This window comes from Chroicocephalus ridibundus, chromosome 9, assembly GCF_963924245.1.
Source record: "Chroicocephalus ridibundus chromosome 9, bChrRid1.1, whole genome shotgun sequence".
NCBI classification, from domain to species: domain Eukaryota; kingdom Metazoa; phylum Chordata; class Aves; order Charadriiformes; family Laridae; genus Chroicocephalus; species Chroicocephalus ridibundus.
In genome coordinates this window covers 36,259,927-36,381,822 of record NC_086292.1, presented here as the reverse complement: position 1 = coordinate 36,381,822, position 121,896 = coordinate 36,259,927, and the positions used below count along the sequence as shown (strand labels likewise).

General features: G+C 46.7%; 2 protein-coding genes across 7 annotated transcripts; both read right to left on the bottom strand.

Moving 5' to 3' along the window:
* Positions 1–379: 379 nt before the first annotated feature.
* Positions 380–52,352, bottom strand: ATOSA (atos homolog A). Of its 4 annotated transcripts, none has more exons than XM_063345422.1 (12): positions 51,038–51,931; positions 17,766–17,950; positions 16,683–16,885; positions 16,106–16,231; positions 13,974–15,834; positions 13,340–13,462; positions 12,291–12,370; positions 11,401–11,509; positions 10,384–10,542; positions 8,464–8,532; positions 7,386–7,585; positions 380–1,623 (listed from the first exon to the last, which is right to left on the bottom strand). In XM_063345422.1, the coding sequence occupies exons 1-12, from the start codon at positions 51,051–51,053 to the stop codon at positions 1,470–1,472; spliced, it is 3,285 nt and encodes a 1,094-aa protein (XP_063201492.1). In that variant the 5' UTR covers positions 51,054–51,931; the 3' UTR covers positions 380–1,469. The 4 variants fall into 4 exon arrangements, 3 of the variants coding, with proteins under 3 accessions (XP_063201492.1, XP_063201493.1, XP_063201491.1); XM_063345423.1 differs by lacking the exon at positions 51,038–51,931 and adding an exon at positions 38,877–38,983; XM_063345421.1 differs by lacking the exon at positions 51,038–51,931 and adding an exon at positions 26,042–26,098.
* Positions 52,353–82,721: 30,369 nt separating this feature from the next.
* Positions 82,722–100,481, bottom strand: ONECUT1 (one cut homeobox 1). 3 transcript variants are annotated; one of them, XM_063347287.1, is made up of 2 exons: positions 99,023–100,478; positions 82,722–84,346 (listed from the first exon to the last, which is right to left on the bottom strand). In XM_063347287.1, the coding sequence occupies exons 1-2, from the start codon at positions 100,101–100,103 to the stop codon at positions 84,054–84,056; spliced, it is 1,374 nt and encodes a 457-aa protein (XP_063203357.1). In that variant the 5' UTR covers positions 100,104–100,478; the 3' UTR covers positions 82,722–84,053. The 3 variants fall into 3 exon arrangements, with proteins under 3 accessions (XP_063203357.1, XP_063203358.1, XP_063203359.1); XM_063347288.1 differs by lacking the exon at positions 82,722–84,346 and adding an exon at positions 97,405–98,311 and having other exon boundaries at positions 99,023–100,481; XM_063347289.1 differs by lacking the exon at positions 82,722–84,346 and adding an exon at positions 97,405–98,068.
* Between the last annotated feature and the right edge of the window lie 21,415 nt (positions 100,482–121,896).

Here is a 121,896-nt window from a genome sequence, read left to right as displayed (position 1 = left end):
TCAGTAATATCTGAGCTTTGCCCTTCTGGAGCAACAGTCATTTGAATGTACCAGGTAGTTGATAAGTATCATCTGGAAAGTCTGGTCTCCCTTACTTTCCCTGGCAGGCTTCCTGGAGATGTCACGATACACTGACTTCTCCTCTCATCTAAGGGCAGTGCTGAATATACAAAATGCACATTCGTTCCTTCTCCAGAGTCTTCATCAGATAAGTGTGTTATACTCCCAGATATGAAGGTCACCTTTCATATTACTGACACTCTGAAAACCTACAGCGATGTAAAGAAGAACACAAACCAAGGTAAGGCAGTTGAGAAACTCCGAAATCTTCAGCAAACATTGTAAAGCTTCATGTTCATTATTAAGTATATACCTCAAATATAATCAAATGATTCTAACTTTATTTCTCTCAGTTACACAGTTTAACACTTAGCATAAACTGTTTACCTGACTGTGTTTTGTTTTAGGAATACACATACATATTGGAAAATATTTATATGCCCAATGTAGCATTTCTAGTAAAACTTCCTGCGGCCACCTAGTGGCTTAAATGGAATTGACCTATTAAAAATATTTAGGATTACATGAAGATCCTCCTTATCTAAAAATAAAACAAAAAGTACAAGTTTCATAGCTTTTGCATATATTTAAGATATAAATACTAATTTGTTTGCACAGTACATCCTTGAACACAATCTGAGAAATCAAATGGGGGAGGGCGGGAATTTTATGTGAGGAAAAACTAGGAGCAGAAAGCAAAATGAAAGTGGCCCTTAAGGAAAGAAAGAAATGGAGGGAGCAAAATATGAAGCAAATCAATGATCTGAATGCATGAGTAAGCAAATAAATCTGCACTAGGGTATTACTGAATCTGTACATGAGAAAAAAAGGAAAACGGTACCATTAAAGAGAAAAAAAGAAGAAAGCTAAATGCTTGCATAGTATGAAATGTTATGGAAATTCACCTGGTGTCCCCATTTTCAATAACTTAAATGAATATCACTTAAAACATCACACAGATTAAAGACATCTGTATATATTTCAGATTTCAATATTAATGCCAAAAATACATAGTATGATTTTACATAGGATTTATGCTACATTAGAACACTAAAGACAAACATCACTTGAGTATTAAATGAAACATTAAATATTAAATAACTGAAAAATAAAATAAAAAGTGTAAACACTAAACTAACTTGGGAATTTGCTATTGCAACACATCCAATGAAGTGGTTTTAAACAGTACAAAAAGATTAGATTTAAGTATGTTTCCAGTCTACTTGGAATACACAAAGCTCATTCCAGAAACCTTTTAAAAACTGGTCCAGGATCACATAAGAACCTTCTCTCTCTTGAGCGCTATTTTCATTCCTTTACAGACTTAACTTTATACTGTCATCTCTACTGATCTTCACTTGCAAGGAGTAATCAACAGTAAAACGAATACTTTAGTTTGCCATTGTTTGCTAGCATCTTGGTGAAAACTGAGGATTTGTTGGAGATTCAGTGTAAGATTTGAGTTCATATGCAGCGCCGCTATCAACTTCCATGGATTTCCGAGAGAATAGGAGCCTTACATCTCTGTGGAGGTAGATCTTTCCAGATTTAGAACTCTGGAACCTGAAAAGATACAAATATCTGTATTACCTAAAACAAAAGAGCCATCTTTAAATATTATTGAATTAAATGCATTCCTTTAAGAGATTACGGCCAAAAAACATTTGAACATAGAAAATTACGCAGCTAAAATGGAAGAAGAAATAACCACCTCACATTTTCCATTCTACTTTGTTTCCTTTGGCATTTAAAGGCTCTGTTCCTAAGCACCAATGCAGTGTACAGCTTTGGAAGTGGCATGGAATAGTTGAAGTTCACGCTGCCATTACGTACATTGGCGATTAAAGTTCTCAGCAATCTCGAAAGGCAAAAAGTGCTCTTCAGTGAGCACTCCCAAAAATGCCCAACGGGTGGCCTAAGCATACACAAAAGGGAAGGTTCAAATATCAACAAAGGCATGGATACTTATCAAAGATATATTTCAGTGCTAGCTATCATACAGACAGATTTCATTGCTCTCTCTATGAATGTACCAGCAAAAAGTTTACTACAGCTTTGTACCACACGCCAAATTTCAGTCCCACTCAAGAAGCAGTAGGTACGCAGGTCTCTGCAGGCAGACAGAAACAAGTTTTCCACACAGAAATACGGAGCTATTTCAAAGAGACTATAGTTCACTGGCCCAATCACCAGAGTAAAAAGTGGCCAATTTCTGGGCCCATTTATCTTTTATGCTGTGGCTAAACAGCTTAATTCATGACCTCCAAACCTGCCAGGAATGTGCCAGTTCCACTTTCCCTGAGATTTAACAACTATAGATAGAGACCGACCAGATCTGCGCTTCAGAGAACTGTATTCTATAGTCTTCATCTGGCACAACTCCTTAATTTCCTTCCCTCAACCACGAAAGGCAGGAGAGCCTAAGGAGCATTGCTTATGGCAACTGAATGTCACTATCACTATGCCACCGTAAGGGAGAAAACCTATTGCTACTGTAATAGAAATAGAAACAGAAAAGCTATTGCTATTGTAATGACAAAATTATACCATTACAAATGCTGAGAGCGCAGTGCACACTTATCACAGGCCTTACGATTTGCACTGATTTTTAATAAGCATTTACTCATTGACCCCACTGAAGCAAAAGTAGTATCTCTAGAATAAACCTAGCCATAATCAGACTGAAATTCTGAGAGGCAGGAGAAAGACCGACAACTACTGAAGATCATAAAATCATAGAATGTGTTGGGTTGGAAGGGACATTTAAAGGCCATCTAGTCCAACCCCCCTGCAGTGAGCAGGGACATCTTCAACTAGATCAGATTGCTCAGAGTCTCATCCAGCCTGGCCTTGAATGTCTCCAGGGATGGGGCCTCCACCACCTCTCTGGGCAACCTGTGCCAGTGTCTCACCACCCTCATTGGAAAGAACTTCTTCCTAATGTCTAATCTAAACCTACCCTGCTCTAGTTTAAAACCATGGCGCCTCGTCCTATCACTATGTGCCCTTGCAAACAGCCCCTCCACAGCTTTCTTATAGGCCCCCTTCAGGTACTGGAAGGGGCTCTACGGTCTCCCTGGAGCCTTCTCTTCTCCAGGCTGAACAACCCCAGCTCTCTCAGCCTGAAGATCCATGAAGGTTTCATCCTCTGGGGCAGGCAGGTTGTAGAAACAGATTCTGTGCCACCGTTTTGTTCAGACCAGTGATGCAGAATAGCCTGTAGTCACCCCCACAGCCAAAGGAAAATTATGCTTTCCTAGATACAGCTGTCAAGGACATTAAAAGTGTGGGGGGGTCCAGCAGAACACTCCTACTGGCCCCCACAGAGCTCCCATCCATCACTACTTATTTGCTTGGTGCTGTCAGTGTGAAAGCCCTTTACCTGGTAGGCAAAGGGGAAGAGATTCTTTCTTCAGAGAAGATTCTGGAGGCGAGCACAAGAAGGAAGAGTGAAAGAGGCAAGGGACAAGCCGAACACCACAAACAGTTAATTCAGCATGTAGCTCATTAGACATTTTAAAATGAAAAATTCCATTGAAAGATCTCTTGCAGCAAAAGTACGATTGAAGTTAATTCATATAGAAGAGAGAGATCTAGTTTTTAAAGCATCATCATAAAGTAGAGCTCAATTCCCATTTTACACATAGATCTATCACAAAATAATTAGCAAGGTCTATTTTTAAACTTCTCAAGCTTACTATTTTCCATTAGTGAGAATCCTGCAAGACACTCTTTGCCTAGTAAATAACGCTTCCCTGTAATGTGGCTTTTCTGAGCCAGACACTTCACAAAGATTGAAGGAGGATGAGTAGGGCACAGCAGCAGAGTTTGGGGAATTCTTCTCATCTCTGCTTCCATCACCTAATTTTTTTCTTTCAGAAATGTTTATCATAGTAACTGACATTTAGAAATGTTGCTTTTCATACATGGAAATACATTGGAATAGTCAAGAGACGGCCATTACATCCACCCTTGCGGGGTGGTGATGGAGTGGTCTGCATGGGACTGGCTCCAGAACTGTGGCAGCTCCAGTAGTTTTGTGTAAAGGAATCAAGAAAAATGCAACAGAGGTCTCTGACAGATGGTTTCCTAGGAACAATATCAATAGACAAATACAGGAAGGCTTAAACACACAAATATCAGATGAGGTAGAAAGTCTGGCAGAAGAAAAAAAAGTGATAAGCATTACTGAAGAAATGACAAATACGAGCACAAAAATATATATTTTATTGGACATCAAAATTCACAAAGAACAGAGTAAGCCACAGAAACAGGATATAGCAGGATGATCACAAAAACATATGTAGCAAGGTATGTTTTACAAGTGGAAAAGACTATACTTACAGACTTTATAGATTGTGTTAAAATCATTAGGACAAGGATACAAATTTCAAGATTAGGAAAAATGCTGAGAGATCAGAAAGATCAAAAAGCAACTAGTGAATCAGTAATCGCAGGTATCTTCAGCTTCCACCAATAAACGTATCATATGCCACATTAGGAAAACATTTTTTTTAAAAAAAGTTTCTCAACAGCTTGAGGAATCACTACTTTTAACTACCAGTTTCAAGCTTACCCTCTACCTAGCCTTCACTAACAACCCCTCTTTAGCTGGTAAGTAACAACAATTATGCTCCATGCAATTAAAAGAGGCAGTATGTCAGTAGTAAAGCTGTTGACCAAGCTTTGAAAACTTGAAAAACGCTGAGCTGTGGGCAGGTTAACTGTTTAATTGCCTTTTATAGGGGTGCCAGAATGTGACCTAGAAAGGGCTGATGGTCGTCACCCTCCCAACACTGGGCAGAAAGGAGGCGTGAGCAGAGCTGGACTCACAGCTCGTATGCTCCTGTAGATTTAATTACAATGCAAAAAAAAAAAATCACTGCTTCACACGCAACAACAAATTTATCCCCAAAGCATCTTCATGGAATGACTTAAACTGCAGGTGCAACGCTTGAGTTTCTTATAGTGAATAAAGCTCTGCCGTCCGTGCAAGCTACATTTCACGTCTGTAGCTGTGGGTACAAATACAGTCTAATGGCATATGGAATGGTATCTCCAACGTACAAAACTGCACGCAGAAGCTGCATACACAATAAATCTGACACTTCACAAGAGCGTTGTAGAAAATCTGGCTGCCAATGTTAAGTTCCAGACCTATGCAAGCATTTTTGCTGAATTACCACTTGAAAAGAAGCTTTCATAATGTGAGTGCTGACAACTGTGATTAAGGCCTCGCAAGCAGATGCGACCACAATGCAGCTTACTGCTGGTGACTTCATTTGTTTTTTTGAGCAAAATTTCAACATGTGAGCTTAAGATGCTTGTTTTCAACAACTACCGCAACTAAAACCGAAAGGCTGTTCTAAGCCAACTTGAGTGACAAAGAAAACAATACTTTAATTTTTTTAGGTTTGTATATAAGTTTTCAGTAAAACGTGTTTGAGGAAACATTTCTGCTTTTGTAAATGAAGTTTAAAAACAAACTTACATATGAATTATTATACTACTAAGGCATTTTAAGCTCTCCTAATTAAAATCCATCTTTAGTAAAGAAGGCTACTAGATTGACAACTGGGTCTTTCTTTTGTAAAATCTGAAGTACTCTGTATAATAAACTACCAAGACAGATCAACATAAACGGCTGTAATATTTCGAGGCGTTTTGCAGCTCTTCCATCATGAGAAAGGACCCACTGTTTGGGTTCATCTCTGAAGAAAAAAACTTCTGTCATACTCTGCAGATACTCACTTTCCAAAGTAAGCAGCTAAGCATCATAATTTTCAGACAGTTTGTTTTTCCAGCCATAAATAGATGCATTTCCAATTACACATTATAAATCCATAAGTGGATCCCCACCAGAGGTCTGAAAGCTGAGCTAAACTGCACAGGTATTTCAAAACTAGGAGCATCAGAACTGCTACATTTCTGTCTCTCAGCAGGTATCAGAAACAGGAAACTCATGAAAGAAGACTTCTAGCTATAAAAGACTGAGAAGAAAACAGGTTTGCCTTCAAATAAAAGTAATTATTGCGTTGATCTAAAAAAAAAAATTTACAAACTAAATTAAAGCAGAAACTGAAAGGGGGGACAAGTCTGCTGCTCTTCATGCCTGTGTGCCAGAGCTGGTTGGCCACAGATTTTTGCCTACCTCGAGCTGATGCCTGCCCCCAGTTCCTCTGCATCAGTTAGATCAACACTGCAAGCAAATAGAGCCTTTTATTTGGGCTACACACTCTTTTTCAGAATTTACCCCGCAAGAAAATTTTTAGAAGGTGCTTAAGTTAGACATGGCAAGTTACTGTGGCCTGAAAGGATGACTTTCAATCCAGGCTAAAATTCAGAATGAAAACACAGTTCAACAGCCTCATCGTGATGCTATTTTCACACTCCAGTAAACCAACACATATTTTTTTATCACTGTCAACTTTCATTTAACAGGAAAGCTTGGCCTGGAATCACTGCCATAGACAAAGTTGTGTTTCAGAAGTTTGCCGGGTAGAAATCAATGCCACTAAATAGGGAAAAGAATATGTATCAGAAGTAATTCTACAACAGGTTAGAGAAGGAAGTGCAGGAGATTTGATTTTGTTCTGCTTGCTCGCTTCAGAATGTCAGCTGCTGTTGGGTTTGCATGGGCTGCAATGAAAGCACTGGGTCTGCACAGATGTTGGTTCGTTTACTACAACAATGCGGGCAAAAGTCTGCAAACTGCAGAAGGACAGAGTATCCACCATTCCTCCTGTTTCAAACTGCAGTCTCCAGAACATCCCCAGAGCAGCAGCAGAGTACCTGGTTTCAGGCAGTGCTTTGTAAATCATTTAAGGAAGATTGTGTGAATGTTTTTATAAAGTGAAAGGCATTATCAGTGGTATTGCATGATGAAACAGGTATTTACATTTTTAGCATTAAACACTATATTTTTAGGAGTAACTCAGAACGCTTTTCACGTTACAAGCTATTCTGGTGAAGAGGCACGTTTGTACGACACTGGGCACCACCTCTACATTGATCCTTAGTTTTGGCTTTTGCCAATGTAACATCCGCACTATTTCCTGTAACCTCAAAAAAAGTAAATTGATCCAGCCAGAACTAAATCTTGCTAAGAACAGAATTAAGCTTTACAAGGCTATACAACATACTTCAATGCCAAGAAAGAACTTTATATTTTAACTTTGTTTCTCCCAAGCAGAATCCTAATTATTTATTAGCTTTTCCTCCTCTACTGTCTAGCTTAAAGAAAGAAATCATGAGATAAATTTTGGCAGGTACTCATTTTTTGTGTTTTTGTTTGTGTGGGGTTTTTTTAAGTCCGAGGAGCTTACCTCAGATGTATGAGGTAGCGTAGTAGCCTTTCTTCAGTCTGTTGACTATTTTCTTTATTGACAGTTCTCTTGATTTCTCGTCTCACAGGAACAGAAAAAGTTCTTTGCCGTAGGAATGTTTGATGATTAGCTGGCATTTCTCTCAAGTCATAGATCACCACAAACATCTTCACCACAGTTTTGTTAGGGTTAAATAAGGTCTGAAAAGACAAAGAGTTCAATACAATACTCTTTAGAGATGACAAATTAAAAAAAAAAAAAACAAACAAAACAACAACCCAACCAAAAACCAAAACAAACTCCACCTGCCAAAATAAAATAGTCACCATCCTCGATGCACTTTGTTCTGGTGCCATACAGAAACGTTTAGGTAAAAACGTGCAGTTTTTCTGTTTTTCAACACTTCAGCTACTAGCAATTCCCATTTTTAAATATAATACTAAACACAACCTAATCTGAATGAGACACTGGTATATGACTACTATCAATTTGCTAACCTGCATCCCCATTTTTGTTCATTTTTCCAGTCAGCTTTTTGTCTGCACTGTTTCCTAGACACGATACGCTCCCAGGAAGCACAGTGGCGGGCTCCACTTTTAAACCTGAAATCACCAATGCGTTACCTACCCTGGACTGGGTTCTAAAATGAAAGAGGCAGACTGTTCGTTCTAAGCAATGACTGTGATTTACTTTCTGGTTTTATTACAAAAAATAGGTGGTGTTAAGATGTTACAAAATTTACATACAACTGAGTATTTAATCTTAATCCCTTTAGAAGGATTTCAGAATTTGGACTGTGGCCTAATTACTTCTACATTACTTCTTCAAAGCCACAGCATCTGTTCTGTATCTTCAGTAACTAATTTTAAATCTCTTCACAGCACAGATGGGTTCAAAGGTTGGGAGCATTTTTTGTCCCACAAATTACACATAGATTTCTACTTTGAATAACTACAGTACCTACAGAGATGCACATTTCCACTGCTAGCTTCATGCTCATCTCCAATAACCTCATCTCCTCTGCATGACTTTCTTGACATTACTGGTTACAAGGCACCCTTATCTGCTGAGTACGTACCACTTGTATTGTTCCTGAAGGCGGTACCCGATAACCCCTTTTACCAAGGGACTCTAAAGTAATTACACCCTAGAAAAAAAAACAACAAAGACACACATTTAGTTCACAGGGAGAGATACAGACAAATCAAAATATTCAATTCATGTAATTGTATTTATTTGAAAAAACAATCAAGAATGTATAAAAACTAAAAATAGGGAAGGCAATGCATTTAAGAGGCAGTTAGAAATCAACAGTAGGGTCCTGACAGATACTTTGGCAGATCCTTGTTCCTCCTGAAACAAGATCCAGGTTTCCACGTCTTCCAACCAGCAGTCATGGAGCTATGGCAAAACAGAGCTTTCTTTTCAAAATGGCTTGTAAGTCAGAATGGAAGATTTGCGTCTTCCTTTCCATTTTTATATCACCTACAATTGCACCAATAATACTCCAAATCTCACAGAACTGATTTCTGCTTTTCAAAGGCAGCAGATGCACTTCATCTTCCATTCTAACCCAAACTTTAGCAATGACGACATCTGCTTTTGTACCAGCTGGGATCTGCAGGGCCCCCACGTCCCCCACAGGGCTGTAACACTGCTGAGGCCACCCTCAGGGTGCTGCCCTGGAGCACACGTTTGATTTACCTGCCCAGCACAACTGTTGGACCCCACTGCACTGGGCTTAACAAAAAAAAAAAAAAACCCAAACAACAACAACAAAAAAGAACCCAAAGCAGGGAAACTAGCTATGCAAACAGAAAACAATGTTTCTGATGATGGAGGCACTCCACAAAGGTTGTATTAATCCTGGGAGACTCAGCCATAATAGCATGTTTAGAGCATGTGGAAAAGCCTGAAACAATGAAACCCAGCTAGGAAAATAAGCAATGCTGCTTTAACCATTTGAGGAAAATCAGAATCCCTTCACCTCCTGGAAAATCATGTGCAATAATCCAGAAAGTTGAAAGCAAAATAGATACTTCTTTGTAGTGGTTAAGAGAAGACATATACAAGTTTAAACTCTATTACTCAAACTTAACTTACAAAGCCATTTCATTTTATGAATACTTTTAAAAAACAGAAGGTCAGAAATATGGTTAGGTGCTATGAATTTAAAATCTAAACATTGGGATAATTAGATGTTCAATTACATGTTTAAACAGACTACTTACCATATTTTTGACAGAAATACATATATGAAACCCTCTAAAAATTAGATCTGTCACCCAAGTAACACTGAGGTTCCTTAACAGGTGTTCAGAACAAATCTAGCTGCCTGATTCAATGCCAGCATACAAGACAACTTTTGCTTTTTACAAGGAAACACTTTTAGACATCCAAAAACCATGCTGTCATTGCAGAAATGTGGAACAGAATTAGCACACGGATACCGAGAACACAAATTCCGTGTCGGTGCGAACATCAGCAAACCGTGCAGCTTGTGAGAGTGCCGCCTGTCACACTAGCTCAGATGGTATTTACTCTAAAAGAATGGGCTGAATAGCTTCTGACTTTAAGGTCTCCACCAGCAATTGTACCTTGGCCTGCACTTAAGCCACTTGCTGGCAGAGAGGTTAGTTGCCCAGGCAGCTGCTTGTTGGGACAACAAAATGTATCCCATTAAGTCCAGCCATTGCCTCACTGCCTATTTTAAGTTAGATGGATAAAAAGAGATGGTGGGATTTGACCACTCCAATGTGGAGGGAGACAAATATGTTCAATATCCCAAGATGAGAGTAGTTGGATGGTGGGGCAGAGCAATGGGAGCGAAGCACTAGTTAGGGAAAGGACGAAGGGACAGGAGAACTCCACCACAAGCAGTTGAAAATAACCCAGGTCCCTGCAAATCCCTACTTCCCGAACCCTCTACTCACCGAGCTCTTGTTCTTCACCTCCACCGATCGGAATTTATTTAAAATAAATCCAAGCACACACTTACCATGTAAGGAGAGGGCGCGTTATCATCTGAAACGCTGTAGAACGACACTTCAACTGGCAGAGTCATGTGCGTGGGACAAAAGACTCCACTTGCTCCCACTTCTGCTGTGAAACCCTCCACCACGCCCAGCGGGTCTAGGCGAAAATTCAGGACAGACTCCTGACAAACAAAAACACATACAGCTTAGGTTGGGAATGCCTCAAATAAAACATAGCAAAACTAAGCAGTAAAAAGGGAAACGAGTTTATGTAGGAACTTGGGTCTTTCGTAAGGCAACCTGCCAAAAATCAACACTGAGGCAAAAATTATGATGAAGAGTGGAACACTCAGCAAGATGATAGTGGTTTAAGAGAAAGCGTCATCCAAATCCAGTCTCCATCCTACTGAAACGGGTGCAAAAGCCCCCAGAGAATTTTATTGCAGCAGCATCTATGCATGATTTTCCTTGATATATACTATCTGAAAAAAAAATAATAATCTAGAATCTGTAACTTTCCTCAACATATTCACTCCATATTTCACAAATATGGAGTACGATACAACCCATTAACACACTAGCTATTAGTTGTTGCTATTTGATATGCTACATGAAGTGAAAAGCTGGAGGCTACACTACAAGTATGTTCTATTTACTACACTGATTTAACACAGCTTTTGTGACATATTAAGTAGACTTTAAGAGTGAAAATGTAAATTCTTTTTTCTATGTAAATGCATTATAAATGTGAACAATTATGGGTTGTTAAATCTCATCTAAGCCAACAGAACACCTCCTAACTTTACGACAGTGGGAAATAAAAGTTACAAGCAACTCATTGTATCTGAATCTCTGAGACAGAAGACGTCTGGGACATAAAATATGTGCCTCTACAGCTGGAAATTAAAACAAATTTTATTCAACGTAATTATGAACTTTTACACTGTAATCAGGCTGGAATTATTCACAGTAATGTACTTTTAAAAGCAGTACAGAAGAATACCAAAAATACCACAAGAATTCTAGAGAATATGCAATACCTCAAAGTTTCCCAGAAGGCTGAGACTTGTTACTGGTGGAGCGCTAGAACTTAGAAATGGTTTCCCATGGCTCTCTGGATCACTGTCTCTGTTTATACATTGTTGTGGGCTATTAAAAAAAAAAAAAAAGACAGAATAAATATAAAGGATAAACACATTTGCTTTTGTCTTCTGGGTATAAACAGCTCTAGAAAGAATCATTTACTTACTGTATTACAAAATGTTGTCCTAAAGAAGTAAGAGTTGAACATTGCTTTTTAATACGTCAGCAAAACATTTTCTAGTTAACTCAAAAAGTACTTTCACAAGTTTTACATTACAAGGGATAAAGACAATAAAAATTTAGGTTGTTCATTAACTCCATTAGCAGGAACCAAAGTATCAGATTATTTTCTCTTGTATGCAGATATTTTTGTCTCATATTCTGAGGTTTCCAACATCAAACTACCATACTAAAAGCTGTTTATGTTACATGCATTAATGTATAAAACGTCATGGTCAGTCCCTTTTAAAAGTTAAGTTCTCTGAATAAGTGAAGGCAAAATGCTTAACCCGTTCATCACTAAGAACAAAACATAACACAAAAATAACACAGATTTGAAGAAAAATCAACAATTAGTATCTTCTCTGTTTGAAAAGGCAAGTGTATCTTACGGCATACCTACCCCTGCATGGGACAGAGCTTGTCCCGGCAGCAGCTCCAGAGCCACGCTAACCTGGAGACCCCTGGGGTACCTCGGCTCCAAGCCTTATTTCAAAATAAGGATTATTTTGAAAGGCACACATTTTTTGTCTTTGCCAACATGCTTCGTTGTTGCATACAGGTGTGTATGCATACAGGCATTATGCCTCCCCCAAAATTCTTAACATTTCTGGTAAATAAAACACACCTTCTTGCAGACAGACATTTCAACTGCAGCAGTGATGAATCCAGATCAAAGCACCCAGACTGTGTTTTTCTTTGAGGAACCTCAAGAGGGAAAGAAGATGCTAATTTGAAAACTGTACCTCTAGTAAGGACAATTTTGCCAAGTAAGCACAAATTTGCCAAGAATTTTCATGACATTACAAAATTACAAAACAGAGCAGAAGAGAGTAATTCCTATACGTTCTAAACTTAGTGAAGAAAATTCTAAAATTATAAATGACAAGACCATAAATTCTGATTAACGGGAAGTACTTAAATAAAGACTCATTCAAGAGACTGATGTCTCTTTGGAATGGTACAGAACATTAGTAATAAACAGGCTATAAAAATTCCCATCTAAGTGCCCTAAAAATATTGACAGTGTTTAGAAGCACTGAAGAATAAAACATATCACATGTTGATTACAGAACATCATTACTTCAGTAGCTTTAATTGGGGCTGCCTTTTTCTTTAGAACTCCCCAACAACATACCAAGAACTGTAACGCTTCCCCAATGCCTTTCTGTCTTATCACAGCAGCTTTGTATCACTTAGTCATTCAATGACATCCCTGATCGCTGAAGAATATATGGTACAAACTGTTCACAGAAACAAAAGCTTTGGAATAATAGGCAATCAGGTATTAATAACTCACACAAAAACTTCAAAATGACAAAATATGTTAGCTTACACTTAAAACACTAATCTTCAAAATGCTTGCTTTTGTGCTCCAAAATAGCACCAAAGCAACCTTTTTGCCACTGAATTTTCTAATGTCACCTCCTTTTGTTAATCTTGATAGGATCTCAATAACTACCTCTAATATTTTCTTTTCCAGAATTATTGTTCAACTTCATTTGAGTGTTAACTCTCAAATTTCCACTTGCAAGAGTATTCACTCTGACACTGGAAGTAAACACACATACTTCACCTAGGTAATCTGTCAAATTTTCTACCATACACAGATATTAAAAGAACAAAATACTTCTTTTCTCATTTAAAAGGTAAGTTATAATTTCAACAATAACTTACGGGACTTGATAGAAGAGGCAATCCAGTTCTGGGATGAAAAGCCTTGGTTGAAGTTCCATCCAAGGATCGAAAATTATGTTTCCGCCATGTATTTGTGTGTTTTAGAGACGAAGGTGGTGCTTTCTGTCAGCAAAACAAATTTACTTAAGATATCAATGGGACATTTCAATGACTTATCATGATAACACTTTGCTGGCCATAACGGAGAAGACTTCTGAACCAGAGGGATCTGCACCACATGAGCATATTATGAAATATTCAGTATAAATTCCCCTTGACTCAATCTACAATCACACAGACTGCTCTCTAAAGAGAACGCTTACCATATTCAGACACCGATATATTTATAAAAAGAAAGGATGCCTAACTGCCTATGGAAACTGTCGTTCATAATGCTCTCACGGTGAGCAGAATCAGACAGTGTTCTCAACGTTAAACTTATAATTAAGAAGGTATGGGGGAGGCACTACTGGTCAAATGTTACTTCAGACCACCAAGACGACAACAGTAGCATGATGCTTCCTATGAAGTCAGACTTAGACCCCTCTTTCTATCGGTCCTTTAGCAGATAGAGGGTACAAGCTATGTCACTAAGTGCAGCTATAGGAATTGGTCTCTTTCTCTATGTATTTACCTGTACATCTGGGTTCTTCAGCCGCTCACACTTAACTACGCCGTCTTCTGTAGGTTTCCTTTGAGAAGTGCTTTGGAAATCGAGGCCTATGGGGTCTTCATTCTCATCATGTGCAGTTTTCGTTTTATCTTGTTTGTTTTTGTTTTTGAAACTGTCATGGTCTTTATTTAAATAATTTTCAATACTAATAAGCTGAGTGTTTTGCTCATAAATATTTGGTTTTTTTGAGTCTTTATCTAAACACTTGAGCTCATTTTTGTGCAAACAGTCAGATACCTGCATCACAGTTGCTTTTTTTGTACCTTCAAGTATTCTGCATTTATCTATCTGTAAATTGTTAAAACTGTCTGTGCCATTGTTCTCACTAACAACAGTTCTTTCTTTGAGTTTATTTGTGCAAATCTGTTCATCAATGCTGCTGAAATTTGAACACTGCTTAATTCTGTTGGTTATCTGGTCTTTCTGTGCATAACCAGAATGTATCGTTTCCAATTTATCTGGCAATTCAGATTTATTTTCTTTAACACGTGATGATGATGATGATGATGTGTGAATGTTAGTAAATGCATGGGAAGTTTTATTTGAAGTCTGATGAAATGCATTTCGGACAGCTTCACTGGGTTTTGCTAAAACTAGTTTTCTTCTTGCTTGGAGTTTCAGAGAAGACTTCAGTTCTCCATCAAACCTAGAAGGACTGATAGGAGTATCAGGTGTCTTTGTCCTTGATTTACTGCTGTCTTCTGACAAAGAAAAATCAGATTTAGCAAAAGAAACAGAAGACTGTTCCTTGCCTTTCTTCAGCAAATTTTCATCTTCATATGTACTTCGGAAAATTTTTGAAGTAACTGGGCTAGTCTCATTCACTTTGAATGGACGGCCAGTGACATGAGAAGTAGCTGGATCACAATGGATCAGATGCTGGGCAATCCTTGCTATCACCTCCTGCCGCTCCTGGAGCAGAGAATCGATCAGGGGATTACTCTCTCCTGCCAACTGACGGCCACAGTGGTTCGCTGGAACACGGGCATCGAGCAGTGGGACCTCCGGTATTGCTCTAGTTTTGCCTTCACCGCCATCTTCTTGTATTGCATTGTCTAAGTTGGCAGTAGAAACAGGGGAGGTCTCCTTGCCTTTTCTTGGCAAGTTTTCCTCTTCGTAAGTACTCCGAAAAGCTTTCGGTGTTGCTGAGCTGTTTTCATGCATGTTGAATGGACGTCCAGCAACAACTGGTGAAGTAGCTGGATCACAGTGAATCAAGTGCTGAGCAATCCTTGCAATGACCTCTTGTCGCTCCTGAAGTAAAGAGCCTATCAAAGGATTGGTTTCTCCCGTAGGCTGATGAGAGCAATGACTATTGGAAACACGGGAATCAACCAGAGAAAAGGATTTAAAAGTTCTCACAGGTGTTTCATGAGACTGTGTCTTATTGTCTGCTGTAGCATTATAACACTGAACTTTAGACTGAGACGCTCCAAAGTCAGATCCAAGTCCATTAGAAGGATAAAGTTTTAAATTTCTGATCGATGTAGTAAATTCAGGTGTCTTTTTTCCATTAAGTAGGACTTCAGGTGTCATTGTCCATGTCTGTTTCCCACAGAAGCGCTGCGGACTGGAGGTACTGCATTGCTGTGCCACACTGGAATCGCTGTGCTGATGTAACTTACGCTCTTGCATTCGCTTTTCGTAAAAGCTAAGGTTGGTGTGAATACTACAGGTCAAAACTGGGTAGTTCGATTGTCTGGGCAAGGACTGGACGCTGACTCTCAAGGCCACATTGTGAGAAACATTAGGAACGGGAAAGACATGCTCAGTGGGTGTCTGGGAGAACGTCCATTGCAAGTCCACATCTGCAGCGCTCACCCTGAAACAATACAGAAGGGCATTTACAGAAGTATCTAAATGAAGAGTCTTTAATTACCTACTTCATAACACAAATGCCTAAGAAAACGCAAGAGACACCAGCAACTGCTGTTCTTTGCGAAGTATACGAATCCTATACAACCGCTAAAGTGCTGGGGCAACAACGTGGCACCTTCTGAAAGCAAATAGGAAAACAGGAGGGGAGAATGGTTTTAAGTCAAATTGCAAAAAGCTGCGAACAGCAAACAAGTATTTTTCCACCCCAGACGTACCTGTACAGAATGTTTCGGGGAACAGCACCATGTGAAACACTCAGCCACGCGCTTAGCTGAGAGAAGAAAACAAAAGAGCGAACGGCCAATAGAAGGGTCTTCTCTTCAATAAATCGATCTCCGCTCCTAAAACGTATTCAGAGAAACACATAGATGTTGCTAAGAATATACACAGAGAACTACTAAAACTAGGACATTTTCAGGTCTTTATTCTGAAGATAAAACACAGATGAATCAAGCAAAACAATGAAACTCCTCAAACATCTTGAAGATTACAGAGTCTGATTTGGTTTTATCCACGATACTTTATAACAATTTAACATAATAAATAATGTATAAAAATGACCATTTTCAGCTAGGAACTTTTCATACTCTGCATTGCACAAGGTACACTGCAGAAAATATGAGTACAGGAAGACTAAGATTAAAAGATACTTAGATTTCACTGGTAAATAGTGGTTTTCTTAGATCAGTCCTCATGGCAAAGGGCCGGTTCAAAACCACTAACCGATTACTTTAAGGACTTAAATATGACAAGGTTCTCGCAACTATCATCTAATCCTAATATACAACTTACTGTCGAGGAACTGGCTCCAAAATCCACCTTTCTAATAGCAATGCATCTTGTTTGATTGCAGGATCATTTAAATCATTCCCCTCGGTGGTGGGCCCTTCATCACTATAGCAACAGTCTGGAAGTAGCATCACTTCTACCATGATTGGAATATTGTTCTTCCACAGTAGCATAACCTCAGATCTGGTTCGCCTGGCTTGACGACACTGAGGGAAAGAAAAAATGTCAACATATGCAAGTCATAAAATTACTAGCCAGATTTAAATCTGCTTTAAAAACATGTTCCAAAGTACTAGAAAAGGGTAAGGGTCAAATTCTGTAAACTAGGTTTCACCAAATCAGAGATAAGATTCTGGAGCTATTAAATGAAAAATAATTAACAAATCCTTTACAGTTGCCATTTGAACAACTTCTGTAGAAAATTACAAGAGCTCATAAACATACATTTCTCCAACCACTCACTTTGCTACTTTGTACTTCTCTCTCCACAAATCATCCTCTTGGATGGACATACTCAAGCGGTATCTTTATAAATTCTGTGTCTTGGAGCAGGCTAACTTCCGCATGAATAACAAATTGACACAGTCCTTAGGAACTTTTAATTGAGAGATGGGATGCTCCAACCTCACTCCCAAATAGACTAACTAGATTTTATGCACTCGCGATTTTTGGATCACTAACTTTTCAACAGTACCTGGAAAAGCAAAAAGTTAGCCAAGTCAGCCTACATTTTCTCAAAAAAAAAAAAAAACAAAAACCAAAAACCAAAAAACCCCAAAACCCCAGACCAACAATGCCAAGTATAGCGCTCTCCATTTGCATAATAAAGACTCAAATAGGTACTGCATTCACGTAGTCGTGCAGCATTTCATGTTCAAGGATAAAAGGCTTAATGATCTCTCATTTTAAGGACAGATCTATTATTAGTACAATACTGAATTACACACTTGTTTAAATGTGGGACTGACAGAAAGCAATTGTTATTCATGCTTAACTGTGAATCCACCACGGGATTCTCAGCTGACTTTAATCACGGCAGCAAGGATGCATGCCACGACACTTAAAATGAAACAGGTACCACCATACCTGAGCCAGTTTGTCGCTGCATTCATGCTTAGTTGTTGGCGGCTGACTTGATTGTGCCGGTGGGCAATGAAAGCCCTCTGTTCTGCCCTTGATCGAATACTCGGGCGTTCGACCTTCGGTGATCAACAAGGCCAAGGAGACCAGGAACTCCTCAGCTTCATACTCAAAGTATTCATCCAAAGTATCTGTCATTTCAAAAAGACAAAAAATAATGACATCAGCTGTATAACAAGCTTTTAACTGTTTGCTGACCCAGCAGTTTGTTTCAATTTACGCTCAAAACAAGAGCTATGGGAGGTGGATCTTTGTATCAGGCTGGCTGCACTCCCCATAAGGCTCAAGTCACTGTATCACCACAAAACATTTCTTCATCTGACAATATTGCCAAGCAGACAAAATCAGAAATACTCTAAAGAAAGCTTCGTGTAGTAACTGGTCACTGCACCAGATTTCAGCGGTGCTGAGAAACAACTTTTTGTATGGTGAACCACAGCTGGATCACAGCTTTTATAAAAGAAAAAAGGTTTCCTGGGCTCTAGTGGGAGAAGTCTGATGGCAGTATGAGTTGGCATCGTTAGTATCATGTGACAGACAGAAAGAGAAGCCACAATACGTCATAAAATACATTAAAAATTGAATAAGAAAAAAATAGAAAGATTTACTTCTATTAGAAAAAGTGGGACACAATGTTCTTGAAGATTTTTATTGCGAGTCCCTCCTGCTGAGAGCAAGGCTTACTTGAGAGGTCCATTTTTAGTTACCATTAACACATAGGAAAGATTCCCAAGGAACATATGGAGTATTCATTGTTTTATACCATGGTCAGTCTAAACTTGTGCAAAGAATTAAAACTCAACAAGTCTCCGCAGAGAAAAAAGCAGCTGGCATCGCTCTTCATGAATTACCCTGGCACACTTGATTCCCACAGAGGTAGGATGCACCAGTCCCTGGAGTTTATGGTGCTTTGTAGAACACCCTTCTCCTCCTCCTCCTCCCTCATCACGAGGATGTCACACATCATTCAAACAGTTTCAAGTACAACCAGATTGTGTCATTCCCCTCTCTGCTTGGAAACACTTAAGTTTCAAAATGATTTAGTTACTGGAGAGGTTACAGAAAAATCTCTTTCCCAAGAAAGCTAAAATACATTCACTTCAAAGTTTATTTTAAGAGCAGCAAAAAAAAGCAGGTGGAGGCAAGGCTGCCAGCGGTTCTTTATTTGTATGCTTTAGGGGAACAAAACCACATGACACCTTCACAATTTTAGCTTAAATGTCCAGTGTCATCCACCAAAACAAAACTGCCACAGGGACAGAGTTAATTTCTGTTCATGTTTTGATTACCATGCATAAAATACCTTTCCACTTGTTAAAAAAAAAAAAAAAGAATTCAGAAGTCTTTTTTGTCTTCATTCCCTAATAGCAGAGCATTTGGCAAACACTGCAAGACAGACTTGAGAGATCCATACAAGAAGGGATGCATGAAACAAAAGCTCCAATTAAACATGCAATTACCTGCATATGCAAATTGTAAAATGTGTAAAACTAGCTTTTGCATGTACGTATTTGCCTAGCCCAGGCTTGTACCGCATGGACCCCAGGGCTTACAGCCCATTTTGAGGGATCTACGTAAGGTAAATAAGAGAAGTCAGCCCACTGCCAGGACACTCAGTTCGCTGCACAGGAGGCCTCATCTTTACGGACTCATTTTTCTCCCTCTTTTTAAAGCAATGCACTTACACAGCTGCTTTGGGTGGCAGGGATGGGCTATAACCGGGACCCTCTTCCCGGTGTGCAGCCCCATCTGTCCATGGCACACACGGCCAGTGGCATGGCACTCCTGACCCGCACCGTGCACGCCACATCTGCTGGGAAAAGGTGCCAGGCGCTGGAGTCCTGTGGCTCCATCCTCCGGGGTGGGAAGCGGGGAAGGGGCTCTTCCCAAACAGCTGCTGGTGCCCCCCGCCCTGTGGAGCACCCCCCCACTGGGAAGGGACTTCGGCCCCAGAAGAACAGGGTGCTGCCAGGACAATTCATCTGGGCACTGCCTGCCCTCAGGCAGAAGAAAAGGCAGAGGATAGATGAATTACCCGGGAGGACCCCATACGGCACGTGAACGATACATTACATCATCTGGCATGAGTTAAAACGGTCATTCATCTGACGGATGGCAGAAAATGACTAATAATGGGTGCATGAAAGATTAAAGGAGTGGTAAATAACAGAGAGGACAAGACACTTAGGTAGTGATATGAGTCACCTACAAAATTAGGCACCTGCAATTTATTTTTTTTTTTTTTTTCAGCTGAAAAGTCCGGTGAACAATAGGCAAGGCATACTTACGGATAGGAAAATGGGATTTGGAAAGAGTCTGAAAAGGATTTGGGTATTACAGCTGATGAAAAAAAAAAATAATCGCAGCATTATCTTGCTGCTAACACAAGCATCATGCTCATCTTTGTATGTCCAAAGGCCATGGTAACGTTAAGAAAGCCACAGCGGGAAGGATCACTACTGGAGTATTTTTGCTACTCTGACATAGAAGTTACAAAAATCTAGAAAGTATTCAGCAGGAGCGATATTAATTTAAACAAGAATTGCCTCAAGAACAGACAAGAATAGTCTACTTAGCAGACTAAACAGAAGGGGAATTCATCCTTAAGAAAATGTGTAAGAGAAATTATCTTTAGTTACGATATGTAAAAACATTTATAGTTTTAAAGAAAAAAATTAAAGAGCTTGATCAAGATCTGCATGCGCCTATGCAGACAGATCCTCTCTCAAACACCTTCTTACTGTAACAGAAACATCCACAGTAAGATTCGACACCTGAAAATTTACACTAGAGAATTTTAAATGGCAAGTAAAATAGACATGCCCTTTAATTAACATTAGCAGCATACCATGTGAAGCAGTAGACCTTCTATTATTTGTCTCTCTTTTTTAGAAAGAATCCATATTTCATCAAAAGTGTCTGGACTTGACACAACAGATAAATCCTATGGCCTGAATGCTTCTGTTGAGCTGTTTAGATTCAGTTAAAAAACCTTTTTTGCTTTAAAAAATTTTGATACCAAAGCTTATATTGTATACTTAAAATGCTCAGTGTCTTCACAGATAGGTATCATAAATTGACGTAACAAGCCTCAGACAGATTAAGCATGTCCAAATGCAAGATTCAGTGAGTCTAGTAAACAAGCAAGATCTAGTGAATAAAGCAAGGTAAACAAATCTGAAATAATTATTACTCAAGATTCAGAATACATATACAATATTACTTTACATAAACAGATAAAACTTACTTTTAAGTTCAATTTGCAAACATCAGGCCTATTATTTCAGAAGCAGCCAGTTTCTTGCCTTAAGGATGGAAGAGGAGACCCAACTAGCTAGAGAGACCATTTGTATTGGCTGCAGTTACAAAAACACGATGATGTTTCAAAATAAAAACTGCATCTTGTTAAAGGATGATAAACAGCCAGTATTGAACTAGGAAATGGTACTCTTTCCGTAACAGCATTATAAAGTCAGGGCAAACACTTTAAAATTCTGTGAGCAATGTAACAAACCAGGTATTTGGACTTTAAAAAAAAAAGAAAATAAAAACTTAAAGCACGAATAGCAGCAGATATTGAGAAATACATTTTCCTACAAAGTTCATGTGGCATATTGACTTCTTTTAGCTCCACTAGATTTCTATATCATTTAGCAACTTCTAAGAGTTCTCATAAAAGAAAAAACCCCTATAAATATTGAGAAGGCTGGTAATTGTTCCTATACAACAGACACAGATGATGCAAGTTGATGTAATCGAGGACAAGGGTAGAAAGACATTTATAGAAACAGCAAACTCAGTGTTTAGTTAAAAAAAGTCTTACTGTGTGTGTGCTGTAACTGTTTGCTTTTGTTTAAGAATCAGCCCTAAGACACACATCATATATTGTGCATAGAATAACCTCAATCCTATAATCTGACTGTACAAATATGATTATTATTCTGCTTCATCTCTAGCAATGCAACATGCTGGTATATAGCATAAATATACATCCCAGCAGTGTCTGGGTTTTATTCCCCTTAAAATAGCAAAAAGTCCAGTTAGTTGACACAAGTACATAGGAATTAAAGTAACAAGGCACTACAGCCCTTTAATCAATACATTGAAACTAAAGTTTATTGACCAGGTGGTCACAAGAGATAGCAGCAAATGTCAGACTACTCTAGGAGGGAAAAAGAGAAAAATACAAATTTAGGCTGAAGTTACTACACATAAACCAAAACACACAATACTGGAGAACTGAAACCTGGAGGCGCAGCATTTTGTCTTTCTTTGTCTCTTGCACATACCAACCTCAACAAAGACTGATTTTCTACATCTTCTAGACAAACAGAAAGCCCATTTAACCAGGGATGTCACCAAGAGAGTCTTCAAATCCTTGCCCTCTCCTGTCCATTACACACATGTGCACAATCACTGGAGCATTTGAATAAGGAGTAAGAATTCAAGTCTCCCCCCAAAAGTTAAATTGGCTCACATCCTAAAACATCTATGGAAGTTAGGCATGTGGTACTAACGAGTCCCAAATCCAATTAACTGTAGCGCAAGGACTCTACCAAAACTTCAGTTAATCTCATGGTGCCCAGCTGACTCCTTTCCCAACTAGGTCATGCTTGTGTGGACCAACTCCCTTCCCTTTCCTATCGCAGCATTTTCTGTAGTAATTACAGAAAATGTTTTCCTGAAATGTGTGTATTAGAAGAGCATTTAATCTATTTTCTAGGCTTGGACAGGAAACAAAGACATTCAGTATCACGTAACCCATTGTGCGCCAGGGGCTACCAAAAGATACATCTGCAAGCTGCTGCCCTGTCCTGCCCGGGGACAGCGAGGCAGTGAATGGCTCCAGCAGAGCTCCTCCTGCCCTCTGCCCTCCTGTCACCACCAGGCATTGCTACAGCTGTGATCTCTCTTAGTCCACTTTTTTTTTTATTGCCCTAGCACCTTTCATACTGCACTGGACACCAGGAATATCTGCCAAGCTTGTCCTTCTCTTTTCAGGAGAGAGCTCCTTTTGGTAAGGGGCCTTTCTTCAAAGAAAGACAAATTTGTTCAACTTGAAGCATCCATTAGTCCTGACCTCCACTACTAGTTTCTTGGACAGTCCATGGAACAACTAATAATTGCCTTCAAATATGCTCTATAACAGTCCAGACCTTCCCTGAAAAATCTTCAGGCATCCATAATGGATTTTGAAGGCCACCAATTTAAAGCAATCAGATTTCTATTTCACTTCTTAGAAAGGTGATACCCAGTAAGCAAATGACTAAACAAAATTTGGAGTGCGCGGTGTGTGCTGTTCGGATTCCCAGCTGACACAAGCCCTGCTCCTGCCCTACCCCAGCTGTCCAGCGGGCACCGTGGCATGGTTGCCCACCTCTGCTCTCTCCTTCTTTCATGTGCTACAATTTTTCTGAAAGACTAAAAATATTGCTGAAGTACTTGGATCTTATTTTTTGTACTTTTAGTACAGGCAGTCTGAAAGGAGACACTTCAGTCTGAGAGTCCCGTGGCAGGAAAGTCAGGTACGCTGGAGAAAACGCAGCTGTCAGCGTTCAGAACCCATCACCTCCCAGCAAAGGCACCGCTCTGCATGTAAAAAACACCAGCAAAAGCTCTCTGGCCCTTCCCCCAAAACAGTCAACTCTGAATAAGTTTTATTATCTTGCTATTTCGAGAAGTAGGTTAAAGGTAGTTCCATATTTTAAGAGTAAGGCAGGGATTCAAGAGACTACTGTAAAGGAAATGAAACACAATGTAAACATTTGAGTAACAGCTTCTCTTCTGGAATTAGAAACACCTACGGATGCTTTGGTTAACTAATGCCACGTTGCGCTTCACTTCAAAAGAAAGTTGCCCTTGAACCCCTCAAATTCATGATTCTCTGAACAAGCAGTCATGTTGCGTCTGCGTATTACAAACCCGTAATTATATCTGAAGTCACAAGCTTCCAAAGCCTTGCAATATTAAGAGTTTGAGTATAATTTAACCTATCAAGAGCTAAAGTCATGAGATAGCCTACTTGCATCAAGAAGCAAGCTACTAGTTAAGTTTACTTAAATTCAAGCAAATGTAATGAACTATGATAGTCACCTTATCTTAGGAATATTCCTATACAGGTATTTTTACCCCTCACATTGACTCCTGTCTTAGATTCTTAGGGCTTAAGGTTTTTGAGCTCGAAGACAGCCATTATGAAAACATGAGGAGAGCAGCACAGCACCTCATCTTACTCTTGCTGTCTCCTTATCTTTTTCCAGGGTACCAAACTGAACCACTATCTGATTATCAAAAATCAGGTGGGAAACAGCAGCATAGGAACTTTATATTAGAATTGATTCATATCTGCTATTCAAAGTAAATAGAGTATAAGCTATAAAAAACTGCAGGATCTACTTTGTTTTGGGTAGGAGAATAGGAAGATATTCGCCTGCTTTTGTGTTGTTAGGCCAGTTTATAATTAGAACAACAAAACAAAGCACACCATCTTACAAGTGAGTGGATATTTTTAAAAATCAAGACACAGCTATATGGCAGCTGATGAAGTTACTCCGGAGCTTCCGAGCAATAAAAATCAATCAGTACCAACCAGTGCCGCCAGCTCCGCTCCAGACTGCAGCACTGCAGAACTCCCCTGCTCTGTGCCTATCACTGCCCATCCACCGCACGCTTCTGCTGGATGCCTCGCACGGCATCCAGAGCTAATCTCGAGGCAGTTTTACCCTAAATAAAGTTACCAAAAAGAGACTGGTCGTAAAACCAGACTGGGAAAAAACCCCAAACAACGTGCAGTTCGCATTTTGCTAAAACTTACTTAGTTTCAAACAGCTTAGTGAGTACAGAAATAAAATCTAGTTAAATCCATTTAAACTTCCTGCAGTAATCTCAGAAACTACCGCTCTTTGAGAGCGTAAAATGCAGACTGTTAAACTGATCTGGGTGTTCCCATCTTGCTTCCTGCGTTTTGGCTGACATCCTATTTTGCCATCACCATACTGCTTACTGAGTCACTTCTCTTCTTCCAACTGTAGCTTTCTATTTTTACTTAAGCAACAACAGTTTAACCTGCTTCTTTTGATTTTTTGGCATTAAACCAAAATCCAGATCCAATATTTGCATTTTGATCAGGGAAACTGGTTTTACTTTCTCTAAACCGGACAAAGAAAAGGACTACTTAAGAACAAATGATGTAAGCTGAACTGTTTGCTGCTCCGCAAGGAAATCACAAATTGTGAAGTAGGTCAATTGTTATGATTTCATTGTCTGTATTTAGTAGAAGGAAAACGATACCTGAAAATGTGAAGTTTGAGGCTCGTTTCAAACCTCAATTCACCAAAAGCTGCAAGAGAACTTCCATGTTCTAAAATACAGTTGTTCCACTGTATCGTGACATGGGCAAACAAGTGCTGAAATGTCAGCGTAAAGCTGTAAGATTTTCAGTGCTGCAATGTTCAGCATTTCAAATATAAGTCAGTTGAAGGCACAGAACATTACCTTTTTGCTGATCCCTAAACTTCCTGGTCTACAGAATGTGTTACAAAAGGTGGTACTTGTACCAACATGCTGTAACTGGACAGGTACTGAAAGCAAAGAGGACTTGTCTCAGCTAATGCCCCTGCTTAAGCACACATCAGTTTGTGTTTTCCTTTATATTACAGTTTCCTAGATTGTGATTTTGTTAAATGTGACTACACAAAAAACTCTGAAGTTATATTATAATGAAACACGCACAGTCGAGAGCAGACTAAGTAATTTCTGAGTTTTCCATTCATTCTTCACTAGCTCTTTACATTTCTCCTTTGATTAGCTGGTGCTGTGCCTAAATTAGATTACGTTAGAACAAACTGCATGACTCGATGAAGCCACCTGAAAAAAACACCTTAAAAAAAAATGATAAAGCAATAGAATTTCTAATTCTGTAACTCAAAACTATTTTTCAGGTATTTCTGTTAGTTCATGAAAGAAAACAATTAGGAGAAAACATCTGTTTTAGAATTAGTATGTGGCACTAAGCATAGAACAGACACTCGGCTGCAACTGGAAGGGAATAAGGGGCTTATATCTAGCCTTCACTCTCACTACCAGCACTGTGATTTACCAACCTCATGAATACGCCCATACAAAATTTGCAGAATTACACTGAAAACAAATTACTGAAATGCTCCTGTTTTAAATCCCACTCTAGTTCACAGGCGGAAGCAAGGGCAATGTGGAGATCAGACCTAGGCTAGCTTCACAGTCACCGCCACCACAATGTAAAACCGCATCCAACATGCTTGCTTTAGGGAGCTGAAGGAGCCGTGTGTCACCCTAGAACAGAAAACAGCGCGCACTTAAGCTTACAGAATACGTGAAAATTTCTTCTTAAGGTGTTTTCTGGAAAAACAATTAAGCGCTTTTATATTAAAATACAGATGTTTCCAATATGAGATTTCTAGATATATAATATATTCATTTTTAAAATATATCCTCTTTTTTTTTCCATGCTTCCTTCGCTGATGTTGATGATGATGACTATTTCATCTTTCATCAAGGCTCCCCCAGCCAAGGGAACTCTGGAGATGAGAATGATGGCGCCCGATGACCATCTTGACTACTATTACTCACTAATTCAAGAACCAGCTTAGCAGCAACTACACGGCTGAAGCCACACAGACTGAGGGCTTTCATCGACTTACTCAACTTTATGTTAGCTGTAAATATCGTACTGCAGCGGCTTCATAGCTGTTGCTTTCTTTTCAAAAGCAGCCCAACATGAATTAACGATGAAAAAGCACATGTATTTGGCTAAGCCTCATCTCTTTCTGAAGGCATATCATCCATACAACAGTTGCAGCAACTGAGTACTGGGAAGCCTAACTCCGTTTGGAAGCCAAGACATCTCTCCCATTAAACAGGTTGACAGCAGCTTTGCATTAAATTCCAGCTGTGATAGCATTTTTATAATACATAAATAAAAATACATGCCAGAAATTTTATTTGAGGCCTTAAACACAATACAATTCAGGACAACAGACATGTTTCCTCTTCAATTTGTTTAACAATACAGCTTGACAAAGATTCAACTATTTGCAGACTTCTGCAATATTTTATACAGAGATTGGTTTAAAGATGGAAAGCAGTAATTTGTGATAATAAATCACTCTCAGATGTTACTGGAAAACAACACGGGACTGTTTAAAAATCCTCCAGTAGGTATTTCAATGCTTATGAGAGCTGCCAGAGAGAGCAGCCCTCTACTTAAAACACGATACATTTGCATCTTGTGCTGACTGGATTTTTGCTAAAGTATTACTCAGTTTATTCCTCTGTAGCTTATCATCTTCACAACATAGGCAAGTATCTTTGGGAACAGCTTTCATAGTGATGTAGGGGTTACACTTGCTAAAAAACACTGGTTTTTAAAGTTTCCCACTGATGCTAAAAATTAATCTCATGTATTTCACGCTTTATCTCATCACCTTAAATATTTATTGTGCTGAGAATATCTGACAATATACTTTCAAGTGTTCTTGTGCTTATTTTCCTGTTAATACTGATAAAAATAACATTTCTTTTCTGAGGATGAATGTAAAGTAGTCTTCAGCTCTTAAACAGATTTTGAGTGAATGATTTGGAAGAGTCATTAAGGGCCTGAACAAAACTGTAACGGGAGCACAGAAAACTCCTGCTGGCGAAGGCCGGCTACACTCTGTGTGAGCACAGGTTCCACCTCGGTTTATAATCACCAGGCACAAACTGATATTCTTCTTCCCTAAGATTATTGCAAGAAAAAGAACGGTTACATCACGTGACATTTGCTTCAGACCATAGTCAGATCTCTTGAAAATAAACCAAAGTGAATTTGGAAAGTGCAATGTGAAAGCACTGACTCATTTTTGGGTGGAATCAGCAGGGATGCCACAGCCGCTGGTGTCAGGGAAACCCCGTGAGAAATGTTTCATGTTGACTTATGGGATCGCACATTATGGAAACCCTTCACTGAGCACTCAACCTTCAACACACGACCACTGTCAAAGCAAGTGAAGTTTTTTTTGAGGTTTTTTACTAAACCACTCAGCCTTCCACACAGTCTGAAAACGTTCAACAACCAGCAGCCAAACGCTCTCATCTTCATGTCACCGTCAGGTGCCAACAAGCCCAACCGATGGTTTTTGATAGCCGCAATCATCAGACTCTGAAGTCAGGAACTACTGATTTTAATAAGCTAATTTGAGCTTGCATAAATCGGACATCCCTGGTAATTCCACCATGCTTTTAATCTCTTGAAACATATCTTTTTTCAATGTACAGAAAGATACGAGATAACTCTAAAGACTACTGAGGAACCTCTCAGATGTTGAAATCTCCTGAAAGCTACCTATCAGTATATATTTTTAACAGATATTGCAATTTCTCAGTTTTACTGTGGTAACAAAAAAAAAACCCTAAACCAACAGTAAGCCAGAGAAGGCTGTGAGAGGGGGCTGGGCAGAAGTCTCGATGGCCTGGGGAAAAAAAAAAACGTCTATGACCTAGTCCACTTTCTGGTGAAAGTAGTCTATTCTATTAAAAGACTATTAAAAAAAAATAATATCTTACTGGGGCCTCCCAAGCGCACGATTAGTATGTCATTTCTTCAGGGACAAGAATTTTGGTCATCATCTAGATGTGTCAACGTATTTGCAAAGTTTTGGTTTCATTACTCGCATTACAAATATGGTAAGAGCGCAGAAGAGGTGCTATCAGCAACTCACCCACGCAGCGATAAGTCCTGCACCCACCCAAAAAATCAACCCCTCTCCCTCAAGGGCACACAACACTCAACTTCAAATATTCTGTTGTCTTAGATGAACCTAGAAAAACTACAATGTTATGAATGAAAAGAAAGCCCTGAGAATGCCAGCACTGTTACCCAAGTCAGCTGATATCCCCATTTCAGTTAACCTGAGATCCAGATAGGTGAAAGTTAATTTGCTTTATTTTTAAATTCTAGCGAGACGACAGTCTGCGCAGTTTTCCACAAGGCTGAAAAGACCTCACGGGCCAGGAATTAAAAATCTACAACTGCCTGGGCAGTAATGAACTTTTAGGTCAATCCAAACCATCAGAATAGTCATTTTACTGCCTAAACCTATTTCATCTGTGCAAGTACTGAACAGCTTGATCGATACAGGTTTTGTTCCTCTTTGTTTTCACACAATTTGAGGAATGGCCAGGATCTAGCTGGGTGACATTTATCTTGTTACAGATTTACCTTAAGATTTTAAAAAACCAATCAGCCTAATGAAGCTCTGGAGCATTCAGACCTTGTTAGGTTTTCCCTCTACACAAACATGCATCTTGGAAAGTACCTTTTTAAAAACCAGGCCCACTTGAACACTGAAATTTCAAATAACATGCTTGCTTGCTTACAAAATTTAAGTGCCTGCTTTCCCTCTGCCCTTCATTCAGCCATCCTGCCAGGTTTGCATTGCAGCTTTGAAGCCTACCGGGAACATGCAGCTACAGGGCACCTCGTGGAACAAAACAAGTTTATGACAATCCTAGATGCAAGACACTCGTCCGAGGTGCCAAAATTAACACCACTAGAGCAGGAATAATAGTGGTGTATTCATAACGTATCTGTTCAAAACAATTCTCCCTTCTCCAGGGAAAAAGTGAGTTCATGGATGACTGCGCCATTGCTGGCACGGAGCGAAGACAGGCACGGTGAGGGCCAGCAGGCAAAAGTCTCCCTGCACGGCGCTGACCTCAAGTCACCCACCATCCCTGGCCTCCGCTCCCACTTTATTGGTTGCACGTGTGTTTTGTAACACCCTGTACTGCGTATTCTTAGAACATACTTTCCAGAGAACCGAAGGGACAGGGCTCACCCCTCCGTGACCACTTCCAACCCAATCTCACCAGCAGCAGCAGCATCCTGCTCCTCAAGATAAACTAGCAGTTTATAGAGGAGTAAAGGATCCAATCTCTATGTTTGCGTGCCCTAAAATCAGGTGACCTGTCAGTCAAGAGACGTAGCAATAAATTATTAGGCAAAGCAAAACACTACGCTAAAAATAGCGTACACAAGCAGCATACGAAGAACAACAGTTTTCATCCAAGGTTCTCCACAGCCTCTTTTCTATTCTGTGCAAAAACAACTGACATAAGCAAAGACAGATAAATAAATAAAACCCAACTTTAGTTCCTCCTTGATAACTTGCAAATAAATGTTTTATCAAAAGTACGCAGCAGGGAAGAAAAAAAAAGTTGAATTTGTGACCAGCAGAAAAGGTATTAATGTCCAAAGTAAATATTCAATGAAACTTAAATCAGAAGATGTCAAAATTACTTTCTTTTAGGGAAAACTCCTCCAAGCTGCCTTCAGCTCAAAAATGCCAAAAAGTCACTATCTGCTACGCATCAGCTACTAGCATAGTTCAGGCAACACTAAGGATTCACCCGCTTGTCAGGCTTAATAGATTTAATAAATTATTATGAATGCTTAAGTTGAGCATCAGACACAAAAAAGAAAAGCCCCACAAACATTACAGAATCCGAGTGCCTGACAGATCTACTTGTTTTGTCAACCCCTTCAGTTACCAAAAAGATTATACACAGATTTTCTGTTAGAAATCAATAAAGAAAACAAATTCCACTACTATCAAGTGACAACACCACATAATTTTGTTGAGGGAAGGGGATCTTTTTTTTTTAAGAGATAACAAAGAAGTAAGTGTAGAAGAGTATAATCAAAAAGATTTTAAGTTTACATATGACTACATTGGCTGTTACTGTAAACAGCTGGCTTTTGCAATCACTTATCTTCAAGAACTAATAAAAAACATATCTGAGAGATTTTTAGCACAGAACATTTTATTCTTACCATCTGAATTAGTGGCTGATCTTGAAAGGACCAGAATCTGGCATGGGAATCCAGACAACAAGCAACCTGCCCTCTTTATCCCCAGAAAAAAGGTGCAAATTGGGTTCACTACACCCTTACTGCTGGGTTGGATCTCTAGGAAAGAGCATTTAGAGAATTGCTTTCAGCATGAGTTGGTTTTACTCCTGACTCGGAAAAACAGTCTGAAATCCTAAGATTTTCCTCAGAGTTACATTCGTCACTGTCCAAGCTGTGATGAAGCTGGAAACGCGCCCTGCCAGCAGGGACCTCTGGGCACAGCCCACGTGAATGCCACCCGGGCTTCAGCTAGCAGATGGCACTGCCTTATCTGCCTGCCTGGGGAAGTGCCAGTGGTGCCCGCAGGATTTCTCACGGAATTCATCACCGAAAAGGAGTATGAAAAAGACACAGGAAAGATTATGCCTCACCAGCATCCAGCCTTGTGAGGAAGGTACTTCTGGTCAGGGTCTAACAGGAAACCGTGTTCTCCTGTTGTCTTTTTTGCCTTTCAAAACATCATCTTTCATAACAATCAAATGACTTTTTATTTTTTTAAAGCTTTCAAGATCTTCCATGGCTTAGCACCATCCCCATTGTCTCCCACTCACTATTGCAGTAAACTTCCAATTAGCCTCTGAGTACTTTAATCACTTGCACTTCCTCCCCCCTGCGTTGTCCTATAGCCAGGAAGAACACACTCGATGCAAAATGACTCTGCTTTCCAGCTCCTCTATTACTCGATAAAGGCTTGTTAGCCTGTTCTCTGGGAGCACAGTTTATCTGTCTCATCAGTATTATCCCTTTGTTTTCTTACAGCCCTCTGTTGGAAGTCATTGATTTCGTGTTTGATGCTTGCATGAGGGCTGAGGTGAGGATGGCCTTTTCTTCCATGCTCGTATAATACCCAGCCAAACACGATACCTCAATGTGCCTCTTTATTTTTGTTACCTGTGATACAAACTAACTTCAGGTAAGAACTCCATGAATTTGCTTCCCTTCTCTTTAAAACTAATGGTATGACCGAGTTATACACCTGGAGGCTGAAGAATTCCTTGATCCATCTAGACAATCAAGTACAGCAATATGATACACTCTGGAAATATTGTTCGAGAACATAGTAGCTTGGTACACATCTAGATGAAGGACTTCATTCTGTAAAGAAGCCACTGTTGTTGTGTAAGACCCACAGGCAGAGACGTACCTCACAAAAACAGCACGAGCTGAAGAAACTACATGTTCTTAACAGCATTGATAAAACAGACTTACAACAGGTTGTTTATGCTGTATGAGAAGTGACCTGCGCTCAGTAATATACACAGGTCCTGTTCACAGCGTTCCCAGGGGACCAGATCAAAACCTGCCTCAGAAGCACTCCCCTACAGTAGTTTCAGTGCCGTGAAGTTTAGTCTATATCCTAAAAAGAGATATTGAACCTTCTGTTCTGAATGTAACTATAGTAGGTAGAGGAACTGTAGAGTAACTTTGCTATAGCAGATAAAAAAAGACAGCACTCAGGGTCCTTCTAGCATCCTGCTCGCAGCAGCCGAAGGCAAGCACCTGTGCAAAAAGAACATGGAGAAAGTAGGGCTGTATACTCTTCCAGGCTTTAACAATTGCACCAAAGGAACAGAGAAGGTCCCACCCTGCCCTCAGCGCCCGCTATAGACCTCCACCATCCTACAGTGATACTCCGCTACTCCCAGCGAGGAGGACAAATGCCTTGCTGCAAGTGCAAGGCAGATGAAAGGCCACATACACCCCACGAGCTGCAGGTTCTTCCTTGCTTCCCTGTACCATACCCTGGTCGAACACACAGAGCTTCCTACTCCCTTCTCCCTTGCAATGCTGTTCTAATTCAGTAGGTAATTATCATGCTAAATTAAAGGAAAAGGATTCAGATAGATCTGCTCAGATTATAAATGTTCTTATTTAAACTAATGCATTAACTGCCAGGCATTTTAAAGTATACAGTCCTTCAGACATCTTTTAGAAAGATCTTATAGGAACTAAAATACTCAAGGCCTCTAGGAATTCATATCCACATTCTCTTTGTTTATGTTTTCTCCTCCTCCAGCTGGTCTGCTTTGCCTTTCAAAAATTATTTTAAAGTCATAAAACCAACAAGTCATCTTCAGTTCTATAAACTTTGCTAAAACTGGAGAGAGAAAAAAAAAGTGTTAGTTGCCATGGCAACAGTGAGGAGTCTCTGGGTCAGGATGCAGAGAACTTCTCTTGTTCTGGCTGATCATTTGCATCAGAAGTTCAGCCATCTGTTATTAACTATTTAACAACAGTCTTGCTTGTTAGCGCTGGTGCCTGCTATTTTAGTTTGCAGAATCTAACTCCCCACCTCTGCCCCTTTTGTAAAGCTCCTAATTAATGTGGAAATTCATCTGAGGGCTCAGTTATTTTTCAGGTAGGATGACCACTATTACTTGGTCAGTAGTCTCCTTTCCCACCAAGGAAAAAGGGACACACTTATCACCAAGCTGTGTTGACATGCTGGAGGGATGGGATGCCATCCAGAAGGACTTGGACAGGCTTGAGAAGTGGGCCCGTGTGAACCTCATGAGATTCAACAAGACCAAATGCAGGGTCCTGCGCCTGGGCCAGGGCAACCCTTGTTGTCAATACAGGCTGGGGGATGAAGGGATTGAGAGCACCCTGCCAAGAAGGACTTGGGGGAACTGGTGGATAAAAAGCTGGACATGAACCTGCAACGTGCGCTCACAGCCCAGAAAACCAACCCCATCCTGGGCTGCATCACCAGCAGCGTGGCCAGCAGGTCCAGGGAGGGGATTCTGCCCCTCTGCTCTGGGGAGACACCACCTGCAGTGCTGCCTCCAGCTCTGGGGCCCCCAACACAGGAAGGACGCAGACCTCTTGGAGCAGTTCCAGAGGAGGCCACGAAGATGATCAGAGGGCTGGAGCACCTCTGCTGTGAGGACAGACTGAGAGAGTTGGGGTTGTTCAGCCTGCAGAAGGCTCCAGGGAGACCTTATAGCAGCCTTCCAGTATCTAAAGTGGGCCTACAGGAAAGATGGGGACAAACTTTTTAGCAGGGCCTGTTGCAATAGGACAAGGGGTAATGGCTTTTGTCATGGTTTGGGCTATGGGTCCAAATTAAGAGAGGGAAGATTTAGATTAGATAAAAGGACAACATTATTTTTTTTTTTTCCCCCCACGAGGGTTGTGAGACCCTGGCCCAGGTTCCCCAGAGAGGTGGTGGAGGCCCCATCCCTGGAGACATTCAAGGCCAGGCTTGATGAGGCTCTGAGCAACCTGATCTAGTTGAAGATATCCCTGCTCATTGCAGGGGGGTTGAACTCGATGTCCCTTAAAGGTCACCAAAACTATTCTATGATTCTATTGTTCTATGATTCTATGACTTATACAGACACCATCATCTGGAAGCAGCTTTATCGTTAGACACATCAATTTGAAAAGAATTTCATCAGACATTAGATGATGCGGCTGAACTGCAAAATGAGCAATATCCCTCCCACTTAAGCATACTCCACTATATGCTATATTCACAAGTTCCACAGCATCTCTCAATCTTCTATATCCCATCTTCTCAATACTGCAGAAGAAAACAGTTTTACAATTTTATTTCAGAGTAACAACATAGACTCAACTATGCTACTGTCATGGTGTTGGCCAGATTGGCCAATCAGAACAACAGATGGCCCTCACCCGCCCCCCCCCCCCCCCCCCCCCCCCCGAGGAGAGGAAGAGATAAGGAGATTTACAGGTTTAGAAAAAGAACTAAACTACTTTAATGAAAATAATAATAAATAAGAAAATAGTAAATAATAATAGAATAATAAAAACTAAAGAAAAAAGTATACAATATATACAAAACCGTATCCAGCTCCCAGGATGACGATCGCGTCACCAGCAGACACAGGGAAAGTCCCAGACTGGAGTCAGGACTGGAGTGAATTCCAGAACTAGAGTCAGGAATGCTCGGATCCAGATCAAAGGCAGGGTCCTCCTCAGACATCAGCCATTGAAGAGCAAGCCAGAGCAACCCTGCCCCTTTGATCCCTCAGCTTTTATACTGAGCATGGGGCAGATGGGATGGAATACCCTGTTGGTCAGTTTTGGGTCACCTGTCCTGTCCAATCCTCCCTACAGGTGGGACCCCTCTACGCTTCTCCGCTTCCAACCCTCTAACAGGGCAAACAGCAAAGTGAGCTGACCTTGGCTGTTATAGCAATACGTGTAAGCGAGAGCCTCTGTGCATACCATTCCTTGGTATAACCAGGTCTTATCACTCAGAGTGAACAGTTGCTGAACAATATGCTGTTAATTTCCGAGTTTAGTCAGTTAGAAGAGGCCCAGCTAAAAAGTAAAATTACAAAACAGAAAATTGGTTCTGTTTTACCTCAAACCAGGACAGCTACTATCAAGGAATTACTGCCTTATATCCTCTAAGAGAATCTGAAATATATTCATCTACTAGCTGTATACATTAAGAAAACAAAACCTTAGTTCTCATATTCCAAGTTTAGAATTTTGGAGTTAAAAATCTTTTATTGTATCTGGACTTCGGTATCTTAATTCAAGTCTCTGTGACCTAAAGGAAAATACTGACTCACTCTGAATCCAGTCCTAGGAGAGCAGGCCACTCTTCTTGTTCCTCACTCACCATGCTCTCAGAAGAAAGTGGGAGGCTATACAGTGACAAAAAGGGAACAAGATGACTGTTTCTTTTACTGTTCCTAAAACTACTTCACACACACAAAAAAAATATTAAAAAAGTCAGTACTACTAGGAACAAGAGGCCTTCAGCTGGGAAGTCCTCTTTTCAGTCATGTAATAAGGAAATACTGCATCACATATGCTAAGAGCATTCTGTTCACAGGCACAGCCAGTAAAGCTCAGATCCTCCGAACTTATAAAGTGGAAGAAAAATTTGAAAAGTGTTTGTGTGGGAACATGGAAAGAGAGTTGCAGAGCATCAGAAGACCAATTCACACATCCAAATAACAAGACAGTATTTTCCAGGCTAGTCTTCATTCAAGCAACAAGCAAGCAGCAGCCTGTTATATGCACCAGCAATCTCAGTGTGGCAAGACCTGGTGCTAAGATGCCTTCTCAGATTCTACCAAGATGAGAGATTTGGTAGATACAACCACACCTGCATAGGATAGAGCTGATACAACACAATCATTTAGAGACCCACACAACAGCATATCAAATCAAGAACCCAGACAGCTTCATTACTTCTGGTTCCAGTGAGAACAATGCAAGTACACAGTCTAGAAGTGTCTGAAAAGGTTTTTCCTTCAGCACATTCAGGAAAAAAGTCTCCGTTACAGATACTGAACTTTCACATGGTGAATTACATCCAGGGCAGCTTTCTGACTATCAAACCATGTCAACTCCAGAGACTTGGGTCAACTCCAAGAAGCTATGTGAATGCTGATGGCATACCTAAGCCCCAGATAAATACAGTCACACTGCGGAAGAACTGTTAAGCACATTTTCTACCTAAATGTGAGGCACCTACTAACACCAATGAGCTGCCCTTGTTTGGTTTTTTTTTTTTTTTCCATTTCCCCAGAATAACTGAAAAAACAAGAAAATGAGAAACAAACCAAACAGTGCAAATGCACTGTTTATAATAAAGCTCTTAAAGAATATTCACAAGGAGAAGAGATAGAAACACTCAAGAATTCAAGCACTTTATTTTAACGGACAACATATTAAACATTAGATATATAGTACGCAGGTTAAGTAGGAGCTGATACTCATTACTTTATTACAACATGTCAGTTAGAAATCACAGCTACAAGCTGGAACCTCTTGCAGCACTGCTGCTAGAACAGAACTAGTTATGAGGGTACTTAAAAAAGCACACAGGAAAAAAAGCACAAGACTTGTTAGGAAGTGTCCTCGGGTAAGGAATGTAGATTAAGAATCCCATTATTTTATCTGAAATGAAGAAAAAGACAACACAAAAAGCCCAGAGCAAACTATTTTCATGACATCTGACCTCTTCTACTGCAGTTCCTTTCTGTATTCATCTTCTCTTTGTGCTTTCTTACTTCATCTCTCAAAACTCTGATGTTACAACCTGTTCATTGTCATCTAAGCAGTGGGTAATTTATCTTGTGGAACTTTGTCAGAACACGTTTGACCACCCAAAATCCTCCTCCTAGCTAGTGAGGCTACCTCCGGCTCTGGTAGGTTTGTTTCAGTATTTGCAGTCCAGATTATTTAGAGGGTGGGGTGGAAGGAAAGGAGGAAGGCTAGCAGACCAAAAGGCAGAGACTGTACTTCTTCATCAGAAACGCAAGGAGCTCTGAAAGAACTGAGCTGAAATTGATGATGGTGGAGCAGCATGAAGCTCCTCGGGTAATTTTTCCAACGCTATTAACCTTCACCTACAAGGCCTGCCCTTAAGCAGTTAAACAGTAACCTGCAAAAGTAAAAAAGTTACAAAAGAGACAATACATGCTTCTCATTTAAAAAAAAAATTCTGTGAGAATGGCCAGGACCATAAAATTGTTTTTAAACTTTATTTGTGAGGATAAATGAAGACATTACAACTCTCAAGCTGTGTAAAAGACTGCCCATTTTAAAATGGACACCAGAGCCTACTATGGCATCTTGAATGCATAAAACAATAGAACATTTTTGATAGTTTTAGAATTGACTGTGTCACACAGCACAATTCAGCTATTTACAAGTTTCCACATTGTAACTCATGCTATTAAGCTTTAATAGTCTTCTGGTACTCAAAATGTTACATAGGGTCAAAATCTAAAGGTTTGACAGAATTTCAGCCAAGAATCTAGTTTGCCTCCCTCTTGCCTCCCTCTCTCCTAATATATGCTAATTGTCTACATAGCAAAGTGGCAGACATTAAAGTAACACATTTAAAAATTAATATATGCCATTAAGAAATTTCACTTTGTCCTCTCAAAAATTCCTTACTACTTTATAAAGCAACACTTCAGCGATTCAAAACCAGTATTCCCACACAAGCCTCACAAGTACACTAGTGGAATTGTTCCTCCTCCTGTATCAGGAGGTGAACATCTAATATCAGCAGGCTCGCTTAAGCTAGAGCTCCGGTACCTTTCAGAGGAATACCAACAAGCTCTAGAGCCAGGACGAAAACAGATGCAAGCACTTCGTTGGAACAACATTTGCATTTTTAGAGAACAGGTTTGCATAAAAAGGAATGGATAATCCTCAATTCAGCACTGAGTTCACTATGCTATTTAATTAGCTTTAAACATAGCATGTAGTTGAGCAACCAGTAAGCTGCTAATTAAAAATACATATTTTTAGTTGCCCCCAAAGCTGACATATTTGCATCAGCTTCATCTGCCCCGAGACAAACAAGTAGTGGCAAAGGGCTGATAATGCTTTCATGCATTGTTTCTAGCAGAAATCAAAATACTGCAATAGTTTCCTCCTGCTGGCGAGAAAAAAAAAAAAGGAAAAAAAAAAGAGAAACTTGACCTACATAACAAGGCACAGAAGAAACTCAGTTAAGCTGCAGGGTGTTTTTGGGAAGGGAAAGGGAGATATTTTTTTTTTCTCCATAACAATGAAGAGTCAAGCAGTTACATATGGCTACACTAACTACAACTGTTGGCTGATTTGACATTTAACTAGATGTCTCACTTTTAAGGCTTAAAAATTTGCCCCTCTTGTTATAGGCCATTTAATACTCTTACCCTAACAATGTAATGAATTAACAGTTAATTTTTAGGCTGTCCATTACTTTCCTTTAAAGAGAGCTTGAAAGAAAAGACCTCACAAAATCCCAACCTTTCATAGGCTCAGCGTACGAAAGGAAGAGCATACGGTGAAACTGTTTGGGGTTCTGGCTCGTTTTTTTAAAGGAACTCTGTGCAGAGGAAGGCCAGCACACTTCTGCAGCTCGGCCGCAGAGACAAACTTTAGCACAGCCGGATTTCAGAAAAACACCACCAAAACCCGGCAAACCGCTCTCACGGTGACACGGCTTGGACTTGTCCCAAGCCCGGGAAGACAGGCCGGCCCGGTGCTACCGGCCTCAACCCCCCCACCACCACCCGCTTCGCTCCCGGAGCCCCCCCCACCTCCACAACACCCTCAGTCCCATCGCCCACGGTCACCCCCCGGGGGAAGGCCCGGGGAGGGGGGCGGCGGGGGTCCCCCGGATCCCTGCCGGTACGCACCTTCCCGGCGCGGCCCTCCGCCCCCGCCGCCGCGCCGCCGCCGCCGCGGGTGGGTGCCCACGGCAGCTCCCACAAAGGAGGCAGAGTAGGGGCGCGCATAGCAACAGGGCCCGGGCGGCGATTGGCCCCGCCGGGGCGAGCGCCGGCCTCCTCGGCGGCCCGGCCCGGCCCCCCCGCCCGCAGCACCGGGCGTGAGGAGCCGCCCCCGGCCGCGGGGCGGGCGAGGTGAGCAACACCGGGCGGAAAGAGGCTCCGCCGCCTCCTCCCTGCGGCCCCGACGGCCCCCCCGGGGCAGGAGCAGCCCCCGCTGGCTCGCCAGCCCACCCGGGGAGCATCCCCACCACCGCATCTACCATCGGCGTCTCCCCCCCGCCCCCCCGAGCTTTTCACAGGGCACTTTTGGGGACTAATTTATGAAGTTGTTTTAAAGGAGTAGTCTCAAAACTGCAGGTATTATTCCAGGTGCGCTCTAAACGACATGCTGTCCGCATTGAACGGTTTCATCCAGCGCTTACCTACAGGAAAGGCTGAGAGGATTGGGTTTGGTCAGCCCGGAGAAAAGAAAAATTAGGGGAGACCTTATCACCACATTCTGGTATTTAAAGGGTGGCTACAAAGACGATGAAGACTCCCTTTTCACAAGGGGTGACATGGAAAAGAGGAGGGGTAACCGGTACAAGTTACTCCTGGGGAGATTCTGGTTGGACACAAGAGGAAAAGTTTTCCCCCTGAGAAGAATCAGCCTTTGGAATAATCTCAGCAGGGAAGTGGTGGATTCCCCATCTCTGGACACTTTTCAGGTACAGCTGGGCAAGGTGCTGGGCCATCTTGTCTAGACCATGCTTTTGCCAAGAAAGGCTGGAGCAGATGATCCCTGAGGTCCCTTCCAACCTGGCATTCTGAGTCTATTTACAAGAACTAAAGTCAGACAACATTCAACCATATTGACATAATCAGCACACACACACACACAAAAAAAATCTTACTCTCAGCCTAGCCACGTCACAACACAAGAATAAAACTCTTGTTCTGTAATTAGATGCCATGAAACTATGAGAAGTCCAGAACAAACTAGACTTCACAACCACATTCAAAATCCAGTAGCACCCACTAACCCATCCAAGAGCATGGGAAACGTGCTACTTACTTCACAGAACAAAGACTTTTCCCCACTCACATTTTACATAGCAGTACCATTTAGCTGTGGTTGTGAGAAAACATAGCCTATACCAGATTTTTAAGTAGACATTTTATCCGAGGAAGTTTGGATACCTTTTAGTAGTTGGGCCATTTAAAGATTGTAGATACAGATAGTGCCTTACAGAAAGTTATACGCAAAACATACCATTTCATTAGTCACTGACATTCAAGCTTCCTGTATATTTTATCTCAGTTTGCTTTCCAAGTATTTTTCTTTCATGGAACATTTACTTCTACAAAGCCACCATAGTTTACACAGTTGTCTGAAAAAGCAGTTTGAAGTTTTCTTAATCGAGCAACCACCTAGCCTTTGAAAACAGTACTCAGACTATTTCCTATGAAACAGTTATTCACTATCTATGGGAGAAATGGGAGGGGCAAGAGGAATATTTATCACACTGGTAAACACAGTATGTTTAAAAGTTTTGCTAACAAGAGGCAGAAGCAATAACCCCGAGCCAATTCCCATGGCGGCCAGCAGAGATGGCATTCAGGAGCCACCCAGTTGTTTTTACAGGCCAACTAACAATATTTTAGTGAGGAGCAGCTGCCTCTAGATGACAAGCATACCTACCCACCACAATGCTCCTCAACAGTCTCCCCACACTGGGCCTACTGGAGCACAAACACAAAGATCCTTTTCACACCTGATATTCCTCAAATACACTAAAAGTAGGACAGCATGTTGACGCTCCAGCTTTTAAGCTTACAGTCCTAAGCCAGCCCTAGATATACACAGCTGAGCTCTGTGCATATTTGTGAAAGAACACCCCAGAAATGGATGCATCTGGCCTAATAAAATGCTAAATTTAGAAATTACAATATTAGAAATTCCACCAAACAAACCCCACCGTGAAGCATGCTACTCATTTATCTGTTTGATCTTGTATTCTTCCACAAACTCCAGCACAGGCACAAGATACCTATGGTAACAGGGCATTGCTAGTGCGACTGAACATAAGAGAACACAGTAGTGCAGAGATATACATAGTACTTTATCCTAAACTGCATATTCCATCATCATAACGTAGCTACACTTAAAATACTAGTAATGCCCTTGCAGTTTTAATACTGTGCAAAATTACTAACAATAAGGAAGATAAACAGACTGTATTTTAACCCACCTTCTGCTGCAAACAGGATGACACTTATAAAAATAAAAAATGATGAGGTCTTGAAAGGAACGGATTTTATCAAACATGATCTTTAGGAATAAGCAGTCCTACACATTTCACAAAGCAGGAAACCCCAGCCAAGCAAGGTTCATCTCAGTATCAAGTCAACTACGCATCAATTCAGCAGCACTTGCCAGCAGACATAATTGGCATCATCCCTACATTACAAAAACACCCAACTTCAGCCTTTGGAGGGCCATGCCAAAGCACAGGGTGTCTAGTAATGAGCCAGTTCAGAAAAACACTCCAGTTACGATTCCAGCCCTGCCTTGTGCCCAAAAAGCAAAGTGTGCCCGTGACCCCTAAGGAGCGAAGCATAAGTGACTTCATGGCACCTTATGTTCACGCAGCCTAGTCGTAGAGACAAGCTAAAAACAAGAGCATATTTCTATCGGTGCATCCCTTGCTTGAAACAATCATTTTGGATTGAGTTATTAATTTGCAGAACATAAAAACACTAAGCACTCATGTAGACAACCCTATTCTCCTTCCTCCCACACACATGCTCAGTTCCTCAGAACAAAGCTGAGCTCAGCTCTGATGCATGTTAATGAGCTGATAAGATATACCATCCAGTCTTAATAATTTATGTATAGCTTCCCTTTTTCTGATGTTTAAAGTCAGATTTCATGAGTAAGAAAGACGACATATAGTCTACAGCACACCTAGAAAGGCTGAAAGCATCAGGTGCTAACGGTTCCACCATGATTTTAAACCAAAATCGGTGCAGATCATAAAGCTGCTTAACATTTCATACCAAAAGCTTAACTGAGAACAAATACAACCAGCTTACAAAGTGTCCTAAAACATTTATGAAACTGAAGGCCATTATATTCTCAAAATGAAGATGGGATGAAAGAACACACAATGCATAGAGCAACATCACTTAACCTTTTCTAACAGATCCAAATACTTTCTTACAGAAAATCATTAAATCAGTGAGACTATCAGTAGGAAACCTCCAAAGGCAGTACAATAATAGCCAGTTACACCAATTTTAGTGAACTTAACTCAATGTAAGATGAGGCAGATGCGTATTCTAGCAGTTTTACACTGATTTCCTGATCTTTATCTTCAAATTTTTCTAGTATTATCAACTATTCCTCCTGTTTCAGCTCCATATGATGGCTACTTGGTTCTACAGCAAGCACACTTCTAAAGGGGCCTTCCACACCTTCCTTGCACTGACTGTCTGAACATCCTACATCAGGAGTACTGCCACTAGCGTCATTATGGCAGCAATCATTACCCAGCCCTCTCCTACGGTTCTAGTCCTCCAGATACGCTGTTTCTCATGGCTTCTCCATGGTAAACAAGATTTCTTTGGCCATTTGAATAGCACGTGCTTCAAAAGGAAGAAGCTGTTTCCCCTTCAAAATAAAGCGAAACAACGCCATGCTTTTCATTAAAAGGCATCTGAAGTGGGAAACCCTGCATGCTTAAATATGCTTAAAGAGTCATGTTTAAAGAATTATACAGCAGAGAAAAAGGATTTACCTTTGACCAGCATGAGTGTTGATATTAATCCCTTTCCCCTAACCCTGTATTCCCAGTCCATACTGATCTCAATGATTTTGTCCCTGTTCATTTCCTACTGGTAGGAAACTCCTCCTCCTTTACTCCACATCAGAGGAATGTTTACTAAAGCTCTTCTCTTCTTGATGCATCTGTTCTCTTCCCCACTACCCCCAAGTCCAACTACTTAATCAGAATTAAAAGCCTGACTAAAAAAAGCTGTAACAAAAAAGAATAAATAAATAGGATGTCTTACTGGGGTTGTGCTGTAACTATTCAGAGCCAACACACACGAAAATGCACTGATACCTGTGACTACAGAAAACTGCACAAAGCATCAACACAACATATCAAAAACTCTGCTAAGACAGAAGTTATGCCTTCAGCGACTAGTCATCACAGACATTTTCTCGCATATTACTCTTAACCACCCTCTCTGCCTCTCCAAATCTGCAGACCAAACTTGATGACCTGCCTGAAAGCCTGAGCGAGCCATGGCTGGTTTCACTTATATTGTCGGGCCCGTGCCCTGGCAGGGAACCAAGGAGAACAATACCTGGCAGGGGAGAAGGGCGTCCCACCACTCTGAAAAAAGACTGTGCTGACCACAGCAGCTCCTCCCACACCTCTCCTTCCCCTGACCCTCAGAAGCAACCACCACCACCCCACCACGGTACCGGCTGTACTGAGGACACGGGCTAATACTCGCCATCCTCAACTCTTCACTCAAGTTCTCTCTGCCCTTCCCTCCCCTGTTATACCCAACGACAAGATGATACTTGCACAGCACTCTGAGAAAGAAGTTTAATTTATTGCAGCAGAGAAGTGTGAAACATGCCCTAGAAATCCTGAAGGCTCCTCAGTGAGCAAAAGGAACCCCTGCATGCACAGCACCATTAAGAGGTTAAACTAGCACAAGCAGTCACCTGCTTGTAGTCTCACCAAAGAAGTTCACAGACTAAAATGGACTGACTTACCAACCCGGTTCCCAGGGATCTTAATGGAAAAAAAAAAAACCACTAACTTCACAGGCTACTCAATGTAAAACAGATGACATGGCACGTGTGCAACCAGAAATTCCTCATTTCAGATATGTTCTCTTTTTTTATTATACCTCAGAAGAAAATCCAACTTGTTTTTTCCCTAGGAACAAAAACAAGTCATACTTCACAATATATTTGGGAAATGCACTGATCACTGCTAACAGAAAAGTGTAACTGCCCCGTGGTTACTGGGTACTCAACACTGGACAAAGAGAGACTGGATGCCACAAAACGAAAAATGTTAAAATCAAAAGAAATGTGTACGGGGGGAGCTGAAGAACTCCTCTTAAAGAACCTAAGTGGTTCAGAAGACTTCTCAGTAAGACTATTTTGTTCACCTTTATTCTTAGTAAGTGTTCCCTTCAGAACACCCATGGAAGTGTCATTAGCATTTTGTGTATGTGGGGCACTTCCTTCCCCATGTGTTCATCTGCCTCCACTGATTCATACACAGCTCTTCTCCAAATTTTCCCCGAGAGTGTTCTCATACTATCCCATTACATCTCTGCACTTTGAGTCAGTATAATGTAGTAACACCATTCCAGATAACAACTTTAAATAATTTTGGTCACAAAGCTAACATTAAAAGGTAACGCAACAATCACGAATGAAAAGAACTATACCAGGCCCATTTAACAAGGAAGAAAATATATTAATATAAGCAAGTTAAGTATAAACATTTTATTTGGTCAGAATAACACTGAATTGTTAAGAACAGCTGGAGAATTTTCGTGACTCTTACAACTCTATTATACTGTTTACAAGTAACCTTTATAAAAAAATCTCTTCCAATCTCGGTACAGTTATGCATGCGGATCAAGAATAACTGCACATGGCTTTGGCTGTGTGCTTATGTCTATATTCATCCCACCCTGCACTGGACAAGCAGAAACAGGAACTCATAATGAATGTGAAGTCTTCCAAAGTCCAACTATCTACCCAAGTCCAAGAGGCACTCTTCTATATTTGCATTCACCCAGGTTTATAGACAACCTTAATTGCCTACTTATACATGAAGGTTTTGTACTCAGTAGTACAAAAGTAACTGTGCAATTGTACATGCACTTCTAAAACAATTTAATCTTAAAAAGTGTCTTCTGTCTAAACATTAAATACAAGTGACCTGCGAAGATTGAACAACGTACTACCACCTTGAAAGACAATGATGTGAGACACCTTGAAAAAAATCTGAAAAACATAGTATCACATCAGAATGGAGAAAGTAGTTATTATAGCTATAATTACAGTTGAACTGCAAGACCTTATTGACTAAAGGAACAGCTAGTCACTGCTGGACTGTTAGCCTTAACTTGTTGCTGATAGGATAAAAGGCTATGGCTATTTCACCACCATTTAACAGTTGCTATTAGCAGACATTTGTCAAAATAACAAAGAAACATTTTGTAAACAGTGAAGTAGACAGAGCAAGTACTTTTAACAAATGTCATATAGCTGGTTTGTTCCTGTCAGTTGCTCTGTTTTCACAGAAGACTTCTAATTTTAATAAGCAGAATTTCATTTGGCAACAAACTCACATCTCTCATGAGAATCCATATTTATAAATGTTAGCTTATTTTTAAAAACATTTAGAAACTGGCAGATCCTCAGATCCAATAATAGTTTCAACACTGCCCTTAACAACTAAGTCCAATCTAATATGCTTCAGCCCAGGGATCTGATCTGGCACGCCAAAGTTTCTCTCTTTAGCAAGTAAAGAATACAGTCAGATGGGACAGTTACATAGCCCAAGCCTATGGACTTAGCGTATTCACAAGCCCCAAAACACCCACCTAAATGCCACTCCAGCAACATCTGGTTTAGCAACAAGAGCCCCTCTGAAGGTGGCTAGTACGGACAACTCCAACGAAACGAAAAGAAAATGGCAAAGCTGTTACTAGTATGGTTTGTTCTCCCTGAGGAACAGCCATGCAGTGAAGAAATCTCACTGTTGAACATGGACAAAAGCACCCTTCCAACCCAAAAACTACTTCTATAACAGGAGGACTTGCCTTGCTGTCAACACTAGGTACAAGTTGCAGAACGGGTAAAAAACTTCAACATAAGCAGGTATTTCAACACAAAATTAAGGATTTTCCAATTCTACAAATGAATAGCCTTAGATTTATTTTGTGAGGGGAAAAAAAAGTTAAGATAGAAAGCTAAGAATTCTTCTAAGTTAAATTTTTGTAGTAGAAATCTAATGAGTTCCCACTTCTTGGGTGCAAGGACGGAGTTGTATTGAAAGAATCTAGACTCTACCCTCAAAGAAAAAAAAAAAAGGCATATATTCCTGTTCACTCATCCTCATCCACAGCATCTATATACTATGTGTTATCAGGACAAATCCGCTCTCCCCAAAGATTAGGGCTAGATGGCTTTGTGCCTTATAAAATGGAATCTGAGTATAATATCCTCACCACCTGTCAGTTTGATTGGTTTTGTTGTTTTGGGGTTTTTTATCCTGACCAGTTTTAGTTTTTCTTTCTTTTAAAGGATAAGCTGGGTTTTTTTGAAAGAAATCCACATAGGAAGGGCAGGACACCCCACACCCCCCCTTTCCTGCCTGTCAGCACCAGCCTCCCTCACCACGCGCACCTTTTGGCACGTGCCCCTGCGTAGCAGAGCGTGTTTGCCAGCACGGCTTCCTCCCGGGCCAGGGAGCAGCGTCACCTCCATCCAGCTCATTATCACCCAACCTGCACTTACCTGTGGCAACCAAGCCTGAAGCATTGCCCAAACGCTTCTGGAGTGACAACTCCACTAAGCAGGAAGCACCTCATTTCCAGTTTATTACTTTGTTTACTGGCTACATGGTTCCACCACAGAAAAGTTTAAGTGCTTCGTGACATTTCACTGAGAAGATATTATAGAATTAAAGTGTCTGTATCACTGTGCAACACAGGTCACCAAAATACCACTCATCCCTTTTCAAACGATGTTTTCACTTCCTTATCTGAATACTTGGTAGCAAATCATCTTTGCTAAAAAGTTTTCCACAAAAATCTTTCACAAAATTAATATAGAGCATAAAACTAAGTCTTGCTTTTAAAAACAAGGACCTTATCCAGACTTTTTAACTTAACATTTAACTCCACAACTCCTAAACACGCTGGTTCAGCTCACTTTCCTCCAATTCCATGCCTCCTCATCCTTCCTCCTAAGACTTTGAAGAAAAGCATCCAATCAAGTGTTCATCTTCATTAATCTCTCCTCCAGCTTTCCTCACAGACACATCCAAAAATCCTTTGGCTATTTTTCCAACATGAGGTAGTAAACAGACTTTTGCTGAACCCAAAGAGTTAGCTCCTTCCATACCAAACCACCAAATAAGGTGGAAGAAATTCTCTTAACCTCATTACTATGAAGAGACCCAGAGGCACATATTCCAGTTTGACTTGCAAACAAGGAAGGAGAAGAGAAAAAGCAATCTTCAGACTGATTGTTCCTCTCTTGTAGACAGAAAGCCATTTCTTTAAATCAGGGTAATCTCGAGAAGGGAATTAATACTTCAGAAAGTAAGAGACAACTGCTTTTTGCTTAATTTGTAAGTGAAAACAGAACAGTCTCTACACAACACACAGCAGAGGAACAAACAAAGCAAGGTAATAAAAAAGTAAGAAAAGACTAGAATAAGGTGATAAAAAACAGCTAGCATGCATTTAGAGACAAACAAGGCCGTCTTCCTCCTTTAACTGATCATTCACGCAGCGAGGGGGAGGGAGGAGGAAGGAGCAGTAACTCTGAGCTAATTAGACTATAGTAAGACTTTTGATGTCTTGTAACATTCCCACAGTAAAATACGACTATACTGTAGATTCATCTAAACCACAAGATTTTTTCCAGTTGTGCACCAAGTGTACTCTCAGAGTACATAACAAGCCTTCCGAGCTTGGCAGTAAGCTATCACCCTGACATTATGCAATGTTTTCATTAACTCCGATGGTGAAACAGTGTGTTTATACAGTTTAGGAACAAAGCTGAACTGGAAGAGTTCGCAAGCGCTCTGCTACGAAGTCTAGTTCTGTCTTCCAAACTCAATAAACTGGCGAAGCGATCAGAAGTCATTAGAACGAAGTTCAATAGAAGCAAGAGCAAAGCTCTGTACTTGAGAAAGGAAACAGTGGTCCAAATGTGCAACACGAAGCAGCTGACTAGGCAGCTGTACTGCAGAAACTAAATCGTGATGATACCATGGATCAAAGCTAGGTAAGCTGATATGTTGGTACTGCAGAAAGACAAAAAAAAAACCCCCAAAGCTCAAACGTCACTCCAAAAACATCGTATTTAAGAAAGGGGGATAAATCTTTCTTCTCACCGGCGCTGGTAAAGCTGCAGCTGAAGCAACGTGACCGCTTTATTTTAGGATGCCTTCAACATTCAACACTTCAAGAATGGCAGTGTAGGAAAGGCAAAGCCAAGCTGCAGCCATCAGTATTTTAGTTACTGCACTCTCTAGACCAGGTATAGAGGTAGTTACGTGAATGTGCTCAGAGAAACCACTGCCCTTCCACACCGACACCCCACCTGATGGGCAAGTCCTGAGCGATGCTCATAAGACACGTCCTGTGAATACCCTGTGCCTCTGCACGGCAAAGAAATAAGTCCACATTTTTACCTGCACTTTCAAACCTCTCTTCCTCACTTGCAAAACTGCTCCGCAGGTTTGCTGTGCAACACTCCACATTCCATCTCCTCCATACTGCTCTCATATATTGCATGTTTATGTCTGTAATTTTCAAACTTTCCTTATTATAAAGAGAGGTAAGTACCTGAGGGCCAAATCTCCCCTTTTTCTTCATTTCTGCTCATCCCTCTCACCTCCCGTTTTAAACTAAAACATTCTATAACATTTCCCACTGTTAAAAGAGCGGTTGCACATTTAGGTCTCCCCTTTCTTCTCCTGCACCACACGGTTTTGCTGGTGATAACAAGAATCTTATTGGTAGTATGACAAAGGCTAAACCAAACATGCCTGGGCATTAAAATCTTATTAAGCCTAATTCTAACTACAAGAACTACATCTCTCTGCTCCAAATGGATTCTGATATAATTAGTTGTAAAAATAATTAAAAAAAAAACAAAACCAAAAAACAACAAAAAACCCAAAACCATTTCAAGTCTTTTTAAGTCTGTTTCTTTGCGTTTCATTTGGTGTGTGGATTTACAGTCTTCTCAGGATTTTGAGGGTCTGTAGCAAAGCGAAGGCTGTGGCAAGCTGACTGTTCTGCTTCTCCCCTGTCCTTTGCCATTAATTTGCGACGATTGGAAGCAGGTGACTGCACACTTGACTGCTTGTGTCCTGTGGTGCAGCTGCCACACAGAAAGCAGCACATATAAACATTTGCATGATTCGTGCCTCCTAAGAGTCTCCGTGGGCCGCATGTGGCATTTAGGCAGCACTTTCACAACCCTCTTTGTGCATGGTATTGCTCTACAACATTAGCACACAGTTAAGCTAGAGGTATTTACCAAAATGGCTGGAGAGACTCTCCATGTTTGGCAAGATCCATGATTTATTTCAAGATTTTTTTTAGTTATCTCAGAAGAATTTCAAGACACTACTTTTGAAGGGTTTCACCCAGTGTGTGACAGATATTTTACAACAGATAGAAATCTCATTTTATTAACTGTCAGCTGAGGAAAAAAACAACAAAAACCAAGCCAACCACACAACAACCACCCAACAACCTAAAAAACTTGCTTTCTTTATAAATTTGGCTCCCTCTACACCAGATTGGTTAAAAAAAAGGCATCTGATCACTTATCATACAGCAACTAAAAATGTTTCCAATGCGCTAACTTTTCCTGCCTAAAAATTAAAGAAAAGAACAGACAAAGGTCATATAGAGGTTTTGAACTGCTACAGCAGAACATTTTAAAGCTGCAAATATTGACTTGGGTTTTACCTGGCTATTTTGAAATTTTAGTTCACCTTGACAGTAAATAGTTTTCAAACTTCAGGGTCTGGTATTAAAATCTAAAGAGATTCTAAAAACAACCTGCCTTGCTGCAATCGATCAGGTGAAGGTTTAAGCAATTAAGAAACAGGGAGGAAAGCAAAGAGAAAAGTCCATTTCGAACCCCTAGTACTTAAGCATCATTAATTTATGCATACGTTTACAATCAGTTCTGTACTATCGTCACACCATATAATCCTTACCGCATATACATACAAGAAATCCACCTAAGGGGTGGTCATTTATGCAGTGTCACTATTAGCAGACATGTCATTAACAAACCTAATTAAGATGAGTATGTCATGTGTGAGTATTTAATACACGGATACTGAGCTCTATTAAAGTGTTTCTCAAAACACCGAAGTGATTATAACACAAAAAGGATGTGTTTTTAAAACTGAAAGCAACCAGGTAAACAACAGAATCATGAAAACTTTAAGAAACCCAAACATCTAAGCAAGGAGGTTACTTTAATTAACACTCAGAATTCTACGATGACATAAGATTTGTTTAAAATAAAATAATCTTGCTTTCACTAACAGGAATCGATAATCGCTGCTCATGTGGATCAAAATAGAAGTCATGACATATTTTCAACTCTAGGGGCATCAGCAGCTGTTGCTATACTGCAAAAGAGCTGAAGTGTTTTTATAAACATATACATAGGCAGTCGACTTTATTTTTCTGTAAAACCAGCTGTCAGTAATGCAGATAAGACAGCAACCAAATGATCGTGAAAAATCAGTATTCCAGCACGCGTGTTATGCTACATCTCCTGTGTAACCGGAACAAAATCCCACTGTCAGGTTATAAAACAACACAGGTGGAAGTTACGGTTATTTTGAGGGTGTTTTTCAGCTACATTCTGACATTTCTGTGCCTGTGCCGGCATTGTCCGCCGGTGCCCGATTTGCCTTTGACCGACCCCCCCTCAGCGCTGCAGCCGTGTGTCGAGCACGACACACACAAACTGCAGCATTCCCAGCGCAGAAGGAGTTTGCCAGGGTGTTTTCCTCCCTTTCCAGCCAGCCAAGACAATGGGAAGCCGAAGGGGAGGCAGGACACGGGGCTGACGATCCCCTCGCAGGGTGCCCTCGCAGAGCCACCACCATTTCCCGAGGGGAACCCCAACACCCGGCTTCTCTCCCATCCCCCAAAACGATGAGGAAACGGAGCGACAACACCGAAACAAAACACCAGCCTACTTCTAGAAACAAAACCAAAAAAAAAAAAAAAAAAAAGAGAGAGAAATATCTTCATAAACCGTTTACCTCGTTCCGGCTTCATTTTCTCCGTCTCCTCGGAGGGCTCTGACCGGAGCCAAAGTGCTCTGCTGCTCCCCCGGCCAAGACTGGCTGTCGCTGCCTCCAGCTAGCGATATTAATTATTTTTTTTTTATTGTTTTTTCTTCTTCTCGTCCGTGTAAAAACAATCGAGCCGGAGGGAGGCCGCGCCGCCGGGGTCTGGCCCGACCCCGCGGCTCCCAGTGGGCCCGCGGGCGGGCGGGCTGAGGCGGTGGGGCTGAGGGGGCGGGGGGGGGGTAGGGGTCTGAGGGCCGGCGGCCTCTCCCCGCGCCCGGCCGGCCTGTCCTTCCGTGACACGGCGCCGAGCGGGGCTATTTATAACCTGCTGGGGAAAGAATCCCACAACAACAGACCTCGGCTCTGACTCACCGCGGCCCCGGGCGATGGCAGCCCCGGAGTCCCCTCCCTCCCTCCCTCCCGCCTGCCCCGAGGAGGGCAGCCAGCCGCCCGCCCCCCCCACCCGCCCCGCCGAGCCCCCAGCCCCGTCGAGCCCCCAGCGCCGTCACCGGCCGGCGGCTGGCGGCGGGGGGCTGCCCGCCACCTTCATTCCCGGCCCCGCCGCGCTTCGCCCCGCTCAGACAGCCCGCGCCTGCCGCCGCCGCGGAGCGCTGCTCTCCATGGCTCTGCCTCCTGCCCTTCCTCCTCCTCCTCCTCCTCCTCCTCCTCCTCGCCGCTGACTAACTCCCCTCCTCTCCACCGGGCACTCCCCGCCTCCCGCCGAGCGGGGCACACACATCACAACCCGTCAGCGGCGGGCAGGGCAGCTCGGCCGCGGGGGAGCCGCCGCGCTGGGCCGCCGGCAGGGGGGAACGCGGCCGCCGCCAGCACGGAGCCCCACTCCGCTCCGCGCCCATCCCGCCCCCCGGGCCGGGACCGACTGCCCCGGTCCCGCCCCCCCGCCGCGCCACGTGACCCGCAGCGGCCAATCCCCTGCCCTCACTTCCTGCCGCGCCCGCCCGCCGAGCAACTCGGTTGCCATGGCAACGGAGCGCCGGCCCGCCTGGGGCCTACCGGCGGCGGCTCCGGGCCCATTCCGGTGGCGGGGAGCGCGGCCTAGCCGCCGTTTATCGGTTCACCCAAACGGAATCCAGCCCTGCTACAGGTAGGTTCCCCCCCTCTCCCCGTGGAGGAGAGCGGCCCCTCACTCACCCGGCTGCGGCGGCCCCTCCGACCGCTCCCGCGAAGGGCCTTTCTCGCGCTGCCGTCGGCCGCCGCCCCCTCCTCGCCTTGCACAGGTGCCTCCGCGCTGGCCCCCTGTACTTCCACAGGAGCGCCTGCCCATCGCTGTCGGGATTTATACGGCTATATATACAGTCGCTCGCTGAACGGGCATTCAGAAGTGTGAACTGCCCGATCGGCGGGAGGTTGTGCCCCCGCCCGCTCACACCGCCCGGCCGGAGGAGCTGCCAAGGAGGGGAGGAGGCCGCCTTTGTGTCCCCGGCCCCGGGGGCGGCCGCTGCCCCTCACACGCCTGCTGGCCGCCCTGCCTGGCGGCGCGGGGCTTGACGCTCACTTCACACCGATAACTATTTCGTGCGGAGAAACAATGGAGTCAGCTGGGCTGCGCTTACACAACCGCCTTAATCCAGCAGACATTCAAGTTTCCCCGAAAGGAACGGGCCTGCGCGATCCCTCATTTCAAGGCCTGCCTGGCAAAGCCCGTCCAGCCTCCCCGTGGCCGTGTCCCTTTCCCTGCCCTGAGCCCACTGAGGCACACTGCTAATACCCCCACAGAAGAGGGGGGAACAAGCTGCTGTGTTGATAGCGATGAAGGCAAAGCAAATAAGATGTTGCTAAGGAAGAAAAGACCTTGGGCAATCAAAGAAAACAAGTGTGTTGTTTTGGCTTGTAGATAGCAAAAAGACACAAGGAACTTTAACTTGGGAAAACTGTGTCATTCCCTTAGAACTGCAAGGTTGCTAGTTGTTACAAAGTGTTGACAATAAATGTACCTGTCCTTTAGGTGAACTTAGCTCATTAAAATGTGAAAACCACACCTCCAGATCTTAAGCTATACATCTCCTAGATGAGACCCCCTACTTATGTAGTCTGCATAGTTATTTACGAATGTACTATATCTTTAATTCAAAGTGAGAGTACAAATAGACAGTAGGAGCTTATTGTGAAATCATGATCTGCCAACGATAAGTATAGTATGCTAATTAATCGATTTTTGTAAAATAGAAAAGCTTAAAATGTATAAGCCAAGGTGTGCTAGCTTTGTGGAGTTTCCACCTAGCACCCATCTCTGCGCAGACATGAAATAAACAAATATCTCAACACAGTGTGTGGATTGATTCTTTGGATATCGGGTAAAGAACCCAGATTTGGGACAGCAATAGGGCTCCCCTGTTTCACCAGGGCAGGCTCAAAGGGCTGTGGTGTGATGGCCTTGTGACAGTAGAGGGACTGGAGAGGGTACCAGGAGATGGCTGGTACTGGGGCCAGGGCAAGCCCCACAGACAGCCCTGTTGCTCTGGGTTGGACTCAGTCAGAAGAGATGGTTGGGATGATAGAGGCCCCTCTGGCTTTAATGTGGTTCTGTAGTTGGGATATACACAGGCATGGCTGCACCTCCAGTTGTTACACTGGCAATTCCCTGCCACTGTGATTACTGTTTACAAATGCTTCCATCTTAAAGATTGAGCGCTATGGGGGCACTCACGCCCTACAACAGATGACTTATAAATACGCATGTGATTCTATGTTTTCTGCCCTTTCTGTAGAGGAACAATGCCCATGGGTCAGTCAGCTCCCCACCTTTTCTGGTGCACCAGGGTCCCTGCAGATGGATATACACCTAGGATCTGGATAGCCACCCTCTTCCCACAGCTAGTTGAACAGCCACTGAAGATATTGCAAAGAACATAAAATTCCAGAACAACTCAATTCTATGCTGTTTGGCTCATATGAACTGCACCTATTTCCCTCTCTCATTTATCAGTTGTACATCATTGCACTGGGAGGGTGCTTCACAGAATAAACTGTCCAGTAAACACCTCTCATTTCAGTCATACCCTGAAATACATAGGCAAGTAGGAGAGTATCACATGCAGTGCTTTGATATTACGCTCCTAAGTACATGAGTGTCACTTCTGTTGCTGTGTGACTGCTGTAGACGTGTTTGGTAATTACAGATCTCAGAGCTCTCTGCCGGATGCAATATAATTGCAAATGTGGCAATCCAGAATTATAAAAGGAGGAATTTGACTGAGCAATAAATAGTGTAGATGTATGTATATGTGAAGTTCAGCATGACTCCACTGAGTATGATTCAGCCACCTGTCAGATCCTCCTACTGGTGATAGTCATCCTAATGAAAAGTCACATCCTTTAGGCCACTAATTGTTGCTGTAAGACATTGCAAATTAGTTTGTAGCTTGTTCTAATATTGGTTTTACAGTCAAAATCAAATTTGCCTTTCTACTGTTTAACTACAACTGTAGCTATTTAACTGTTCTGCTCCACATAGTATTTTTAACCATTTTTAAAATCTTAATCTCACTTTGGCCCTTGTTTTTTTTAAACAACTCAAGAGATACAAATAGGCCCAACTTCCAAGAAAATGCTCTCTCAAAGCACTTTTTCCATAGTGTTTTCTTAATTAATGAGCCAAATAGTAAGCACAGTTTCCCATCACTTCACGGTTCGTATTAGGACTTCATGCCAATGGGAAATGTGGATGCCACCCTGAAAACCACTTATCATAAAAGGGAAAAAAAAAAAAGTTTTAAGGGATACGACAAGAGCAAGCCAAGTCTGGAGTGCAGAGTCCTATTCTACGTGACTGTGTAGGAGATTTCAGGGTCAGCTTCCCCTCTTGAGTAAGACTATTTCTGGACCCAGAGAGCAACGGGTATGTCTGAGATACATGCTTCAGCTCCTGCTTCACTTCAGATAAAGGAGGACGTTTTCACTTTTGACCGCATAGACGTATAACAGATCTGAAAAAAGCAGAACAGAACATTGAGAATGATTAGAGAGATCTAATTATATGGTATTTCATGTATAATATTAAAAGCAAAATAAAGATAAACATCCCAAGCAAATTTGTGGACTTAGTTTGGCTGAAATTGGCCTTGAACTCATAACTTTCCTCCCAGTCACCCACCAAAGGATGAGTGCTGCATGAATACACAGAGAAAATAAGGCATAAGGGGCTTCAACCATGGGAATTTGCTTACACATACTTGGAAATCTTTTGAGAACAATGACAGTACTGAAATGCATTTCTGACTTCAGAAGCTGAACATCAAGTTAAAGCATCTGAAAGGCGTATGGCTGTATTACGCGTCACACAAAAGCAGGATTAGCCTAGAAACACTCACAGAACTTCAACTGCCCTCCCACTGCCACGTCGAGACCAACACATACTTCTGGGAGCCCAAGCAGGGACAAAACCAGGTTTCTTATCAGTTTGTGTCTCATGGTTGATTAACCTTGGTGTCTAGACAGGTGAGAGCTCAGGCTGCAACATCCCTGCAGTCAAAGCGGCTCTTGCACAGAGTCTCGGGTGTTGAAAAGGGTTGAGTTTTTGTGGCGGCCTTTTTCGCAGTGGAAACCTTAACAGGGCTGTTCTACCTCCTTCTTTTCCTGAAATGCGTCAGACCTTTTTTCTCTTACGAACACTACTCATGTGTGAAGCTTGTCTGAAACTGGTCATCGTATTTTCAAAAAAATCCCTACTTGGGGCAGCATGACACAGTGTTGTCACATATGCCTTGTTCATATAGAAAAGAAGTTTTTTTAAAAAAAGTCAAGATAAATATATGACACTCTTTTCCTTCAGAACTTCAGCACTTTACGCTTTTGGCATGGTCCCTGCAACCTGGCACAGAGTGTATTTTAGGTTATATCACCGAGTGTCTTTTCAGCTGTAGCTGTCAAAGAAGCGATGCCTGATGCAGCAGATCAAGATTCCTGTGATTCCTGGAGACAATTACTGCCTGTTAAGTCATGTGGCACAACTGCTTTTCACATGGCTGCCACCTCTGTGGTATAAAGCCACCACACTTGGGAGAAGATTATAGCCAAAGGATGAAGACAATCACAAATACACTAGAAGATACAGCATGTAATGAAACAAACTTGAAATGTGCTAAAAAAGACTATGAAGAATCAACTGTAATTTAATTGTCACCAGTAGTAACCACTTTGGAAAGAACATTAAAATAGAAATGAGTTATGTGCTTGTAGGGATTTATTAGTCTGCAAGAACAGAAGAGGCAGCTGTTACTGAAAAGTAAGAGAATTATAAACCAATATAATTAAAATGTCAATATGTTCTAAAAATTTAGTTTTAGAGGTTATAAAAACCAAACCCAAAATGGTTAATTCATCAATATATGCAGATAAGCAGGTCTAGTTAAATGGAAGAGAATTCATCATAATTCCTTCTCAAGATACCTATAACCACAATAAGCAAGGGTAGCTTGAGAAAATTGTCTTCAGTATGTACGCGTACCTTTGTGTTACTGCCATTGGCTTCAGCCTCCAATACATCTGAGTATGTGTTGTAGTGCCATTCATCTTTAATTAACAGCTAGATTTAAGTATTTTAGTAGCATCGACCCAAACAGATCTAAAAAAATGCATTAAAAATGCAGTTACATTTGGGGCTTGCCTCAGGATCAAAGAGAGGAAAGTAAATTCATCTAATCTTTTTGTTTTGAGTCCCCAAACACAGACTGTCAGATCAGAGTCTGTCAAGATGGGCTATGCTCCTGTTCTACGGAGTACCACATGCTGAGAACTCAGTGTATTGGGTACATGCTGATACAGTTATTCATAGGGATGGGAAATGAAAACCGTCAGCCCAGGATGTCTAACATTAGCCCCTAACAATATTTGGGCATTTAAATAAAACAGCCTGATTTTCAAAGGAAAAATCATCACCAGCTCCCATTGACTTCATCAGAATTTTTCAATCCGCAGCAGCTTTCAAAAACCATCCCACCTCTACATAGGTTCCTAATTATGGAATTAGGCACCTAATTGTAGATACTTATTTTTGAAATTTTTGGCCTATGGGCTTGATTCTCACCTTGCTACATCAGCTCTCCCTGGTATAAATGCAGCAATTAAGTCAATGGAGTTACTTCTACAGGAAACCTGTCCCTTGACTGGAAAATCAGGATCTGCAACAGAGCAGGAACAGCAATATTTTAGTTTTCTTTCTTAGAAATACACAAATTGTGGTGCTGGTGCTAAATCTTTTGAAGAGAGTAAACAAACATAACAAGTGTGAATCAATAGTGCAAATCAACAAGTGCTCTACTGTCAGACCCTGGTGTTTGCCAACTTACAGGGATTTATCTTTTCATACAGTTCTTACCAAAAACCTCCATTGCTTAATTTCACTACCAATTGGCCCTTTCAATAGTAAAAACGTATAGCTATTGTCATGTTCTTACTTCCTAAATTCACTTTTTGAAATTAGTAAAACAGCATCGGGGTTGTTTGTTTTTTTTCCTGCGTGCTCTCAAATTCCTTTATTTTCCAAGTAGTACTTTCTCACCAGGGACACTGCCAGGACTAAGTTGAGAGGGGACTATGAGAACAGCAGCAGAGTAATTGTGCTCCTCTCCCAAGGAAAGCTTATCCTCCTCGCCAGAAATATTTTCCTGGCCTCGACACTTTGCTACTAAACCTTGTTTATATACAGGAGATCCCTTAAGTTGGAAGCAGCCCAGTCCCTGTCCTGTGCTGTTCCTCAAGTTCCCCCCATCACATGGGATGCCCTGTGCCACCTTCGCTCTTCTGGCAGCGGCCACGGGAGCTTAGCACCTCTCGGAGTGGAATCTCTTCTGCTGCTGCTCTTCCAGAGACGGAGGTCTAGCAGTCAGACCTTCTTGCCAACAGAAATTAAGCCCTTCCTGCGTTTCCATAATTCTCTTTGGAAACACTAACTTGTATAATTTCTCTGTTTGGAGCAAGTCCTAAAATGGTATTTCATAAATGCTGTGTGCTGCTTTAGTAACTGGTCTGTGATGTGTAATTAGATACCAGCTGTGAAAGAGAATAGTGCTGTCTCATCTGAAGTGGTGACGGGTGGTAATGGCAATATAGGGTTGTTTTGTTGAAGACAAAGACACATAAAGGTTCTGCTTTACAAAAAGACTAACCACCCGTTCTGGATAAATGTCAATCTAAGCAGACACTTTCTCAGTAAGATCGCAACGGTTAAGTTTCATTGCATCAGCACTTGACTCACCAGGCAGTAATACACTGAAAAGTAAACGATCTACTTGTGAGCAGATCATTAATTTCTGAAAAAGAGGGAAATTATTCTCTTTTACATAGAAGACCTTTTCTGTGGCTGCAATATTCATTCTAGACTGGAAACAATTTGTTGTTTTTTTTTTCCCCCAATATTTTTTTCAAGGGGATTGTGCAAGTTCACTGATGAATGCTAACATTACACAATGTTTACCCAGGACTAAGCTTGGTGGAAACATTAATCAGAAAATATATAGGTTTCCATATTAAAATTGAAGTTTTTGTAGCAACAGCAAGCCCTGCCATTCCCTGAACAGAAGCTAGAGAGACATGTTTGCCAAGAAAAACAGCAAGATGTCGCCAACAGCAGAAGGTTTTGGGAAAATAGAAGCACGAGAACAGTTTCCAATCTAGGTCATCTCTCACCACTCTCCATTTGCTTTTGAGCAGGTGCATCCAGGAGCTATACCCCAGTTACTCACTGCAGTGATCCGGCAGGAATCCAAGCACCCCCACTTACATTATTTCTATTAATTTCAGTGGAAAGTGAGTGCATAAGACTTGGAAGGAGGCGTTTGGAGTCTTGCAACGCTGTTTTCCTATTGCTAATGGCTCGATCTATCTTGCAATAATTTCCAGCACAGTTCTGCACAAGTAATTGCGCCAAATTAATTGCTGGTGTAACTCCATCTGGTAGGAGTTCATGAAGTTCAACTTCTGATGCCTCTGATGGTCCTGTTGACTTTCCCTCTCTTACCGCAGCAGCTGGGCGGTGGTTTAGTACCGTACCAACGAGTTGGTGGCACATCCCAGCAGCTTCTCCCGGCTCAGGAGAAGCTCCTCATCTGGAGCTCGTACCACAACCACCTTTGGCCAAGTTTTTCCTATGCGGCTGTCTACAGCCTTGCCATCCCATTTAGCCTCTGTCAGGCTTCAGACTTGCCGTTCTCAGGCAGTGCTCATCCTTCATCATGTTAGTGTCCGTTTCATTGAAAGGTCGGGTGGTCCTAGGTGAAGCAGAGCCAGCCCCTCCAAAGGGCCAGCTTGCCATACATCTCACCCTGCAAGCATCGCTCTTGCGCCTAGGAGAAAACTGACACAGCGAGCACGTTTGCAACACATCAAAGAATTAGTACAGCTACGCTACTGAGCATGTTGAAGTTACAGACAACTTTCCACAGGCACCATAAATGAAAAGGATAATTCGTTTATGTAGAGGAGCAATTACCTCGCTGGAACAAGCAGCCCAGCCTATAGTTCCACCCAGGCTAAATTAATACCACAACTTCTACTAGACTTATGAGAGGGTAGGGCAGGAAAGTAGCACGTTGTTAAATACAGGGCAATAGTTAATGGAACCACACGCGTGGTTTACAAGAGAAGTTGCATATCATTTACTAAAGTAGTCAGTGAGTTGAGGCTTATTAGGTAAATGCCAGAGCTATTGCAAAACTGCATGGCCTTGTTCTAAAAATTTTAGTTGCAGAGTTATTAGCCAGACTCCTTCCAATATATTCATGGCAATTTAGTGGCGTACACTGCACGTTGATGATAAGGACGGAATGGAAACAGCACGGAACAGAGAGGGTTGCACATAGTCATCAGGACTGATTTCTCAGTACAGAAATGTGAAGATTACCCAGACTCAGGTTTTGCTGGTTCCTAAATTTTGTTATTTTTTAGATAAAAAAGTATTCCCTAAAATTCCACTGAATAGCTGCTGTCCCGTAATTGTACAGTCCATAGTGAAGACTGCTACAGCTCACCTCACTCGCTGGCCAGGCTGGTTATGTCAGTCGTGGGCCCAGCTCCACTCTCTGCATGTAACAACCTTTTCTTGGTAAAGACCAAGCCTACATCTCTCACCCCAAGTGTGGTGTTTGTAAGCTTTACTGTACCTAAACCAAAACAATTTATCTTTTCAGGAGTCTTGACATCCTCTGAAAGTGAGAGCACAGTAGCAACTATAGCAAAAAATAAGCATTGAAAGCTGAACACTGAAAGGCCTGATTGTACTTCACTGTGTAAAAAAAAGAAAATAACCGTGCCTGGCAAATGTCATCGATGGTGAAATCCTTGGCCCATATACAAAGGTCAACTCCCCTTCACACAGAGGGAGGTAGGATTTCAACTCGGGCTATACTGGGTAGTACTTCCTTTCCTACTTTCACGCTAGATCAATTATAATTTTAATCCTTACAGTTGATTTATTCTCATGTTGTATAACATTATTTGAAGCGGAAGGGAGGTTGACATTTGTTCAAGGATCTCAAACAAAAGGAATAAAGTACAGCATGTATACTAAAAAAAAATTAAAAAAATGCAGTAGGCTATTAAATTGCTCACCTTTGGACGTCAATTAAAACTTGAAAGTGAAAAAGAGCGCCGTACATATTTATAGAAAAGTCAATCTTTTCTTAATTAGGCTAGTTTTGTTTTTTTTTTTTAAAGCTAGCAATACAGTTAGAACATTGTAGCTGTATCTGTGCTTCTATTGCTTTTGGCTCCTTCTGAATTTCTTGGTTAATTTATTTTACCTTTAAGTTGTTTAACTGAGTTTCTTTCTTTGCACAAAACATAAGCAGCTTCTCTGGAAAACACAGAGCCTGATTGTTCTCCTGCTTGCACCAGTGCAAATCAGCAATAATCCTGCCACTCCATAGAATTACATCAATGTAAAGCTGACGTCAGAGAGATATCAATTAAAGCCCTTGTTTCAAAGTTAATTGTTTTTGCTTAAAAAAAAAAGAAAAAAGAAAAGATGAGCACAGAACACATTTGTTCTCCTTCTCAACTGAAATGTCAAAGAAGTGCTGCAGTTTTGGCATCCGATCTGTGTGGGATTTGCACACATGGATCACGTTTCAAAAAACAGGGCCCTAGTCACAACCCATCATGCTAAAAGTCCACTTCCTTGCTCCGATTTTAAGGAAGGGGAGGGGAGGTTTTTGTCCCTGTTTGTTTGCTGTCATTGAGATGACTTTTTCCACTGTCCAGAGCCAGTAGCAAAGTGTCACCCGCTATCAACAATAAAGCTCCAGCAACAAACAGGTGGCCCATTTGAAGCCATTCCTCAGCTTTGCTTCACCAAGCCAATTCTTGTGCTCATTTAATGCTTTCAGATTTTTGCTTGGCAAAGGAAAGATGCATCATACCAAGGCTTGTGATCTTTTTTCCCCCCTCCTTCTTTAAGTAGATGTATTGCTTGTGAAAGGGACTGAGCAGGGGAGCTGGGAGGAGGATGCGTTCACAGAGCTCCTGCACTCTGGCCTGTCTCAGGAGGCCGCCGTAGACTGCAGCGTCTTCAGGGCTGCTCCAAGTTATGTCAGGTGCCTGCTGGATGCCCCAGCACAGCATCACCTTGTGAAGACACAAACAGTGCGAAGTCGCTTTTCTCCCACTCCCTCCACAGCTCTGGTCACTGTAGCACTGAATCTTCACCGCTGCTTTGTTACCAGCCTTCTGGATTCATCTCCCTTCTGTTGAAAAATCTGGAAGCCGGGTCCTTGTAGCAATGGCCACTTGCCCCGGCAACAACTATCTGTAGCCACATCCAGTCGTGCATGGCAGAGGTGAGCCAGGCTCACACCGCCACTGCGGCAGCTCAGGCACTGAGGGTGCTGCCAGGGTCCCTGTCACCCCCCAGCCAGCACCATGCACCCACCGACTGCTGCCTGGCTGCACCTATCCTAATTCCTCCTGTCCTCTGATCCTACCCCATGCAGCGCTACAGGCTTGGGGCAGAGTGGCTGGAGAGACGCCCAGCAGAAAAGGACCTGGGGGTGTTGGTCAACAGCCAAATGAATATGAGCCAGCAGTGTGCCCAGGTGGCCAAGAAGGCCAACAGCACCCTGGCCTGTATCAGGAACAGTGTGGCCAGCAGGACTAGGGCAGTGATCGTCCCCCTGTACTCGGCACTGGTGAGGCCCCACCTCAACTGCTGTGTCCAGCTTTGGGCCCCTCACCACAAGAAAGACACTGAGGTGCTGGAGCGGGTCCAGAGAAGGGCAACGGAGCTGGTGAGGGGTCTGGAGCACAAGTCTCATGAACTGCAGCTGAGGGAGCTGGGGGTGTTCAGCCTGGAGAAAAGGAGGCTGAGGGGAGATCTTCTCGCTCTCTACAGCTCCCTGAAAGGAGGCTGTAGCCAGGTGGGGGTCGGTCTCTTCTCCCAAGTAATAGGCAATAGGACAAGAGGAAAAGGGCTCAAGTTGTGCCACGGGAGGTTTAGGATGGATATTAGGAAAAAATTCTTCACAGAAAGGGTTATCAAACATTGGAAGAGTCTGTCCAGGGAAGTGGTTGAGTCACCATTCCTGGAGGTATTTAAAAGACGCGTAGACATGATGCTGAGGGATGTGATTTAGTGGTGGTTTTGGTAGTTTGTTAGGTTGACGGTTGGATGTGATGATCTGAAAGGTTCTTTCCAACCTAGACAGTTCTACAATTCTATGATTCTATTCCTGTTTCCCTCGGCAGATTTCGAGGGCTGACCAGGAACGCTGGGTTTTGCTTATACTGCGGGACTTCCCCTACTGGTAAGTCTCCTCCAGCTGTGCTATAGGTGCCCAAAAGCTTTACCTGGCAGCAGTTCCAGGTGGATTTATAACACCGACTCGACAATGCTTGTATGGCATTAGCAGGGATTAAGCCTGCGCTTGTTACACAAGCCAGAGCCACGCGGTGTAATTAACATACTCTGCCCCTCAAACAACTTTCATCAGAACCTCCAAACGGAGTGATTTAGAAATGACAACCAAATTGGTGTTGATCTTTTTTAACGTCATTGCTCAAACACCAAAAGTACCATGGGTGCTGATTGGCTCCTTACATATATACATACTACCTAGCAAAGCAGTAACCTAAAATATGTTTGCAAAATAAAGCACTTAAGGTGCCACAGCGTGCGGAGAAGCTACAGTTTATGTTGAAGAGAAAACCCAGAGATTCCCTCACGCTTCTTTGGGGTGAGGGAATATATTTTCAGTAGTATCATTACAAGGAGAAAAATGGACAAACCAGAGGTGAAGAAAACAGGGGGGAAAACACAGTAGGTTATTTATAGATGGAAATAAAAAACTGCTGGATTAAAACAGGAGGGTAAGACTGATCAGCTCTGATCAGACAGTGGTGGTCCTCACTGCCACCCAAATCCTGTTCTTGTCCACAGTTGCCGCCAGGAGTTTTCTGGGCAGTACTGACCTCAAAACTGTGGATCTGGAGAATCCCGGGTGGGCAGGTCTGCATTTCTTCTCTCTTTCGGTGGAAGCCAAACAGCATCTCATTCTTCTAGAGTGTTTGTGGGAAACTCCCAGGCTGCGTACCATGTCACCTACCATAAAATCAAGCTTAGTTGAACTAGAGAAAAGAAACCTGAGGGGAGCAGAAAGCGAATGCCTGCCCGGCACTTCCAGAAGCTATAGCTCTAGAAGATTGGTTATAAACGTCCGCCACCCTCGACTGCGACCCAGCAGCCAGAGCAGGTGGTGGGGACTCGTATCTCAACTGTCCCCTTCCCCTTTGCCCCAGGACAGACGCGGGGCTGACAAACAGTGTTGTCAGCATGTTAAAAGTTTCACGCCAGGGGTCTTCAAGGAGGCTGAACCCCCAGAGGAGGTGGCTGCCAGACGTGGAACACTGGCTGCTCTGTGCATGCAGGTGAGAAAGGCAGTATTTACCTACTGAAATAGTTGGAGTTTAATTATTTATTTTTCTTGGCATGTAGAGTCTCTGTTGAGTAATGAGGCTCCATTGTGTGCCACTTGCAGCAAGCATGAGAGGAGGAAATACTATTTTCATGAAGAGGTGGTATCCTGGAAAGGCAGTGCAGAAACACATACACAAACAGAGAAGGGAGTTGCCAAGGTTCATACTTTAAAAATTAAAAAAAAAAATAAATAAATCATTCATTATTTGCTATTATTACTTTGAAAGGTATTCAAAAAATTTGTTAAAACTCATTTTCATCCTAATAAAAGTAAACCTTAAAAATGCCAAAGAAGGAGCTATCATTCTTGATGTTTACTATGTGGTAGTTTAAACATCATTTGTCATTGAAAGAAGAGAAAAATAGGAAAAATCATTAAGTTCAGCCAGAACATAGTGGCAAGAAATACAGGCAGGAAATGAGGATTTGCAGTAACTGCCAGTGAAGCGCTCCGTATTTTCAGTCATTTGTTCTTTTTCTGGGGAGACAGTTTGAAGCAATACTTTTTCACTCACTTTTGGCAAAGGCACAGGCATACTTGTATTTCAATGCATGAAAAGACAGAGTGGTAAAAAATGCCTAAAATACCCATGTCAGCTGTACTGATGCCAGTGAACCTTAAGGAAAATACGGGTTGCTTGGGATACTCTGTGCTGAACAATGTTTGCAACATGTATAAATGCAGAATCACAATTAGAGGGTTGTTCTAAATTATAATCTGAATTTTCCAAAAATAAACCCTACCCTAACCTCTCCCATGCTGGCTTCGCTCGCAGGCCTCTCCTTGGCAGTGCTTCCCTTGACTTCACTTGACTCTGGCTGCCTCTGAGGTCGGCTCCAGATTCTTTTCAACCCAATCAAGAAAATTTGAAATAAGAGTACAGTTTGCTAACTCAGAAAAGACCAGAAAAACTGAAAAATTAATAGTAAAGGCTATAAAAAAGAATAAGGAATAAAAAAATATATTATGGGAGAAACAGCCCTTTTCCCATTGCTGCTCTGAAGTCACACACATGCATGTTTTTTGCACTAAAAGCCCCTAAAACCACTGATTTTTCCGTCTTTTCAGATTTGGATTTGTCATCAGGTGCTTGCAGATTACACGGAGCGCAAGTCGCCTAAACAGCCTCTTTTGGTTTATACACATTAATTGCTCCTGCTGTCAGCCAGAGGGAGATGTATCACCAGTAGGATCATACATAAAGCTAAGTGCTGTCTTGCCAGGGAGTGTAGAATAATATTCTGATTTTTATAGCACCTTTTCCTACGGCCCACAAGGCACTTTACAAGTATGATTGAATTAAGCTTGTCAGCACTCTGTATGGGAAGTAAATATTGCTTTCCCTATGTTGGGGAAGGGAAACTGAGGCATTAATATTTAGTCCCCAGCAAAGCATTTAGCTGCATGCTTTCAAGCCCTTTAAACTTCTCACATGATTTAATTAAGCACACACTCAAGTGTTTTGCTGGAATACTGCCTGAGAAAGATGCTACAGCCAAGCTGCCAGTTCAGTCTGCAGCTGGGAAAACACCACGGGTTCTCCACCGCTCACTCTTTAACAAGAACTCCCCCCCTCCCCCCCCTAAAAATAAGATCACATCTTTCAATCTCACCTGCATGGTGCGTTGTCATCTGAGCCTGGATGAGCGCTGGGAAGTGACATCCCCAGCAGCAAGGCTGGTCTGCGGGGGGCACCGACCCCTGCGGCTGCTGCCTGCCCACGGGCTGCAATGGAGAAACGCGGTTTCTGTTTGGCGTTCAAAGTGCCAGGCTGCGCTGTTTTGATTAAGCACATCGATATGCAGTTCTTCAACGCACCAGAGTACAGTGGTATTTCTAGTCTGTGAACATTTCTGATGATGATTCAGGTTCCTGTCGCTGGTGAAAGCCCCGTGCGGCCAGGCTCTGAGCACAGCTCAGCTCCGTTCAGATCTGATCACAGACCTGCCCCGACTTCCTACCGCAGCTCAGGGGCAGCCACCCCGTCTCAGACCTGCTCTTTGGTGTCTCTCCTCCATCCTGTTTTTCCCAGGTCTGCCTGGCTTTCCTCTGATCACACAGATACATCTTTCCATCTTCGTCTCCTGTTGAAGGTTTCAGCTCAGGCTGGTGCTCAGCCGGAGGGCTTGTGGCAGCTCTCCGAGGAGCAACATACCCACTCCGTACCTAAACACACAGCACTTCTGGGATGAAATCCTTACAAAACCAGCAGTAAACCAACATCCAAGTACCGTGTATGTTCTATTGGCTCCCTCTTTCCTAAGGGGTCTAATGGGTATTTGCAGGCAGCCCGGTGCGACTACGGAAATGCTGCTGTTTACAGTTTAATTAATTAATTAATGCAGACTGGAATCAACTCTGATTTTTTGCTACTACACTGAGCTATGAACAGCAGAGACTCAGAAGCAGCTACACTTGCGTGGGAAGGAGGTAGCTGCTGGTCTGCTTAGGTCAGTTTGAACACGAGTGGCAATCCTGAAACCCTCCGATTGGGGTACACAGTGACCACCGGTGTCACCACCCCTGTGGCTCAGTTCCCCAGACAGCATCAGGAGGTTCTCATTATAGACGGGGTGCCAGACCCTCCTCCAGATGTGCCCTTGAACTAACCACATCATTGGGGTTGTGGACACACGTGCCCGGGCAGCCTCTCGGAGCATGGCAGGCTGCGAACCCCTGGGGCACCCAGCGGTGTCAGTGCAGGCAACAAAGACAGGGCCACCCCCTTCCTGCCACCCCCCCCGGCTGTGTGTGCACCCAGCACCCCAACAGCACCCAGCCTAACCCAGGCGCTGGGGGACTCTTTCTGGAGAGCCCAGAAGGGGTGGCTTTTCACATATGCCTTCTGGAGGCAGCCAGCACCAGCTTCCAGCAGGACATTGCTCTTGTCCTAGAAACACCTGCCCAAGCTGGGGATTTAATCCGCTGGCACGCGTGGGGCTGTCCCAGCCCCAGAGAAACATCTCCCAGAGGACCCACACTCCCGCAGAGGACCCTGCCTGGACCACAGACAGCATTTTTCTTGTAAAACACGGTGAGGCTGCAGCAAACAACGTGTGAGCAACCCCCAGGCTCCCAAATGATTACGGGGCTCGAGAAAAAGGGACCGAATCCTAAAATGATCACAGTAGAGGCATACACGAGCACAGGCTCCTGAGCTGAGGGAGCCTATCCCTAGATAAAAGCTGCGGGTCCCCTACAGCATTTCAGATGCTGTCATTCTCTTCCTCATCAGGCCAATGACGGTACTAACAGCCAAATAAAGTGAACTTTTTTCTGCACATGACTTCCTGCAATTTAGTGTTTGCCAAGTGAGGCGCAATGTAAAAAAAATAAGTGAAACATAAAAGAGGAGCAATCTAAACTACTTCTGAGGTCCAGCGCTTTGAAAAAACAGGGCTGTATAACTCTTCAGGGATTTTAAATCTGTTTTTAATGCACGTCCTCATACTGATGACCCTACAGAAGCAAGCATGACATCAAAACAACCCTTTTAAATTAATGTATAGATAATATACACTCTAATTAAAGAGATAAGGAACATATAATTTCTGTTAGTTGTGAATGACGCTTCTTGTGAGTTAACTGCTCTAGGTAGAGGCCTTGCACTGGCCACTGATTCCCCCCTCCAGATGTGAACAAAAACCTCCACGAGCTTGAGAAAACTGTTACTAATCACAAATGTTAATATCATAAAGAAAACCCTCAAAAGTCAGGGCATTGATTTGCAATGGAAAGGAATTACACCTGATAGAATTTGGCGTGTCTTATGCGCCTTCTGGTTCTGAAGTTTTTAGGGACTACCTAAATCCTAGGGACTACCATTGTGGCATTTTTTTTTTTTTTCTGATTTTTCACAATAAATACAATGGCTCGAAGCACCCTCCCAAGTGCAAGTTACAGTTCTCCCTTGGTGCTTCTAGCCCGTGAGGCTTTAGGGAAAGGCTAGTTTTTGTGAGACTTCTGACAAAATTGGGAGCAGGCACTCACATCAATCTGAATGCAAACTGTTTCTGCGAGCACCCAAAAAAGGATTTCCATGGAGCAGGACAGGTCTGGGAAGGGACCAGAGGCTATGGTCAGCCCGATACCTCATAGGATCCCTCTTCACCCAGGCTGGTACTTTATGGTCTTTAAAAACCCTAAAAATAAAATATATACTCATCTTTGGAGCTGTAAACTCATTGCAAAAAGTTCCATATCCAAATCGGAGGTGTTTGGATAATACCAGCTGTACAAAGAGAAGCCTGCTAAAACGTCTGATCCACATCCAAGCCCTTTCCCGAGCTTGCTGGCGGAGCCGGGGCTGTGGTTACAGCCCATCCCTTCCACCTTCCGCTTGTGACTCACTGCCTATTCCAGCGGTTCGCACAGGGATGCTGCCCTGGCTGCACTCCTGGCCCAGCAGGGCCATCTCCTCCACGCAGCCCTTTGCCTTCCCGGGAGGAGCCGGCAGCAGGCTGGGAAGCGGCGCTGGTGGATGAACCTGCTCCTGGGATGGGGCAGGCAGATTCAGCCTCTCAGGCTGTCGCTGCCCTTCGTATCCCCAACCCTCCCCCTGCTTGGACGCTGCTGTTTGCAGCCACACAGCTGCCTCCTGAGCTGGGGGCCACATCCTACCCACCCCCCGCACCCCACGGTGTGCTTATTTCCTTTACTGAGAAAGAAATGGCTTTAAGCTTAGTCATCCCCAGCCTGGCTGCAAGAGGTGGGCAGGAGCCCATCCTTTCCATGTGCCGAGGGCCTGAGCCACATCCAGCAAAGCCCATGGGAGCTCCTCCCGGGGCACCAAGACCCAGGCTCCTTCTGCAGTCATTCTGCCCAACTCCAGCACGAATCAGGCCCCAAAGCATCCTGCTTCTCCTCAGCACTCTGAATATTTGTGCTTTCCCCCTGCTGCCTTTGCTGTTTATACCTCCATCGTTATCTGCACCTTCTCATCTGCATGTTCCTGTTCAAAATAAACATGAAAAGTCTCCCCGTGCCTTTGCGGAGCACATGGGGTGAGGTGTGTACAAAAAGGAAAGTCAATGGCTTTTCCTTCTTGTAGAAAGGAAAGCTTTCAGCCACATTCTTCCTTTGGGCTTTCATCCAGAATATTTCCTAAGCAGATTTCTTATCTTGTTTACTCACTTTGGGGCTCCAATGATCTAGACAAGTTGGGTAACTGGAGAAATCAGTCCTGCTGGAAACTCCCCACTGCCTTACCGCAGCGGGTAATCCTCCAAGGGCAAGGGGACAGATCAACAAAACCCATTTGTACATCAGGCAGCCCACGCCTGTCTCTCCGGGGGGGGGGGTCCTGAGGAGCCCCCCAGCTTGTAATACCCCAGGGTTGAACTATGGGTTTGGGGTGGTGACTTCACACACTTTTCTGCATGACACTAAGCCCTGCGTGCTTTTTCTGGGGGCCATGCTCTTCTGTAAAAGTCCAGATACTTATACTTTGTATATCTGCTCCTTAACAGGAGCATCCAGGCCCTACGGCCCTGGTGAGTGGCACGCGCAGGTCTGGGAAGGGTTCCCCGAGCACCTCCAGCCCTGGCCGGTGGAACGGCCACGTATGCCCTGGGGTGCCTGCCCTCTCCTGGCACAGCTGGGCTCTGCCCAAGGTTCGCCCTTTCCAGGCTGCTGAGCTCAGCTGGTATTTTCCAACGTGAATCACAACGGCTCATTTTCTATTTTCAGGGACTGCTAAGAATATGACAAGTTTTCTCTTATTCCTGTGAATCCAACCACTGCAGTCTTTCACTACCATAAAGAGTAAAGAAATGTCTAAACCAGGATTTAAATTAGATCCAGGAAACCTCTGCTATCTTTTCCTGTATAAAAGAGGTTTTTAAAATAAAAGCCAATTTGAATGTGGCTTTAGAGTCCCAAACTGCAGCCTTAGGTCTGTCATTAGAAGTGTCAAATATCACGGAGGTTTGCTTAAAAAGGAATTACTGAAGCTACTTGGATTTTAGTCATATACTTACACATTTTATAAGGAGTCGGAGGTTAAAGTGCAAGCAAATAAAGACGTGCTTGGAGCCAGGACTTGTCCCAATGGGCCGAAGTGGAAGGGCTGCAGTGAGGCAGGAGAGGGGTCCAGAGCTGTGCCCCTGCCTGCCTGGGCTGCTGCCCCAGGGACCAGCAGAAGACTAAGAACCGAAGATGAGGGCTCAGGGCTTGGTAATACCAGTGGAAGGTTTTGCCACTTGTTGAGGCTCATCCTCGCTTATCTGGTTTGAGCCTTCCACTGTACCTAATTTGGAGAGCCTTCCCTCACCGGATTTTGATCTGTGCACTTTGCAATACAGCCAGGAAGCACAATGCCTACTGGTGCAGTCCAGCAATACCACCCCCCAGTCTCAGGGCTGGAAGCTCTGGTCTTTTTCCCTCCTGCCACCCTGGGATGTTCCTAGCATGCAGCACACTGGGATGGCATTGCTGTTCATCTGGTGTGGCACACTAAAGAAGGCACTGAGCTGCTGAGGTGGCTATACTCTGTGAATCACAGAATTTTAGAATTGCCCAGGTTGGAAGGGACCTTTCAGATCACCTATTCCAACCATCAACCTGACTCTGATAAAAACCATCACTAAACTGTGTTTTGAGGGCCATGTCTACCTGTCTTTTAAATACCTCCAAGGGATGGTACCTCAACCACTTCCCTGGGCAGCCTGTTCCGATGCTTGAATCCAGCACAGAACCCCCCCAAATCCACAAGGACAATGTCTCCAGAAGGCTGGAGGAGAGGAGGACTGAGCAGGCAACCTGTGACAAGCCAAAGGTCCTTGATAACCATCAGAGAAACATCCCTCCTACCTGTTAGGGGCAGGACTGCTCCCAGGGGCCAAGCCCACATCCTCCTCCTCTGGGGCCACAGGGTGGGCAGACAGGGTTGAAAGGAGACGCGGTACCATCAAGGGCATCCTGGCCAACAAGGAAATGGAAGAGCATGAGAGACCACACAGCAGGAATGGCTCTGGGTGCGTCAGAGTTGGAGGGAATAAAAGGTGCTCGGGCTGAGCCCCGCGGATTCACCAAGAGAACACAGCAGCAAAGCTACAGCAACTACCAGTCAGTGTTAAGAACCCAGAGCCAGGAGCAGTGCAGTGGTGGTAATGAAGGTCTTGCAGGAGGATTCTTATGTGTAAGTATGCCATCATCAAGGTCTTCATATCTGTACAGCCCACGTGTAATCAGAGATTAAGTCCATCCAGGTGGAAAAGGTTAAGAAACAGGGACTAACACAGAACCCAGATACAGCATGATCCAGGCAGGGACAACTAACCTGCGTGGCTTCATGAAGTCAAAACCACTTTTGGTCACAGCCCTATTCGATGTCCGGTCTTGTCCATCTGGGTAGAGGAAGCTGTGGAGGAACAGGGCAGCTCTGCTGGCTGCTGCTGCTGCCGCTACTTCATCTTCCTTTAGTATTTCATTTCTTTCTGTTAGCGATGCATGAACATTTTTCTCAGAGGAAAAATAAAAGGTGGTCAGTCAGCTGGGGAACCATCAAGAATTCTCCTTCTCACTACACCGCCAAGCTCCTTCACTTGGCAAAAAAATCTGCTTTGCCTAAACAGATGCTGTCTTATCCCTAGCTTGGAAAGCTGGGGACTTCTGCAGACTTACGCTTGCTAAACCCCAGCCTGAAATAATTCTGCAGCTTGTTCTGGCTGCTTGCATGTTCCTGCAGATGATTTCTTATGTTGCCAGCGCAGTAAATCAGAAAACCTTACTGTTGTGTGTGTTCATCTGAACTAGTGCTCACCTGACAGCAGCATTTACTCTCATTCTTAGACCTCTGCACACCAATGATTTGCCTGGAACATTTTTCCAATACATTCTTGGATATTTTAATTACTTTGTTTGATACTAAAACTGTCTGACAAGTGATTGGGAAAGAAGAATCAAGCAAGAGTATCCAAAATCTATATTAAAATTGCAAACTCCCTTGTAGTCTCTAAAGCACTTGGAGACAATCTAAGGTTTTCGGAGCCTGCGTAACAGCGTGTACTCGTTCCTACGTGGAATTTCCATAATTCCTCAATCAATTACCTGGAAAAAGCAGCCATTTTAATCAAAACCCTAAGGGTAGATGAAATCATGAGAAAACACGGGCTTTATTGCAATGGATATTGACTGTAACTCATTAAGACGTTAAGGTATTGACATCCCGTTTGATGAGAAAAATGTCTGATAGCAAGTGTACATAACTGTGTTACAGAGAATGCCGGTATCAACACATCATAATGAGTAACTAATGATGTCTGTGGCCTAACGAGGTGATTAAAGCAGTATCCTTTGATCTATGTCACTGACTTGATTTAATGCCACGCCGAGATTGAATCTCTGCGCACCACTGGGGAGATTCAGGTAATTTGAGTAATTCACTAGCCTTGTCCCCACATCACTGGGGGTATTTGCCTTGAACACAGTTGTTTCTGTCGGCAAGTCACCCCGGGTGGCACACGCTGCCAGGGGAGAGGCCACTGATCCCTGCCTGCTGGCAGCCCCTTGCAGGGGTCTCACCGCTGCAGGGCAGGGGTCTCAGACAGCCTCCTGCCACGGCCACGAGCCTTCCCTTTGCCTCGCAGTCCCTGCTCCTTACAGGCCAACACCACCAGCAAATTTTGGAAGCACTGTCTGCTAAAAGGATCATAGAATGGTTTGGTTTGGAAGGGACCTTAAAGACCATCTAGTGCCAACCCCCTGCCCTGGGCAGGGACACCTCCCACTAGACCAGGCTGCTCAAAGCCCCATCCAGCCTGGCCTTGAACACCTCCAGGGATGGGGCAGCCACAGCTTCTCTGGGCAACCTGGGCCAGTGTCTCACCACCCTCACGGGAAAGATTTTTTTCCTAAGAGTTAATCTAAATCTACCCTCTTGTAGTTTAAAACCATCACCCCTCATCCTATCGCTCCGCTCCCTGATAAGGTCATTCCCCATCTTTCCTGTAGCCCCTTCAGGTACTGGAAGGGGCTCTGAGGTCTCCCCAGAGCCTTCTCTTCTCCAGGCTGAACAACCCCAACTCTTCTCAGCCTGTTCCACAGCAGAGGGGCTCCAGCTCTTTGAGCATCTTCATGGCCTCCTCTGGACTCACTCCAACAGGTTCATGTTGGGGTCCCCCGAGCTGGACACAGGACTCCAGGACCTCATAGGAAGATGCTTTGCTGCTTTTCACCCAACCCCTTCACGCCGAGCACAGCAGGGGAGAGTCACACCACACTGAATGACCAGGCTGTGTGCCTGGCACGCGCTAAGCATCTTCAAACCACTGTGCTTGGCCGGCAGGAGAAAACCTTAAGCATCAGTTCTCTGTGACAGCAACAAGAGTGCCAGGACCCCAAGCCTGCAGGTGACACCAGAGATGTAAAAAGCTTTGACCACAGTCACGGTCACATGAAGCAATGTAGCCTTGCCACTGGCTACCGCTTTCAAACATCCAAAAGCCTTTTCACCCTTACACAGGGAAAGGCTCGTTAACCCTTTCACACACATCATGGCAGCTCTTTCAAGCAGCCCTGCCTACCCGTGCAGACACCCCTTGGCGAAGCGGTGCTGCTCTGGGGGCACAGTTGCTAGTTTTGGGCTGCGTTTTGTTCATAATGATACCAGAACAAGAGTGGCCACCCTGGGTCAGACCAAAGGTCCGTCTGTGTGACCAGCAGGGACGGCAGTGTGTTCCCAGAGCACACCGAAACAGCTCTCCTTGCTACTCTTCCCACTGCCAGTTGATGTCCCGAGCTGCGTGTGGTTTATTAGCAGCCACTGTAGATTTCACTCCCATGAAATGTTTATATTTTGTATTGCAGTAGTTCTTCCTAATGAAACTGATAAAGAGGATTAATTTTCCCTCCCCATCATCTTTAACCTTAAGCGAAAATTAGTACCAAAAGCGTAACTGAGAATCAAATTCTGGGCACCTCCCTTGGGCAGGAAATTATTTTGCTTGATGAATAGACTGTTTTGTTTTTTTATAAAGGGTTTTTCCTGTACAATAACTAACAGCACCCTGGCTCCCAGATGCATGGGTGTGATACTGCCGTCCCCATCCGAGCAGCGATTGTCTCCCAGGGACAATATTGGCCCACTTCGCAGCCTCCTCTCCCCACAGCAGTGCTCATAGTACCCTAATGGGGAGCAAATTGCTCCGGGCTTGTCCCTGTCCCCATGCAGCCCCAGCACAGTCCCCGCCCTCAGCCTGCCAGGGACATCCCTGCCCCTGCCATGGAGCCGGGCCCTGCTGCAGGTCCCAGCCCTCCAGGTAGCGCATCCCTCCATCCCTGTCCCCGGCCTCATTATCCCTCCCCCACGTCCCCACTTCAGGCTTTCAGCACTTACTGTTAATTTATAATAATAAATTATAGTTTATAATTGACAGCACCACTGCTCCATCCCACACAGGGCACCACCACCACCCCACACATACAGACACAAAGCCCTAAAGAGCTTAAATCTGAGCCCAAACCCCTTATTTTCCCCCCCAAAAACACACCATACCCCCTTACCAGGCACAGCTCCTCCAGCCAAGGGAGTAGGGCCCAGCCCAGGCAGCCTTTATTAGCCTGGGTTAATCACATGCAAATGGACTGCAGCTGCAGCATCACCAGAGCTGCCTGTGCTGCCACCGAGAGTGGCCTCATGCCATGTAAGGGTGGGTGATGGCAGCACCCAGCCGCTGTCTTTGTCCTTGGCAGGGTCTAGGTGGGACAGAGGCAAGAGCAACTTCTCTCCCTGTGCTGGGGAGCTGTTTTGCACCGCTCTCCTTGCTGTCCCTAGTTCTCAGTTCCCTCTGTTAGCGCTCAAAAAACAAAGTTTGTGAAGCTCATTTTGGTGTTTGGGCGTTGGGCACCTGTGGGAAGCCCAGCTGGCTCCCCCAGCGCACTGAAATAAAAGGTGTGTGCAGCAGAGTTAAATATAGCTCAAATGTAAATCTAAAGCTCTAATATAATGAAGTAACTGGGAAGCTGTGCAGGCTCCTGGGCACCCCAGCCATACCTGCCTGCTGCTGGCCAGGCAGTGCCCAAGGACATGGGGCAAGCCAGCCGCTGCGTGGGGTGGGGATGTCCAAGGGGCCACGTTTTGCTGTCTCCCTGGAGGTGTTTTTCTCTTCCAGGCGAGGGTGCTGCGCACAGCAAGGGATGCTGGAGCCCTCGCTTTGCACCATGGCCACAGCCAGCACCGTCCCATGGAGCTACTGACCTGAGTCAGTGCCGAGTTATTCCAGGCCTGGCCGGTACCATGCTGTGGAGAGCAAATCCCACAGGCTCTCCTTCTGGGGACGGAGGATATTTCTGGCTTCCCATCTCCCTTTTGCCTTTGCGCTTGGCCCTGGACGTGTGTTGGTTGCTGGTGATGCTTTGGGTTCTGGCAAGGTGTTGAGATACCGAGTCCGACGGGAGCCCTGCGAAGGGATGCGCTCCCTCGGCTTAGCACTAAAAAGAAATTGCACATCAGGGCACAGGCTGCAGGCGCTTCCAGAGATAAAATATTGTCAGTAGAGTCCAGACCATCCATCAGAATAAATGTAGCTGATGCCGTGATTTATGGGACAAAGATGAAGGTTTAATCCTCCTCTCAGCCGCGCAACCCGATTTGCCACAAAACCCTGTTAAATTTTGTGGCACACGCTTCATCACTTCATTAGGAGATAGAGAGAAAATGGTTCGATGCATTGCTGAATCTTTTACTGCCGGGGACTCTCCTCCCACCACTCCCGAGTGATGGGTAATCTCTCTGATCAGATCCCCGGGAAAAGACCCCGTGGGATTACAGAGCGCGGAGGCATTAACAACAGTGACAGGAAAGGAATACAATATCCCTTTAAACAATTAAATATTGATCCTGCGGGCCTGAGGTGGACTCCATCACACAAAAGGAAACACCTCTGTGAATTAGTTTGGTGACATCCATACCCTTAGACGATATAAAGGAAACCAGGATTATTTGCTTCACTTATTTTCTTAATGTTTTTTCCCTCAATTAGAGAAATGCGTCTGGTATGAGCCATGCTTGCCTTGCAGACACTCGGCCCCCACGTCCCCCGAAGCCCGCCCCGCTGGGCACCGCAGCCAGAGCTGGGATGGGGACCCCGGGGGCCGTGGGGCGGTTTGCTAGGGGCCATGGGGGCTGCAGACCTCGGCACGGATGGAGGGAAGAAGACACAGAGCCGCAAAGCCCGAGGTGACACTTCATGTGCCCCCCCTCCCCGTGGATGTCCCCCCCTCCCATGACACTGCCCGGGGGGCTCCCTGGCCACCCCCCGTGTGCCTTGTGGCTGCACAGGGAGAAACAAAAGAAGGCAAGAGATGTCTAAATTTAAAGTGCTGGAAAATCCAACCTTTTATTTACTACATTTTTGTGACTACATAAACGCTGAAACATTGTAACACTGAAAAGCATGATGACATCATCACTTGCTTTTTTCTTTTTTTTTTTTCTTTTTCTTTTTTTTTTTTTTTTGCTTAGCAAACACAGCAGATGATATTGCACGGCATAAAGTGAGAACAGTAGCAAAGCTTAAAAAAAGTAACTTAAGGAGATCTTAACGCAGTACAGGAGATACTCATAACCAAACCAGAATAATGCCTAGCGCATTACACTTGTCGTCGCTACACACAAAAATACAGAAGAAGAAGCGCTTGACTAAGAGAGAGATTGAGGAAATATTAGCAATCAACCGTAATTAGGTACAATAATCACTTAGTCTGAAATGCAGATGCAACGCATAAACTACTACTGCTTCCTAATGGGCAAACTAAAAATGACAGCAAAGTTGTCTTTTATCAAAATCTTCTCTTCGTTTTCTTTTTTTTTCCTTTTTTTTTTTTTTTTTTTTTTTTTTTGGTTTTGTTTCATTGCTCTGGAAGAACTCCCTCTCGCTCTTGGCAGGTTGCCTACCTCTACGGATCTGGGACCTGTGATTGTCTCTGCGCCCTCTCTGCGCGGCGGCGGCTGGAGCCAAGGGGAAGGTGGGGGGCGGCGCGGGGCGCGGAGCTGGGGGGGGGGGACCAGGGGGGACCAGGGGAGACCAGGGGAACCCAGGCTCCGTCTCAGCTGGGACTGGGCTGCGGGCAGCGGGGGTGATGAAGACAACTACCAAAGCAAGTAAAAGACAATGCTGTAACGTTTATTTTCATTTAACACTGTTGTTCGGTTCAGGCTGCAAAACTAACGCGGTTCCACAGTGAGGATGCAACAAACGCAGAACAGACCATGAAAAAACAAACTACCGGAACGGGAAAAGAAACCGTGTCTTCCTAAGTACAGTTCTGTCCAGTGCGCGATGGCTCCTGCTGGATTCGTAGAACTAACACTTTGTCTCCCCCCTCCACGTGAAGCGTAGCTCATTGCACGGCATTAGTTTATGCATTAAAAGCAGACATTTAGCCAACGCTTACCAACAGACCATTTAATGATCCTGCATTTCAGAGCGTCTTTATTGCCCCGTTTCAATACTTGAAGTATAAAAACGTACCTAGAAAGTGTAACTTCGGACCAAAAGCTCAAACCCTGCCCTTGTCCTTCCCTCCCTCAACCCCTCCGCTATCCCCCCAAAGGAAAACGAGGTACACCTGGAGCTCAGCTACTCTGCGGGGAAAGGAAATATTTACAGCCATCACAAACCATGTCAGCACACAACACTTAGCTGAAACAGAAACTATTCTTTATGCAAAATAAAACACAGGTGAGTGGCATCCTATTTTCTGTGCCATGATGCCATCATCAGCTTTGCAGAATTATCATTGTCATTACTCCTTTTCTTTTTGCTTTTCAACTCAAAAATCCTTTCTCCTCCCTGGAGCCGTGGGGGGGGCCCAGGGCAGGCGCAGCACCCAGTCCCCTGGGAGGGGGGTGCTGCACTGGTGTCCCCTCCCCGGCTCACCCGCAGCTTGGCCACCTCCGTTCTGCCGCGGTCCCTGAGCCTGGGTGCGGCCACAGCTCCCAGCGGGACTTGGCTGTGTCCCGCGGACCCCGACCCATCCCTGCCCAGGGCTGGAGAGCAGGTGACACGGCGGTGGCTCGAGTGGCCACCCGCCGAGGTGCCCCACGGGTGGCCCAGGCCCTCGAGCGCTCTCTGAGCCGGGCTGGCCCGCGCCGTCCCATCGCCGGCCGCCCCTCGAGCCCCGTGGGGAGCTGGGGGGCTGGCGAAGGCCTTTCCGTGAGCAAGGGTTCCAGATTCAAGTTCACTTTTCTCCCAAGGCTTATGCCCGCTACTTGCGCTACCCGTGCGAATGGCGAAGGAAAACAAAAAACTCAGCAAAGTCTCTCACAAATGCCAGTGCTTTTAAACATTAAACGACTTTTTAAATTCTTTGGATGTGCGGGTCTCACCCGCAAAGCAACCTTTCTAGAAAAAGACAAATAAATTAAAGGAAAAACACACTAATAATGCCTTTCTGCTTTCTAAGTGACAAAAGTACTACCTTGAAACACTCATTTTGGCATGTACAAGTTGGGGGGAAGGGAGGCCCGGGGGGGGATAACCTGGCAGTGTTTGTAACACGGGTGGAAGTGCATGCCAAGACAAGGCTGAAGATACACCCTGCAGTCAAGAGAAGCACTCTCCTTCAGTTCATCTCGGCATCAAGAATGAAAAGATTGTAACATAAAGCTTTGGCCATTTTTGAATCTACTATATACAATTTTTTTTTTAAACTACATAGTCATAAATTAAAGCAGTGATTAAATAAGCGTATACAAAATGTAATTAAATTAAAAATCACAGCACATTATAGAGAAAAAATAGGAACCATTTATCACAGCAGAGAATATTATTTTTTTTTTTTTACCCTGTGAAAAGAACATCGACTAGCAAACACAAAGCATCCTAGTTGAAACAAAAGAAACCAAAGCCACGTTTCCCTTTCTTGCATTCATTGCAAACGGCGATCTTTACCCACTTCGAAACATTCCCAGGAATAAGATCTTCCTTGAGTATAACAGAGAAGTTCTGCCAAAAAAAAAAAAAAAAAAAAAAAGGAAAAAAGAAGAAACCCAAACCCAAACCAAACGATATAAAAGGAATATACAAACAAAACAACCCCTACAAAATAAATAAGAATTATAAAGCTTTTTTTAAGTAACCTTAACAATTATCAAACTAGTAAGTTCTGCCTTATCACATAGACTCTCTATACAACATAACCCTAAAGATTTATTACTATGAGGTATTTGGAGGAATTGGTAAAAGCAATGCACGGCCTGTCTGGGCTGAGGGACTCAAGCTGCTTTGGGGGAAAGAAGAGGGAACCTTTGGTTTGTCAGCAAGAAAGTGGAAAAAAACATTTTCCTTTGGTATCAAAGAAAGTTTCATTGCATGGTTGCACGGCAAAAAGCACCACGGTGAAGAATTATTCCTTTTTTCATTAGTGGCCTTTCTAACAGGCTGAGGTATTCAAAGAGTATAAGGTGAGAGATAAAGAGGTCAACAGCGGTTTAACACTTTGGTTCAAGCAAGGCACTCGTCCTATGAGTTTACAAAGTTTGCAACATGTTTGCCTAGAGCTTTATTATTATTATTATTATTATCCTTATCATCATCAGTAGTAGCAGTTGTAGCAAGAGAAGTATTCGTCAGGTTATTAGCATTACCGTTAAGAATGAAGACAAGGTTACACACTGAGTGAAGGTGAGGAAGGGGGGTCGGGGGGACGGGGGGAAGAAGGAGGATGAGTTCCCTTTCCAGACTGAGGCCGTGCATGAAAAATCTTTGGTATTCTTTGGTATCATCAATGTGATTAAAATCACCAATGGAAATCGAGTGAGGTAGCGTCTTTGGTTCACACTATAAATAGTAGATCTTTACACACTTTTTTTTCTTTTTTTTTTCTTTTTTTTTTTTTTTTAACACGTGGAAGTAGCTATTCCTTACCTTTTGCTTCTTTGTCTTTAGCAAATAGTTACCAAATGTATTGTAAAGCTAACCACACCACAATAATAAACCAGGAGGCTAAGCAAAGTCTCAAAATTAGCCCCTGGGCCTTTGAATGCACCCAAACGCAGCGAGATAGAAAAGGGTAAGTGCTTTCTCTTTGTTTGCTAAATGCATAGTTTTCATCCTTATGTACAAAGGAGGAGGAAGAGGAGGAGGATAGGAGGAAGAGTAGTAGAAAGAAGGACCATTTTTTTGGGGGGGGGTAAAAATGTCTTGTTTACGACTCAGGTGAGGAGAGGTGTCCTAAGACTCTTTGGTATAAGCTCAGCGGTGTTCCCGAGCCCCCGGGCAGCGCCCGCCGCCACCGCGGCCCTGTCCTGAAATGCGTCTCAGGAGAGGAGGGGTGCCCGTACGGGGGCAGCCCTGGGGCACCCCCGGCCAGTCGAGCTGCTTGGGAATTTGCTCCTGGCATGGGTCGGAGCAGGAGCAAATTCTCAGGCAAAAGCCCCATTGCCGGCTCGCTCGCTCTGGTGGGGTTTGCTTTACCTGAGTAAGGAGAGGAGGCTGGAAAGCAACGTGGGGGCTGACGGAGCGGTATGGGTTGGTCTGAATTTTTTTTTAAAACTTTTTTTTTTTTTTTCCTGGAAAACTAATAATGCCATTTACAATGGGGATGGATGCGGACAGTTCACCTCTTGGCCAGCCTCCCCTCGTGGGTCACTGCGGTGGGGTTTGGATGCAGCCTATGAGCCGAATGCGCGTTCCTAATGCCCTCTCGCCCCCAAGCCACCTCGGACTGGAGCCCCATCTCCCGATGCTCCCAAATTGTTTCAGGTTCTGCTCCCTCTCCTAACCCTTCCTGGCAGATTTTTGGGTTTTTTTAAGGTCCTTTTGTTGAATTTGAAGCTAATTTCCATTTTGTCAGGAATGAAGTGAACCGAAAGACTAACAGGAATACGACCGAGACAGGCTTTCCTGTGGGATGTTGAGCGCAGCATTAGAAAGAAGCTCCCCTTGAAGGATGCCCTGCGAAGGGATGGCGACGATGCGCGCCGGGGAGCAGCAGGTAACCTGTCCGTGCTTCAGTCGGTGCGGCCGGGCCGTCTGCTCAGAGGTAAAACAGCTTTACAGGCAGAACGAGCAGTTCCATTGTTATTTGCTTCATGTTTGGAAAGGAATTAAAGAAAAATGTGTTCTTGGCCTATTCAGAGTATGAGGCGTATATTGCTTATGGGAAGAGTGGTTTTGTTCCTAATGGCTTATAAAAAAAAACCAACCCAAAAGGTTTATATATACTTAAACAGACATGTAAAAAAAAACCCCAAAAGACTTAAAAATCTGTAACTTGTGCATCAGTTTTAGTGTGTGTGGACGTATGTGCGCGCATGTATAGATACATACACCCCATTAAAACGTGTGTGCATGTATATATACACAGACCTATTCAGGGGCTTGTGTGTGTGTGTGTGTATCAGAGATCCTGAAATTGCATATTGGGTGCAAATTTAATGCTGGTATGAAAGTTCTCTTTGGTTTCAGCAAGTAGTCTCTAAAGACAATACAATGGAAATACTAAAAAATGCGGCAATGTACTTTGAATTTCCCTGCATTTTTAAATTCTCAAGTTTTAAATAAATAAGGCTTTCTTTTCTAAACTATAGGTACGTTACAAAGCAGTGTTTTGCTGGAAAAAAACTAAAACATCAGTTGTCACTGTCCTTTATTAACCTTACGCTAATGAGACTGCTTTCAGAAGATACTTTATATGTGAGCTTAGTAATGTTTGCATGTCAATTATGTCTCCGTGGGGATGGAACACCTTAAAAGAAAGCTCGCTAAAATTTAAGGTAAGCTAGAGACTCAAAAACCTCACAGATTAGATTATGCTTTCACAGACAAATGCTTTGTCAGTCTTAAAGTAGGTTTAACATCCGGAAATGTGGTGAAATATTTAGTGCCAAAAAACCTTGGGTTTATTTCACTTTATTTTAATAAAGAGATAGTTCAGCTGTATTCTAAAAACTTACTGGAAATTAACTGTATACCCTGAACCTTGACTAGACCCTGTCCTCTTGGGTAATAACTGGTGCTACAAACTTGCTTAACTTGGGTGTTAAGCGGGCTTCATCCCCAAAACCAGTATCTGCTATTGTTGATGGTGGCTGGATTCTAGTTTACCTTGAATTTTCCTTTCTATTTTTTTTTTTATTTTTTATTTTTTTTTAGAAAAAAGTGTTGTAAGTAGGATCATCTATTTCTCGTCTTTGCATTGGGCCTATACCTGCATATTTGGTTACTTTGGAATTTAATATACCTAGCAGAATTACTACAGTAATTTGAAACACCGGTTAGAAGTCTAACAGGCACGTGTATGGTTTTTAAAGTCTATTTTCCCCTTACGCTAAAATTTAATATGCAGATGTTGCACGCTTTTCTTTTTAATTTTATCGGAGTAGGAATGGGATGATTTCTCTTCTACGGGTCTGTTAGCAACAGAGCATTTAAAGCTTTTCAGCTACAAACTTTAAACTATTTCATGCATTATCCTGGTTAATAGATGAGCAAGAAAGAATGCACAGGACAACAGCTCAGCCTGCAACACACAGGTACGACGCCACAAAACACCAGGCTGTATCGGTGTCATGGGATTTTTGCTATTGACTTCAGAGGCCCCACGATTCGGCCTGCCAAAAGCTCTACCGGTGCTCCCGTTGGAGCCCTTCCCACCAACTTTAACTGATGTTGTACCACTATTTTCAATAGGAAAAGACCGCCAGCCTTCAAAGCTATCGCTATTCCTTTGCCTAGTAAAGTCAATAGGTAAAAAAAAAAAAAAAAAAAAAAAAAAAAGCCCGCTAATGTCAATGAGTATTGATCAGACGCTGAGCCCTGTGGTCTTACGTTTCGCAGTTCTTCTCATTTTTGCATACGAGGAGCCCGAGGTCTGCTGTTTGCGGGCTAGGTGGCAGAGCTGAGCTGTAGCGACACAGCGCGGGGCTTGCGAAGGGCGCTCGCTGCCCAACGCGCTTCCCGCAAGGCCGGCCTGGCAGAGCCCACCGAGGGGCTGCCCGCACCACGCTGTCGCACACGCGCCTCTAACAGTGTGTATCCCCCTTTTTTTTTTTTTTTTTCTTTTTTTCCCTTTGCTCCCGTTGAAGTCAGCGACAAAAAGGCTGGCTGACTTCAAGGGAAGCAGCATCCCATCGTCAGTACCTGTGCTCCGGCGGGGGCTGCCATCTCCTCCGATGACATTCTTTCTTGCCAATCATGGAAAGAAACAATAATGTGGTTTTACTAATTGCAAATAACAGTCTTGATTACAAGTTTTATGTGTCATACAGTTAGATTAGTTTATACCTATAACTCTACATAGTATTTTGTGTAAAAATAGCTTTGGAATATTAAAATCATTGCAATAAAATACCTGCAATATAATTATTAAATGTGTTCTTTGGTAGCTAGTCGATTTTTTTTTTTTAATGGATGGAATAGTTTTCCTTTTTTTAAATCTGAACATTCCTTAACAAACAAAGAGAATGCACTGGTTTAGGTACCATTCAAAATTTCTTTGCCTGGTTTGAACTTGTTTCCAGCCGTTGCACCGGTTAAGTTCAAACCATGAAACAGCAAAAAATCACACTACCGTTCAAATGAATTCAGACGACTCCACGCTTTGTCGGTCGTGCCATGGCACAACCCTCTCTGAAGACCAGCCCTGACTAAGTCCCTAACCACCAGCGTGTACGCAGTACGGATACACCATACACCTTCGTGGCAATTGCTGTGGAAATGAAGAGCCATGTCTGAAGAGATGTCTGTTCAATGACAAGAAATCACTATGCTCCAAACCACTAAACAGCCAAGTACGGTGAAGATGATCATGGGCGAAGGTGTAAGACCAGTGGTCTGTTTCTCTTCTCTTTGCCTTCCGTTTCATCCCCTCCATTTCGCTTTCTTCTTCCTCTCTGTTTTTTTGCAAGTCGTCGTCCTACTAAAGTGTGTGTCTTAGAACAAAGTCATAATGCAGGTGAAATAAGTCTTTGGTTTCTTTGGACTTATAAATAACATTTTTTTCAAATAGTTCTAAGTATAAACCTGCTATCTTGAGGTCCTGGTCTGTCTTTATTTATTTATTTATTTATTTATTTTTAAAGCTTTTCCACCGAGGTTTAGTTTGTGGTTATTCCTTCATGCTTTGGTACAAGTGCTTGATGAAGAAGATGAGTTGCCTGAATTGGAGCTGCCCTCGTCTTGCCACTTATCCAGACTCCTCCTCCGTGCATTCATGAAAAAGTTGCTGACGGTGCTCAGCTCCAACCCGAGCTGCTGGGAAATGGTGATTTGTAATTCTTTGGACGGACGCTTATTTTCCTTGAATATTGCATGTAGAGTTCGACGCTGGACATCCGTGAAGACCAACCGAGGCTTTTTGGGTGTATTCCCTCTATCCTTCCCGTGCTCTTGTTCTTTCCTCTTGCACGCTGCAAGAAAGGGGAGGAGGGTTAGAGAGGGCTGGCAGAGGAGCGCGCAGGCACGCGATACAGGACAAACGAGGGGAAAAGGACCGTTTGTGTCAGCCTCCAAATCTGGAGAGGATGTGTGACATCGAATTTTCTGACTTGTTATAAACTATAAAAACTATGAGGAATACAAGTTAGAAAATACTTTTGTTGTTAGCCGTTAAAACTCAGCAAATGCTATTATTGAGACCTCGCGTTTTGATAACACACATTGGCGCTGGGAATTTAAGTCTGTAATATCCATATGAGGTAGAGCAGAAATTCACTGAGCGCTAAAGTTAACCTTGCCCACCTTTTTTACCTTCATTATTTATTGTCAATCCACTTCTGTAGCTTTTCATTGGCTGAGAAATAAGGAACCAGGATGCTACTACAGTCTTATGGGACAGATGATTATGTATTCTGAACAAAATTAACCATGTTTTGACATGAAGAACAATGGTATAGTGAATCTTCCTTATAGAATTTCACCTTAATTCATTTATCATCCCTTCTTTCCCTTCCTGAACATTATTTTGCTCTACATTATTAAAGGGTGCTTGCAATTTGAAATCTGCCTTGCAGATCACCTGCCAGGCAGGATCCGGCAGGGCTGGAAGAGCGGCTCCCGGATCCCCCTGCCAGCCCTTGACTGTCTGCCAGCTCATCTTGTCAGCATTTCGCTAGGATAAAAGGTTTCCTTGGGAGGACAGATTGCTCAGTCTCACTTTCAAGAGTCTGAAGTTGTCCGTTTCCCCCTTTTTTCTCTAACATTGTCCTTTAATACTGATTTAGAGATGTATTTCTGAAGGTAATATGGATGGTCTGTCTCTGTGCCCGTCTAGTCCCGGTTTCTGTGGAGATCAGTGCTGATTATATGAAGAATTTTGTGCAGTGTCTCCACCTATTCCACAGTTATTGGAATGAAAACAGCAAATTACTTTACAAAGGTCCTTCCTACATCTTTTATTGCTACCGAGAGCCAGCCTTGGCATGAGAGTTTAATTGCTTGAGGGAGGTATAAAAATAGTCATCCACCTTTTGTACCCAGAGAAACAGCAACTGCGCAGATCAGATAGCAAGATCCAGGAGATGCAAAGGCACCTTCTGGTGGCCCAGGCAGGCAGGGACCGAGACACCGGCACCTCAGCCCCTTCTGAGGAGAAGCTTTTGAAGAGCTCCATAACAACATATATTCCAGCTATACATTCTTTCATGAGCAATGACACATCGATCAAATGGACTGGGATGCCAAACTCGTATCTTCTGCAGTTATTTTTATCTGAAAACCTTTGAAGAGTGCTTTGAAGTTACATCCTGACCTCTAAAACACCGTGGAGCTTCTGGGCTGGAAAACAGGTTTCCTCATGCAAGTGAGCCCCTGCTGAAGTCAAGCTCCTGAATTCACTGCAGGAATCAGTGCCCATTGAAATAATTCTGCATCCTCATTGAAAGTTAGCACTGATAACTGAAGGGTTAAAAATAGTTTTGCAAAAATAGTCTGTTATTTACTGACAAATATTAGGAGTGAGAAGCAAAGAAGATAGGAATGGCATCTCAATCCTTTATACACCTCTAACCTTCAGAAGCTGCTGTGAAAGCCGCCACAGAAGCTCGGCTCTGTAACAGCCTCAGCCTCCAGCTCTGCCTCTGCCCCTGCCAATGGGCTCATGCAGAAAAGGAGACAAACCAAACTCAGGTAATTTTTGCCGTGCCTAACACTTCATTTCTGCTTATGCTGCTTTACACCTGCCTTTTTCTAAGACTACGCAAACTCCAGCTTTCACCCAGATACTCTGCCCAGATCATTGTTTGTCACAAAATCCAAACTACACAACTACCGTGATCCGAGTCAGCTCTGTGCGGTGCTTCGGCGGGAATCGTCACATCACAAATGGCAGCCACAGCAGCAGATACAAAACTAGTTCAATTAGTGGTGTAAAGCTCTGGGCTTTCAATCACAAACTATTCACTGAAATTATACAGAATACCAAAAACCCAACCATCTGTTGTGAAACTAACTTGCTTAACACGTTGTCTTCCTGAGCTCATGCCCATCTCCTGAAACGTAATACTCCTGAATAATTATTTCCCTAGAAAATGTCCCAAGAGTTACAACATACCTTGTTCCTCAGCTTCGGTTGTATCAGAGACCTCATAATTACTGCTAGTAACATCACAGAGGTGAGGAAAAAGCGCTCACTGCTGAGGAGAAAAAATAAATCCTACCCAGTCTATGATACAAATAAGGCAATATTAGTATTTTGCAAATAAAACTTAATTTCAGTCAAGCCCATCAGAAAGTGAGCGTTGAGGTTCCCACGGGCTCCCTGGAGAAGCCGGGAGCCATCCCTTCCTCCTGCAAACCAGCGTGGACTTTATCTTTTAACAAACTCTCACGCAGGATTGTGGGTTTCCTAAGGACGGGGGAAGAGGTGAAGAGATGCTCTGGTGTAGCCTAGGAAATAAGACACATCTTCACATCCAAGTTCCACTTCGAGTTGAGGACTAATGATGCATTGGTTCAGAGAGAGTGGGATAGTGACTCGGTTGCGATTTGGGACCTTAACTGAGACACGAAGACCCACGCGCCACAGGCTCAGTCCTTGTTGGCCACGGCACCGCCCCAAGAGGTGAAACCGGGGCAGGCACTGGCCCTGGCAGCCCAGCCCAGCCCAGTTTGGACTCTGGATCCTCCTGGAGCCCGCTTGCCTGCCGAGCAGCACCCTGGCCTCGTCTCTGCCCAGCATTGCTTGCAGAGCCTTCTTCCACCTGGGGGAGACTGGGAACACCATCAAAATCCAGATCGTTTTCAGGCAGTGTGAAAGTTGTTTCCCTGTCGGCTGTATTGCCGTTAGCGTTTGCCAGAGGTAGATTAAGGGGAAAAACTTTCCAATATGTTTAATTGTTCAAAGAGCCCGTGCAGACAGTACTGCCAGCCCTCAGGCTGTGAGCAGCAAGGGTGGATACCACCTCTCATCGTCTGCCTCATCCAGACTCAGGAATATTAATAGCACTTAAAAATAAATAATGGTGATAATGAAAAACCGTAATAGGGTTTCCTTACGATCGTTTTCCCTGCACTGGAGCCCATCAATTTTAATAATAAATTGTAGCTTCCAGCTTGCCAGAGAACAAATGCATGCCACGGGATAAAACCTGCTCCAACATGAGAGTCTATCCAGAGCAGGCACAGAGCCCGGCCAGCTCGCGCTGACAAACCGGGGCCGTCCAGCCCGGTGACAGCAGCCGGCGCTCAGCCCAGGTCCCTCTCAAAGCGCCAACTCCTGCTTGGGCCAGCTCCTCCTCTAACGCTAGCAAGGGTGTCCATGGAACCAGAGACACCTACTGAAACCCTTGTCTGGAAAAAACACCAGAGTCTGTATTCAAGACTGTTTATCATACACCTTCATCTGGATTTTACTTTATGTAGCAGAAGATAATAAAAGTAATGTGCACTGCTGTCCTTCATAGAATCGTAGAACTGTCTAGGTTGGAAGGAACCTTTCAGATCATCACATCCAACCGTCAACCTAACAAACTACCAAAACCACCACTAAACCATGTCCCTCAGCACCACGTCTACCCGTCTTTTAAATACCTCCAGGGATGGTGACTCAACCGCTTCCCTGGACAGACTGTTACAATGCTTAATAACCCTTTCAGTGTAAAAATTTCCCCTAATATCCAGACTAAACCTTCCCTGGTCCAACTTAAGTCTGTTTCCTCTTGTCCTATCGCCTGTTACTTGGGAGAAGAGACTGACCCCCACCTGGCTACAGCCTCCTTTCAGGGAGCTGTAGAGAGCGAGAAGGTCTCCCCTCGGCCTCCTTTTCTCCAGGCTGAACACCCCCAGCTCCCTCAGCTGCAGTTCATGAGACTTGTGCTCCAGACCCCTCACCAGCTCTGTTGCCCTTCTCTGGACCCGCTCCAGCACCTCAATGTCTTTCTTGTGGTGAGGGGCCCAAAGCTGGACACAGCAGTTGAGGTGGGGCCTCACCAGTGCCGAGTACAGGGGGACGGTCTCTGCCCTAGTCCTGCTGGCCACACTGTTCCTGATACAGGCCAGGATGCTGTTGGCCTTCTTGGCCACCTGGGCACACTGCTGGCTCGTATTCATTTGGCTGTTGACCAACACCCCCAGGTCCTTTTCTGCTGGGCATCTCTCCAGCCACTCTGCCCCAAGCTCGTGCCCCTGCCTGTCAGTGCTGTAAGCCGCCCCTCTCCCATGGCAATGAAGCTGAATTTGGGTGCTTTGTGGGGTGCTGCGCTCCCCCAAGGCACAAGAGGTTGCGTGGCACCCACACCTGCACGCACGCTACCCGCCCCACGCTGCCCGCCGCAGACAGCCGTGCTCTTTGTCTCCGGGCTGCCCCAGCTGAGCCATGCTCCTTGTGATGCCTTTTGAAAAAAGGCCTTAAGAAAGTCTAGTTAAGGAAAAAGCAAAGCAGAGGATAAAGAAAGAGTCGCTCTGACTCTGGCAACACACGTGCAGATATGACAATGTAATATTATCAGTGCCAGAAAGAGCCTTATAAATCCACTGCTGAACTCTGGCCTCTTCCAGTTACTTCCATCTTCCTCTGCCCTGAGCAACAGATATTTTTGACACTTGCAATTCTCCTGATACAGTCCATCAATCTATTTTTGTCTCCCTTTGTTCCTTCTAAGTTGCCCGAGGGATTTGGCCGAGTTAACTTGCCAAACCTTGTAAGGTCTGAGGCCCGGTTGCCTGTGCGTGGTGGAGATCCGGGGGTCTCACCGCTGCAGCTCCACCATCCGTTGCCGCTCCCCTGCGGCTCCCGGCTGTGTGCAGCTCGGCGGGATCAGTCCTGCTCTGCTGGAGGTGCGAGCAGGATCCTGTCGCCTACAAAAACGCACTAATTGCCTCTTTAGGTTGAGATGGCAAAGTAGATATTGTGCCCACCTGTGATGTGAACTACACTGTTCTCTCAGTCTAAAAGTCAAGATTACAGTAAGCTCAGGTGTTAACCCTGACGCTTCAACTAGTCTTTCATCCCTAGAGGGTGGATTTCTTTTTAAAACCTAAGGAAAAAAAACCCTGATTACCATAAATCAATTTTCAGGAGCACTTGGTGCGTACACGTGTGCCCAGCTGCATCTGCCAAACACAAATTTCCCTTTCTGAAAACCAGAAGCAAAGAATGAAACCAGTAATACTCTCGATAAACCTGCTTTCTGCTGGTTTGTTTCAGGCACATAACAAAATACCACCACAAGCGGTGGTACGCCCGCACGGGAGAACAACAACGGAAAATCCTGCTTGGGCAAACCCCTCCCCAAGCCCAGTGGCTAGTGGTGAGGGCAGAGGACCACTCCCACTGCGAGAGGCATGGCTCAGCTGGTGGCCCACCACATTGCCATCACTAAGCACGCGCCCTCAGACACAGCATGGAAAAGTGGCAGATGCTGACGAAGGAGAAGGTGGATTTAGGGGGTTTCCGACCTGGCATCCAGAGTGCCATGTCCTTACATGAACACCGATAGGCTGAGGCAGCGGCCACCGCTCCAAAGGGTCACACCACACACCAGCTGCCAGCAGCGGGTCCCACAGCGCCAGGACAGGCACACACAATGGCCATGACCAAGTTTTTGACCATAAAAAGTGGCTGGAAAGGGAGGAGGGACCATTACAGCTCCTCTTGGAAGGGAAGTGCACAGTCCCACCAGTGCCTTGGCATGAGTCTCCTCATGCCATGGAGGAGGAAGCCAAGGCACAGTGGGTCTCCACTTACAGGGAGCCCTTTTTCCCTCTGTTTGTACCCAGAACGGGTCCGGACCAGCAACGAGGACACACACATACACAATAATGTCTCCAGTTATGCCGAATTCAGAGCCTGGTTGACGTGGAGAGGAGACCATGTGCTGTCCACCAGTGATGGGATATGGGGCCTTTCACCCTGAGGTGACAGGTCATGTTTCCAGCTCTGGACCAGGTCACTGCTGACCACAAGCCATTATTACTTGATAGCCATCGAGTGCTCTGTACAAGATGAGGTGGTGGTCTTGGTTCAGCTGCCCACAAACAGGTTCACACCACGCTAATTACCATCACATTGGACACATTATTTGACACCAATTAGTGCCGTGGCTGGAAGGTTGAGCCGAACACTACGGACAGAAGGAGTCTGTAGGAACCCGTTTTGTAGCTGAAATGTTTTGGGGAACAAAGAGGATTGGGGATTTCTCACGACTGTGGACTTGACTACGTCTTGCACGTTCTGGTTGCTTCACATCAGAAGTAAACTCAACACTGAGCTCTGGGGCCTTCACCATCATCCACACTGGACTGGTTTAGTTTTGAGGACTGTGTCACCCTTACTATTGATGAGCATTATATTTGCTTCAGACAGGTAGGAGGAAAAACAACTGCTTGATGCTTCTCTCAAAGAGTCCAATGCGAGATTCCCAGAAAGCAATGGGGAGTTCACAAGCCAACACAAGCAGTCACCCCAAGAAACAATACAGCCCAGCTCAAAGAAATGCCAACAAAAGGCCCGCTTTTCTGCATGTGATATAGGAGAGATAAGGAGACATATTTTAGACTGACTTGAGAGAGTTCTTAAAAGTTTTGTGATCATCTTTTTCCCCTCCTCTTGCAAAGCCTAGTCTTTTAGCTATCCCAACCTCATGTGTACAGGACACGCCTTAGAGACATAAAAAACCTTTTTAGAATTCTCTCTGTACCTTCTGTACAGAGAGTACAGTATCTTCTAATCTCTACTGTGTCAGGTCTATAAAGGCTGGGACTTGCCTCAGCTACACTCTGAACTGCGCCCACTGAGACCCTGGAAATCTCTTTCTAAAGCATCTGCTTCTCGTTTTGAAACATCACAAAATAGACAATAACATTTTTAGAGAGTGAAAACTCTTCACTGGTACAAGCTAGAGAATATGCTGGAGGCTATTGCTCTGAAGGAGGTCTACCTTTGGGTGGAAACAGGAGCAGGATTTCCATAGGAGGTTGAAACCGCTTAAGGACTTTGGCCATCAGAGATAGTCCTAATCGCACCGGCTACAACAGCCCAGTGGAAGCAAGTAGCCAAAAGCTTATGGTAAATTCATGGTGATGATAATATATAATAAAGTGTGATAAGCTCCATCGTTATCATGTGAATAACACCTCTGGAGTGTGCAGAGAGACACACGGATGACAGATCTTTCCTAATTATCAAAAACTTCATATTTGGCAGAATATGACAATGAGATAAGGGGCCTATAAGACACATGCTACCTGAGGGCAGACTTCACCAGGGGAACTAAAAGCAAGCAAATCTGTTTGGCCTGGACAAACAGCCGCAGCCATGGTGCCATTCACTCTGATACATCACATTTGGTGGTCCCCTGCGCTGCCCTATCCTCCTTGGCACTGTCCTGGAGCCTTCAAAGGTGCCTGGTAGACGGGATCCCTCTGGAAAGGTGCTGCATGAGACAAAGCCTCTGCACATCAGGGCAGCTCGTAGCCGTACGCTCCTGCTGTAGCAGGCAGCAGACATCATTGATGCTGGGAACAGCGTTCCTGAAAGTTTTAACCCACCGTAGGATAAGGCCATTCACGTGTCAGTGGCGAAAGCCTACATGGATGACACAGTCCATAGGCTGCTCCCCAAAACTTCCCCTTTTCAAGAGAAGAGAGAAGGGGCTGCGCTGAAATGCCTGAACCCACACTAAATTACTTCTCATTACTCCTGGCGTCATTCGGCATTTTGCACTTGTCTCTGTGGTGATTTGTATTCACGCTTATTTAGAGCGCAGGTGCACACACCTACTCAGGGATCGTTTGATCTGTATCTTATTTCTCTGCCATCAAGCCCAGGCAATGCTCCTCTTTTCTTGTTTCATAACATGAAAAGAGATACAAATATGTTCCTATATGGGAAGCTCACCGAATGACATTAGCCTGCCAACATATAGATCCCAGCTGAGACTGAACGGCAAACACCTCGCTCCTGTGCACTGTATTAAAACAAGTGACCTTAATTTGCTGCCCCTGGAATAATAAAGTGAATCTGACTAAGGAGCGCTGACTCAACAGTTTGGGATTCTGGGGTTTACACAAACTTCCAGCGTTGATGGATCTGTAACCACTGGAGTGAGCTGACATCACCACTACTGAATATGGTGCAAAGAGGATCAATCAGGGGAAAGCACCCGATTTTCCTGCGATATCATTTAAAGTAAATGTTAAATTTCTGTAGCGGGCTCTTTAGTTAACCATATTACTGTGACAAATATTTCTTTGTCTAGCATAAGTAATTAGAATTTAATCACTTTAACTGCATCTTAATTACCCCAAATGAATTGAAAGGACATTTAATAGCAAAGATTAAATTGCCTTAATGAACGATTTTTGCGACTACATCAATATTTTAACCGTGTTAGCCCTTCCCGCCCGCCCGCCCCCTCCCCCCCCGCAGCGGCGCAGGCAGCCCCCGGCCCCTGGGTGGCGCGCGCTCCTCACCGCTTGCCCGCGGAGGCGGGGGCTCGGGGTGCGTAACGTCCGCGCTGCTCCGCACTGTACCGCACCGCTCCGCTCCCCTCCACGCCGCCCAGACGGGGAGCACGGTCCACGCCACGCCACTCCGCTCCTCTCCGCGCCGCTCCTCAGCCCGCGCCGCACCGCACCGCACCGCACCGCACCGCACCGCACCGCACCGCACCGCACCGCACCGCACCGCACCGCACCGCACCGCACCGCACCCGGGGAGCGGTGGCCCCCCCGCACCGCCCCGCTCCGCTCCCTCTTCGCCTGCTCCAACTTTTAAGCCCTCGGCCAATTCCGACAGTATCCTCAGAACAGCGAGATACGTCTCAAATGAAGGAGAAATACGGCAGTGATGACGTAAAGAAGCTCCTCCGTTTTGGGGGGGGGGGGGGGGCATGACTACAGCAGCGTGGCAGCCTGCCGCTGCGGCGGGGGGAAGCTGCGCACCTGCGGGCAATCGGCCCGCGCTAATTGCGCCGCTGGTGCGTAACTTCTTACCGACAGGTCTGGGACGCGCGTAGCAGCGTACGCGGCATTGCTGCGCTTTCACGGTGTCTGGAACCTTAGGGCGGGCTCAGCGCGGCAGCTTCCGCACCCCGGTGGCTACTGGGGAGCCCCCGTGTCACGCGATTTAATGCTTTGGGCTATTTGAAGCGGCAGAATTTATACGGGTCCGCCAGAAGGTGCCGGCACATGCCACGGCCGGCGTCACACCCTCCGCGGCAGCGTGCCCTGCTGCTTGCGCGCCTGCGGAACAGCAATCCATCGCGGTTTAATTGCCGTGTGGGCTGTACAGAAAATGTTACCGCTGAGACTTCCTATCGCCCTAAAATGGGAAAAAATCAAAACGACTGTTGAGCTAATAAATTGTTCCTATAAATTACTCTTTCAGCATCATAAAACTGACTTCCTCTTCAGCGAAGCGGCTCAAGCACGCGGCGTCCCCGAAGAACGTCAGGAAGCATCGGGCGCTTCTCTGTCAGCGTGTGATTTATCCAGATAGATAGGTTTGAAATGCGGATCTGCATTTATCGATGCGATTATGGAAGTACCCAACACGATGCCGTGCCGGGTCCCCGCTCAGTCCTCAGGAAAAACTCCCCTCGGTGCCCGGAGTCTTCAGGGTGAAGTCACCAGCGCTTCACCGAGCGCTTCAGAGCCCCCCCAGGTCTCCCTCGAAAAGAACTCGTTCCTTGTGTGGAGGTTACGGGGACAGGGAAAGGCTGCCCGAGGTTCGCATGAGGTGGGGTCTGATGCCGGTACAGGCACCCACGTATTCCTGCCACCCATCCCCACACCGGATCCCGCCGCCGCAGCCCCGCAGCCCAACGAGCCGAATCGCCGGCTGCCGTTATCCGTAACCGGTGCGGCGCTGCTCCCCACCGGAGCTGGCGGCCGGTGGGGCAAACCCCTGCGGCCGGGCTCCGTGCGGCCTCGGCCCCGGCCCCGAAACGGGAGGGCCGGCTTCGCCGCGGCGGGGCCGGCAGCGGGAGCGGGGCCGGGCCGGGAGGGGGCCGGGCCGTACCGGCGGTCGCTGTCCGCGGTGCTGAAGCCGTTCCGGGCCGCGCCGCCCGCCGCCGCCCCTCGGTTCCCGGGGTACCGGCAGACGGAGGCAGCCCGGGCACTGGCGCAGGGCACCCCGCCAGGATGCACCCCGGACCGGGGGAGCCGCCGCCGCTGCCCGGTGCAAGCGAGGTGCCCGGGCCGGCGGCGCCGTTTCCCGCCCGCCGGCGGTCAGTAGATGGCGCAGAGGCCCCGGGAACCGAGGGGTGCGGGCGGCTCGGTGGGCCTGGACGGTGGGGGCGGGAAGAGGCGGCGGGGCAGGCCGGCATCGCCCCCGCAGCCCGGCCGTGCAGCCCCTCCCGGAGAGGTCCCGGCCGTGCCCGCCGGCGGGAGCGGCCCCGTTTTGAGGCTATTTCATCCAAACGGCAGTGGGGGTGGGAGCGGGGCACGGCCACGCGGCGCGTAATTAAACAAACAAATGAACAAACAAGCACGGGCCGAGCCGTGCTACGGGGGCGGGAGCTCGGCGGGGACGGGCCGGCCCGGTGCGGAGGAACGCGGCGAGGCCCCGCTCCTCCTCCTCGCGCTGGGCAAACATTAACGAAGGGCAAACGCGGCTGTGTGCGAGCGGCTGTAAATCAATCCCGCCGCAAGGACACGGCCGGCAAACAAGCCCCGTTCCCAGCGCCCGCCCGGCCGCGCACCGGGCGCTACGGCCGGGCACGATTGCCCCAGGGGCGGGCTGGGGGCTGCTCTCCCGCCCGCCGGTCCCACCGGGCCGGCGCACCTCGCCTCGGCCCCAGCACCGTGCCGGCAACCGCGGAGCGGCCGCTGTCACCGCCCGCGGTGCGCGGGGCCGGGCCCCCGCTCGTCCCCGCGGCGTCGGGGCGGCGCGCAGGGCGCGGGGGGGCAGCGCCTTTCCCTCGGGCTGTCGGCCGTGAAGCCCCCGGTCGATGCCCTCCGCCTCCCCGATGCAAATGCGTTTATGCAAAGTCCCCGCCGAGTAAATATTAAACGGGCCCTAATGAGGCAACCGGGGCCGGGGCGGCCCCGACCTTCCCCGGCGCACGCTGGGGCGGGCGGCGGAGCGAGAGGGGCAACCGGCGTTCATTAGAATTCATATTTAATGTGGAAAACGCTCTGATTACCGTATCGATTTCTTTACAGTTAATTTGGCGAGAATGTCTCGCCGGCTTCCCAAGGCTTCACCTTAGCCGGGATTCACATCGGGAGGGAGAAAGAAGAAGAGGGGACAAAAAGAGATGCAACTATGAAAAATAACGGTCAGGCGGCAGGGAAATACCCAGCAGTTCTGGATGGACGGGCCACCCCCAACCGCCCCGCCGTTTCCCCACCTTTCCCGCTCCCCTCGCCCGGCTCCCGCCGCCCCGGGACGGTCTCGGGAATCCCGACGGGGAATCCCCACCGGGGAGCCACCGCGAAGGGGCCCCTCCGGGAGGACCTAGCTCAGAGGCTGCACCCTCCTGCAGCAGATCCAGAGGGACTCCTGGGGTCCCTTGTACCCCCACCTCTCCCCGTCCAGGAACGTTTCTTTGCCCCGTGTCTCCCTCGGGCGCTTCCCTCCCGCCCCGGCGGGGCCGGCAACCGGCCGTCAGGCAGAGGCGCTTCTAATAACAAACGGCTCGAAGCAGAATATTTTTTTCCTGAACAAGAAGAGTCGTTTTTTGCCTTATTTAGCCTCTCCTGTTTCCCCCCCCACACACACATATGCAAATGACCTGAAATAAATTCACCCTTAAATCAAATCCCGGCCGGCTGCAGAAGGGCTGTACATTTTCTTTGAATTGTGTTTGTTTTTTCGGTATCCCTTCGCTGCCCTTCCAAATGTCAGTGAAGGCAGGGGGAGGGAGGGAAGACTAACGGAGAAACGTCCAGATAGATAAATATTCAGTGACAGAGGGGGAGAGAGAGGGGGACAGACAAAGGAAAAGAGAACAGAGAGGAGAAGGAAGATGGGATGAATAAGATGGAGGCTGGAAGAGGTCAGCTTTGCAATTAGCAGTTCTGCTTACATTTCAAGAGACAGCTCAGGAAGTGTCAAGACCTCAATCCTGCTTCCATGTAACTACCAATTTTTCCTCTATTTGCCGGAGCTTCTGTAATCTGGGGGGTAGGAATCCCCCAGGGACGGCTGGAAGGGGCAAATACTCGAGATAAAGTGCCGGGCAAGAGCGTGAGGCCTAAAATAAGCCATCTCCATCCCTCTCCCCCCATACCCGCCCCCCTCCTGCCCCCCGGCCGCTGCCTGCAGGGAATCAGAAAGGGAAGAAATGAAGGCAGCGAGGGCTCCGCTCTGGGTATTTATCTGACTGATAATTCTCTAAACGCCCGGGAGTGAGTTATAATTTGGACGCGAAATTTAATTTGCGTCGGCCGGGGTAATTTATGGTATTTTGAATTGACGTTCGCACGTCAATACCAATCGGGGCGGATTCTTACCGCTTAGGCGGATCACCGCGCGTTCCAAACCCGCGCAAAACAAGACCGATGGGCTCACAGCGGACTGCCACCCTGGCCGCGCGGGGCGGGCAGCGCGCGCGCGGAGGGGCGCGCTGCCTGCGCGGGGCGTGGCGGGGCGTGGAAGGGCGTGGCGGGAGGGGGGGGCTCGCCTCCATTGGCTGGGACGCGGCGCTATGCAAATGACCACGTGCTGCGGACGCCCCGGCGGGACGGGCAGCGGCGGGCGAAGCCCCGCCGGACCCCGGCGCTGCCCGCAGCGTCCCGGCTGCGGGGGGACAGGGGGACACGGTCGGGCAGCCCCCCGCGAGCCCCGGGGCCGCGGGCCCAGTTTCGCCCCGTTTCTGTAAGGTGCTACCTTCCATGTTTCATCGGAAAGGGAAGGCGGAATGATGAGGCTTTGTCTCTCTAACGGGATTACCGGGATCCGTTTATGCGAGGTGGCTGGAGGAAGGGGCGGTTTGGGGGCAAGAAGCGAACAATGGGGTCTCTGCGGGGCCGGCAGCTGGGCAGAGCGCTGCCGTGCCCCTGCGGAGCTGCCGCTTCCCGCCCGGCCGGCCCCGCAGCCGGGGCTGGCGGAGCTTCCCGGCCGGCAGCGCCAGGGAGGGGATGCCAGCGGACTCCGAAGCGAGGGGTTGTTTCCAGTATCGATCTATGCAAATGAGCGGAGATTCAGGTCGACCGAATTGTCGTAAAAATACGCTCCAAATCGAAGAAAGTTCGCCTTAGCGATCGTTACGGGGATATTGGAAACACAAACTCCATCCTCCTCGCGTGGGGAGCACCAGCAAGACGAGGGTTTTCTCCTGGTGGGGTGGTTGTTGAGGAAGGGAAGGCGGAAAGGGCATTTTCTGAGAGCTCAGACCTTTGAAACTGACTCCGCAGCAGTGGAAGCCAAAGAGCGCAACGTCCTCCACCGGCGTGCACCGCAGGGCCGGCGACAGCGGGGAGGGAGATCCTGCCGCGGGCCCTCCCTACCACCGCTTTAGGCTTCCGAAACGAGGAGGTCGGCTGAAACCAAGCAAGGAGCACGGTGGCGGCCCAGCCGGGTCCCCGCACGGTCGGGAAGCCGTTCCCAATTCCCACCGTCGCGGTAGTCGAAAGCGCAGGACCGTTTGTGCACTCGAAAGGCGAAAGATTTGGCCCTTCCCTTATTTTTGCCTGTGAAACGGATCAGTGACCCCGGCTCCAACTCGGATTGACTGTCTCGCGTTCTCCTGGGACAAATTAATGGAGACCTATCACTTAATTAACAAACCCTCACTCGCGGCATATTAAACCCGGGCTCTGCGCTGGGAGCGCAGGCTGGCGGGTTCGGGGAGGCGGCGGCGGAGAACGGGGACCGAACGGGACGGCGACCTCCGAGCAGACAATACCGGAGCCGCCACACGGACTGCGCCTCTCCTGCAGAGGCATCCACGCGAAATTCCAACTCCACGGCCTAACGATTATTACAACCGCTAAAAACAAACAAACAAACAAACAAACACACAAAAAAAACCCGAAGCAATTACAACCAGTTAAAAACAAAATTAAAATCTAACGATTTTAGCCAACAGCATTTCTCAGCCACCACTCATACGCCGGGGGTTTTGTGGGGAAACCCTCCCACCCTCCCCCCCAGTGTCCCAGAACACCTAACCCACCCCAAGCGGGACGCGGAGCTAACACCGGCCCCGAGCACCGCCGGGGGCCGCGACCGTCCCCGGGGCCGCCTCCGCCAGCACAAAGCAAACGCACCGATTCCTCTCGGTGTATTACCGGAGCTTCCCCCGCAACCCCTCCGTAGACCGTACCGGGCCGTACCGGTCCCGGCCGTGCGGTGCGCGGGGACCCGCGCACCGCACGGCCGGGACCGGTACGGCCTGGTACGGCCCGGTGCCCCCCCCGCCCGGGATAACGGGGAAAACCGGGTCGCCGCAGTGCGCAGACCGAGCCCCCCGGCTCGGCTTTGTCTGGCAGCCGGGAGCGCGGACGGTGCCGGTGCGCGGAGCCGGGAGAAGAGAGAAACGGAGCGGCGGAGAGGGGGGTGTGTGTAGAGCGGGGGGAACCGGGGCTGCTCTTCAGGGGCAGGCAGGGACCGGGGCGGCCTGCCCAGGCTCGGGGTGGTGGTGGTGGGGGGTTGGTCCCAGCCCCGCCGCCGTGCCCCGACCGCCCCGCGGCGGGCTCACCTGCCAGCCGCAGAGCAGACATCCGCTGAAATTCCGGCTCCTGGAGCCACTTCCACATCCTGCGGAAGGTCTCCCGGCCGGATTTGAGCTTGCTCCAGGGCTTGGGGTTCCTCAGCAGGTCTGAGAGGGTCCCTTGAGAACGGCACAGCACCCTCTGGGCGAAGATAGCCTGGGGGATGCTGTACCGCTTGAGCTCGGTGGTGATCCTCTGAGCTACTTCTTTGGTATTGATTTCTTCCATTTGCCCTGAATTACTTCCACTGTTGACCTGCGAACCAGTTACGGAAGGGTTTTGCTCCCTGGCAGAGCCCAGGATCTGCCCGTGGCTCTGGGCGTTCAAGTGGGCATGGGGGTGGTGTGGGATCCCGTTGATAGGCACCATGCCAGCGGAGGTGGGGGTGAGGTGTTGGTCGCCATGCCTGGCTAACATGGCAGGGTGGTGGGCTTCAAATCCGTTTGGGGTGAGCATTTTCTCGGCGGGCATGGTGGCACTGGGGTGAGCGTAGTGGGGCAGCCCTTGCTGGGAGTTGTGGATGCTCCCCAGGCCAGATCCGGACAACGGAGAGAGGCTTTGCCCCATGCCGGTAACATCCTTATGGTAGGGGGTGTAGAGATTGTTCATAGACGCCAGACCCCTCTCGTCCCGCATGAGCGTGAAGCTGCCGCTCACGTTGCCCGGTATCCGCTGGTGGGGGTGGTGGTGGTGGTGATGGTGGTGGTGGTGGTGAGGGAACTTGTCCGAGACCGTCGAGATGGGAGGTAGAGGCTGCAGAGGGGTTAACGTGGTGTAGGTACTGCTCATGCTCATGCCGGGGGGTGTCTCGCAGGCCATGGTCATGGTGGGGTGCAGGGGGCCCGTCAGCGCGTGGTCGGGCGGCCGGTGGTGGTGGTGGTAGTCGCCGCCGTCGAGGATGGACGCCATGCCCATGGAGCGCGGGTGGGCAGGCAGGTGGCTGCCGCGGTGGGCCACCGCGCTCCGGTGGTGGGGGCTGCCGCTCATCAGGTCGGCGGCGGCGGGCACCGGCTCATGGCTCACCCCGTGCAGATCGCCGATGTTCTCCATCGCCAGCTGCGCGTTCATCCTCGGCCGTGCGGGCGGCTGGACCGCACATCTATCTGGTGGGCGGCGGGGCGTCCCGGAGCTCTTCGCGGCGGCCGCGGGCCGGTTCCTCCCGCGGGCGGGCGCTGCGGGCTGGTGGCGGTGCTGCCGGGCTGGTGGCTTTTCCCTTTCTTTTTTTTTTTTTTTGGTTATTTATTAATTTGGGGCTTTTTTTTTTGTTGGTTTTGGTTTTTTTTTTTTTTGTTTTTTTTTTTTTTTTTCCCCCTGTTGTGGGATGACGCCGTCGGGTCGGTTCTAGGGCCCCCGCTCCCTCAGGCCAGGCTCCGCGGCCGCGGCGGGTGTCTGCCCGCGTCCCTCGCCATCGCTGGCCATGGCTCTCTCTGCGCTGCGCCGCCGGCCACCGCTCCGCCGCTGCAGCGCCGCCGCCGCCGCCGCCGCCGCGCATGCGCCCGCGCCCCGCCCCGCGCCGACACGCCCCCCGTGACGTCACCGCCCCTATTAAGGAGGCCGGCCCCGCGCGGCGGCATCCAGAGCTGGCTGTGCCGCGCGGCCCCGCGCTGCCGCCCCGGGCCCTAGTGCCCCCCCCTCCCTCCGCCCCGCGCCTTCTCTCGCCCCGGGCCCTAGTGCTCCCTCCCGGGCCCTAGCGCCTCCCGCCCCGCCGGGCACAAAGGGCCGCCCCCCCCCCCCCCCCCCGCCCGCCTCTTCCGCACCCCGCCTCCGCCGGGCGGCTCCCGGGTATCAGGGCCGCCCGCCCCGCCCCGCCCCTTCGGTGACTCCGCGTTTTCCGTGAGCGCGGAGCCTCCTCGCCCTCACTTCACCGGGAGCTTCCGGGGGGTGGGGTGGTGGGGGTGTGTGTGTGAGACCGCCCTGCCCCGGGGCGCCCACGGGCCGTGTCCCCCCCGCCATGTCCCGCAGCCGCCGGACCGGTCTTCGCTCCCCCGTCGCTGCCCTACCGGGAAACTTCCCGTTACCCGGCCGGGAGCCCCACAGCGCTGCCTCCCGGGCCCAGCCGGGTCTCCCCTCCGCCTTAGCCCTCGCCCCCCTCCCCGTCGCTGCCATCCCACCGGCTGCAAGCGGGTCATGCAATGAGCTCCCCCCCCCCCATTCCCGCCCCCACCGGGGACACCGAGCGGTGCAAGGCGAGCATATGCCCCGAGGCCCCCAGCAGCCGGACATGCCGCTGGTTTTGTTTTATTATTTTTTTTCCCCAAAAGAAAGAAAAGGAGGAGGAGGAGAAAGAAAAAGCGAGTCCACCCGCCAGCCCCGCTCGTTAGCTAAGGTGCCTTTATGCTGGAAGAAAGGGCAGATGTGCCTATTGTTCGCCCATTAACAATAACGAACCACGCCGGGCAGAGTGCAGCGTGTGCGCGGCGCCGAGCGGCGGGAGGGACGGGGCGGGCCGAGGCGCGCCGCGGGAGAGCGGCGGGGCCGCACGCCGGGAGCACCGGCACAAAGGCCGCCCCGGCCCCCCCCGCTCCGCCGTCGGGGCCCGCGGGAGCTGCCGGGCACCCCGCCGAGCCGCCTGGCCCCGGCGAGACCAGCAAGCGGATCCCCGCCGCGGTGGGACTCACGGCGGCAGAGCCCCCCTTTTCCACGGGCTCCACCTGCCCCGGCCGAGCCGCCGCCGGCGGGGTGCAAAGCCAGGGCACACCGGCTCGGCGTGATCCGTGCAGGGGGCTGTAACGGGGTGCCGTCACCTTCTCCCTGCCAAAAGCTCCGAGTTCCCTTCCCCGGTTGACAGCCGGGGGTTCCGCTGCCATCGGGCCACCAGCCCGGCGAGGGAACAGGGATTGGGGCCAGTCCCAGGGCGGGAGTCACGCCGGGAGTGAGCTGGAATCGAAGCCTGGGGTTATTTCCCTCGGAGCTATTGCCCCAACTCTACGGCCGAGGCTTGCGGAGGTTCCCCTCGCTGCCCCGGAGCCCACACCGGCTCCTCTCCCCGCGCTTTGGTCCCGAAGCACCGCCCGATCCCGCGAACGGGGGTCGCGGAGGGGCCTCGTCGAGGAGCCCCGCCGCCGGAGCCGGGCCTGGCCCCGCTCCTGCCCTGCCCGCCCCCGCCACAAGCCCTGCGGGGACGAGGTGTCCTCCCCCCGTGAGGTGCGGGCGTGGGGACCGTGCCCGCCGCCCCGCAGGCGCCCGCGGCCAGCCCCGGAGGTGAGCGGGCGGCACCCGCCACCTCTCGCCCACGCACCCCGGTGTGTCGCGGTCCTCCGTGGGGTGCTCACGGGGGGACCGTGCCCTGGGAGCCCGGCCTGGGGGATGCTGTCCGGGCCGTGGCCGTTGTGCGTGTGTACAGCCCGTGCGTGTGCGTGTGTGTGCGGTCCGTGAGCTAAAACCTGCGCCGGCCGCCGGGCAGGCTCGCAGGAAACTTCAAAAATCTCGACAACTACCTGCTAAACATGTTGCGTGTACGGCCCTGGAAGCGAGTATCATGAGATTATTTTTTTTCCCTGTAAATTAATAATTTCCACGGCGGGTTTATTTATTTCCTGCAATTAAAACACGCACACATATTTGCAAGAATTCAGCGCCGTTGGATCACGCCTCCGAAGGCACCCGCTACTCACCTCCGTTCATTTTCTCTGGGTGCAGGAAGCTCCTCCGTATTTTATTTTGTGCTAAAAATTACATACAGACCCCGCACAGTTCCTACCTCTCCAGTCACTCCCCCGTCCCTAAACGCTTCCACATCGCTCTGATTTTTTGTGATGTTAACGTTAACAGTGTCTCCGTTTCTTAGAGCGAGGCATAGATAAGGAAAGGTGTATCTGCGAAAGAAGAACAAATAGACTCGAAACCTAATTAACGAAATGTTTAGGATAAAATAAAACAAAATTATCGAGAGCATCTCGAGGCCAAAGTGAACGGCTGTGATTGTTTCCCAGGCCAACGCGAGGTGATGTCACGAATCTAATCGAAACGTCGTCAGCTTCTTCGTTATCAATATCTGTCTGCAATTTACAGTTTAATTAAAAATATTTCATCTCCACGCGTTTGGCGATCAGTTACCGAAGCAAACATCACAGCGAATCTAAGTTACTCCCTCAAGTTTACAGGAAATTACGGCATCAAATTTTTCTTCAAAAAAGGACCGTAAAACCGACCCCAAACAAATTGGGGAGCCCCGCGACACGCCGGCCTCTCTCGGGGCTCCATTTCTAACCTTAGAAAAGGGCGGCCGTGGATTCGCACCCACCTCCTCCCAGCCCTACAAGCACTTTTTCCTTTTAAAAATATTTTTCCCCGTTACTCTTGGGGGGGGGTGTGTGGATCCCCGCGACCAAACGGCCCTGGCGTGCAAAAGCCGCCGGTGCGGAGGACCGCGCAAGAGACCGCCGGTGCCGCCGTTCCCCGACGGCACTCGGGCCCGGCTCGGCCGCGGGGTGCCCCGGGACCCCCCGGCGGGCTCACAGGGGCCCTGGGCCGGCAAGGCGAGGCCGCCACATCGCCCCGGCTCCCGGCCGTCGAGGGGGCCCGGCCGCGGGCTCCCCCCGGTGCGATTCCCCCCGCGGAGCCTCCCGCCCCGCCGGCGGAGGGGGGAGCGCCGGAGAGAGATCATTTCGGTGCGCTAATCAATTACTGCTTGTGCAGTCAAGTACCATATATTTAACAGAATAATCGTTACCGCCCTTAAGTCTTTATTTGATCAGCAGATACTCGGAGCGGACTTAAAACGCAACTTTGCTTGTTTGAATTGCGTTGCGTGTGTGTGCTTTTTAAATCCGAGATAATGACACCATGAAACGGCCGTAATCTCCCGCCTGACGCCACCAAACACCGACCGGACACCGGGGCCCTCCCGGACGGGGCGGCCCGGCCCGGGCCAGCGGTCGCCAAACACCGGAGCGGACCGGACAGAGGTTTTTTTTTAAAAAATGTTTATTATTATTTTTACTTATTTTTTTTTACTACATTTTTTATTATTTTTTTAATTGCGAGTGTGCGTGCTGCCGCCGCCCGCGTCCTGCCATCTCTGCGCGGCTCTCCGCGCCTCCTGCGCGGTGACAGCTTGCGGCACCCGGGTCCCCTCGTACGGGGGAGCGTGTCAAAGGTGACGCTCGAAGGCTCCCAAAGCCAACAGCTGCCGGGGGGGATTAACTTTTTCCAGACTTTCCCCTGTCGAGCTTCTTGGAAACTTGCTCGGTGACAAAAACACATACATCTGTCGGGGGCAGGCGGAGAAAAGAGGGCTGCACCGGCCGGGGCAGGCGGGGGGGAGGCCCGGCTTTCAGGGGAAGCTGCGGGGGCTCGTTGCGGGTGCCGGCGTGGGGGGGGGGGGGGGGGACGTCCCGGATCCCCCCGCAGCCCTCCCCCCCGGGCTTCTGCCCGAGGGGTGCCCGGTTGCGGCAGCGCGGTGGCTGGGCTCGCTCCCAGCTTGCCGGGCAGCACCCCACTGCTCACCACAAGGCGAGGGGCTCCCCCCTGTCCCCCTCCGGTCGCCCCCCGGGGCTGGGGGACGCGGAGCGGGGCGCGGAGAGATCGGCGGGGCGCTGCCCCGGCCGAGCCGCCGCGATCCCTCCTCGCAGCCGCGCTCTCCCGCACCCCCCGGAGCAAACCGCAGCGCTTGTTAATGAAGGAACTTAGGGAAGATTGCAAAACACCGTAAATAATTTAGCATTGTATTTCAGGAAAAAAAAAATAGCTTTCTTAAATCATCTCCTCAATATAACTTGCAGACTTACAGTATGGCCCTGGTAAGTCTAAATTTTTAAAGTAGCAATATTCAAAGAGACAGAGATGTCTGTATTAATTATTTATCCGCTGGTGCCTTCCTTCGTTTCTAACTTATTATTAATTAGGCGCCTCTAGTCTTTCGCAGAGAGCTCCACAGAGCCAGTTGCAGCTTTAAATATGAATTAAAAGCAAATCCAAGCTACTGTAATGCGAAAATTATTCCGTGTCTTCTATGGCAGAGATGAATAGCTGCGCAGATCAATACTGTGAAGCTATGCTCCAAACGACAGGGTTATTGATAGCTTATATTAATGATGTTAATGATGGAAAAAGGAAAACAAGAACCCGACCAACTTATAAACTTTTTGTCTGCTGAACCCCCGCAATCAAGAAGACAGGACCATGAATTAAAGGGGCTGGAGATAATAAGGACGTTATTTATGAAACCGGATAAATGACTCCGGATAGTTTGATGCGTTCAAACTCCTCGGAGGCAGGCTGGGACCGGCCGCGGCGGTCCGCACCCCTGGGCTCCGCATCCTGCTGGGACGCCCGGGGAAACCCGCAGGAAAACACCGCCTGGAGTACGAGGGACGCGCTCCCCGGGGACCCCGCCGCCACCCGCCCCGCCCGGCGGAACCCTCCCCCGCCACCCGGCCGGCCCCGCTGCTCGGCGGGGCACAGCGAGAGGCGGCCGCGGGGGGACAGCAGCTCCTCCGGGCTTGCGGCCGTTGCCCACGGCGTGCCGCGGACACGCGGGGCCGGCCCGAGCCTTCCCGCGTGTGTTCGTGGTGTGTGTGTGTGGGTACCTGCCATCGGGGCCCGGGCCGTGGCCCCTCGCCCCACGCACACGCCTCGGTACCCCCGAAAGACACCCGGCTCCGGGTGCGTATTCAAACACGCGTACGTACACAATAGAGATCAATAGCGCGCCAGCGAACGCTAATTATCCGGGTTACTATTTAGGGAAAGGGGCTATTCGCGACCCCCGCCGGTTGCTCGGGGCGGGGGGGGGGGATGCTCTGCCCGCGCCCCGGGAAGGGCACCTGCCCGCGCAGGCAGCACGTGGCCCTGAGTTATCAATTAGGGCAGGGACACATTTTAATCAGGCGGGGCTGCTCACAGCGCCCTGAGTTTCTGAGCTGAGGTCTTTATTAGTTACATGTATGAGCGAATATAGTCGCTCACCTCTTTTTATTTTTTTTTTTCCCCTCTGTTTTTTTTTTTTCCCCTCCTCTTCCCAGAACGCCAGACCGAGGGCTCCATAAGCCGTTCCGCACTGTAATTAATTCGTATTAGACATTTTTTTCCGTGCAGTGCTCTCCTGTGCCTGTCTTAACGCATTTTATAAAAATCTTTGTCTAGGTGCCGTCTCAGATATGCACGGTCAAGCTCATAGATAAAATTATTTCGTCCTCGAAAAAGCTGCTGTCTTTAAGCAGTATTTTTTGAAAATATTTTTGTAATTATTATTTTTAAAAACAGCTTCCGCCAGGAGAAAGTCGCACTTGTTTCCAAAAACAATTCACAGCAGATAGTGTAGATATCACTTAATTCCTACAGAAATCAATGTGAAAATTAGATTTATTGGCTACTTACATTGTTAAAAATGACAAAGTGCTGCCTTTTATTTTCATAAAAACACAGAAGACCGAAAATCATTTAATAAAGAATCCACCTAGTTTAATTTCACTGTAGGGCTCTTGCATCGAAACCAATTCTTCGAGCCTCTCCCTCATAAACTTGCCTTCCATTCCAGTATTAAGGACAAAACCAATATTCTCAAAGAGAGTTAAAACAGTGGCATTTGTTTGATGGCTGAGAAACCTTTCGCGCCGTTAGCTGAAAGGGAGCGTGTAAATAAAACAGGACCCGCTGTTTCAAATCGTTTGGAATCCCCTATTAAGCCCAAAGGTTTGTTGATTTGTATTGTAATTTTTTTTTTTTTTAAGCAAAATGCCCTTTTTTTAAAAAAAAATTAATTATGTAGTGTATTGAAAAAAAAGGGGGAAAAAGGAAAAAAGAGAGGGAGAGGACGCCCGGCTCCCCAGCGCTGCGGCAGCGGCCGAGGCGGTGCCGGCGGCGCGGCCCTTTCGCCTCCCGCTACTTGTTGGGTTTCGCTGCGAGGGAACGAAATCTGCGGGCAGGGGCGGCGGGCAGCCCCCCCCCGGCCCGCGGGCAGCCCCCGCCTGCCGCCGCCCCGGCCCGGGGCCCGGCCCGGTGCGCCCCGTCGGGCCCGGGGCAGGCGGGGGGAGCGCTGCCACCCCCCCCCCCCCCCCCCGCCCAGTCCCCTCAGTGACTCCCCCCCCCCGCTTTTCGGCCGTTCCTGCCGCGCCTCTCCGCTCCTAACGCCGCCGGGATTTGGGATTCGCGCCCCGGCCGGGGAGAGCGTCGATAAAATTCTCCGTATCAAATGAGCAATCATTTGTTGTGGTTACGTGTTGGGTAATGAAAGATGTTAGCAGGATCAATAAAAATGAAAACACTTTTACTTACATCTTGAATTACTGTTTTAAGGGGTGAGCTGTGGTGATGCAACAAACCAGAGAAAGATCTACAACCATCAAATGTCTTCAAATGAGACCAAAAAGGAACGCGTGTCACCCCGGTCCCCGCACCCACGGGAGGGCTGAGCGCGTCCCGGCCGGCCCGGGCCCGGCCCCGGCCCCGCTCAGCGGAGCCACCCCGGCACGCCGGGTTATTGCTGTTTTGAAAGGAAAACTCTGCTCTCTTCGGGGGTGTCCAAAGGTCAAATAACAGGTCGTAGCCCCAGGCAAATGGGAATTTTAGAGAGACGAGGAGCCAGCCAGCTCCACGGCATCCTAAAAGCGTCCCCTTAGCTGTCGCTAAATAATAAAATATCGCCGTATCGCCATCAGTTTTTCCTGCGCGCAGCGACGCGCAGACAGGCGCACAGGCGTCCTTGCGACCGGTCCCTCCGGCACACGATCCACCCCCCCCGCCCCGGCCCGCCGGAGCCCTGGCACCGCTCTGGGTCCGAACCGAAAGAAAAGCCGGGCCCTTATTAGCAGAAAATTATCGGGATCGATTTCGGGGACATTCGCGGTGAATTTAGCAAGGAACAGCCCCAAACATGGAGGCTGTCAGAGCTGCGGGACCGCTCTCGCCTTTGGACCCGCCGCAGCCTGCACCGGGCTGCGCGGCGGCTCCGCGGGCGCGGAGAGGGACGCGGGGCCGGGCGACAAACGAGACGGCTCCGCGGGCGCGGAGGCGCCGGAGGAGGCTCCCTCCCTTCCTTGCGCGCACCCCGCTCCGCTGGCGCGGTGGGAGGGAGGCTGCGGCCCCCGCTCCTCCCGCCGCCGCTGCGCGCCCCCTGCGCGGCCGCTGCGCGCCCCGCCCCGCCCGGCCGGCCCTCCGCCCGCTCCGTGCCCCGCTGGACACGCTTACCCCGCCGTCCGCCGCACGCCGCCGGGACGGGCATCCGATGCGGGCTCGCCTCCTAGATTTGTTTCCCCCCCCTAGGAGGAGAAAAATAAAAATATAAAAATAAAAAAAAAATCTGCATAATTTCAAAGGAGAACGAGAGAAGAAAAAGGAGAAGGAAAAAAAAATATGCAACCACCGCAGCTGCCACGCCAGTCCCGTTAAAAAAATAAAGCACCAAACCCTCACAAGGTGTAGGAGAGATCTTTTATTGGACCAACTTAAACGCAAGAATTTACAGCCAGAATTACACGTTCTTCATCAGCCCAACATGCACCAGAGGCAGAGGCACAGGCAGCAATTTGTGTATTCCCTGGGTCTGCTGAGATGGTTTTGGTGGAGGAAGGGGGTGGGAGAGAGGACAGACCCTCTTTCCCCCCCAAAGAGCCTCCGTTTATGGCTTAGGTAAAAATAAAAATAGGAAAAAGGAAAAAACCAAAACCAAAAATCTCTCCAGCGCCCCATTTTGCTCCATCTTTAAGTCCAGTCCAGGATCAATGCTCTCCCTTACATCCCCAGTCATAAACAAACAGCTTCCAGCTAAATCTTTTAAAGGTTAAAAGGAACAAAAATAGAAATAATAATCAAGGGGATTTTTTTCTTCTCCTTCTGCTTGTTGGACAGCGCATTTTGGTCAGTCTAGCCTTGCATTTAGGGATGCTACTTGCATTTGAATAGCTGCCTGGCTGGTTATGGATCGGGAGGCTATGAGAGGAATCAGTATGCAAATTGTTTCAGTTACAATCGAAGGGTTCGATCTGGAGAAGGTGCCTGAGCGGAAGTCGCTGTCAGCCAGCGGTGCATTAGGCTGCCATTGCCTCCGCCGTCTGGGCCTGCTCTCTCCTTCCCTCACCCTTTTTTATGCTTGTGTACAGCTTTCTTTGGCGGTAATTAAAACATACACACAAATCAGGGGCTGCTGCATATCACGTTGGTGCCTTTTGCAGGCTGCGGGCGCAGGGAAAGGGGGAGTGGAGGGAATATATCGCCATGCTGCTGGGGTTATTATTATGCAGCAAGGGTGAGGCGATCAGTGAAATAAAACATTTATAAATGGTTTCGTGCTTACAGTAGGAGAGGTGGGCCGGGGGGGCCGCCCGGGCGCTGATCACACAGTGCAGGCTGCAAATCGATAACCCTTTCCTTGTAATCCCAGTAATTGTGGGAATCACGGCTCTCTGTTAAAGGGACAGCGGGCTGCAACGGGGGCTGCGCTTAGCGGCCGGGCGGCATGGCCCCTGCCCGCAAAGAGCCCACCCCGGCCTCCTTGGCTTTGTCTGGAAGGAGGGTGGCAAGCAGGAGGCAGGGGCAGGCTCTGGCACCCACCAAGAGCCATTTCCACAGGCCCCTTTGCGGTCGCAGTAGGGCCCCTCCTGTCACCTGTGGCATCCTCCACCCAGGGCAGGGGACATCCAGCACCCCTGGCTTGGGCCATGGGGGATGAGAGACCAGCCTCTGGGGGCACAGGCAGGGGAAGGGGCTGCCCACAACACTGACTTCCTTGCCCAGGCTCCCCGTGGCTGCCCAGCAGCTCAGCCCAGCTCCTTGCCTTCCCTGGCTCTGGCACTGCCAGGAGCAGTGGGATGCCTCGGCTGCTCTGTACCAGGCAGGTTTCCATGAATTTAGTGATGTTTTGTTGCGTGGCAGAGGGATGGGAAGGACTGGCGAGGTGCTGGGGTCGGGGTGCCCCCGGTGCAGCACCCCATGCCCATGCCTGCCCGCTGCCCCGTCTGCCCCGGGCGTGCGGCCGTGGGGCCGTGGTGCCGGCAGCCTCGGGGGTGCGTGGGCAGCAGCGCCGGGGGCGTGGGGCCCTGCTCCTGCCCTCTCCCTGCCGCTGACCATCTGTCATTCAATTAGGGCTGGGAGGCAGCTGAGGGGCTGGGGGGAGCGGGGCTGGGGGTCAGCGACCCCGCGCACAACGGCCTGCTGCCTCGCAGACGAGAAGAAGTTCAAATGTTAAATGCTCTCCGGCCCCGGCTCATCCAGGGCACTCGCCTTTGGAGGCAGCGGAGGGGTGAAGGGCATCAGTCATTAGCACTTAGATTTCAGCTCCGAGGCTGACCCTGCCTTCTGTTGGGGGATTTCGGCCTGAAAAGCCTTAACCCTTCCAGGGCACCCCGCACCCTCCCCGTCCCCTGCATGGGCAGCCCCAGGCTGGCGCTGCCTGGCCAGGCTGCTCTCTGAAGCTCCCCTGGCAGCCCAGGGTTGCCCCCCCGGGCAGGTGGGTTTGGGGGAGATGAGGGATCCCCGCAGCTGGCCTCTTCCCCAACCCTGCCGAAGGGATAAGCCAGGGCAACAAGTCCCAGTGCCAGCAGGGAGCCACGCCATGGACGTGTGATGGAGGCAGCACGCACGCCCTGCCCACCCACGGCTGCATCTCCGGTGGGGTGCCTGACACCCCCTCCCCTTCTTACAAACAGACCAGAACAAATTGATGAATTGAGCTTTCACTATGCTAATTTGGACATTATAAATATTTAACTATCCACCCTAGCAGCCAGCCAGAGAGGGCTGCTCTCTCCTTAACATGCCACTTAATCTAAAGTAAACGCTTGCCCCAGAGGTGGCTGGGGCAACCTGAGCATCCCATTCCCTGCCCCTTCCTCCCTCAGGGGAGCAGGTGGGTCCAAAAGGGGGGGTCTTGTCTTGTCATGGTTGACTCATTTCTGAGAGCCTCCCTGCTGGCCTCCTCGATTCGGGTGCGCTAGGAAGCTAAGCTGAGGCAGGGACACAGCACTGCTCTGGCTAGGAGGATGCTAACACCACGTCCCAGCTCAGAGAGGGTCTCTGGCCACATCACCCAACACCGGGGCTGCTCTGCCCAGAGCAGATTTCACATATATTCAGAGAGGGAGAGATTCCTGACTCAGGATCAAGGCAATGAAGAACGAGTTTCCATTCTTTCAATGGAAACCGGCTCCTCTGCCTCATGCAAGCCCACACCACTTATCGTTCATTCCAGTGGGACAGTACCTAGCAAGAGAACTCCACGCTCTTCATTTTGACGACAGGTTGTATACTCCTCATGACATCAGCATTTGATAGATTTTCTTGTTTGATATACTTACCTTTTGTTGCTGAGGGGGAGTGTTTTTCTCTTTCAACAAGGTAGCACACCACAAGTATTTGTTAATGATTGCAGAGCTTTGCTTTTCCTGAAGGGCTTGAGCAGCTGCTTGATACCCTTGGCTGTAACCGTTTTACAAGGTATTCGCCTTAGAGGTTGTAGAAGCAAAAGAAACCATCACTCAGAGTGGTGTAGGGGTCTGTGGGGCTTCAAACAGCTCAGCTGGGGCTCAGTCTGGCAGTTTTAAAGCATTTGTGTGGCAGCTGTGCCAATCACCCGAAGCAGCAGGCCTTGGGAGCCTGCCTTTCTGTTTCGGAGCTCTGTTAATTTGTTAATGAGAAGCTTATGGTATCTGTTGCTTATTCTGACTCTGTCTCTCACCTGCTAGCAAAAAACAAAGTTCTCCTCTAAGGAAGAGCGCCCTGGCGTTTTGGTACCCGGCTCGGGCAGGCACCGTGTGCCACGGCAGAGCCAGGGCTCGCAGCCCCACGCCACAACCCCCTGCCTGAGTGTGCGTGTAAGAGGAAGGCTCATGTTGTGCTAGGGACGTCAAAAGAGGATGGGAATAACCATGGGTTGTCATCACCTGAGAACACACAGGGACTCGACATCAATCCCTACATCAAAATACACACAAGAACAGGAAATTATATCCTGGAATGATCCTGCAAATCTGGGTGGCTTCCCTCCCACCCTCACCCCCCGATTATTTAGAAACATGGGGATGTAAGTGTATTTTTGCGCTCGCTTTTTCTCCCTTGCCTGGGACAAGCTGGCAGCATTCTGGTGAGGTCCCGGGGGAAGCGAGGATCCAGCCCTGGCGACTGCCCCGAGCTCAGGCTGCAAAAGTGGGGTGGCTGCTGCACCAGAGCCGTGAAGCACTAGTTACTTTGCTATGGGGTCAGATATTGGATTATCAGCAAAAGTTAATCGCGGTCACATGATAGATCTTACATTTGCTGTCATAAAATCTATCATTATTTAATAGGCATGGAAATCAAATTCTTCTGTGGACTATGAAGCAGGAATCTTTTAAAAATATCTGTTTACCACGACAGACAACATATCGATCATTAGTTTTGAGACCTCACAGACAATTCGGAGATGTGTGCGAAGACAAGCTGGCAGCTGGCTTTGCTGTATTCACTGTCCAAAATCCAACCCCCACCAAATGGCCGCACGCCCAGCTTTCCAAGCAGGTAGATTTTAATTTCTTTACTTTAAAGGCTACTGTTTTGTTAAAGACAAATAACAAGGAAATTATATGGCATTGACCTGCCTTTAGTGATGCTGCTGCTGCTTGCAGTGATACTCACGGATACACAGTGAGGAGAAACACCCCTGCCTTCAGCCGCAGAAGAAAAGCTGCCTTCTCTGGACACAGCTGAGCTGGTATTTACGCTGCGAACAGCTTCATTTATTCTGGCAGCACGAAGGGTCTGAGCTCATCCCAACTTGAGTCAATGCAAATTGTTTCCCCGGTGTTCGGGGCGCTGGGCTGGGTGGTAGGTGGACCAGGTTGCTTTTTTGCTTTGCAAAGGCTACAAATACCATGGGTTTTTTTCCCCTCCACAATTACTGACTGTTTTCATCCCCCAGTCTCCCCATTTCTGCCGTGGGATCCCTGGACGGGAGTTGTGGGATGAAATTGAAAGGAAAAGTTGCAATGCTGATGCGGGGCACGTAGGAGCTCTGGCAGGTTACAGCACCGTGCCAGCACCCTGGCTCCTCCAGCGGGTGACGAAGGGGTGTTCGTCCTTCCTCTGTGCCATGACGAGGTAGTTCAAGTCATGAGAAAGAGCTCTCCTGCGTAAGGATTATTGACTGCAGATGATGTGTGATTTGCACCAGATCTCCTGATGGAGACACTAAGCCATTTCACGTGGATTGCAATAGAGCATTCATAAACGTGTTTTTCCCAGTCTCCTTTTGTGGACACCTCGGGGCACCCCACAAGCTGCCATGGCTCCACGGTCCCCAGGCGGACCCTGCTCTGCCTCTGCCAGCCAGGCATGGCTGTGACAGCCTGGCACGGAGGAGAGAGGAGGTGGCGTGAGCGCTACCTCCCTCTAGCTTTAGAATTAGCACTGTCTTTAATCTGCGCATATTTTAAAGTGTGGGGATCCCATAAATCCTTCCACATCTGGGACCGCTTGTAATGGCCAGTGTCAGGAGTTTACGGAGGAGCTTTCCTAAGATCTAGCGCCCAGAATCAATAGCAGCTGCAATTGCAGGCAGGGGCATAGGCTGAATCCTGATTTGATTCTCAGGTGTTTTCAATTGTATTGCCAGCAAAAAATTATTGTTGTTAAGCGATTCTGCTGGTCTGCTTGTGCCTTTTGAAGTTGCCTTTATTTCTTTGAGCTCAGATTCCTTGAGATCCTCTCGCTGCTCCGTCCCCAAACCCGCATGTATCTAATAAACCTGACAGCTTCCCAGCAGATGTCTCCATCTTCTCCATTTTCTCCTTTATTGAGGAGACGGACTTCACTGGAGAGTGCATCTTAGCACGTGGAGCCAACGCAGGCTCTTCAGAGAGCTCCCAGAGGCCCAACTCATCTGCTCCAGCCATGGAGGAGCAAGCAGAGGTTGCCCGGCAAGCAGGGTTTGAAACACCCAGCAGCTCACACCCCCTTCGTTTTCCATTTTCCCGCTTGCCCTTGCACAGCACATCTGACAACATCAGCTCCCATCTGCCTGGAAGCGTGCGTGCTGCCCTGGGCTGAATTTTTGGAGGTTTCAGCCACCCCACCTCCCTACGGGGACTGCCCCTCATCGTTAACATCACTCCCCTTTCTGTCTGTGCAGAGTGCTGCCAGGCAGCACCAGGAAAATGGAGCCAGGAGAAAAGGTCTCTGTGGTGCAGCCTGCCTTTGGCCTGGGTCACAGCCTTTGGCTGGGGTCACTGGCCGGACCCTGTCCTCTCCGCGAGGCCCTCCCTTGGGGTCTGTGCTAAACCACGGGCAAGCGGGGGCCAGACTCTCTTGGCCATCCCAGTTTGCTCTGAAGTGCCTACATCTGAATTCCTTGTGAGTGGAAGAAAGGAACATGGAGGTGATGGGCAGCATCTGTAATAGGAAATTGCTGTCTGCAGATGTGCGTGTGAAGGAAAGCCCGTGTCAGACAATGGTATCAAGGGATAAATTCCACAAGTGAGTGAATCCATCTGAGTGTAAGACACAGGTTGTGCATTTTCCTCAAGAAGGAGCTGAACAGCTCCAAGGACATCAATCCACTTTAAGAATGACATGGTTTCCCTAGTGTTGCCCATGCTTACTCAGTAGGAGAGAAGACAACAGGCAAATAAACAGATGTTTGGCTCATCTTGGACCAGGTTTTGAATCCTTACTCCCTTTGCACTTAGATGGAGCTATGCTGGGAGTTTTGCTTGAATAAGGAGCTCGATCATATTCCTCTTTCGAAGGAGAAATGTGATAGTGTCCGAGCAGAAGCACCTTCTGGAAAATACAGCCTTCTCTCCTGGCTTGCTCTGCAGGTGGGTGGCATGCAGCAGGAGATGCTCCAGCTCTTTTAGAGCAAGGCTTTGCCCATTGAATACAACGGAAAGCAGCTTTTTACCACCTCTGAGTATAGAAATTTCTCCCGCCTTTGCTCTGAACAAATGGAAATCTGATTGCTCCTTCTAATCTTCCCCTGTACACCTGGTGTTGCAGGGACCAGCGACAACCTGGCCCTGATAAAGACTTCAAGAGTGGACCTATTATCTATATCCCAGAAACACTCCGATCATGTGGGAATAGTTAAAGGTAAGAAAATATATAACAGGTCATCTGTCTTTCAGCTATAGTCAGCTCAGAGGTGGAAACAGATTGACACAGCTGGGTGCAGCCATCATGCTGGAGCCTGCAAACGCCGGTCAGTGGATCTGCAGCGGGCTCAGAGCACAGCCCGCACACTTCCCTTGAAAGATGTTTGTCTGCGGGGGGTTTGGCTGCCAGCTTTGGAGACCCTGGCCAAAGCACCGAGGTCGCTTTCTGCCGAGCCCGCCCCGATGAGTTAGCGAGACCTAAGACTGGATTTGGTTCTCAGCCCCACAAGCAAAGTGGGATGACACGTCCTTTTCTTGATCCAGCAGCCCCCGCAGCCCCCAGCACTGTGCTGAGGCCAGCGCTTGCTGGCAGTGGCAAGGAGCATGGGGCAAGGCTGTTGGGCACGCCAGGCAACGCAGACCCTCCCTGCCGCCCAGCCCTGGTGCTGCTGAGAGTGTCGCGCCAGGAAAGCAGCTGAGTGCCTGAGAGGTGCAAGCCTTCGTCTGTACGCCGCGCTCTGGGTATTTGCTCCTACACGGTGTCCTGTGGGCAGGGTGTAACCCCTGGCCTCCAGTGCAGGCGGTTGCATGAAAACAATTAATCTTTCGGAGAGCAGCAAATGGAAACGTTAGTGCCTCGACCCCTAACACAGGTGACGGTCGCTGCCCCATGCAAAGGCTTGTGTGCGCAGGGAGCTTTTGCTGACTGCTAGCTTTTGGAGGCTTGTGGGTCTGTAGGGAAAGGCAGAGAAGTCTGGAGAAATGGATATCGGGAAGCAAAGTCTGGAGAAATGGATATCGGGAAGCAGAGAAGCATCACATTCGTCTTAGGCAAACAGTGGGGCAAGGGCCCCGGGGGAAGGCAGGGAGCCCTGCTGGGCGCGGGCTGGCCGAGGGGCTGGGAGAGGTGGGCAGCGAATACCCCTCGTGCTGATCCCTGCTGCGGAAAAGGCAGCACGACGCGGCTGTTTGCTCCTGGCAGATAACCTGGAAGCCGTCTAACAAATACCCCAGCTTCACCTATTTCTTATCCCAGGGGGAATCAACCATCTGCAGTTTTGCTAGCTGTGCTGGACAGGAAGGGATAGCTCATTAGCAATTTATACGTTTGGTTTGCCTCCTCAAATGGATCCTCCCAGCAGCAGGGATGTGTCATTTCCCCGTTGAGATGCTCCTGCTTTCACAGTAGCGACTCCCAAGCAATCACTCTCTGTTTGAGCTGCGTATGTAAATGTTGTAAATAAGCTGCAGGAGCGGGGTCACATAACCGTTTTGTTAGGTTCTGCCCTGTCAGCCCTATTTCATGGATTCCGACAGAATATTAACATGTTTGCATATGTAAATGTGTTAAAGAGAGCATCAGCTGAGGGAATACATTAAACTCAGTCATCCTTCCAAGTTGATTTAATCTGACAGCATCTCCATTAAAAAAATAAAAAGCATCAGTTTTCCCTTTGTGACTTGATGTACAGTAATTAGCTTGTTAGAGCAGGAAACACCTCCTTTCATAATTGATTTTGCACCCCTTTTACTTGGATATCTCTGACAAGCTGTTTCTAGTTCCCCAAGGACACCATCAGTACTTCCCATGTGTTTGGAATTTCATGAATGTGAATAATGAATATGATTTATCCCTCCCACACTCCCATGCACAGATAATATATGTAGCCAATTTGTGAACTGGACCTTGCATCAGAAAGATCGGTGTCAAAGTATTAATAGCGTAGTGACCAACCGTGGGCAGGAATTAGGGCGCAGCTAAGCAGTGATTTTCTGGGCATTAGTGAGATGGGAAAGGTTGCACCATGTGTTTGTCCACCGGGGAGGAAAAAAATGGAGGAAGATTTTCTGAATGGTCCTGTGTATCTAAGTTAGCATGCCAAATTGGTTGCTTATTACAGCTGGCACAGTGCCTTAGTGGGCTAATGTGTTAATAATGTGTAATGTTTCTCTTAGGCAATGGCACCACTCTTCATTAGCGCTTCTCAAGCCCTGTCACTGTTGCTTAGCTCGACATTTTGTTTCTGATGTTCGAGGGAGGGTATCTGAAATCAGGATTTCAGATCTGCTAATACATGTCACACACTCTTTAAAAATGGATTTTAAAAGGGCCTCGATAATTTTATGGCTACTAATAACATTTGTAGCTATGTGAGCTAAGCTAATGATAAGAGTAATCAAATTTCATGTTTCACGGCATAAAATGAGCAACTGTAGGGGTCAGGAAGGTATTCACTCCCTGCCCTCCTCCCCTGGGAACCACCGTCTTTTCCAGTTGGTTCAGTAGATGAGCGGTGGTTGGGATGTGAAATAGCACAGCGCTGCAGGAAAGTTCAGGGTCTCGCGCCGTACAGAGCAGGATCTTATTTATAAGCACAGGAATTCTGGTTTCGGTTGGCAAATGGAGTGAAACATTTGAACGATGCATTTGTTTCACACCGATTACCTCCCACGTCGGCGTCAAATACACAGGGCTGATTCTCCCCATTTTTGTGGCTGTTTGCTGAAGCCCCCTGAACTTGGGCGTATAAACCTCATATTTCTGAGCGGCCCTAGCACGGCCACGTAGCTCACATCCTAATTTTTCAATGAATGAATGAAGGTGCTCGCTTAGACTTCCCTCCCATTCCATTTCTGCGTTTCACTCACTGTGAGGTTAGGGAAAGTTAATTAGCAAGTCTGTTTTGAGCACTTCTTTAACACTGAGAAGAACGGCAAGAGGCGGCCGAGGGAGCCTGGAGCCACCAGCAAACATGTCCCTGGGCAGCCGCCGCTGCGGGACCACAGTGGGGAGAAGTGTCGGTGCTGCTGCCGGTTGGGGAGCCCACGGATGGGTGCAGGCGCGTTGGGCTTCTCGTGCCCGTAGCATGGCTGCGGTTTGCTCCCGGTGCGCTTTGCCCGCGGCGGCGGCCACGTGGTGTTCCATGGCACTCGGCAGCTTCCACCCGTCACCGAACGGCATGGCCGGAGCCAGGAGGCCGGGATTTGGCAAGGCAACAACCTGTTTAACTGATGGCTGGTTTTGATAAAGACTTTCAGTCCCATGTTTTGCCATATAGCACCTAGAGCATTTTCTAGCGCCCATACTTTTAGTGTGATGTGTTTTCTAAAGCCTTTTAGTGCATTGTACCAGAGATGTACTACTGATGAGTTTAAAAGGACCCACTTAACACAACGTGTAATAAACTAGAAAGGAGATGTGCCGAGTAAAAAAAATCCAGCAGAGATGGAGAAAAAGCTCTCTGTATTTTATAAAGAGGGATATATCTTCTGTTTTTTTAAAAAATCTTTTCCAGAAAATACCTTGTTTTTCTTCTAAATGTAGATGTTCATTTAAATGTATAAATAATTGGAGAAGTTTTTTTGTTCAGCTACATTTAACTTCAGATCTTTCCATTCCTGAAGTGGGGTTTTTCAGGAGTTTGGCATTATCTTACCAAAATGCCAAAAAAAGAAAGTTGTTTTTTTTTGGCAGTACAAATGACGCCATAGAAACTCCCACAGTTTTTCTTCCCTTCTCCTTGTCATTCTCGCGTTGGGTTTTCTTGCAGGCTGAAGAGAAGCCCCTGCTCACGCACAGGGCACGACCAGCGTGTCCGCAGGCAGCCGGTGCACACCGTTACACCCCTGCTGCTGCTGCCGCTGTCGGCATCGTGCCCCTTCCCACGTGTTTCCCGGCTTTTCCTCTGGTGGTGCCTGGGGCTGCCCACAGAGCTGGAGGAGATGCAGGGTGGCGGGTGATGCCAGGGTGCCCGCTCCTCCCCACGCCGGCTAATCCAGCCCCAGGGAAGGGAAGGGGCCTGATGAGGGGAGGGCGAAAACTCCGCCGGGCAGCATCGGGCTCTGCCAAGAGCACTTTTTTTGAGGCTCAGAGTGGGCTGCCACGAGGAAGGGGCTTCCCGGTACATCAGGGAACATAATGGGAAAGGCTGGAGTTAAAGAGCCTTTAATTGAGGCCTTCAGAACAGTAAGTATAACACCGCATCGCTCTGTTTAGGGGATTTTGCGTATCTCTACCATCAAGGCTACATTTGTCTGTAGGATTAATCACTTTTTGATCCAGAGGGTTTAAGACAGACAGCTTACTAGGAATGTGCAGCATGGCTCTCCCAGGCTGGCAATTAGCTTTATTTCTTCGTATTGTCTTGTTTATTATGCCCTTCTCCATCTCTTTTTTTTTTCTGACCAGCTTGTTAATACACTAATTCATTTTTAATCCATTTTTAACTGTGCTTTTAGGAGACTTTTTAACAGAGAATTTTTAGTAAAAGCTCCATGTCGAATACAGAAAATGAAAAACGCCTGCTGCTGAGCAGAGAACAGGTTTGTATATAGATGACACTGTAAAGAAATCTTTGGAGAAACTCAAAGTCATCATTTTGCTCTGTTTTAGGGATTTATCTCTAGACTTGCTGAGGTTCTCCTATTTGCCAGAAAGTCATCAAGAACCTGAATTGTTCCCATTGCCATTTAACTTGAATGCAAACAGGTTTCTTTGGGACATTATTGATACCTCATATGACAGAAACAATATGTCCCGGGAGCTGTATGTGTGCACATCCATCCAGATCCCTTCAGATGCTAAGAAGCTACCTCCCGCTCTTGGCAGGCTGTTTTCTCCTGCGTGTCACTGGCTCTGAGTGGCAGAGAAAGCTCATGCCCCTGTGTCCCCTCATGCAGCCTTTCCTCCTGTACTCCTAGTCCTTTACTGGCCAGCACAGAAGATGAACGATGTCTTTACCTCCTTCTCATGTGTGCTGTTTGAATGGAGGGGACAAGCAGGAAACTGTCCTTGAGCTCTAGACCCAAAGATGTCCATCGAGGCTGTGGCTGGGAGGTATCCATGTGCAGTTCTCACATGGGATCGCACATGTATGGGACCTCTGAGCTGCCAGCAAATAACACGACACTTGGCAAACTCCCTCCAGACCTGGCAGCTACCTTTGTGTCCGGAACCAACCCAAATGCTCTTGAACGCTACCTAAGGGCTCAGAGTTTTTCTGTTTCCAGACGTGGCTTTGCCCTGAATCTTCTGGGTCACCTCGGTCAAGCAAGTTCACTGCCCTGTGGGAACGATGCTGACCAGCTTTATACAGCATTTTGCTATGCCCTGAGGACAAGCACAATTTAAGGACTGAATATTGCTGTGTAGAACAGCACGTGGTTGGTGCAACTGCGGTGCACCAAGCCAAAGCTTACTGAAATACATGGGAGCTTTGCATTGACTTTGGTCGGTTTTGTATCAGACACTAAAAGCTGTAAAATTTTTTTTGGCCTTCTGACATCCCCAGTGTGAAGTTACTGGCACGGTCTGAGCTGGGTGCAGCACAAGCCATGCTTTTCTGTCACAGGTAGTTTGTCTTCCTTTTTCTGGGCTCTTCTTTTAATAAATGTAACCTTTTCTCCTATGGCTCAGGCATTGTGTTGAACCACCCCGACAAATGTTCTCAGCTTTTTAAAATATTCGGTATTAAAGAGATCAGGCCAGATGTGTTCTGCTGCCTTCATCACTCTAGGTTGTGTACTCTGTGTTGAAATGATTATTGTCATCACCCGGTGAAAGGCAGCTGATGAAAGACTCTCTCTCCCTCTGATGAGCTATCCATCCGCCCATGCCCGGTGCAGAGTGCACAGGTTTTGTTTTTGAATGATATATTGCCGTGTCAAAGTGGCTTATGTGCTGCTTAAACTTACGCTGGTGAATGATAGAGAGTAGGTATTAAACAATCTCATTGCAACGGGAGCTGTATTTTCTCCTCTCAAGCTTCGGGAGCACCATAGCAAACCACCTCCAAAGGAAGCATTTGATGAGCAAAACATATTAAAAACACCACTTTGCCTTGAAAAATGTTTTGCATGGAAAATTCAGTTCTCAAAGCCTTCCACACCTCCGCAGTCCTTCAGCGCATCTGGTAAATTCCAGCAATGCTGAGCAGAGCCTGTAACATGAATAAGACCTTTCCAAACAACTGAGAATAATTAAAAAACCCAAGACATAGACATTTTCTGCGGGTAGGGGCAAAATCAAATACTTAACCAAAAATAATGTAATGAAAAGTCTAGGTCACAAAATGGAGTACTGCAGCCTGGAAAAATAGTTTTCTGACCTTCTGGATTTCCTCTATTAGAGGACTACTGTGCAGTGAGCAAACCCTATTTCTTACAACAAAGAAATTTAGCAATCTGTGAGGCTATGTCACCTTGCTGGCAGAAACACTGAGCGGCAATAGTGCTGAAAGTCAACACTAATAGCTGACACCAAATTAAACTGCCAGAGTTTGTGTGATGTAGTTCTGTCACCCTTTGACACATTTGATGTGAATTCAGAGGCTTCTGCTGTAAACTCATCAGCAGAGCTCATGACGCATCATCTTTACATATCTGTCCATCCACATTTGTCAGCAGCCCGCGCGCCTCAAATGACTCCAGCGATTGGGGTATAGATTGCTTTACCTTCCCGTATAGTAAATAGAGTGTTTTAACACTTGTGATACCCTCCGCTCTAGCTTTTAACTGACAAAGTCTTGTTAGCTGCACTTCAGCCTTTCTGCGTCCACGCTGAATGCGGTGATTGATGAGGGCTGATTATGGCAGTGGGGTGGCCCATCCCTTCTTAACCTGTGGCTCAAATCATCTCCAGTTTGCCCATGCAGAAGAGCAGCAGGCACACTCCTAAGTGTCTTCATGAAGTGCCTGATTGAAAGGCCACAGCCAATTAGGCTGAGCTGAAACGGACACTTGCAGGATGTCTTTGCCTCTCAATTCCCGGCGCGGTGCCTGCAGAGAGCCGGCACTACAGAAGCGCGGATAGCCCTCGCATCCGCTTGCTCGCACCCAGCAGCTCTGAAACCCGGGGGCTG

Excerpts from the sequence above, each read along its gene's own strand:
- ATOSA (XM_063345421.1), bottom strand. The coding sequence starts at position 26,093 with ATGTTGGATGCGGTTTTACATTGTGGTGGCGGTGACTGTGAAGCTAGC. Across the intron at positions 8,533-10,383 it reads ACGCGCCCTCTCCTTACATG|GGTGTAATTACTTTAGAGTC; the intron begins GTAAGTGTGTGC and ends TTTTTTTTCTAG. Across the intron at positions 7,586-8,463 it reads CTTCAGGAACAATACAAGTG|ACCTTATTTAACCCTAACAA; the intron begins GTACGTACTCAG and ends TTGTCTTTTCAG.
- ONECUT1 (XM_063347287.1), bottom strand. The coding sequence starts at position 100,103 with ATGAACGCGCAGCTGGCGATGGAGAACATCGGCGATCTGCACGGGGTG. Across the intron at positions 84,347-99,022 it reads GTCTGCTCTGCGGCTGGCAG|CGTGCAAGAGGAAAGAACAA; the intron begins GTGAGCCCGCCG and ends CCTTTCTTGCAG.